The sequence below is a fragment of the Xiphophorus couchianus genome, chromosome 22 (assembly GCF_001444195.1).
Source record: "Xiphophorus couchianus chromosome 22, X_couchianus-1.0, whole genome shotgun sequence".
Classification (NCBI taxonomy): Eukaryota; Metazoa; Chordata; class Actinopteri; order Cyprinodontiformes; family Poeciliidae; genus Xiphophorus; species Xiphophorus couchianus.
In genome coordinates, this window is record NC_040249.1 from 9,790,770 (window position 1) to 9,934,459 (window position 143,690).

The 143,690-nt window shown below is 37.1% G+C and overlaps 10 protein-coding genes across 11 annotated transcripts; 4 read left to right on the forward strand and 6 right to left on the reverse strand.

Annotated features, from left to right (window-relative positions):
- The first annotated feature begins 228 nt into the window (after positions 1-228).
- Positions 229-10,939, forward strand: bfsp1 (beaded filament structural protein 1). Its single transcript, XM_028007443.1, has 8 exons — positions 229-976; positions 2,655-2,715; positions 3,386-3,481; positions 5,574-5,666; positions 6,631-6,744; positions 7,751-7,971; positions 9,182-9,273; positions 9,504-10,939. Exons 1-8 carry the CDS (start codon positions 603-605, stop codon positions 10,448-10,450), a joined length of 1,998 nt encoding a protein of 665 aa, XP_027863244.1. The 5' UTR covers positions 229-602; the 3' UTR covers positions 10,451-10,939.
- Positions 10,940-12,350: 1,411 nt separating this feature from the next.
- Positions 12,351-39,707, reverse strand: pcsk2 (proprotein convertase subtilisin/kexin type 2). The gene is made up of 12 exons (XM_028007444.1): positions 39,522-39,707; positions 37,881-37,985; positions 31,654-31,767; positions 31,078-31,186; positions 30,106-30,143; positions 23,966-24,042; positions 22,952-23,040; positions 22,267-22,442; positions 19,622-19,837; positions 17,762-17,862; positions 16,509-16,736; positions 12,351-13,427 (listed from the first exon to the last, which is right to left on the reverse strand). The coding sequence occupies exons 1-12, from the start codon at positions 39,705-39,707 to the stop codon at positions 12,938-12,940; spliced, it is 1,929 nt and encodes a 642-aa protein (XP_027863245.1). The 3' UTR covers positions 12,351-12,937.
- A 16,598-nt stretch (positions 39,708-56,305) lies between these two features.
- On the reverse strand, positions 56,306-58,883 carry LOC114137980 (otoraplin). Its single transcript, XM_028006856.1, has 4 exons — positions 58,575-58,883; positions 58,311-58,450; positions 58,021-58,131; positions 56,306-57,933 (listed from the first exon to the last, which is right to left on the reverse strand). Exons 1-4 carry the CDS (start codon positions 58,687-58,689, stop codon positions 57,910-57,912), a joined length of 390 nt encoding a protein of 129 aa, XP_027862657.1. The 5' UTR covers positions 58,690-58,883; the 3' UTR covers positions 56,306-57,909.
- Positions 58,884-60,532: 1,649 nt separating this feature from the next.
- On the forward strand, positions 60,533-69,902 carry gtpbp2a (GTP binding protein 2a). The gene is made up of 12 exons (XM_028006855.1): positions 60,533-60,992; positions 61,949-61,975; positions 62,358-62,542; positions 63,124-63,232; positions 63,343-63,540; positions 63,661-63,835; positions 65,558-65,777; positions 65,919-66,054; positions 66,161-66,219; positions 66,306-66,477; positions 66,657-66,821; positions 67,484-69,902. The coding sequence occupies exons 1-12, from the start codon at positions 60,792-60,794 to the stop codon at positions 67,667-67,669; spliced, it is 1,833 nt and encodes a 610-aa protein (XP_027862656.1). The 5' UTR covers positions 60,533-60,791; the 3' UTR covers positions 67,670-69,902.
- Positions 69,903-71,193: 1,291 nt separating this feature from the next.
- Positions 71,194-76,084, reverse strand: polh (polymerase (DNA directed), eta). Of its 2 annotated transcripts, none has more exons than XM_028007552.1 (10): positions 75,770-76,084; positions 75,016-75,150; positions 74,722-74,945; positions 74,394-74,572; positions 74,214-74,317; positions 73,984-74,103; positions 72,914-73,037; positions 72,691-72,756; positions 72,399-72,571; positions 71,194-72,309 (listed from the first exon to the last, which is right to left on the reverse strand). In XM_028007552.1, exons 1-10 carry the CDS (start codon positions 75,904-75,906, stop codon positions 71,415-71,417), a joined length of 2,157 nt encoding a protein of 718 aa, XP_027863353.1. In that variant the 5' UTR covers positions 75,907-76,084; the 3' UTR covers positions 71,194-71,414. The 2 variants fall into 2 exon arrangements, with proteins under 2 accessions (XP_027863353.1, XP_027863352.1); XM_028007551.1 differs by having other exon boundaries at positions 74,716-74,945; positions 75,770-76,083.
- Positions 76,085-87,051: 10,967 nt separating this feature from the next.
- On the forward strand, positions 87,052-97,073 carry LOC114137836 (uncharacterized). Its single transcript, XM_028006667.1, has 17 exons — positions 87,052-87,982; positions 88,348-88,665; positions 88,844-89,140; positions 90,881-90,980; positions 91,160-91,254; positions 91,394-91,428; positions 91,577-91,633; positions 92,059-92,094; positions 93,234-93,288; positions 93,573-93,890; positions 94,069-94,365; positions 94,985-95,063; positions 95,204-95,301; positions 95,387-95,421; positions 95,637-95,693; positions 95,796-95,861; positions 96,183-97,073. Exons 1-17 carry the CDS (start codon positions 87,937-87,939, stop codon positions 96,234-96,236), a joined length of 2,043 nt encoding a protein of 680 aa, XP_027862468.1. The 5' UTR covers positions 87,052-87,936; the 3' UTR covers positions 96,237-97,073.
- A 2,490-nt stretch (positions 97,074-99,563) lies between these two features.
- Positions 99,564-105,644, reverse strand: LOC114138509 (histone-lysine N-methyltransferase SETDB1-B-like). Its single transcript, XM_028007819.1, has 7 exons — positions 105,453-105,644; positions 105,022-105,367; positions 104,731-104,904; positions 103,182-103,383; positions 103,022-103,095; positions 101,991-102,181; positions 99,564-100,634 (listed from the first exon to the last, which is right to left on the reverse strand). Exons 1-7 carry the CDS (start codon positions 105,477-105,479, stop codon positions 100,518-100,520), a joined length of 1,131 nt encoding a protein of 376 aa, XP_027863620.1. The 5' UTR covers positions 105,480-105,644; the 3' UTR covers positions 99,564-100,517.
- Positions 105,645-107,290: 1,646 nt separating this feature from the next.
- On the forward strand, positions 107,291-114,236 carry vdac2 (voltage-dependent anion channel 2). The gene is made up of 9 exons (XM_028007115.1): positions 107,291-107,444; positions 110,119-110,190; positions 110,279-110,328; positions 110,740-110,892; positions 111,020-111,072; positions 111,998-112,225; positions 112,354-112,504; positions 112,637-112,694; positions 113,287-114,236. Exons 2-9 carry the CDS (start codon positions 110,124-110,126, stop codon positions 113,376-113,378), a joined length of 852 nt encoding a protein of 283 aa, XP_027862916.1. The 5' UTR covers positions 107,291-107,444; positions 110,119-110,123; the 3' UTR covers positions 113,379-114,236.
- A 510-nt stretch (positions 114,237-114,746) lies between these two features.
- On the reverse strand, positions 114,747-119,106 carry LOC114138092 (neurofilament light polypeptide-like). Its single transcript, XM_028007116.1, has 3 exons — positions 117,475-119,106; positions 117,266-117,390; positions 114,747-116,265 (listed from the first exon to the last, which is right to left on the reverse strand). Exons 1-3 carry the CDS (start codon positions 118,402-118,404, stop codon positions 115,134-115,136), a joined length of 2,187 nt encoding a protein of 728 aa, XP_027862917.1. The 5' UTR covers positions 118,405-119,106; the 3' UTR covers positions 114,747-115,133.
- Positions 119,107-119,834: 728 nt separating this feature from the next.
- On the reverse strand, positions 119,835-122,723 carry comtd1 (catechol-O-methyltransferase domain containing 1). The gene is made up of 7 exons (XM_028007118.1): positions 122,563-122,723; positions 122,356-122,474; positions 121,364-121,469; positions 120,820-120,938; positions 120,366-120,420; positions 120,150-120,283; positions 119,835-120,067 (listed from the first exon to the last, which is right to left on the reverse strand). The coding sequence occupies exons 1-7, from the start codon at positions 122,615-122,617 to the stop codon at positions 119,915-119,917; spliced, it is 741 nt and encodes a 246-aa protein (XP_027862919.1). The 5' UTR covers positions 122,618-122,723; the 3' UTR covers positions 119,835-119,914.
- Between the last annotated feature and the right edge of the window lie 20,967 nt (positions 122,724-143,690).

The window sequence follows — 143,690 nt, forward strand, 5'->3', positions numbered from 1 at the left end:
TTTGGTTCATTAGACAGTGCAGTGAGAAAGCAGACCATACCACCTGAAAGTGTAACAAATGTTGCAACTTTGGTCATCAATAAAATCGAGTTAACTAGACTATCATGTGTGAAAACACCCAAAATCAACCACACTCCAACTAGACTTTACCTTAATAGACCTTCTTTGCCTGGAAATGTTTTTGTCGTTCTGATTCGTTGTCCTGCATTAAATTTCCCCTCTGTGCTGCAGTGGGCCAACATCCAGAGGTCCAAACAGGGATACAGAAAGCAGCTGACTAAGAACCAAAATAATAGCAAGGGACGACCTAGTTCTTTTACTGGAAGGCCAATTGTTTGCTTTTGTGTTTCTGCTTCGTCATCAAGAGCAACGCTTTTCACATCTGTGCCACAAAAGCAACAATAAATTCTGGAAGGCCCCAGGCTGATATGATAGGCAGGGCGAGGGGCCCGGGGCGGGGACAGCTATTTCGACTATAGACATTGCTTTACACTGTTCAGTCTAGCATGAGACTGCTAAGGGTGAGCACCCAAGTTTTCTCACATTAAAGGTGCTGAAGCACTACTCCAGGGTTACCATCAGCCCAGAGGAACCAGGCCAAAATGTTCAAGACCAGCTTCCAGCGCGAGGTGCGCAAGGAGAAGTATGAGCGCTCCGATGTCTTTGATGAAGAAACCGAGGACTCTGAAACCCCTGCAGGCATCTCAGCCATCCAGGGCTGGGAGAGCCTTCAGGAGCTCAACAGCCGCTTTGCCCGGTACATCAACCGGGCTCGAGTGCTGGAGCAGCGGAATGCCGTGTTCCGCAAGCAGCTGGAGACGCTGCAGCGGATGGAGGAGGCCAGTGGCCTCGAGGAGGCCTTCACAGAGCAGATTGAAATCAACAGGCAGCGAATCAGAGAGCTGAGCTCCGAGCACGGCAAGCTGGAGCGGGAGTTGCGGGAAGCTTGCCGCATGCTGGATGACTATACCAACAAGTAAGGAGGATGGCAGACATTTGTTGATCTGTTGGTCAAAGGTCAAAGGTGGAGCATAATTAAGTAAATCATATCAGAATTTAGAGAGTGATCAACAGCAGAAGCTGCTGGGTAGTTGTTTTTTTTAATCTTTTTCTTTTGCTTGTCAGAAAATATAAGAAACCTAAAGTTAAAAAACTCTTCACCATCACAAAATCTGGATAGTGATCATGCCATTATTCTAGCTGACTGCTTATGTTTCAAATCATGAAAAATTGTTCAAATATTTACTGTTTTAGTCTTGGTAAAAGTTCAATCTTTTTGTATGTGATCAGTCATGAAAGCACATTATTTTTTTACAAACTGTTATTGACTGCTACAAAACATTCTGTGTTTTTATGGACCGCTCTTTAAACAGGTTAGGCTTCTGTCCATATGACAGAAATAATCAAAAGAAATAACTAAAGATCTGACCAATAAACTAAAAACATATTAGCCTAATAAACAACAGTACATAAAATGTACTTAGTATTACAGTAAAGCTCAAAATTACTCAAATTACCTGGCAGATTTAGGTTTAAAGGAATATTTTAATTTACCACCTTTTTTCTATCAGCAATTGATGTTAATATTTTGCAGTGGCTCTGTTAAAGGTACAGTACGTAACTTTTATAAAAAATATGTTTTTTTTAATATATTTGTTAAAACTGTCACCATGTCTTGACAGTTTGTTATGAGATAGATAATCTGTGAAAAGATTGATCTCCTCCACCTCCTCCCTCAGCTATTACTGCGGTCTGAAAAAAAGGCAACGCTCCTGATCAAAAACAACCAATCACAGCCAGGAGGAAGGTCTTACTGCTGCCACTCAATCTCATTTACCCACTGCTAAATGTGCTAAAGGCAGAGAAACAACATGCTGTTACAGAGAAACCGTTCATCCACCATCATCGCTGGCTATGCTAACTAACCTAAGCATTCACCATAGGATTTACTGACAGGGAATAGTTGGCAGAGCAAGATGAGATTGTGACTGACAGCACTAAGACTCTGGGCCCCGATTGGCTATTTCTAGTTTGCACTGGGAGAAGACAGACAAACTCGATCCTCTGCAGCTCAAGACTTGAGGGCAATTATGATTCAGGGCTATACAATTGCACAAATTAGAATAAATACACAGTCGATTAAAGCAGGCTCTCATAAAAAAAGCATAAGTCTTATCTGTTCAGGCATGCTGATTTTTGAGAATTTACTAAAAAGTTTAATATTAGTTCAAGAAAACTGTTAGGCAATAGTTCTTTTTTGTTATATTATATCACAATAGATGTTGAGGTCATTTCCTGTCAGAAACCAGCTTTCTTGCTGAATGGAAATAGTCCGAAACCTAAATCTGTGAGAGGTATGGATAATTTTGGGCTTAACTGTTTATTGATAGGAACAACATTGGCTAAGTTAACTAGTAACTTGTGAAGTACTGCATCTTTGCAGGCTAATATAATGCATTTATATTCACACAGACACCACTTTTAAAGTGTGAGGTCCTTTCTGTACAAATAAAAACAAACAAACAAACGCTTACCTTGTCACCAAATTGATCTTTGAATAGAAACTTTTTTTTGGTGACACTTTTTGGAAGCTGGATAAAATAAGCTGACCTTCGCTAAGTATGACATGTTTATTGTTTGTTTGTTTTTTTCAGATACAAAAGTGAATGTGATTACCAAGAGCGGCTGCGGGGCACTCTGGAACATTTAAACAAGGTACTGCATGGAAGAACCTATGCTTGTGTTAGAATAATTATCTAAGTTCATTTACTTGTGAGTTTATTTGAAAGGTTATGTTTTCATATTATTATTTTGTGTGTAGTTTAGTTGACTTCTTTTCTTCTGTGAAATACTATTAACCATTTGTAGGATGTTTGCCTGGAGGCTAGAGACTTTGACATTCCTGTGGTATCAGCTTCCATCTGTAATTGATTAGTTGTGGTCAGTTGCATGCCCTTGTAAGGGCATGTCCACAGGCGGTGCCAGAATGTAAAGATGGTTGGTCAATTCTCTGTGTGAAGAAGCCCAACCTCCTTTTTCTATACAATAAAGAGAAATGCAGAGAAAGATCTAGCAGAGTTGATCCAAGACAGTTTTTTACAGCGATTTGTCGCGTCTCGGATCTTCCCTCATTTTCTGCAGAAAAGACAATTGCCTTGGTCTGAATCTTTGCTAGATAGGAATTAAAATAAACCTATCAGCTTGTTTACAGAAAATATGAAAACAATCATTTTTGCAACTGCAATGTGAAAAATATAACCAAGACTGTTAAAAGGGAAGTTTTATTTTGTTGCACTGTGTACATGTTAAATAGATTAATGTTCCCTTTTTCTCATTTCATATTTGTTTCTTCTTTCTTTCACTTTGTTCTCTTTTCTCCCTACAGGAAGCTGACAGTGCTCTGCTGAAGAATCTGGAGTATCAGATCCAGTCTCAGTTCCTGCAGGATGACATCAATTCCACCAGAGATAGAAATAAGAAGGTCAGACTAACTGACTGCTTACCACTGCTTTGGGATTTAGGCAAATGCTGTTCAAATGACGCACAATGTTCATAAAGTAGCACGATTTTTTCTCATGCTGTGCTATCCACATGCGGCTCACATGTTGAATGCTTGAGGTGTCTCTATAGGAGTACAGTCTGACCTATTTTCATATTAATTTAGCTAATCATTTTGGACCAGTGTGGAGCAGACCAAGGCTCTTTGCACATGTATATAGAACAAGGGCGTCAGACACCCCAGCGTCAGACAATCATAAAAAATAGGATAGAAAAGATAAATAAATCAAGACGTTAAATGTATTGCAATCTGCTCTGACACTAGAAAGCTGTAAATTTACAATACACTAACAGACATGCATATTTCATTATGTCCAGTAAATTTGCACGATATAACGCAAATATTTTGCGACCGTGTGTAAAGTTCATACTCCATGGGACTGTTTGGAGTAAAAATAATTGCTAATATGTTCCAGGTGTTCTGAACTTGCATTTTAAATGCTGATGTTACATCTAGCCAGTTGGACAGAGTCGCACAGCAGCAGAAGCTCACACCAAGACCTCAGATGTGCATTTGATCATTTATAAGGGGTAATGTTTCTTTAGAGGGTTGGAAACAATAGATTATTATGCACTATTAGCTTATTACTTATTATAAGAGGCTAAACTAGATTACTGGTTATTTCTTAAACCTTATATTATTTCATTATTTTTAGTCCTTTTCAGAAGCCAACATTTCTTTATTTTTAGGTGGTTGTAGCCTAACCATTTGGGCTTGTTGTTACAAACATACAGGGTTTTTGATGATCAGTTCAAATTTAGATTCTTCGTGGCAATAAGTGGAAACTAAACCACCAGTAATAGGAAATTTAACTGTATCGCAAACAAGTTTCTTAGAAGTTACAACTCACAACATATGGTTATCTATCCAAAGTAGCTTCACTTATACTTAACATCTTCTATCGTAAAGGAAATATCACCCAGAATTGATACTGAAGGAACACCATCAAGTATAAGGTGAATAGGGGCCTTTATAGTTATCCATATTGTACAAATGACTTGAAGTGAAAGGAATTTAGTAAAAGTCAAATAAGCCAAATGCATCACAATCATTATCTTTATCTTAATTTGTGTGTTGTTCAAACCTATTATTTCAGCAGAAATGCATTGGTTAACTCATAGTCTGTCCAGAAATGTATATTTAGTCAAATGCTATTCATTTAAACAACTGTAGAGTTGATATTGTGTCTCTGTCAGAAACACATTTGATCTCAACTTACTAACTACTGTAAATGAGTATTGTATTAAACACCCAAACAGATGCCAGGGCATGTGTTATGAATTTTCTGGGGCTTTAGCAAGCATTTGTTTTTTTGTGATGTAGGTGGGAAAAGACAGCAGAGGAAAAAAAAGGAAGAGAAAATGCAGTGGCCATCACAGGCACTTACAGAGAAACCTGTACACAGAAAAAAAAAAGAAGAAAAATTGCCTTTGTGTTGCAGTAAAAGCCGTAAGCTCCAAAACAAAGGCAAAAGAAAAAAAATGCTGAGGCACATAAAGGCTAAAATGTTACATGCATCATGTGTAAATTCAAAAGACTTTCCTGCATTCACAATTTCATTCTAGTTTTTGTTTCAATTGAGGCAGCTTGATGATGAATTATTCCACAACTCTACAGGGTTTACGCAGCATATCAAAGGGCACTGCTCTTTTTGCATAGCAGAATAGAGTAAGGAGAGTCATTTCTTGTGAATACGAGGCTTATGCTGCTCAGCTTTGAAGTATTCCTCTGGAGTGAAGAAATATAAGCCACTGTTTATCACGACAGTATTGATGCTTATAGGTAGAAAATCCCTTTTGTCTGCGGAAATATTCGGTTATACAGCTGGGCTAAATGAAAGTCTTAAACAAATTTAAATTTAACTCCTCAAATCCCCAGTAAGGTTGAGGTAGATTTGCAGTTAACTTTTAGAAGATGATCAGATGAATTTTCTATTTCTCACTGAACCGTATGCCTTATATATATACTGTATACATATATATATTTTTCTTTCTTTGACGTATTTTTTTAACAGGACCTTGCAGAGATCGAAACCTACGTAAATATTTTGCAGCAAATTAACCAGACACTTCCCTTTGCTCCCAATGTGTCAGCTGGCATCTCCGAGGTAAGGTCACCAATGTTGTCATCGTGTGCGTGCATGCGTGTTTTGTTCAACACTCCCCGGGGGAAGAGGCTGGTGTTAGCATGTGTGTCAGCCCTGCTACGTGTAAGCAGCTGATGAGGTCCCTGGCTCCTCTGTCCAATTGGCTCCTTGTCTGTCCATTTGTCTGTTTAGTGTGTCCTTGTGCATGTTTTGTTGGGATGGACATGAACTGATCCTTTCATCAAGACTCCTCTAAAGATTAGCCATTTTAAAAGTGTCAGGACACATAATTGGATAAATACCGAGGAGAATGACAGTGCATTCTAATTTTTGAGTAACTGTGCCACCGTGCCTGCTGTTTGAATGTAGTAGGTTGGAGATTTATTTGTTTAAATGGGTCTTAGAAGCAGTGCTGCTTCCTAATGTTTAATTGGTTCTGTCTCCATGGACAACGGGGTGAGAGTCACAGTTTTTTCTTACTGCAATAGGTGAAAGACTCATATAGTCACCAAGAAAACAGTAGCATGTTTCATGACTACTGCTCAAATGCTGCACTCCTGATCAGGGATGCATTTAAAAAAAATTAAAGCAATATTAATTAGTAATATAGAAGTTAAAGTATTTATTGAGATCAATAAATACTTTACTCAGACCTTCAACGCCTGAGAAAAGGCGTTGAAGGTCACAAATTAAGTTAGAAGCAGAATCATTTTCTATAGAATTGCATGCAAATTGATTTCTTTGTGCTAAACAATCCAATAAATAAATAAAAATATGAAAAACGCTGTTTGAGAAGAAAATGTACTTGAACTTGTTTAAATCAAGTCTTTCTGGCCACTCTCCAAAATTTATTTCAAATAAATTTTGAACCCATCATGGTAGATCCTCTTTTTTTCTATCCAAAATTTCATCTACAAGTGAATGAAAGCTGGAATATGCATCCAATGTTTTTGACTTGCTATTGAATTGTGCTACATGTGTGAAGGAGCAGGAGAAGTTGCTGGCCCAAAAGAAAATACCAGGGCTGCAGACGCAGCTGGAAGAGTACAAGAGCGCCCTCTGTCAGCTGCAGATTCAGAAGCAACGTTTACAGAGTGAGGTAAGTTGCCACGGCAACGTGACATTTTGTGTCCATCACAGGTACCCAAAGAGGGATTTTTGAGGACTTCCCAACATAATAATAAAAAAATCAAGACAGAAAAAAAAAATCACAGTATCGCTTTTGTATAGCTGGATTCTCTTTTTTCCCTTTTTAATTAATAAATTCTTATAGTAATTACTTTTATGCCCTTTAATAATAGAATGTGTGAATCATGTTTTTAAAACACTGGAATGCCCCTAAACTTATCATGCCATTTTAAAAACAATTGCTTTGTTTAGTCAAAATTCCAGCTCCACAGTTTGTGTCATGCATACCATTAAAGAATGTCTTTCATATTCAAAAGGTTGAATGAATCCAGTTAACATCAATATAATTTTATAGTAATGTAAATCAGGCAGCTGTTTTTATTTTTAATTATATTACACCAAAGATATAAACCATTTGGAATATCAAAACACCAGATCAAAATATTAGATCAGTGTTTAGCTCAACATTTGCTTAAGGGTTGAGTGTTTCTAAATGTATTTTATTCTAATTAAATCAGTTAAAGGATGAAGGTGATAAGTAGTTTTTATGGGGTGTTGAATTCTAAAAATAATGTGTTTATGGCAGATATGGTGTAAGATGCCACAAGTAATATTTTTTACTTAAATATTAAATATTTAGTTAAAACTTTTAGCCAGTAGATGTGAGCAAGAATCACTTTATTTATTTACCTGAGTGTGACTTTTGTAACATGTTCCATATTCCATTTTTATTTTTTTATTTGCGATGTACCATATATTTGTGGAAACAATCTTTGTATAAATACAGCTATCACCTATTTTTACTTTCTCCAATGTTTAATTTAATAGTCTGAACTGTAATTTTAATCATTATTTTACTACATACATGTGTAAAATAACAATTATAATGATATGGGTAAAAATTTCAGTTCTTAATAATTATTATCAAGATTGTACATTGTATTTTCTTTAACACTGTTGATATTGTATTCTCTCAGTCTGCAATGTTGGAGCAAACCATCAAAAGCACACAAGAGAATTATGACAATGAGATCCAGCTGTACAATGAGAACATTGAATCTTTACGGAAGGAGATTGAGGAAGCAGAGAAATCACTGGAAAAATATATCAGTGATTGTCGCCACCTGGCCATGTATCAGACATCCCTTGAGAACGAGCTGGAGCGGTACAAGAGGATAATCGAGAATGAAGATAACAGGTAGACTTCTTTCTTATGATTTCTGGATCACACAAATACAGTTTATCAAACATATGTTATAACGTTCCCCATCACCCAAAGAAACTGCAATGGTGTAAGAAAGAGTTTATTCTGCTTTTGATTTTTTTTTTTAGTAACAGTTTATTATATTAGTTTTAATCACACCAACAGTCAAATATAGTGGTGGAAGTGAAATGGTGTGGGGTTGTTTTGCTGCTTCAGTAACTGAATAAATTGCCGTAGCTGATAGAAACGTATATTCTCCTCTCGAACCGAAACGTTGTTCTGTTCATATCAAAAAGCTCAAATTAATCGGGTCATGCAGAGATGCTTTTGATTAGTGTCCAGAGCATTGCACTTTGAAATAGTTAAACATTTGTAATGGGGGTTTTGGAGTAGTCAATTTAAAGTCTACACTTAAATATGATTGACAGTTTATTCTAAAATGTGAAAATCTTCGATGTGGAAATCAAATTAAAAATAATCATGCAAGCAAGAATGAGCTCAAATTCATCCAGAGTGATTTAAGTCAGATTTAACTCTGATTTAAGTGTAGGTCCCTGCTTCTACACTTCCACTCCATCAGCTGGTCGCATCTTTGTCACATTAAGAGATGGGATGATGTATCCTAGGGTTTGTTAAGTTAAGTGCTTGTAGCACCATTACATTTAGGGGGAAATGTTGTTTTTATTTATTTATTTGTCAAATTTTACCTATACATTTTCTCTTCAGGTATATTAACAAAATGTTATTTCTATTCAAATATGTCAAACTTTCTGGCATAATGAAGTACTTGCTGTGCCTCTTGACATTTTTTTTTGTCCAAAAAGAAGCATTGCTCTTATTTTCATAGTTTAAAAACAACATTCTGGCTGCTGATATCCCCAGATCATTTTGGTGATTTTCTGGTACAGTAAATCTCTTACTGTAAATCACCTAAGTGAATAGTAAGTACAATAAATTTTTAGTAAAGCATTTTTTTTTTTTTTAGAAGATAACTTAACAAGTTTTTGGATTACATTGCATCCACCAGTAGGTGGCTCTGTGACATAACAGATCTTTACCTCTTCCACATTGCAATGTCTTTCTTTTCTCACTTACAAAAAGAAATTTCAACTGTGTGTTTTCCAGGTTGTAAAAGCTTTTGAGCACATCGCTGTTGCCTGGGTGACATTTTTTTATTATCTTCCTCTCTTTTCTTAACCTGCAGGTTGAATTCTGCCATAATTGGCACTCCCATTACCCTGTTTACCACTAGTTCCCGCTACACTCACACACCCAGTGCATCAAGCAGGGGGAGAGGTAAGGACATGATGAGCAAATCACAGCTGGTTTGTTTTCAAAGTCACCCTGAAGGGTATCATCAGTTACCATCATATTAGAGAGTAGCAAATACTATTGAAATTTACAAAGCTAATAAAGTAATACCCTTAGCGGCATGAGAAAAAAATCAGTAGCTGCCACTTAAGTCATTTTAAATATTTATCAGTTCATGAGGTTTAGTCACTTGATTTGTCTTTATTTATGCCCAGATATCACCCAAGCTATCCAAGATATCACAAGCATAAAGCCCAGACAGAAGATACTGGCTAAAAAGGTCTTGAAGAAGAAAGAACTGACCCCAAAAGATGTCATAGACAGCAGCCAGGAGGAGAGAAATACAGGAGAGGGTGACGATGAAGAATCTAGTGTGATCTCTTCTGGGGAGTTGCAGGCTAAAAGGGTAAAACAAGAAGATCAAGGTGCTGTGCTCACTGGAGTTTCTCGACAGGATGTCCCAGATGGAGCGCAGATTAGCAAAGCCTTCGACACTCTTTGCAACATTGTCAGAGACAGAATGAAAAAGTACCAGAGGCCTGAGCCAATCGCTGATTTCTATACTAAAGGTCGCTATGTCCTAGTTACTGGTGATGGCAGCTACTTGGATCCCTGCTTCTACACTTCCACTCCATCAGCTGGTCGCATCTTTGTCACAATAAGAGATGGGATGATGTATCCTTATGACCCTCATGGACGTGGCACGCCCTCTCCTCCACCCCCTCAGCCCATAGTGGACCCCAGGCCTCTCAGTCCCACACTGCCTCCCAATGCAGGAGAAGATAACACTGGTGGAAAGGCCAAAGACGGCGGAGGAAGAGGTAAATCTAATAATGGAGAGCCTTTCTCAAAAGATCCAAATCCCTTGTCTCCACCGTCGGACTCAAACTCCCAAGATCCTGTGCCTGGGAACGACAGGCCCAAGAAAAAACCTGCAGCCCGTGGTGGCAGCAGTTCTAGTACCGGTTCCAGCACCAGCACCAGCACCAGCACCAGCACCACCAGCTCGAGTAGTTTCAGCCCAGACACCATGAGCTATGAAAAGGTGGAGGTGGTGGAATCTGTGGAAAAGTTCTCCAATGATCGCAAAGTCAAAGGTTACAAGGAAACCTCCATGGTGGTGGAGACCATGATTGAAAAGTCGAGCAAGAAGAAACACTGAAAACACATCAGCTGTTGGCTGCAAAGTGGTCCAGGCCCTTAACTGAGAACACAGTGTTGCAGTAACAGAATAACTAAATGCAAAATGACTAACACCTATGTTTCAGTCTCTTTGGGACATGCATCCTGCATGAACACCAACTAAACCCTGATAGTCCTCTTGCTTGCATCTATTTGCTTGATGTCTCTGCTCCTGAGTCCTGATTGCATTTTAGTTGTGTTCAGCCAGGACTCATGCAATAAGTCCTTTACTGTCTGAAAACTTGGGACAAGATTAAAAGCTCTATGCCACCTAAAAAAAAAATAATAAAAAAATTCTCTCAAAAAGAGTAAGAAGTTGTGCCACCTATTTGATGTTCTCTTTTAGAACTCCGGCTTTACCCTCTTAGCTTAATTGTTTAATTGGATTCCACTTTCTGCCCTCAGCACTATTTTGCTGTGTATCAATTGGATTTGATATGTTGAATAATAAAAGACTCAAACAGCTAAAGCTTTGTTTTGTTCATTTGAAGATGAAACGGTTACCAAAACCAATTATTTTTTTCTTTAAAGGTTTTTAAACTAGTGACCTTGATTTGATAGTGATCTGGCAGGAAAGAGGGTTATGACAGTGGGGGAAGACATGCAGAAAGGGTCAACGGAGCAGGACTCGAACCTGTGACAACCACCTCGATGACTCAAGCCACCATATGGTGTGTGCATCATCACCGAACCCACCAAGCCATTTCTAAGATAGGGAGTCGAGTGATTGACTGCAAGAGTCATTACAAGTTCAGAAAACACAGAACATCAGTTCATGACTAAAAGCTCAGTCATAGTTGGGTTATGCAACATGTAAATGATCAGAAGCACACCAGCAAGCCCACATCTGAATGGTAAAAAAAAAAAGACAGTTTTGAACTAACCTGTTTAAATTCTGGAATTTAATTGGGATGTTGTGATGTGATCTTACATAGACTGTTCAAGCTTGAAAACCTCCCAGTGTGGCTGAATTAAAAAAGTGGAGTGGAGTGACAATATTTAATTACAGCTGGTGCCACCAAAGGTGGTATAGACAATTATTAGGTTTAGGGGCAATTAGTTTTTTCATAAAGAAAAATGTTTACATTTTACAAAGTTTAAATTTTGATATCCTTAAATAGCTCACAAACGTATGTGGATTTTTACAAATAATGTCCTTGAAAAATGTAAAACATGGGAAATGGAAAAGGTATAGAAAAAGGCAAGGATGACTCCAGAAAGACCTATGTAGATCAAAACATTTACCGTTCTACGTCTGTCTCACTATTCCACAAACAGAAGCCTGGTTATTTGTTGCTATTCTCTGTACTGCAGCGTAGGAGCCTTAATTAGAGCTTCCTACCCACAGGCAATAAATGCCAAGTTGTGATAAACTGTCCCTTTAATTCAAACTCTTATTTAACAGACCTGCTGCTTTTGTACTCTATTTTCAACACTTCAAATAGTATTGCATTTATACTAAAATAACAAAAATATACAATTGAAGACTCTGTTTTCTAATTAGATGGTTTCTAAGAACTTGTATTTATATATATTTCTTAGTTGTTGGGGTAGATGGGGACAAAATATCTATGGGGGAATTGTGGAAAATTTTCCCTTAACAGTGGTGTGCTACATTCTTGTAGAATTAAAATAAAATGCAGAGTACCTTTTAGGTTCAATATATTAAAGAGTCAAAGAAACCTGGAAACGTTTGAAAGGCACCATATGTAATTTTGAATGAGAATTGTTTCCCACATTTTTCCATGTTCTTATTTTGTTTTTGGCATTCATCATTTGATTTATTTATTTATTTGTGCAGTTTGGGGCACTGAATTGATAGAGTAGAAATCTTTATTTAGAAGAATAAATGTTGGTTGATGTGCTCCAAAACACTCAAATACTTTAATAAATAGCTGAATAGGTTTATTATAGCATATACGTCAAAGGTTATGAAATATGAACTCATGACCGCACTCTGCAAAATAAATTACACATTCCTTTCCTTGATTACAAAAAAACCACAAAAATACAGACGGAAAGAAGTATCACTGCTATGTTTGCGATGAAATTAAAGTTTAAGTAGAATGAGACAGAAAATCATTTACAGTCACAGAAAAAAAAACTGTACAACATTTGGCAGAAGAAAGGTGCAGGGCATGAAAGCGATAGCATGAAACGCTGGCGTCTATCTGGTATATGTACAATTCATTGCAATGTCAAATTCTGCCGATATAGTTTTGCTTTCTCTACAACAGTTAATGGAGGGATATACTTTTGTCATGATTGTTAGGAGAAACATTCATCAAAGGTGTCTGAGGGAAACTCTTGGTAACAAAAAAGCAGAAAGGAGAGAGGCAGAGCAGGAGACAAAAGAGAGGAAACACTGAACAAAACAAAGTGATGTAGTGATACTGTGGGCAGAGAGCGAGACTGAAAATACAGGGAAAAGTGAAGCAATTGGCAACATGCAGATGACATTTTGATTTCAGTTGTTTTTACTCATCAAGCTCTTCAGACTTCTCTCTACGGCCTCATCTAGCTCCTCCTCCAGCTCCTCCTTTTTGGACATGGCAAGTTTGGACTGATAATCACGAACAATCTGGTCTATGTAAGGGGCACTTTGTGTTCCATGCAGCATGAGAGTCCACTCCTTGAGGACCCCCCGCTGAGGCTGATCGCCCCGAAAACCCACCTCCAGGACCCAGGTGCCACGGGGGTCCTCCCCCCAGGTATGGGTGGTCATGAAGGGCCACTTGTCAAAGCCGACCTTGGAGTCGTCATCCCGGGGCCTTCGACTCAACAGTATGGACTTTGTGCCCATCGGTGAGGTCATGTTGATGTTGAGGTCTCCACGGCGGGTGGCGTTGACAGTGACTACAGCCTGGACATGCTCCAGGTAGCGGACAAAGTTGTCCTTCCCCTGACAGGCCTCAGTGGTAATGGCTAGCACCAGCTTATTGCCAGACTGGAATTTACTTAAAAACAAGAAACAGAAATAAATGGTTAAAGGCAATTTTTGAGAAAGAGATTCAGAAATTAAGCAGAACCAAAAGAAACAAGACAGACAATGGGCTAAATTCATATAGCTAAGACTATATGTATACAGAAACTACAATAAGTCTAAAAAGGATCCTACTTTCAGCTTGTGTCTGTGATTTTGATTAAGAAAACACACTGCTTTCCCATCTCTTTGGGTGACGGAAAGACAGGGTAAGAGCACAGCAGGGAAGATGGTGGCCAAAGGCTGTGAAGAGGTTTAATACCATTATTAGAGGCTGAGGCCTCATCCCAGGTAGTGAGAAACAGACAAAAAGTGACAAGAAAAGGAAAGTGAAGGAGAAGTGTTGGAAACCACAAAGAAAAATTATTAACTGAGCACAAAACTGAGCTGAGCTGACAGAGAAAAGAAAATATGTATGAAAACTAAAGTCTCAGGCCAAGGTGCTACACAGCAAACAACAACTTTTCAGGACTAAAAGATAACCTTAAGTTTTAGCACAATTTTGAGTGCTATATATGAGGCCACATTGATGTCAACACTCTTTGGTGTGGATGCTGTTACTGACAGAAGATGATTTAAAAAATTTCAAGCTTTCAGCCTTTGTCTGTAATGGCAGATATTGGCTCTGGATATGTTGGGAGTCCTTATAAAATCTCAGAGTTAATGCAAGGATCTATATTCTCAAGAATAAACACAAAACAATAGCTGATTTAGTATTACTAGTCAAGTAAACAATGCTAATCCCTCATATTAACAGACTGCTTTTTAAATATAGGCTAAATTATAGGTTAAAATAATTGCAGAATTATAATTTTCTGCAGTTGCTCTTTCACACAGCAGCATGAGATTATCTCTGTTGTTAATTTATATTTTATTGACAGCTCACAATGTAAAGACTAAGAAAACATTTTATTGATATATTGTTTTAATTACCCTCAAACCAATTCTTGTGGTGGACAGTGAAAGTTAGAATGTTTATGTTGGTGTTTCAACAAGCAACTGTATTTAAGTTGAAAACTGTGGATATTTATCTGTTTTACTAACCTCCAATTTGCCAAAATCACCTTTTCTGTCTGTGATTTTTCATAAAAATGCCATTCAAACATATGCTTTTACTTTAATAGTAAAATTACATGTGAATAATTTTTAGATGAGCATTTTCACATGTACCGTTGGACAATAAGCAAGAGTAATTGCAAAGCCGCAAAGTGAAGACAGGGGTGCCTCTGAAGGGCTGAATCTTTCCAGATTAAAAACAACCACACTGCTCTACGGTGCTCTGTGTGCCAGCACAGCTGATAATGAGAAGTTTTCCTCTAACTAAGTAAGCCATAAACAGCCAGGGAAGCTATCAGATCACTGCTGAGCAGCGTTTGTGAGCATGGCTACACCAGTGTTTATTGCTCTTCTCTGATAATATGCTATCAACAGAGGTGGGATTGTTGTAATTATAGATCCACCACAATACAGGCAGTAGAAGCCCTGCAGTGCTGCTGTAGAAACAGAGAACTGATAAAAAAATTTAAAAAAAAGTGCCAGTGAATCAGCTTTTAAGACACAATTGAAAGGCTTAAAACGAGACTTGTTATTTCTGGTATTCCTTCCCAGTAAACTTTGCCATATAAAGAACATTTTTATAAATGTTTGAGTTCAAAAATTTAAATCCTCTCCACCATTATCATAAGATGGTAAGTGTCTTAGAAACAGGAACTTCAAATGTTCAGATCAACATTCTCTTCAGCGCTATGTCAAATGTAGAACTGAAATAATACTTTTGTTTATAAGGTAATTCAGAATTTGTTCAAGAAGAAATATTGTTGACTAGTTTATTGCAGAGCATAAATTTACAATATGTTTTATAAACACATTGTGGAGAGGCACAAACTGAAAAATAAAAGAACTCAGACATTTCAGCAGATCCATGCATGCTGACAAAAACGATCAAAATTGGATTTGTTCCCCGTCTTTCTGTTGTTTATGTTCCATATTGTCTTGTAATATCATAAAGCCCAGAATGCACCCCCATTGGTTACTGTAAGTGCTTTAAAAAAGACGTTAAAAAAAAACAAAAGAGATGAATAAAATTCCTTGCTCTTGATGTTACATTCCATCTAATGCATCTGCCTGTCATGATTATTCCTAAACACTTTAAACAATTAATTAATTGAATCACAATCCATTGTTTGTGAAACACTAATTGATCAGCTAATGAAGCTAAATGGACTCTTTCCTCAGCTTTCAGTTTGGCTATGTCATGAAACAAAACAATGCTGAAGTTTGCTTCCAAACAGCACAGGATTAAAGGGCTAACAGTTTCTTACAGAAAATGTTGAATCATTCAATCTATGACCTATGATACTTTAAGAAATCTGGACTGGATTGTCCTAAATTAAATACAGATCCTTCAATTTAGAGACTCACCAGTAAATCAGGCAGAGATTGGAAGTGGGCAATTTTTCTCCCTGGGCGATCAGCATGTCTACACTAAAAATCAGTTTTCTATTCATGCATTGTGACCACACTGTACAGGCACGTTGGAGATGAAAAAATAAGTCAAATCAGCATAAAAGTGCTTTGATTCAAATCAGTTTGTGATCGGCATTACCTTTATTTCAAAAAATTCCTAAAGTTAGGACGTAAAATGTATTCTGGACAACTGAATATTTTGGGGGGCTTTAGTGTTATGTGAGTATGACTGAGTGTGATAAGAAAAAATGTACCAGATGTCATTGAATATCTTCAAGATGCTAAAATACTTTATCGTGACAAACAAATGTAGAATTTCTAAATTACCCTGTTTACAGGACAAAACAGACTGAGCAGCTGATATAAATATTACAGGGTTATTAAGTGGATACTCTAATTATGAATGTTTTATTCAATTAGGTCGTACTGGGGATTACCCAGTAATGAGATGAGAATGACTCTCCTGCAGTCTGCAGGGTTTTCCTCTCTAAAATCTTGGAAGGTTGGTTGCAAGCTGAAGATGTGCAGAATGAAATAGCATTTTATGATAACCTGTCATCTAAATAGTAATTTAAAAGAAGTAACTTACTGGACTTCCTGGATGGACCCAGCTACACAGTGGAAACGCTCTGGAACCGTTTTCCATTCGTTGGCCATTTTCACCATCCCCCCAGCATCCAGCACGCCATACCCAAACAGGTGGTTGAACTCCAAACCCACACCGTTCCTTCTCCACTGGTGGACTTCGTCATGGAGCTGGTTTCGCTTCGATGTCAGGACTGACAGGTGCTGCATGTCTCTCCATGTCAGGTTAGGGCTAAGATAAAAAAAAAAAAACCCAGAGGAAGATTTAGAGCAGAGTGTTCTTACAGAGAGATTCCTCCAGGAAAAAAAAACAAAACAACATTTTGAATATAAAAATAGAATAGCTAAAAGCATTCAATGTCAGTTTTGTGTTTTAGGCGTGGATGGTTGCCTTTGTCTGTGTCTCTGTCAATTTTGCGGCTGTTTTTAGTGACAGCTTTACTCTGGCAGACTCGTGTTGTTCTACGGTTCAAGTGTGTTTGGGCAGTAAAAAGGCTTGTGAGCTATTTGCAGCTGGGCATCCGGTCTTCAGACAGCAACATCATTATTGTGTGTGCTGAGCAAACAGTGCGTCTTTACACAGCTCCATCAGCTGGTGTTAGTTAATGCCTAGAGAATTGTGTCAGCCTTTAATGTGAGAAGCAAAGTCCTGAGAGAGAGAGGGGAAAGAATGACTGGGTCTCTCTCAGGATTTGAAATGCTGTGATTGTTCAGATTATAGATTTGACATCAAATAACAAATCTCCACTGTCCTTGTGTTTGGTATCACTGTTAGCTCTTAGATAACATTTTTGCCATATGCGGATTGTGATGAATCCCTATTGTCTGTGACATAATGAGACAAAGTCTCTCTTCTTCAACCATGCAGTAAGTCCTTTTTTTTCAATCTTCTACTGTGATCTGTTAACTGATCCAAGGATTATTAGTTTCCGTCACACAGAAGGTTTATTTAAGTTGCAATTGCGAAAAATAAGGAATTCTGTAACAAGTGATGTACAACTGGTAAAGAAGGAGGGATATATTTTACCATTAAAGAGTTTGGTCACTCAGGAATATAGAATGTGAAGATGAAGGGAGATGGGGATAAAGGGAAACATAACCAAATATCATATACAGAGATTGTACATTCTGGCTGCCACCTTCTCAAGCTAAGCATCATTCAATGAGGCAACTTAATGCTCTTTCATGCAGACAGTCCATCTAAATCAATATGTGCAATTATGATAGGCATGTGAAAAGGGAGTGTGGAGCACATACTTAGCTTCAAGAGCCAGAGCAAAGACACCTGCTGCCTCCGGTGCTGCTGCTGATGTTCCAGAGTGACGCAGAGTGCAGTTTCCATACAGATCTGTAGTAGCCTGAAATAATCAAATCATAGTAGCAGAAAAAATAAAAGTCAGTTTTAAAAATGTTATGCATGTAGTGACTTGCAAAGCTGGTTGTTTAAAAGTTAAAGCTTAAAGAAGCATACTTTGTTAAAGTGCAAAGAATAATTAGATTTTTGTGTTAACATAGATATAATCTGAGGCTATGAATTTAATATTTTCTATATATTGGAGCTCAGTTTCTTCGTAGATGCATCTCAACAAATAATAACCAATAATCAATGATTGCTTTGAAGCTCAGACAATTAATCTTGGCCCCAGTCCCAGATTTTTACCTAATCTGCAAAAACATTGGGCAAAATGTTATACTTCATATGTATAAAGCTGATGTAGGTCACAACTCTACAAGGATTGTTTCCACGGTGCTGAATAGAAATGAAGTCCTTAACACTACAATGCAATGAATTTTGTAGTTGTGGAAGGACAAAAAATTTTTAAAAAAGACTTCAAGAGATTTTAATAAATTAGCAAGACACATTAGATGGTATTTCTATGAGCTTCAACTTTTATTTTGACCAGAAGTAAAGTGTAATCCTCAGCTGTTGACTGGAGACCATTTTGTTTGTGGCTACTAAATTGTATAATTCAAAGTATGATGAGTGAGAGTAGACTAAATTGCACAATCAGACTGAAGAATTATTTATTTACTAAATATGGTACTTAATAAAAAATGATAGCAGATTAACTGCAATTATGAGAAAAACCCCTTGGGAAGATTGCGCTTTGTCAACAGCCAAAGGTGATTTGCATAATCATTCAAACACAGCAGCCTCTGTAAACAGGCGTATTAAAAAATCTTGGTTTATAACGCTTCGTAATGTGTGGACTTAGATGTAATACTATTACAAATTAGTATCTAAATAGAAAGGATCAAAGTCTGATATATATTTCTGAGGACCATTTTGCAAACTACTCATTTCCTCTGGTATTGGGAACAGATTCTTATGTTGTGTGCTTTGTTTGCCAATGGAGGTACCTGAATGATACAGCTGTAAAAGATGGTAGGTAGACATTGTGAGTGAAAAATGTTATAAAGTATTAAAGTTAACATTTATTTTCTGTGCCTAAATCCCCCCCCCCCCCAAAAAAAAAAAATATTTATACTGTATATACATATGCGTATATATACTGTATATGGCAACCCAAAAAGAAGGGCCAATTTTGAATTGTCCAATGTGTGGTAAATTCACAAACTGTTAAGCACATGTGTCCAAAATACCCAAGCAAAAAGACAGTTTCATTAAAAAAGTGTCCCTTAAAAATAACTGAGAGAAACAATAGAAGCGGAGCATTTTGATGCCGAAAGATTTGTGCACATATGCATCATGATGCAAAATGATGGATATGAGCATCATTTTGAGCATCAAAACAAAAATAGAAATCTGAATGTCAGGCTTATTTCTTGGAAAGAGCTATACCTCCAGCTAAGCCTCCACTATTTTTCTCAGTCATCTAGCAATTTTCTGAACTCATTCAATCTCCTGAAGGATCTGGAATACAGATATGCTGTGCTCACAGAAAATGTGCAAATAACTGTTCAGTCCTTAAATGCAGTAATATCTTTTAGAAAATGTGAGAGGATCCTTAGAGACAGTCATGTGAAGAACTTCGGAGAAATAAAGCTGAATCATCTTTAAATGTTAGAAGTATTATCTGGAATTCCTGCTTATTAATCTGGCTTGTTTATTGTCACTCTTGTGAAATGCCCACAATTAAATCTGAGCGCACTCACAACACCAGCCTCCGGGTTGCGTTTTCGCCCGTTACTGAATGTGGACGCCAGCGTGGAGGAGCAGCTTTCATCATACAGAGCGGTGCGGCCATCGTTGATCGCAGAGTTGATGGAGATGGTCCACATGCTGGAGGCGTAGCCATCACAGTTGCAGTCGTCATAGCTACCGCCATCGCCTGACGCCCATACATAGATGCTTCCTTTTCCTCCACGCCCCTAAAACAACATCACGCAGAGAAGCAGAAATACATCAAATTTACTCCTTATTTCTCATGGGGTTCTTGAAGTTAAAGTGATGACCAAGAAAAAGGGAATTTAATCTTACTGTAATTATACAACCAGTATCAGCATTTTTAAACTTCTTGTGTTTATTAAAGTGCCTAAAACTGGCCTCTTTGGTGCATTTTTTTCTAAATTACTCATACACTACAATCCAATCAAAACTCTCTTGTCGCCAGGTGGTGGTTGGTTAATTGTTCCTGGAAAAATTGCCTGTAGCCTCTCTGGTCCAACATTGCGGAACAAACTGCCTAATCATACAGCTACCTAATGAGATCTGTCACAAATGTAGTGACTCCAAAACACAGCAGCACCATGAAGGACGAAAGAGTTGTATGTAATGTGTGACTCACTTTAAACAAGTAAAAACAAACAAAAACAAAAAAAAAAACAATTATTAACATTTTGACTGTGCTTTGTGCAAATAATTATATTTTTACAAAGGATCAGATTAATTAGGGTAGCTCTAATTCTTTGCAAAAGAAATCCTCATGAAATTGCTCAGGTAATATTTAACAATACAGTTAGTTTGATAAGCTAAAACTTCTAAATGTGATTTTAAAAAGCAGTAGAAATCTTATTGCGGAACCGTCTTTCAAAGCACTGTAATTGTCAATTGTTCTTGGCAAGGTGAAAAGGGCATATGACCTATTGTAGAAAAGAAACTGTAACTATTTTTTAATGTCAGTGTCTTAAAAAAGGAAACAACAAACAGTCCCTCCAGGCAGAGAGTATCCCTTTTTTTTTCCCTCTGCTGCACCTGTGACTACAAAAGGCTGATGGTTTCGCAACAAGACCGACGATTAAGTGCTTTTTCCCTCCCTTATCATAGTGTCCTGTTAGCATAAAAAGAGAGGTTTGAGCAACACTGAGTTAAATGCTGTGCTTTAGGATTTTACTGTTCTGTTTTCGGCTCCAATTCTGATAAAGAGTTTTAATTTTTGCCCAGGACAGTTATTTATTTTTGATTAAAACCACACAGTCTCGTTTGGGTGCTTCTAGAACATAATGTACTTCCTAATTTCCCTCGTCTGCACAGGGCATATTATGTACAGCCAACACAGAAACTTATGTAAGTGATCATTAGAATCTTCTGTAAGCAGCAGATTGCAGAGGGCCTACACGATAAGTGATGTTTGCTTCATTGAGTTGTGCTTCTGTTCAGCCACTCTGCCTGAGATGGAGTTGTTTCAGACCAGCTTGCACCTGCCTGCACATGGTGCAGGAAGATTAATCAAGCAAGTAATTGGCAGTGTAGCTGTTAGCTTTACAACTGTGTGTGTGGTCTTGTATTTGATACACGGTAGGGACCATTTTCCTAACACATCCTACATTGTGGGGACTGACTGAGAGGTGTTGTTTTTGTGTTAGGGCTTAGGTTTAGGACTAAGGTGTGAATTAAATTAAGTTTGCAGTTACTGGTAACTGGTTACTGGTTTAGGATAAGGCACAGGGTTAGGATGTAAAAATGAATTGAAGTCCATGTAAAGACTCTACAAAAATTATTGTACTGGGCTAGATTAAGGTACTATCAAGTGCTACTGCCTCTAATAATGTTGATGTTACTACCGTTTATCTAAAATAGGTGTTCTTTGTTCTCAGCATGATGACTGTGCAGAGAAAATGTATTTAGTGTGCATATTTTAATCTTTCTGTCATACGAGCAAGGCATTTGTGTATCTGCACAACTTCCTATCTGTATTCATCATTTCAATAAGAGCATTGCTAAATGAAAAATTGATGTAATAATGTCCCGAGCATTAACAAGCAACACAGAGTTCAGTGGAAACGTTTCTACACCAGCATGCTAGTGCATTAAAAATTCATGGCGGCTTTAACGCTAAAATAAAAAGATGAGCTGAATTAGTGACACTTTCTTCATCTTTCAATTCAAATTTCATACTATAATATGATATAAATGTTAAATGTCTTCCGCAAGAATAGTTATCCGGCTATTTGATGAGTTTCTGAAAATGTATGCCCTTGTCCTATTAGCTGCCTTGATGTATGAAGTTTGTGGACAAAGACACAAGGTTTATCTCAGTGTTGCAGCTTCACCTTCATTGCATCTGATATTGTGGCATACACTAATTGATTGTCAGCCAACCCTGGCAGGTACAGCTTTTGAGACAGTTTGAAAAAGTCTGTGACATACAGTATGTGTTACAAACAGGAGATAAGATTAATAAAGACAAATCTTCATGATATATTGCCCAGTAGGTCAATATCCATAGGTCCCAAATGTCTTATAAGAAGACCAGATCAACATATTTTCAATCTATTTATTAACATGTCCTATGCCGGTGTCTTAGGCTGTATAAGCCTGAAGAAAGCTGCTACTCAGCATCTGGTTGATTCCTTTATACCTTATTGACACCATCAGCTATAGCCTGCAATGTAAGTTCTCGCGGTCCATCCACAGTCTTGCCATCATCAGTCGGTCCCCAGCTGGCACTGTATATGTCAATTTCTTGAGGCATGTGGCTGATAGATGATGCTTCAATTATATCAGTCATAAAAGGTTGGTCCAGCATCCTGATGCCTAAAAGGACAAGAATCTTGTTTTTATTAGTTTGTCATTTTTGCTGGCGGAAGAAGACAGCAGTGAAATATAAAATAAGGACTTGAGGAAAACGGACGGTTCTGTTTTCACCATTTGATTTGCACAAAAAAAACAAAAGAAACAAAAAAAAACATGATATGTGCATACCTTAATAAAAGAAGATAAAAACAGTCACCATCACGGCAACATTCAAATCAAATTTCAACCTGCTTATTTCATATCTCAATTTTATGCATCAATTTTGTTTTCCACCATGACGATGTGAATAATTTTCACCTCTGTGTATTTATATGAACCATATAAACACCCCTCGGCACAATTTTCCCCACAACAGCCTATATTTTGTGCTTTCCCTGTCTCTGTAAATCACCTGCATCAGACCTCTGAGGCTGTCATCATACTGTTATCAGAGCTATTATTTAACGTTGTAATCTTTTCATGGTCGCCCTCCTCTCTCTTCAATGTGCAGGTTTCTACATGACACACACCTGCCACCTTGGAGTTGTAGGCGACTCCCACACCACAGATGTTATTGTTGGCTGCCGCAGAGACCTCCCCAGCACATCGTGTGCCATGACTGGTGACAGGAAAAAAAAAAAAAAGAGGAAAGAAATGACTTGTGAGCATTTGCATGAATTTGCATAAATTTGCAAATGATATCTTCTTGGAAAAGTCTGAGCTAAGATTTCACAGATCAGCTGTAACCTTGGTTGCTGCAGACTCTACGTCGGACTTTAACAAGACTGCTTATAGCAAAATGATCAAGTTAAAGAATCTTGTTGCCATAAACCCTCTAATCCTGAAATTTAACTCACATTTGTCCTGCAACAAACTACAATATTTGATGTCTAACAGAATAGCCTGTGCACATCTGTGTTTTGTGTTCACCGTGTAATGTTGCCATCTCTTTGCACCCCCACAAGGACACTGCAGAGTCAACCCCTCTTTCCCAGCATGCCTTGCACCAGACAGGCAGCTATTTATAACAACCAGCTGACTAGCCAGCGAGAATTGCAGTCAGCAACTGCTATTAAACCAAAGCACTGCCTGCTAAATTTGACACAGAGGTGCAGACACATATACATCAAGGCAAATGGAAGCAGATGTGCAAATACAACAGTATTTGTTATATGTTATCTACATGTTTTTTTTTTTTTTTTTGCATATTTATGCTAGGAAATAGGAGTCTGATCAGGTTTTAGTAACAGAAGGTTACTAGTATACGCAATTTCTTTTGAGGAGTAAATTGACTTAGGAGCTTTCTTTTTTACATACTCCATGCAGCCATTTGTGTGACTAAAAATAAGCAATGTGGTTTTCTTTTGTCTCGCTGCTGGACAATGTCGCTGTTTATTTTGCTGCATTATGTCTTAATAGAACTATGTGGAGAGAAAATCAATAGGGCAGAGCAAGCAGACTCCAGATAGAGAGCACATGTTTGCACATAAAAAACACACTCGGTATGTGTATATAAACAGGAGGGTTGTCTGGACGGGCATTACCTGTTGAACCAGTCATCTGTGTATCGTGGAAATGGGAACGGGTCGTTGCTGCTAAAATCGTAGCTGGCATCGGCATTCTGAAATTACCAAAGTGATGCATTTATGAAAATAGAAATGCTAAGACAAAACAAACAAACAAGCAATAAATGAACAGGAAATGGGCAGTGAGAAATATTACATTGTATAGTCCTAACCTTACAAACAACAGGTACAAGCTTCTTCTTTTTTTAGTATAGTTGTTAGTACTGTTCAATGTGAACTGTTACTCTTTCTTTGGCAGCCATTTTAAGTTCTTTATAAACAACAGTTTTCTCTCAAAGTCCAAACTGCACAGCAAGTTGCCATAACACAGATCACTAAGATAATGATCTCAAAGTGAATCACAGTGTATGAAAAAGAAAATCTCCTTCTGTAAGTTTTGTCCCAACATAAGCACAAAACAGACTTATTTTAATTAGTGCCATATGTACAACTAACCCAAAGCTGACACAATACCAAGGTCGGACAATACCAACACCAGCATTAAGACAATACTCACACATTGAAGGAAAGAGTTTTATTATGAAGTGGTTAGTCCCTGTGTTTCTTACTTAGAGATTGTTCCTTTATTTCTCTATTATTCTAATCCTTTGATATGTTTGGTCAGATAAAAAAAAAAACAAAGATACGACTGAAACCCTTGAATTTGCCCTTCAGAAACAAATACTGATATTACTTTTAATAAAGTTAGTTCTTTATTCAGTTACAGAGCTATAATGTGAAGGCTGTGAACATTCATTTTCATATTCCTTGAGGTAATTTTGTGTTTTCTGCAGACATTTTATCAACAATTATGGTCATTTTGTGTTATGTTTTAATGCTGTGCTAAAGATCAAGAAACTTCTTCAAGTCACTTATTTCTAAGTCAAGATTATTTTTAATCTACTCCCTCTGAAATACTATACTACAAAACATAATACTATTATAGGTGGCATCAAATTGCGAAAGCATTACCTCTTATAATATTTTCTCTTTTCTACTGTTGATGTTCTTTTTACATCTCCTCATTTAAGTGCCTTTGATGTCAGATTTTAGTTGAAACCTGAGCCTAACCACTGATTTTTTTAATATTTATTCCAAAACATAAATTAAATCTTGTAACTGATTCAGGTTGCTCCCAGTATTATAACTTTGATGCGGTATGAGTTATTGGAGGACAATTTGCATGTCAGATGACATTTGTTTTAACATTTTGTTTTTAGTAAACATAGAAATTACAGCAAATTCACCTACTTTGTCTTCCTTTTATTAAAAATCTTCATTGGGCAACATTGATGTCTGGCCACAGCATGTACTTCAAGCTGAGATGACAATGACTCAGAATTTAATTTCACAGTCAAAGGATCAAAATAAACAGCAGCAGAAAGAAAAAGTAGACAGAAAATATGCCCATCTGTTAAATGCTCATTTATCCAGTGAATGTAATTACCAGACATTTTGAAATCTCATTCAGACTTTCACTCACATACTTGTGTTTGGTTCTGTACTAGTGCTACATGTAACACATATTCTTTCCGGACATGAGAACAGAGGATCTGCAGCTCGGTCCATCGGCAGCAGACTCAACCATATCAGATCAGTTTTAGGAGACTGGTTTGTCACTGCTGCTTCTGCCAGACAACTGGCTGATGATTAGAGAAGACAAGTCAGCCAGTAGCACAACGGGAAGGGAGCAGAATCTTCTGGTTTGAACCAATGGGAATCACATATTAATTATTTTTATACTGACATATAGCTAGATTGCTACATTTATTTTGACATACATTCTTATTTTTGTTTGTGTAATTGTGAGGCGTCTGTAATGCTTTTTAATGTTTGTGATAAGTTTTGTATTTGTAATTTTTTTTTATTATTGCCATATTATGAAAATGTGAAGAGGGTAACAAGGACAAGGTAAAAAGCGTCTGTCAATAGTTGTTTGTATTAGAGCTAAATATCAACTAAACATTTTTTTTATTTATTTATTGTGTTTAACATTTTCTTTCTTTGATTCGTTTCTTTTCTAAGACAATAAAAAAATTTTAAAAAACAAAAGTAGGCTAAAATGTTTAAGAAGTTCAACTACAAAAGACTTAGAAAAATGCTTAAAACATTGCCATTGTGTGGAGAACAACATTTTTGAAGAGAAAAAAACACTTTCTTTTTGTTTCAATAAACCAGGTAAAAAGTTTCGAGCCATGGCAATAAATAACATGGGACTATGTCCATGGATCACTTACTGAACCTCAAACTCATATCTTTTGCTATCAATCAGACTCTCTTTCCTTGCTGTTATGAGTGCAGCCAGGTACAGAATTATTAAAGCCTTAGTCACCTCATCTGTTCCTGGCAACCCCCGGCTGCTAAAAGAAAATCACACAGACACACCATAATAAGGCTGCTATTTTCTTCTTTTATGTCTAAATGCAGTTATAAGTACACCAAGGGTACTGCCACTAAGATTCATCTTCAAAGATTAAGGCATGGTAATCTAAGAAAAATACATCAAAAGTTCTTCATTGCTTCAGAAGGCATGACAAGGTAATTCGTAGATATTACTGAAAGAGAAGAAAGGGAGTGCAGTTTTCCTCCAATCATCTTGATTATCTTGGTCCTATCATCAAGATTCTGTTTCAGCTGTTTCTAATGCCTACAAATTGAAGCAGACTAATGCACTGCCATCTTTCAGCATATTACCAGGGATGTCTGAACTTAATTATATAAAAACATTTAGATTTGTGGTCCATAATTCTAACCAAACCCATAATGAATGTGACAGTAATGCCTAACCTCTCTGCCAGGATAACCAATAAACAATACCACTCAGAAACCAGTGAGTCAGCTTTAGATTGAGACTAATCATAAACTTTACTGAGTAATCTCCATCTTTATTAGAGAATAATCTTAATACTAATCACATGCAATATTTGGATTTGTGATTTGACTTCTCCAAACCATTCAGAGTTATTTCTGAACATGGCAGAACTGATTTCTCTCTTTTTGCACACTGGTTCAAATTACGCTAAGCTTGATGCTTTTATCTGTGATAGTTTGCATCTCTTGTAGCTGAATAATGCACATAGGTTGTCATTTGTAAATGATTAAAACTTATTCTGAATTATCTGTGTTTTCTTAAATAAGACAGCTAAGATTAGTGGTATTCATCTTATTCTCTTTCAGCGTTTTCTCTTCAGGGTCACCATAGCTGTTATGATTAAATAGGGTCAAAAGTTATGTAAGATAAAATTAAGGGTCACAGAATAGATGTACAAAAATGATTGTAAAGCCATGTTGACAATTGATCATTTTTTTAAAGGGTAAAAATCATTAATTCGTTCTTTTTCTGATGAAATGTAATGCTATTACAATTAGTATAATATATTTTTTTATTTTTCTTAATTTTTTCATCCACATTTATCTAACCTACATATAAAATTATACAATTTCTTTAAGTGTGTACAGTTATACTACATGTTAGTCCCTTGGCTTATACATAACATTCTGGGTTTATAATACATAAATATCTACGGGTGTTCAGGGTAATCGGGTAATATGCTGCTCTATTTAATAGACAGATTTCACAATCAGGAATGGGCTTAATATCTTTATTTTATCACAGCAATTAAAAATTCCATTCGACTGATAGCTTAATCTTGAAGCTGGGAAAGCTGACGAGTTGTATGAATAACATTGCTCGTTTTAACTTCCTCTAATGTTCAGTTATTTTCATTGATCAGTATGTTCAAATGGTAACTTCCCATCTGCGCAGTAAGAGTCCCGCTAGGTGACCCAACACTCCACATTTCTCCTTTTCTCCTCTTACACATGTTTTATTTAGCAGGCAGAGGGAGAAGAAGGTCACCTATCAATCCTACTGGTACTGAGAAATCCCCCTCTGTAGCCAGTAGATTTATTGATCATGTGTGGGAAGTGGAGAGATGAAATAAATAAATAAATAACAGAACCGCATTCAGAAAACAGATCTAACTCTAGCACCCATTAAAATAATTGAACTTAATAAAAGTAGAAAATAAGCAAAAGCAGAAAATGAGCATACTGGAAGTTGTATCAATTTGTTATAAATTCCCATGAAGATCTATTTTATCCAAAACTCATCACAGTGTTTTGCCTGCTGACATCTACTGGTAAATGTGCCATGAAATTAAAACCACCATGTTAGGAATTGCTTATTGCAAGCAATATGAGCATTTCCTGAATGATTGTTACACCAAAGCACAAAATGTAATGTAGAAACACCCAAATGCGTTCAATTAAAACTGAACTAAAAGATGTGATGAGCTCAAATGATATTTTATGAAATTTCTCTTTCAGCTGATAGTAGGAGGTTTAAAAAACACCATGACAACGTTAACAAAACCGGATCTGTCATGCTGTGCTATTTTTTTTTTTTCTGGGCAACATCTAACTCAAAGAAACACACACACACACACACACATGAACAGCCCCCCCCACACGCACACACACACGCCTACAAAAGACATCTACGGCACAGCGTGATGCATCAATCTAGTGAAGCATGCTCCTGCATCTCCACGGCTGAGTCTGCATGTTATTTTTGGGCCACAGCTCATCTTTGTTCACAGGCGGGTGCATGCAAAGCCAGGCAAACATGGTGATGAGTGATATATGCACACAGAGAGAAAACAATCTTACACAAAAAAAATTGTTGTAGCGTATATTTGTAGGTGAACCTCCACTCTGATCTGAAGGACTTAGTTTTTGACAGTTTTTTTAAGGATTGCCTTGTCATGTAGTGGCACCCATTTCGCCATCACTTCTCTATAGCAGCTTCTTTACTCTTGCTGAAGAAAAGTATCGCTATACTACAGTGTAGATTTTGTGTTGTTATGGCTGACATGAAATGTTTTACTCAGTGTTCTGCGATACGTAGTAGTTTGCATGAGGGCTAAAAAATTTAGTTTTGACGTAATTTGAATGAAACACCTTACTGTGTCACCACATGTCTTGTGGCTGAACTCAAGATTTCTAATGGCTTCATGTCAACAATGCGTGCTTCACGAATCTCTTCCATCAAGGTCAGATTTGTGAAGGCATACCAAATCACAGTCCTGTCAATAGTGAGAGTCAGAGTCACCACAGGTCGCTTTATTAACCCTCCTCTCTTGAGACTTGTCAAGTTTGGTAGATGACCTTGTCTTGGTAGGAATGTAGTAGTGGCCTGCACTTTCTGTTTTTAACCAATAAATTGAAAAATGCGCCATGAGATGTTCAAAGTTGGAATGTTGTTTGAGAACTAAGTCCTAAGTATTTGATAATAACTTCTGAAGGCATTCGGTTGCACCAGATTATATTTTGTGGTGTCAGATTAAACTGGGGTAAATAAAGATTTCTAATTTCTTAAGTGAAGAAATTTAATTCCATGTCTCATATTGCCTCCCCTTCAGAGTTATGCACTACTTTGTGTTGGTTTTCCACATAAAACCCAAATAATATACATTGAAGTTTGTGGGTATAATGTAATGCAAAAGGTGATGGGGTGTGAATGCTTTTGCAAGGCACAGTAAATCTAGCACAGAGTGCATTTTAGCAAGAACCAATAGGTGGAAGGAAAAACTAGAGGCTCCAGGGTTGTCAATACAACATTATGCTCAAGTCTGAGAAAAGTGAGTAAACTGTAAATTAAAACAAGAGAAACCAACAAGTCAAGATAACAAAACTCGCCAGATGCGCAGAACTGCAGTCACTGTAGAAGTCAGATGAAACCTTCATCACTATGTTCTTTTTCACAATCCTTCTTGTCCTTTAACGTTTTATCAGTATTCCAGAGATAAAACATCACATTATGCAGCACCAACTACCCTGGCATTATCTCAGCTAGTGACAGATCGGCCTGCCACTGTGTCTGCCACAGTGTGCTGTGCATTAACATTAAACAGCTTGGCTGGCCGGCTGCCTGTCTCTGCGTCCTCCAGGGATACAAGGAGACTCGGCAGCCATGAAGGCAATTCAGAGAGCATCTGTCAGTGCCAATGAGAAGTCACACAAGGCCCGTGAAATCCTCAACCCTTGCTTCACTTATTAACAGCCCTTCAAAGGAATGAAAGAAAATTAAGAACATTCAACAACACGAAGCTACTCACATAATTTGATGCCAGATCTGGATGTAGGTAGTCGATACCTGGAATAAGACATTAATCAGTGATGCAATAGAGCCTAAGTAAATAAATAAAAGATGATAGTGTACTTTTTGTCAATTGTATTTGTTCTTAATTGCCATGAAAATTGTAAACTAGGTTCTGTCAAGACAATTATTACTTAAATGTGCAAACAAAATGTATCAGTAAGTCTGTCAGAAAAGGTTTTGAACTTTTTTTGAACAAAAAGACCATGATGGCCTTTTTTTATTTATTTTAACACTTAAATGAACGTGTTAAAATTTTTTATAATAGAGAGCTAAAAAATGTTTTTACCAAAGGCCATAAAGATAAGAAAACTGGGTCAAAGGCAAAGATGTCTTCAAAACAATTTACTCATACTCATTAACATATAAATGCAGACATGTACATTTACTCAAGGAGCAAAAAGTAAAGTTTCTGATTATCCTGTTATGCAAATATTTATTATGTCAAGGCAGAACATTAAGCTTAAAAGTTTTATTGCGCTGATGTTTGCTGTCTCTCAGAATTATTTAATATAAAATAAATTTAACAGTATAAACAGCATTTATTTAATACATTTTTAATGAAAGAGCTCTCCATACAAAACACCTCAAATATAAATGTTATTAACTTAAAATTTTGTTTTAATTACACAGTTAAAACAATTTGGCTCAAGAGGTAAAGGTTGAAATAACTGCAGTGTTAAATAAAATCACTGATTATCATTATGTTTCTGACATAGTAAAATTTCATCCAACAGAAATGGTTTTATTCTTCTGAAAAAAGAAATCTCATTTATGTATTCTATCAACTGCATAAAATTTGTCCCAAAATATCATAGCAAAATATTGTCTGAGTCGTAAACAGTTATTGTATTTATCAAACCAATGGAGGCCTCTGCACAAGCTTAGCAATTGCTACAGACCGTTCAATAAAGACCAGCTTAAAGCTCACCATCATCCATGATTGCGATGGTGACTCCTTTGCCTGTGTACCCCAGTGCCCAAGCTTCAGCCACATTTAGATCCAACCCGGGGGTCCCATCTGCCTGCCCTGTGTTTATCTGGACAATATGGAGAACATTCATGAGTCATGGCACCCAGGTGAGCCACCATTAGGATATTAGCTATGGTAGAGGATGCTTGCATGCACCGGAAGGAATATTAACATTGGATATGGCTGGTTTGGTGCTGAGAGGATGAAGGTTAAAGGCAGGAAAGGGCATAAATGTCAGCGATACAGCATGTGCCTCGTTTGCCTCAAATGAATGAAGGCAAGCTTGCTGCTGCATAAAAGTCATGTTTGCCATTAAGGATGAGCACGAAAGGGGGGGGGGGGGGTGCACTGGCATGAACAAGTGCAGAAATTACGCATCTCTGTTTTGGCCAAACTAATCTAAGAATGAGTAACAATGTTGATTCTGCAAGCAGAGTGGAAAACGCCTGGATTCCAAGTAATTAGCGTGGAACAATGTGGGCTGGTGAGAAAGGTCAAGCAAGCACGGATACAGCTACTCGGCTGATTACTCACCAGGTACCACTGCTTGGTGAACAGAGGGTCACTCATGTTCACTTCAATATCATTGATATTTCTGTAGCCTCGCTTCTGACGACTGAAACCTTCCTGTTCGAAGACTTTCTTTACCTGGGTACAAGAAGCAGAGAAATGACACAGAAGAAAGCAGTGAGCTCAAAGGGAAAAAAAAAATGTTAAAACAAAACAGTAGCAGAATGAAATAAATGTGCTGGGAAATTGAAGCAGAAACAAAAAGAGAATTTCCTGTAACTCTAAAGATGTTGCATTGTGTGTTGATTTGTACACAGAAAATCACAAAACTCAATTGTGCTGTTCTCACCATGAAGGAAGAGCTTCTTGTCAATCCAAATAACTGTTTTTTTCCCCTTCATCTAATAAGAGTCTTTGCAGGTATAGCCGAGGCTGCCAGACTCACCTGCCACAAGGCCACTGCTTCTTTTCTCTCCAGACAACCTTACAAACCATCGCAATTATGTTCACAAACACTCCACGGCTTTCCTGAGTTATCAAAGAAACCCAGGTGGATGAACAGCTGCGCTCTGCATTAGTTTTTGTTTTTTGTTCGTTTTTCTTTTTTGTTATTAGAAATGTTATCACCATACCAACTTAAAGCACTGGAATCTAACACATAAGGAGTGAAAACAACTGTGTTTAGTTTTCAACTAAACACAGTTGAAAACATTCACTCTATAGATACATACAGACAATAAAAAAGGAAAAACAGAGCTCCTATCCATCATCACTACATTCAAGGAGACAATTTACTTTGCATTACTTTTTTACTATGAAATGTTTTTTTTGTTTGTTTTTTTTTGTTTGCAATTTATGAGATAGGAAAAATAAGAGTTGGTATTACAAGTAGAAAAGTCAGAGGTCAAATGTCTGCAGAATGTTTCAAATTTGTTGATAAAACTGAAAGCCTGCAGTTATGACAGTTGGTTCCTTATTATGGTAATTATTTCTCAGCCATTACACTGTATAACTTTAGTTTCTGTTACATTTAGTTACGTCTATTTACTATTTAAATATATAACATTAAAAGAAATACACTGTTATTAGCAGTCTGAAGAAAAGAACAATGTGTTTGACCGACTCAGCTTTCAGGCATGTGACATTTCAGGACGTACGCAACCATATGCAAAAAAATAAATAAATAAGAAAATACAAAAAATGGCTAATTGTCTTTAACAATGGATAATAAAGGTTTCTGCTGGTCGCTCAATTTATGAATGCTTTGTGCGTACAGCTGCACTGAAAACAAAATGAAACATTCCTGCAATCTTTCAACCCCGTAAATCAATGTTTCATAAATGCTTGGTAAGAAATGTCAATTTTATAGTTATTCTTGTAATTTTCAGGGACTGTAAGTTTTCACAGTTACAAAACCACGCTTGAAAAATGGGTCACTGATAAGTGTACCTTTTATGATTACTCTTGCAAATTCACCATAATGTGACTCAGAAAACAGGCAATTTCAAGTGTATTTACCACCTCAGATAAGAAGGCAGAGCAGCACTTAAGGCTCCTTTCTCAAATGACCAAAGTGTATTCATTTGCGAGTCTCATTTAAGTCACACTATAATCAATCAGGAGGAACAAACATACGTGCTGTAAATCAGCCAGACAGGAAATCCTTTAAAAGGCAGGTCAATCCTCAGTTCTCTTCGTTTTGCCAATTGTTACATTTTTAAAATATACCACTATTTTCCTTATTTTTCAACATTTCTCTCCATCCAGCAGCAATTTATTCCTCCACTGAGCGGAAGAGTGGGTATTTCCCTTGGACGGCATGTCATACTTCCCACTCACGACATCAAACAGTGCCCATGCACCACTGTCACTGTCCGCCCTTGCCAACTGCCAGCTCACAACGCTTCGTTTCACTTTGAAATACAGTGCTTTGATACTTTACTGTTCTAGTTCCCCCATGATTTTTTTATTTTTTTTGTGCTTTGTTTCTTTGCTTGTACAGGAGTTGAAAGATCTTGACCATGATTTAAATATGAATGTCTCCAACTCACCAGCTTGTACATCTTACTCCTGTTTATTAGTATATCTACATTTACAAATAAAATAACAATGATTTTTTTAAAAACAGAGCTGCATAATTGAGCAGAGAAGACAGGAATCACAAGAAAGGATGAAAAGGAGAGACAAGAAAAAAAAGTTCCTGTGGGAAAAGGAGTGGGTAAACATATTCTAATAAATGAAAGAACAGGAATCCTGGTCACGGTGTACATATTATGCTCTTGTTGTCGCTGCTCAGCATATGTTAAAGGTAGACTGCCATTTAATATTCCCTGTAAATTTATAAAAGCTAAAGCAATATCACCCTTTTTGTAAATCTAGCTTAATTTTAAATGAAGACTCATATTTATGTGTTAATTCAATTTACTTCATTTGAGCAGTTGAAATAGTTTGACTAGTCTCTCCTGTTCACATGCTAAATTGTCTCTAAATTGTCTTTGTATTCTACATTTTTTGTTGAATCTCTGAATCTATAAATCACAAATCGAGTCAGCCATGCATGATACAAATGAACACTATAACTCATGAAGCTGCTATCAATGCAGAATTACAAGAGGCGTAAAGTGTGTCTCATCTGGGTTGATATAGAGTGTAGTGACTAAAATGTGCATCGGACATCTTTCACTCTAAGAGGTCTGAACACATCAGAAGCACTAATATGATTCCAGTATTTTCATTTTGAAACTCAGAGGAAAGCATTTGGCCCCTGACCAACACTTTTTAAAATGATTTTCAGCCATTATCACCTCTAATGAAGGAACTAACAACTACCATTGGCCAAAGTCCTGTGATGTATTTTATTTTAAGTGCAACCTGTCCAATGTGTAACTAGTGAGAACCTGCACTGAGTGTTCCAGGTGTTTTAACTTGAAATCCTGTGGCTGTTTGGCTGAACAAACAGCCTGTATTTGCAGTATCACAACCTGGAGCTGTAAAGCCAGCTAACCCTTTCATAATTTGAATTTTATGGGACTGTTGTTACTCCAAACAACCCCATACTGGTTTCAGGGTATCTAACTCTGATACTCTTGCCACCTTTCAAAAATCACACACGAATCAAGAGATTATGATTATTTTTTAAATTTGCAATTTTTCAACTATTCAACTTTTGTAGTGTACTCCTATGTATTAGTAAATTTGGAGCAAATATATCAACACAGACCGACAGCAGAAGGCTACTGGGGTTGAATAGTTTACTGAAAAAGTATCTGAGTTTTTTTTCTTATATCTTCAGCGAGAACCACTACTGCAGTATTTAACATTATTCCCTCAACTTCCAATAAATGCAAAAAAAACCCCCAAAAATCTGAAATTAGAACTATTTGGAATATGTGAAATCAAAACATAGGTGTCTTTGAAGAAATTGTACATGAAACTGAAACTATTGCTGGTTATATTTCACTTACAAGTATCTGAAGCTGGAATCAGGATAGAAAATGTCAGAGTGCCATTTGGGGATACTTTGCCGCTTACACATGAACAGCAGAGATGCCGGCTACTTTATCAAACTGTCCCTGGCAGCAGGCTTGCTGTTTTTGTACAAACGCCTTTAAAAATGTCATGACGAGGTGTAAATTCTCGATAACAGCAGAAATAACTCAAATTCAAATTATTTTAAAACAAAAATGAACAACATGCTAAAATACTAACATTTTAAGGCTACTTCGACTGTAAATGTGAACCTACGGAGCTGACTGTGAATGTTATAAAGTCACAGGAACTACCACTGATGAGTCCGTCCTCACATGGTCCAGAGATTCATAGAAATCCACGTAAGCACACCAAGCATCTGATTAAACCTCAGCATCTGGAATGTAGACCTGTCCATGTCCATGTTGTCTCACTTCCATTAGCTGCATTAGCTCGGTGAAGCGGCTCACATTTATTTTCATTAGCACCTTTCACAACCGTAATTAGAGAGGTCAGTTGATTGTCTGCAGCAGGACCTACGCTCTTACCGCCTCCGACAATAGACCAAGCTAAACACGTGGAGTTACACAAGACAAATTGCACTGGAACAAACAGATTCATTCACAGCCTTTCATCGTTCAAACAGGCTATTGCCTTTGTGCGACGGTGCCTTCAACAGACTCAGAGCGGGCAGAGCTGTGAGCTAAGCAGTCTTAGTGAATTTAAAATCTGAATAGTTGTTGCACAGTATTTACTACTTGGTTTCCTATGAACAGTGTGAAAATCTAAATGTGGTAACCGCTTTGTCGTGCCGCTTATTACCTAACAAAGCTTTTCTGGCTTACTGTATGTACTTAGTTGTTACCCAAAGCCTGCTGTTGCCACACTACACATGCTACGATAAATGCTTAGATGGAAGTTAAGCATTTCCTGTGGCAAACACTGCAAAGACATCAAAAACCTAAAACCAAAATATTGATTTCTTGATTTTCTTGATATAAGGAATCAAGATTTCTGTTTGTTTATATTTTCTCAGTTAAATATGTGGTTTCTCAGTTTTTGTGGAGAAGTTAACGCTATTCACATTTAGTTTTTCATTAGAGTGAGTTCAGGCATTATCAGCAAGTTTGTTCCCAGAGTTATAACAAACTGGCATCCAGTGATATGAACTTATCCCTACATCTAATACATGTATTTAGATGTCTTACAAATATTTTATGTATAAAATTGAATTTTTCTATGTTCAAAACATGATGTTGCAAAGACAAGAATTAACACAAGAATTAATGTGTTTTTCTGTCATACCTCTGTTGAATTCAGTATCCTGCTGATGAGTTTGCAAATCTAACATGGCTACTGCTATATGCATCTTTGTTGATTAGGATGTTATTAATGTCATTTGTTGCATTTTTTTTGGTTTATTTATTTATGCAGGGTTCAATTTGATGACTATTGTGATGTGTCTATAGGAGGACTTATTACATTGGACATACCAATATAAGAAAACCCCTATAAATATATAATTTTGTTTTAAGAGTTACTCTAATGTATTTTTTAAAGCTTGTCTTCATTTCTGTAAAACACTTTGTGTGTGTACACTATGTGTATGAATGGGATTATATAAATAAAACTGATTTAACTCCCCTCACATATTTTAACTGAAAAAAGGTTTATTGATTGAACTGTGTGCTTTTTAAAATAATTTACCTGAAATGGTGTACATGATGCATTTATTATCATGTTACTACAGATGCTACAATAAATAATCCACAGTCAAATTAAGAGAATTTTCCCCTTAATTGGCAAGTCAAACACATCGACTTACAGCATGCTTTTAGAGTTAATAAAGTCTGATAAATGTTTAGAGAAACATGCATAGATGCATAAATGTGAGATAACTTTTTGATTGCTTTACTTTACTTTGCCTTTAGAACCACGAGCTTTGAGAAACTTGTTGTGATTTTCTTTTTTCTTTTTATTTTTATGTTACTAAGACAGAAAAGCTGATTCTGTCAAAATGCTTCCACAATTTCTCAATATACTTATACAACCATAGTTTTAATAATGTCGCAATATATTAATGTTAAGGTATGTTGTTGCTTTTTAACTGGCACCGTTGCAGTGGAAAAGCTGCATACACTGGGAAGAAGGGCACACAGAAAGGCTTCCAAGAAAAGGCTTCTGTAGTAGAAACATATCTAAAATACAGTGCTTTATTTCCTGGAGAAATTTGATCATTCATAGAGATTTAAGAATCAATCCAAGGCACTTTGAGATGCACAGATTTTCTGAAATCAGCAAAAAGGAAGTGAGGAAAGACCAAATATATTACAGTTAAGCTGAGCTTAAAGTATTACTGCACACCTTTCCCATTTTAATTCTTGTCGTCTTCATCATAAAGTGACAGCTTCTGCTGTAACTGCTGTAATTGCACACACAATACAGCACAACTAGACAACGAAAGATGATTTCGCCATTTAAGCAGCTCTAATAATTGAGATGTGGTTTTTTTGAAGGACATAAGAATGTAGAACTTATCTTATTTTCTAGAAAACAAAAGGCTTTTCTGCTTCCTTTCAACATTTATTTCAGTTTTATCTGTTTAGTGCTCATTGCTCTCCACCTCCTTGAGATCACTGAAGTTGTGCCCATATCATGAACTTTTAATGATTTTTCTTCTCAACTTCGGTAATGGGTTTCATCTCAAACACAACCCCCAAAAAACACAGACTGAGTGAAAAGTCACACTGTTTCAGACACGAGTAGATATAATTAACGCTCACCCTTCTGTCTTTTTGGAGGCTCTGTTTGATACGAGTGCTGCGTTTGCTTCGCCTCTTTGAAGTCTCCTGAGGATAGAAGTGAAACAGGCCATCTCCAAAGGGAAGCTGCATTTAAAATAAAACAACACACAAAAACAGAGAGAGAGAGCGAGAGATAAGCATGTTATTAACCGAAACAGATATGAGAACAATCAAGTACAGCAATCCCAAAAAACAAACACATTGCACCCAAAAAAACATTGCATGAAAAATGCAGGAAAAAGACGGTGGGGTCGCAGGACCAATGGTTCCCTAGGTTTAACAAAGGGTCTATTTTAAGGCACTGAAGAAGCGGAATCAACCATGATAAATCACATAGGCAGGGAAATGAGATGCATCATTCAGAGTTTCCCCTCCAGCACTGTACACAAATTAAAGACCTCCCTATGCTTTGGTGACAGCCAAGGAGCAGGTCAATCCTCAAAATAAATGCTTTCCGATGTGCCTGTCAGATGCAATGTTGAAATACAATGAACATTTGCATGAATATTACTCTTGTCTCCCACTGGCCATTAGTTGGAAATTGCCTGAAACAAATGTAATGAGAAAAACCGGCCTCAAAGCAAACGCTGCACTTATTTTTTGTAATTAGGAATCTTAATGATCTCAGTGGGTTGATCATTGCCAGTTTGGTGGCCTGATCTAGTTAATTAGGCAATGAACAAGGATAAGTCAAATAACACAAACATTGTTTAATGGTGCGACTCCCATTAGAACCAATAAAGCCACAGATTACATAACCTGGGTGGCAGTACATGTCAGGAGATAAACAAGTCCCTGTAACATCTCAGAGGTGGCGATGCTGCACAGTTACAAGATAGATGATACTGAAATGAGTGAAATGAACAGAAACGACGAGGGCAAAAGTGTGATTTTCATGCAGACACGGCTTTGCCCAATGCTACGCCTCAGTGACTGAGGCTACAGCCAATTTCACACAAACGTTTATTTTGACATGTGACAAGGAACATACTCCTAGGGAATTATTTCCACTGGTCTGCAGGAGGAGGCTTGTCATGCCCTTTGATATGTTACACCTGAAGCCTTGCCAATTTTTTTCAGAATATTTATAAAGATGTACAGTTTTCTGGTGAGATTGAAGGCGATAACACTGTGTTTTTGTATTAATTTACAAAACACCATCCTAAAAATAAGAAAGCAGGTGACATAAAATGACAGCAGAAATTTAAGTTCAGCTTATTAGAGCATACCTGGTTGTTTGTGGTTACAGAATGCATTATCTGTTGTGCTATCCATAAAGATACCTTTAAGGGCCTCATCCGTCAAAGGACATTAATGCTAAATAAATTTGGTCCATAGGCCAGTGGGCAAACCACAAACCTCAGCCTGTATTTCAGTGGAAATGACGTCATCAAATTTACAAAGTGGAGCGAAGTAAAAACCAAAAGAAAACAAAAAGATGCTTCCTACTGGGTTGTATAATGGACAGCTCGTAACTATTGCGAGGATAGGAAATGATTTAATGTCCCAAACATGTACATGTTTTCTCTGAACGTTTTTGGTCATAATAATTTATTTATTTACGGAACCTAATGCACATGCATGCGCGTCACTTTTGTTTAGTCCGAGCATCCCTCATACCTTCCGTGCACTCTGGAGCCCATGTTGTGTTGCAACTTGGTGCGCCTCATCCTGCGCGTCCTCATGCAACTGAACCAAAAGGTGGTCCGTCAGGACTCCTTCTGTAGCCTGCGTCGCAAATATCAGCAACGCGTTCAGCAGTACCATAAATCCCACGGCTGTCCCACAGCGGGAATTTCCACACATCGTGTCTGGCTTTTTGTCAGTTCTCTTTGAAATTGCCTGGCCGTCGGTCGGAGTAACAAAAATAAATAAATAAATAAAAATATCAGTGCGCGGGATGCTCCTCGTTGGAGATGGGCGGAGAAAACAAAAAAAAAAAGGTAGAGGAGGACGAGAATGTAGAGCGGGGTGGGGGGACCCGTGGGGGGTGCTGTTGGATCAACGCATCTCTTCCTTCGTCGTGAAGCTGATGGTGAGACCACTGAAGTTGTGTTTCACTGAGATGCTCTAGCTGCTCTTGCGTTGTGTGCTGTGGATCCAGGCAGGCTGCATCCTCAGCTTTCTGTCTCTCTTCCTCCTCCTTATCTCCCCAGTAATTCATTTACCTTCTTTTTGCTCGGGCAGTCTCGCGCGTGTGACGTTGTACCAATGGGCTCTGACGGGTGCGCGCCATTGTTTCCTTTACTTTTTGGCACCTTGGAGAATTCCTCGGGGATGATTGGAATTCCACTGATTAATAGGCCATGGAGTTTTGATACGTGTCCAGATGATAACGTATTGAAAACTGATATGTTCTAATCGATTATCTTTTCCGAATCATGACACAATATTCATGTGCATCTTAAAAACTGACTGTAATTTGTAAGTGAGCAGACGGCAGACAAATAGGAGACTACAACTCTTCGAAAGGGTTTTTTTTAAAGTGCACTTACATTGTGTTGTATCTCAAAGAAGAAGGGGCTTTAAAAAATTAATCTAGTCAATACATTTTATTGGAAATGATAAGATATAAGAACATCAGAGACAGTGATGTTACATTAGACTAACAAAAGACAATTTTCAATTCAGAAATGTTATGTTATGTTGGAGTTTGTCCAACAGGCAATAACTGACCCCTATACAGGGATGGTAATGCACAAAAGCTGACTGTTGTATAATTATAGATTCATCCATATCAAAGGAAAATTGAGTGGAAGGAAAAGAGTGGTACAAAAAGGAAGTATTGCAACTTCAAGAAGACATATTAGTAAAACCCTGTTTTGAGTTTTCTTGGGAGATTCACAGGGTGTGGACTGGAGCTGAAATAAATGCACCACATGTACAGGACATGATCGACAAGTGTCACATTAATTGTGTAAAGTCACTCTTAAAGCAAAGAGCAGAAGCATTTTACCTGGGCTTAGAAGAAAATCATGTGCAGTGTTCCTCGGTCAACCATATTCCTATGATGAAAGTGCATTTTATATTTCATTTGTAAATTAAGGTCCACAACTGTGCAATCCACAACTGATGGGTTGTGGATTGCTGAGGAGAAATGTGATTGTAAAATCTCGTTTCAATATATTTTTAAAAAATATTTATTCATAACTGTTACAAAAGACCACAAAAACACAAGGGCATATAAAAACCATGACACTAAAATGGGAAAAAAAAAATTTACACATAATCTTGAATAATTAGGAGTACTAAGTCAGCCCTAAAAATCCCTTCCTTGTTTTTCTCATTTTATCAGTATCAAAACCAAGTTTAACAGAATTCAATTTTATCATCCTATTAATCCGCATTTCAGTTATTTAGCACACAAATATCACATATAAAATTTAATGAACAAATTCCTAATATTCACATATTCAATAAGAGAACCATTTAATATTAGTGAAGTTTTATAGAGTATCCCTATATTAAAGTTTTGTTCTTTGTGCTTAAAGCTTTCATTACCATGATTTTTTTGTGACCATGCATAAGTGATGCTAATCTATTACCATCATGTAATGGTCACAAACAATATGTCAAATGTGTGCTCATGAAGGAGCACAATAGTGTATGGAATAGTCTTGATAAAGGTACATTTTCTATAAGCGGATACTAATTACGGTTTCCAAACTCCTTCCAGAGTTCCTCCCACACTCCTGCCTTTCTGCAGACCCAGGATTATGTTGTTTTGTTGTTGTTTTTATTATTCCGAGTAGAACAGCGCTCTTCTCTTTTCTTCTCTACTCTACTCTACCTGAACAGTACTCCTTTATAGAAAATATCACAAGTCAACACTCACATCTGGGTGTTTTATTAATCATCATCTTCATGATATGAATAAGTAGGTATGATCCATCCATCCATCCATTTTCTGTTCACCCTTTGTCCCTAATGGGGTCGGGAGGGTTGCCGGTGCCTATCTCCAGCTACGTTCCAGGCGGGAGGCGGGGTTCACCCTGGACAGGTCGCCAGTCTGTCGCAGGGCAAGTAGGTATGAAAAGTATGCAAAGGATATCTACAGCTTTGAGCCAGTGAGATTTTCCTTTTCATAAACCGACTGTTTAGCAGAGAGGGAAGCAGGAAAGCAGTAAAAGCTCTCCTGCTGTGTAAAGAAATGCTGAAGGATAAGACACATTTCTCTGCCGCTTTCACAGCGAGACCCTGACTGTCTGATTTGACGCAGTGAAATGTCAGTTAATTTGCAAAGTAACTAAGTCATATGTCATTGTTTAGAAATGAAAATATAATATAACTAGTTATTAAACAGGGAGAAAAACATAATAAAATCCAGGTTCAAAGATGGACTGCACAAACCAATGTTATGGTAAGGATCCAGCTGTTTTAGCAGTAGTGCTTTGTGCTGTAGACAGACAAGCAGATAGACAGATGTGTTTTCTAATGAATTATAACACGGGTACATTTCATATATTAAATTTGCACAATAGTGTTCTTTCACAGGTACGACAAAGAACATTAAACCATTAAGGGAACTTGATGAATAGTTGCAGTGTGGTACCCATATGCAAGCAAGATACGGAGGGCCAGAACAAAAAAAAAAGATGATTATATTTAAACCAAGACCAAAGGTGCCTGTAAGGCAGAGTGTCCAAAAAAATATATGCAAACAGGCATGCTGAGAGGGATAAGGATACAAAACTCATCTTGACATGAAGGGAGCACAACATAACTAGGACAAAGATCTGACAAGAAGCCACTTAAAATCTGGGACCGTGCATGTCGAAGGTTGAAAACTACCCAGGTGAACTAGTAGAGGAGGATTAAGGAGAAAATATTTACTTTTGTCAGAGTTGCAGTTAACTGGTGTTGCATAATGATGCTAACATGGTTATTGTTAGAACAGAGCAATATGCGATTGGGACTAAATTAATATTGATTTCACATGACTTTAAATTGCAGCAGCTGTGTTTTGCCCAAATAAAGAAACACAAACAAAGCGAAAAATTGACATCTCAAATTTTGCAATGACAAATGTGAAAAACATTTAGTATGATGACAGAATATCTCAAGTCCCAAAACTGGCATTTTTAAAATGCATAAAGCCCACAAGGTACATAATTCCCCTTTATGTACATTACAAACCTTTGTTGTTAAATAATTCCCCTATGTATCTCTATTGCAAAACAAACAAACAACAAACACATTTTAGCTCATTAATATTTAGCAGCCTTAGCTTATTCGTTTGGGAAATAGCATGTTTATTATGTTTACTGTTTTAAGTAAATGACTACCAAGCATCCCACTTTTATTCAAACACACGTTTTGATGATGTTTTCTTTCAAACAGATCACAGTTAGATTGCCGTAATCAGTATAAATTAGGCAATTATTCATCTTAAGCCTTCAAATTTTATGGGATTTTATATTGTAAAATGATGCCCTGACTGTTATGGTCTCAGGGTGCAGAGGTTCAAAGAAGTTACTCGGCTACATGAACATGCATCTGCTGCGAGGTAAGGACGAATACAGACAAACAGATCTTGAATTTTTTGTATAGTTGCCTGAGGCAGGAGTGGATGCAGGCTGCTTGTCAGTGTTTTAGTCAGAGTGTGAGATTAGACCTGCAGCTACAACCTGATACTCAAGAGATAGTAATAAATGGACAAACACATACACACAAACACACACACAAAACATACAGATAACAAAGCCTTTCGAACCCTTGCCATGAACCTTTCAACTAGACAAGAGAGAGAAGGATATTGATCTTCCATCCAGTCCGCTGTAGTGGGTTTCCATTGTTAGAATAAAATAAAAAGTTAAACAGTCAAGAGGACTGTTATGGCTGTTACATTTTCCTGAATAGTTTAGGATTGCAAATGGATATAACTCATCGGCACCTACTTTGTCATATTTCAAATGCGTCTTTGAGAGCATTAACAGGAGCATGTGCACTTAGAAGGCACATAACAAATAGAAATCTGCAAAACAAAAGATGAGACTCAGACACATTCTGTTTGTGTCACAAAAAGATGAAGACACAAAAAGACAGTCTTTCCCCATCTTTCCCTGCAATGAAGCTACATTTCAGAGGCAGTTCTAAACTCTACTGCTCTAGTGCTGCGTGACGACATTTCTTTGAGTGCAAGGATTGTGCTTACAGCAATATTGATTGCTTTGTATGTACCAGCTTTTCATCTGATGGTTTCATTCACTCCTTTTTTTAGTGTCTCATTCTTTGTGCCACTGTGCTGTTCACTGCCTATATCTGAGGAAGCTGCTGCCTGCATCTGGCTCTGAGAGATAAGATGCCGACATTTACAGGTAGACTGATTTCCAAACCATGTGATAACACCGGTGTTCATTACGGCAAAGGGCTGACATACGATGACATATCGTTACCACAGTGTCTCTTGCTTTATATTATCCCTGTGGGCATTTAGACACAAGAACAGACTGCTAGGATCTGGAGGTTCTGTGTTAGCTGCCACTTGCATAAAGAAAATGTGGCATAAATAAAGAGCCTTACATTTAACTCACTAATTCGAATTGCACATTCAATTAATAAGTATGGCTAAAATGCTGATGTGCCTTTTAAGTAGAAGTTAAAATAGGTTTTCAGTTTTACCTACATTTTTACCAGCTGAAGCAAACTTCTCAGTTCATTGAATGAGAATAAGTTTGAAGCTAAATTTTCCAGGATAATGAATAATATTGGGCTTAGCTGTAAAATCCAACACACAAGCGAAGTTTGTGAATGGTTGGTGGAGCTCATCTAATTCCAGCGTGGTACATTAACAGGACGGCACTTGTGTCATTAATCCAATCTTGAAATTTTCATACTGGTAAATATTCCAATCAACTCGTATTTGTATTGTAAGAGAGTGGAAGTGATTGGGAATGAAAGCGACAGTGTGGGGTTATAGCAGATGGCGAGGCGCATAATGACCACAGGTCACAAAGTTCCTGCTGAGTCAATAAGCCTTCATACTCGACCTGGTTGAGATCTGTTTTTATCTAAAACAGCAAGTCATGCCTCTCTGTCTGATGATCTATGTATGAGTCTGGTTTTGGCAGTTGCCCAGGGAACAATGCTTGCCTAACTGCAAGTGTGTAACATGTAAAGTTTAAAAAACTAGACATTTTTGGATAGGAGTAGCAAGAGTTCAGAACTAAATCTGACAGCAAATCTGGCAGATTTGCTGTCAGATTCATAGAGTTGATTAAGTTTAGAAAACTTTCACCGGGTAAATTGAGCAACATTGTCAATATGTGGAATGACCTGACCTGGGAAGATTACAACAAAAGAAGACTGAATGCTGAAATTCTATCAAAAGGTGCATCAACAAAGTATCAATTTAAAGTGGGGCATATTTTATGCACCAGAATTTTGCAGCTTCTTTTTATTATTTATATTTTTTTTTTCTATCAGATTTGTTTTTGCTTTTTTTTCAGTTGTATTGTACATACAGTATATAAGACGTTAAAGATAAAAAAAAACAGTTTAAAGTGATTTATCATTGCCTATTATTTTTACATCACAAAGACATGGCATTTTACAAGTCTGCTTAGACTTTTTATATGCAGTGTACATACATTTAAATGCAGCAAACTCAGAAACACTGATTTCTGCAGGTCTATTACACCCATCATTGTTATTGGAAGGGAGATGAGGGGCAATGGGAGGTCATGTTTGGCTTAATGTGGTGTGAGATGTAGCAGAGAGCATGGCCGGCTTCTGTGGGTATCCATTTGTTATAAAGCACATTGCAGCATTGAGAAAGATTAAATTTAGCTCAACTCTCTGTGTCTCTTACTCTCATCCCAGTATTTTGTACCACTCTGTTCTCTCTAGCTGCCATATTGGTTTACAATTTTCTCAGGCTCCAGCTCCATCCTATCCTCTGTTCATGTAAGTGTTATATGTTCCTGTAGTTCTGATGGAGGCCCAAGGAAGGATCATTCTGTGTGTGAAACAACACTCAAAAGCTTTTCTTTCTTCACAAACTCTAGATTAAATTAATTATATATGTTGATAATAAATTTGAACAATTTCTGTCATGTGAAACCTATCTTTCAGCGATGATATTGTTGAAATTTGTGCACAGCATTATTCAAGGTGTGTTTGACGTAAAGAAGTCTGTTCATTACGTTTGCACACTACTGTGATCAAATTGGAATTGCAAGGAACATACGGGGTAAAAATGTGAAACACAAGTGTTCAATGTCTTGTACTCATTTACCTGACTAAACACAATAAAGTGTAACATAACTGAATATTTCAACTAGCTGTGAACAAGGTGCATAATGTCGCAAGGATTTCAAGTCGTTTCATTGGAAAGCACAGTAAACGGTCAAAATGAAAACACAACAAAGCCATTTGAGTATCTTTTCATTGTAATGACACTGACACTTTAATTGTCATGGAAGAATGGAGGAATTAACTACCATTTGGAGGTTGTCTTTGCAGTTTGCACTAGTTGCTTTGAGAAAGCTGTCCCTGCATATTCGATCATTTATTGCTAAACTACAAAAGTGTATCATCAATATGAAAGAAACTGTCCACTACGATAAGAGCAGGGTGTTCTTTTTAACCAGACACTGAAACACAATGCACGCTACGGCCTGAAGCAGAGCAAGGCTTGTGCGTCTCTTGCAGAAACAGCAACAAAGGTGCAGAGAGAACGGCCACCTGCTTTGATATTCAAAGCCTATTCTGAATTTAAATTTGGTTTAATTGGAAAAGAAAAACAACAGAGCGAGCACAGATTAAGCATAATCACAATAATTATTCCCCTCTGTGTATTACTTGCTTTGAGGTGAGTATTCAGCACTTCCTAATTAATGCATCACCTTGGAGGGAACAAAAGGACATGTAAATTAGCCTTAGAGATGAATCATATTGGGGGAGAGAAAACCGAAAGAGAAAAAAATATATTCACACTGATTCAATTAATTACCAAACTCACCACGATGTTGAAAGGAATTAGCAGCATTTAGTTTGCCAGAAAATGTCAATGTTTTTAATGTTTCATGTTATCAACCCTTACATATATAATACTGTATTTTGAGGTGGGGGTTTGTGGAGTAATTCATCAAATTTAGCCTTAAACTTCAGCTCATTAAAATGCTTTTGTTTATTTATGTTCGATTATATTGACACACATGCCTTACCTTTTGATACTCCAGGGCATAATATTTTTTTATTATGCCCTGTAGACATATTTGTGTTTACAGGAACTGGCCAACTATATAGTATTTAAGTTAATATTTTCAAGCCATCCATATGTAAATAAGTCTGGTCATTTTACGTTTGAACGTGCCTGTTAAGCCTCCACAAAAAGGAATGTGTGTGTATTTACTGTACAATAACTCTCCTAACTTTCTTTCTCAACATTTAATCCTGGTGTCATTTCAGTGTGGGGTTAGGAGGGAGTAACATACTGTTAACCTTTCCTTCCTCACAGCGCCCCCCTTCTGACCGGAGGACGGCTGCCACACATCTCACTCACCTACACTCAACATACTGTACACACCACTTACTGAGCTATCACCTCATACAGTGGAGGCACTTTCTGCAACAATACACTCAAAAGAGAGCAGCACCATGGAAGAAAATAGGAATATCTAGACATAGAACAGGTAAATAAAAGACATTTTGCAGTCTATCCTCTCTTAAATTCTTGCATGAAAAAATATTATCAGCCCAGTAGGGACCAGTGAAGTATCTAGCAAATTTATATGATAGCCACTAAACCGGCACCATCTGCTAGAAGGTAAAAGAAACAGCATCAACTGGTACATCACTATGGTGTCTAGTATTTCAAATTTTCTATTAATTCTACCATGATGCTTTTAGATCGAGGCAGGACCTTTTTTACTTGGAGAGCCAAAATGAAGCAATATAGAGAGAGAATCACTTATAAAGAAATGCTCTCAATCACAGCTTCAATAAATTGAATAAATCTCAGAAACAAATTGACCTGTGGTGGCACATTTTTCAGTCTGATTTGCTGAATAAATTGCAGTATGATTTTATCTTGTGTGCCATCCACTAACTGATTGCTACACCACTTCAGTGTTCTTTTTTTGCTGTGAACTTAGAAAACTGTGGAAAGGTTCAACTTCAAGAACGTAGCCATTCTACTGTAGCAACATAACTTCTGCTTAAATACAAAATAAAGTAGTTTTGACCTCTTTGAGGCTTTTTAAATGTTTAAACTACACATGTTTAAAATAATGCTTAGCTCAATAAATGCCATTCTTCCAAATAAACTCATTTGAAAAGTAAAGAAACATTTTGATCTCATCATACTTTTGGCATCTCACAGCTAATTCACTCCAAATGTATTTGAATTCCCACAATGATGCAATATCGCAAACCAAACTACAATGATGTTTCTGCTGCTACTGTACAGTTAAAATGTCTGGTTTCCAATTAGAAATGAACCAGTGTACACTGTCACAATGGTATTTACAACATTTCTGGGGGGGGGGGTTTCTTTGCTTTTGAGCAATTTTAAGCACTGAGACAAGCCATGGTGCCCATCATGAATTCAGAAATGCTTTTAATCTCATGAATATAGTGGTTAATGGCCATCAGCAGGATATCATGCTGAAAGCCTCCAAACTGCCAAAGGCAAACAGCTCAAACCCATTTCCTGTTCAGAATTTTGATGAAAAAAAAAACCATTACCTGAAATTTAATTTTCTTCAAATTAATATGTCTGAGCAGAATTTGTTCCTCAGTTTTCCATAGCATTGCCAAATGTTCTATTTTATTTAATTTGCTTTGTAAGCAGAGCAAAGAAACACCGCTGATCTGACATGCATCAATTCCCGTCAGATGTGATACTCAGAATTTTCTTCATGGAAAAAGACCTCTAATTTTTCAGCATATAAAAAAGAACTTATGTAATGTATTATGCTTTTTCTTAAACAAGAAATTGGTGCAACATTTTTCATTCATCATGTGTTTTGTCTAATTCACATAAAAACATAGCTTTCTCAAAATATTTTAATGCATAATACTCTTATACAAGCCTCCAACTTAAAAGAAAAAATAAATAATTCAACAACAAAACATCATGTCTCTTGGTATTCCAGCATTTTAGCTAGCATAATACTCCTGATTGACCCACAATTGGCCAAGTTTACCATGATTTAATATCAGTCAAAAAGAGGCTTCGTATCTTTTTTCAAGTGTATATATCAACAGTATATGAGCATGTGTTTATATCTTTACCTGTGTGGATTAGACAAATATCAACAATACATTAAAATCTGAGTTTCCTTTTTTCCCCCCAAGGTTTTGGTTCTAAGATGATTTAAATCACCAAAATAAACTCTTTAAAGCCCAAATGTATTATTACATTTACACTCCTGATTGTTTATCAATGTTTGCCCAAAACTGTAAATAAGCAAAGAATAAAACATGAAAATCAAGCCCTACTAGAAATATAAATGTTTTCTGTCATTACTAAAGAATAAAAATCAACCCATAAAAGAAAACAAATTGGGCTACTTAAAATACATTTAAAAATGCATGAATCTGTTGATCACCACTTGAAGTGGGCCTTTTTGAGACTAATTGGTCATGTCTATGTCTATGTCACTGCAGACCAAATGACCTTGGAGGGATGTGATGACAAAGAGGTTGTATCACGCAAGCAGCATACGCATCAGTCTCTTTGTGAGTGGGCTCTGATGTTCTTTCCATTTTAAAAGCACATTAGTGATAATGGTAATAGTATACCAGAGGTTTCCAAGCTTCTCTCTAGTACAATACTATACAATTTCATAGTCCATTAGGAAAGTAAACAACGCCTATTTTTTGGGGCCATACAGGGTAAACATGGCAATTTCCAAAGAAGTAAGGCCAATTTGACATCCTTTACATGTTTTAATGTTCAAAGTTCTGTTATTAACCTTTAGTTTTTCAAACAAATACCCTAGAAACAATGACTAATACAGGAGAATTTCTTTGAAAGGGGTACTTAAAGATTTGCCGTCAACATTTCCATGAATCTGGAAAAGCATTCTTAATGACTACACAAAGATAGTGTGTCAAGTAAAAAAATCATCTCAAGGTGTCATGAATATTATAATGGGTATAGATTTAGACAGCCATTTTTTCTATGTTGTTAATATGTAAGTACATGTAAGCTGCAGCAGTGACTCTCATGGAAACATGGAGATCATCACTTCTGCTCAGGCTCTTAGCAAAGACATGAGATGCAGCCTCAGTTAATCCACCAAGTGATTAGTGAAGGTCACAGTTTCCTTCTGTAGATCAGTAACCATGTTGTCTTAAAAGCATCCAAGTTATCCATTTTTTTACGCCCTTGTCCAAGTGATATACTGTAAAGTCTTATGATGTGTTAATTGAAGAGGACTTTTTGTTCTATGCTGATGCATTTACCCAGTACAGCGACACATACTCAAGCTAGTAATATAGTAAAAGTAAGAGGTTTTAATAAAGTTTGATTGTTTTTATTGTCCAATCCTGCAAACCAGAATATAATATTGAGAAATGCAGAAGCAGTTCACCTCTGTTATTACCAGTCATGTGTTGCTGTGAATGATGAACACTGTTTCCCTCTTCACCAAACATCCATCATGTCATTATAAAAACTGGTTGCGAAGCAGAGTGTGCAATAAACCTTGCACAGGCTGCTCTGCAAGGGTCAATAAAAGTGCAGGCTCAAATGCATTTAGATCTCCTGAATGAGCATCTCATTGGGCATTCTGCTCTTGTACGACTGTACGATTTGTCAGGATAGCCCGTGCAATCAATACAAGGACCATTAGGCTTAACAAACTCCGTTTGTCTTTAAACCGCTTGCTACCTCTCTAGGATATCCTGCCAACCAGGAAATACTTAATGGCAGATGGTTTTAAACAACAGGATTGACCTGGGTTATGACGCTTTTTCCTCTGATACTTTTTGGGCCCATAAAAGTATTTAAAATGCCGTAAAAGTATGGACATGGTAATATACAGCAGGAAAAATAAGTAATAAACATATCAATGTTTTTTTTGTTTGTTTGTCTTTTTCCTGGTAACATGCTTCTTATGGTCTTATTGAAGTTCACATTAGTTACTGGAAACAATCTAAGTAATAGTACACACGCTAAGAAATTAAAACAAATGAGTCCAACAATAAAGCAGTGTAATACCTTTGATTAACACAAGAAATAAGTGTTGCATTTTATAACAAATCTGGCTATAACAATTCGGCCTATTAGAAAAGCTATTGAGAAACATGTTGATGTGGTGAAAACACATTTCCTCGGTTTGTAATGTACTGTACATAACTTGCCAGCTGAGGACTAATAGCGTTTGGATGAAGATCCTTCTGCTGTTCTAAATGCGACAATTTGACATTAAGCAAAAGATGAAACATGACTAAAACTAATAAATACACTGCAGGTTTTCACAGCATGCCAACACCACACATTAAAGTTTATTATTTAAAACGGAAACTATCAAGTTTGAAGATCAAATGTCACATCAATCCACAGTGATGGCAGAACTATGAAGTTTAAAAGCTAAATATGTATTCAATATCTGGTTACTGGGAGGATTTTGTTATTCTTAGCTCCTTTGTTTTGTGTGAACAGCCCCTTATCTAAAAGCTACTGAAGCCCATTCCTCCCACTTGTTATCCATGTAATGCTTTTTCCCCCTTTAATTGAATTACTCGCTTAACAAATGAACCCACCAAATAATGCGTGTGGGTGAAAAATTATGTTAAAAAAACAAATTACACAACAGAAAAGCAGAAGACTATTATTGTATGCATCATTGTGGTTTAGGTTGTTAGGAAAGCACAGAAAATATGCACAGCATAAATATTTGCTTAAACTATATGAAAATATATTTTACTGTCCTCACACATGCATTTGCAGGCAGCAATGCACAGCAACACAGTTTTATTTCACCACTTAATTGCCTTACTTAGCCTTGTTGCTTTTGTAATGGGTAATTGGTTGTCATGACAAACACTCTGTCTATTCATAGCTCACCAGCCTTAGTGGAAAAAGAGCCCCAGGATTTACATTTGACGACACAATTTAGAAGTTTTCCATTGTAAGCTTTCCTAGAAAGTATAAACTGTGCTATATGAATACTCTAAATGGAAGTAAAGGGAGTAATGCTAGGTTACGATGTTCGTGAAAAGAAGTATGACTTTCATCAGATGTTTGTCAAAAGGAGCATAAACGTAAGTTTCAATTACAATATTTGTTCTCCTTTTGTGAAATGTTAAACATGTTTAGTCACATGTTTAGTAAATATGTATGCATTAGAAATCTGTGTTTGCAAAAATAAGTTAAATAACCACTACATAAAATACAGTGAGCAAACTACACATGTTGGAAAAGAAAAAAAGCCACAAAACCTATGAGTGACTGACAATGACTTTGTTAGAAAGAACACAAACTTTGAGCCATCACTTTTAAACAACATTGCTTTGGGTACTTTTTGTTCAATTATTTCAAGTGTATCAGATTTGGGTTGGAATAAAAACAACAAAAAAACTTACTTAGATTTGAGCATTGAACATATTTGCATAATGTTGGAAAATAAACGATGTAGGAAGCGTGCAGCAAGGTTAACCATGCATAGCACATCTTATTACTGTAGCAACCATAGGCTACCTTGATAGACAAACATAAAATCACCATGACTTCTTCAAGTAATTAGGGAAGCTTAATATGCTGTTAGCAGGTCATGCTCAATTCTCATTTGCAAGATAAACCTGGCTGAGTTAGTGGCTACATCAGTGCATAATGCAGTGGGGGTGTTAGACGCTAACATTCAGATATGAATTGTGTAAAACACTGCATATAAATAGGATCGCTTATTTGCTTAGGTACCTTAAGATGACATTTTCTGTAACAAAGTACTATATAAATTAACTGAATTTAATTCAATTCAAATCCTGCAATGGACTAGTGAAACAGACTATGTAGTGCCTACATTTATTTTGACAATTTGGATAAAAAAAAAGTTAATCAACAAAATATTCAATTGAATAGACTACATAGGGCATTTTAATACCAAACAACATAGACCTCATTATTATTCACTGGGGACTGGATGATTTCTTTTGAAAACCAAATAATCTTCTGGCCAAATAAATTTCTAATTTAAAAGACCTGAATAGGCATGCTAAAACTTTCTAAATTAATTTTCTTTTGGCTTGTAGCTGAAGGCCGCCTTACACAGGACCTGTTGTTTGACAAATGCCCACCCCAACCTCAGCCTGAATCTTTGTGTTACCATGGTGACTGGAAAAACAAAAGGAGCGAAGAATTGTTTTGTTTTTGTTTTTGTTTTTTCTGATTGAGAAGGTGAGAACACAGTTCTAGGAGGGGAACGGGTTTATTCAAGTGTGACAGAAACATTAGTGGCAGTTGAGATGAGGAGAAAAGGTTGTCGATATCCAGTCTGTCTGTAAATTATCCACATTGTTCCCACAGCAATTTTGTTTCTGCTACATCATTTATCTAGAAGGATTTAATGCAGGTTGTGTGAACCTATTTCAACTTCAAAGGTGTGTACATCCTTTACATTTTGTAACGGTTGAAGGATCTAAAACATCTTCTTTACAACAGTATGGGAAGTTCAGTCAAATGCTGAATGGGGCAATACTGATCTGTTTGGACGGCTGAGCTCACAAGAAATAAAAGCTTGTGTGGTTGTGTGACTGAGAAAATGGGAAAATTACATTTACTTAAGCAATTATATGAGTCAGAGATAAAATACAGACACAGAGAGAAAACACCAGTGATAGAAAGATACTGATAGAAAATGAACTTGTTCAAGCTATGCCAACACCTGTCACTTAAATATGGCAACAGTGCACATACGGTGCTTGACAAAGTATGCACAGTTCTCTGACCTTTCTCTCACATTTTGTTACGCGACTACCGGAACTTCAGAGCAAAAGCATCGCAACTCAAACAGGTAGTTAACCAAAGTAAAAACTAATAATTAATGGCAATATAAGTTATTAGTAGAGGTCATTTATATATTGTAGTCCACATTTTATCCACATGGATACTGAAAAATATATTTAATAAAGATCTGTTTTTTTCGATCTTCTTGTATGTTGTTTTTAACTTTTTTGTACAAGCACTTTGAATTGTCTCTGGCTGAAACGTGCTATATAAAGTTGCCCTGCCTTGATTTGCCTTGCCTTAAATAGTGATCAGATGTGGAACAAAGAAAAAAGAATTAATTAATCCAATATCGGCTTCACACATGTAGTAAAAAACATCGATGTCTACGAATGCTTTACAATTTGAATAAGCTTGAGCATTTTTGCAAATAAGGAAGAAAAATAATTCTATAGATTTGCAAACTTTACATAGATGTACTAAAAGAGCTTTGCAGCTTTGTATGAAGAGTAAATGTACTTACTATTGGTCCACCTTACTATTATGTAATGGAGATACATTCAAATAAATGCCACACTTACCAGATTTTTATTTGCAGAAAAGAAAGAAAACATAAATCATTTTCCTCCCACATTTCAAATATACACTGAATACATTCAAGATCATAGATTCATTTGCAAGGTAATTTAACATGCTTTTTTCTTGGGCCCACACCTTTAGAGCAAATTTAGATTGACAAATACATTTTGAAGAGTTGACACCATCAATCAGGTTAAAAGGTGCCAGCCCACATCAAGCTTTAGCAGCAGATTTATGCTGACTGATTGACTGATTAAATCACACAGGCAGAGAGCTGGCATTTCTTGACATTCATGAGGATAATTTGAGCCTACAAATTCCATTGTTAAGGCACCTTGAAGACAAAACCAGTTTCGTTGAAAGTCAAGAATAGGTGCACAAAATAGAAACTCTCCCATCACATTTCAGAAAAGCAAATAAGCTCTGTCATTGTCCTGAGTAAATATGTGTTTTTTCTCTCTCTCTCTCTCTTTCTCGGGGAAACAATGCTGCTTGTTTGCTCATTAAAAGAAATGAGCTGCTTCAAACAAAAAAAAAATACTTATCCTGATTCATCCTCTGTCTGGGGAGATTCACAAGATGTTTGCACTTTAAATGATCTTCCTTTCATTCCCTTTAATTCAGATATATTCACAGTTAAATCTGAGATAGGTGATGTTGTTTCAAAATCAACCTAGACAGAGTGGGGTTCTTTTTCAGTTCCCTGGAGTATTTTATTTGTTTGTGAAATGATCCTCTGTTAATTATCATAAACGGAAAGAGATTTTGGGATTATGAAGCAAAGGACTGATGTTCCGTTTGCCTAAAATTTCCCTCTGAAATGCTGCAGACTGGCAGGTCTCTGCTGCTGGCAGTAGAGTTGTGGGTGTGAGTGTGACACTGGATGGAAAGGAAGAGAAAGGGCAAAATCCACCATAGCTTGTGTGTTGCAGCTGCTCCTTTGAGCTCACACAGTAAATCCACACACATACACTTATGAGCGTGGACATGCATCAATCTCCTGTGTCACAGTACCCCTGCCCATAATGATGGCAACAGCCAAAAGCTACAGCTGTCTCCTGAAAGATTGACTTAACTTACTGTGATGTGTCTGTTTTTCATGAAGAGACTCCCCCCGCACACACATACACACTCAACCTCAATTTGCAATCAGCGGAAAAGATGCTGAGCTTTCTACCTCTTTTGGACGACTCGAAGCAATCACTTTTCTTTGAATACTGTTTAATGATCCCAATTTGTTTCAAAAGTCTTGCATTGTGAGGTATGCTGTTTTTGTTACCTTGTTTTTTTTTGTTTTGTTTTGTTTTTACCGCATATTCCATAGACATGCATGCCTCAGGTGTGTTTCTGCAGAGTGACATTTTGTGGGAGGACGTTTAATGCAGTTTATTGATTTCAACAGAAGGGGAACAGGAGAAGGTCGATACTGCATGTGACAGCCCTGTTTCCTAAACCTATAAGCTGTCACTTCCAAGAGTGCCTGAAGCCACGCTGGTAGAAACTAAGGAGAATAAGCAGTTGTCACATAAAGTTTTGTGATATGACATAGAAATAAGATTGTCTTTTTAACACCCACTAAGAGATGCAGCTAAGGGAGGTTTTATTAATGTATTATATTCAGGATCATATTTGGCTTGGTGCTGTTACACACAAAAATGAGATACCAATAAAAAGAGAGATTTAATCATTATTCGGGAACAACCTGCAACCTGAACATTAGTCAGGCTGTGTTTAATCAGGGTGATTGTTTTTGAGCCGCATGTGTGGGTAGACTGGTTCATGTGTACACTCAAGCAAGTTGATAAGCAATTATCTTGGGAAAAGGATAATTATACATCTTAAAACCTTCTAACATTTTTAAAAAATCATACAAAATGTTTTAAAGGAAAATAAAATTAGTCACAAAATGAGAAGCAGCTTTTAAATATTTCTGCAGGGAGGCTGTTTTATTTCTAGTATACAGTTTGTGTTACAGTGCCTTCTGAAGATATTCCTTCCTCTCTGAACTTTTATACATTTCAACACTGTAAAAACAGATGCTTCAATTTAATTAATTCTGGCTATACTTTATTCAAAAACACAAATGGGAGCATTGGAAGGCAAATTCTACTAGTTTTTGTTTCTTTTCTTTAAACAAATATATTTTAAAAATGTGACGTAAATATGTATTTCATCACATTAAGTCAATGCTTTGTTGCACCATCTTACACTGCTATTATAGCAGTTGGTCTCTCTTTTGGGTATATCTTTGTGAGCTTTGCACATCCATAAATCAAACGTTTTCACAAAATCTTATTTGCAAAATAGCTCAGTTTCAATCAGACTAAAAGGACAACTTCTTTGAACATAATTTCCAAGATGAATTTCAGTTGCTTGTAGCCCAAAAGGTTCAGACTCAGAGCGCCTTCTTTCATAGGTTTGTCATGTCACCAACATTTTATGACATAATCACAATTTATGATTTTGGCTTAAAACTGATTTTCTTCTTACCAATCTTAGACTATATATGTAGAGCGGAGAAGCAGCAGATGTTCTGTTCCCTGATTATACCTCTTGTTTGGATCTCTGCAGCCCCTCAAGACTCATCATGGGACTCTTGACTGCTTCTCTGATTAATGCTCTTTCCACAGCCTGTTCATTTAGGTAGATTGTCATGTCTTGGTAGATTTGTCATGGTAGTAGTTGTGGTATCCTCTTTCTCCCTTTCAGGTGATGGATGCTGCTTAGTCATTAATGACTTCTAACAAACCATTGAATTCTTGTCAACAAACTGAAGTAATGTTGGATATGGATTAACAATGTGATGAATAAATTAATATTATTACTTTATTTTCTGTTTTCTGAATCTCCCATCTGCCAGTCTTTAGTTTTCTTTGCCATTTTGCTCCAGTTGTTGCCTGTGTGTAGTTCTCCTATGTAACAAAATAACTTTTGGAACAAATGTCTATACGCTTATTATTAGGTTTAATTTTTGAGTTAACATTTGTGTCTCTCTGATTGTCTGTGCTAGGATTTGGGGCATTTCCTTTGTTGTCCACAACAGTCATGACATCTTTGTACTGGATAACTATAAACTTTAACATTCACATGTGGATACATAGCAAGGTTGTATATTTATCAACACACATCTCAAGTAAAAGAAAAGAATCTGATTTATTCAGCATGAAGACTACTAATTATGGCTAATGCTAATTATGGCATTTTGAATTTTATAATATATCTACACTCTGACAGAAATAGAAAATTACCCAATTCCCATCACAGAAAAGAAATCTGTTCCTTTATTGTTTTTCATTTGAAGTTACATATATTTTTTCTTATTTAAAAAAATCACTTGAACTTAAAATTTTATGTAAACAGCAAAGGTAGAAAGAAGTGTTACAAAGAGAGAAGAATCTGAAATTGTCTTCCTAAACGCAATACATCAAATTATTTTTATACATGATGTATAAATTTGACAGAGATGAATGCTCTTTATAAAAAAAACAGGATAATGAAAGGGAAACTAAAAAATATTCAGTCTCTTGTCCACTAATCACAATAGAAGTCCATATCCTAAAAATGACACAAAATATTAGGTTAAAGGCACAATTTATTCACAAAAACAAACAGGAAATATTTAAATGAAAGACAGACACTCACAGTGGTCTGCTTCCGAACTGTGTTGTCTGTAAACGTCCTGGTCTCTTTCACCACAGTTGCAGGGAAATATCCCGTTCTACCCATCTGGTCCACATACCGCTCACTGTACACCTGGCAGAAAACACAACGTTGTAGTCTAAATGTACAGTAACAAATATTTTACTGTACAGTAAAACACTTGTACATTTAAACTGAAACAAAAATAACTAAATAGTTATAATGTCTTTGGCGACAAGAGGATTTAATTGTGTAACTTTCTAATATGTGGATTTCAATAAATATGGACCTACACTTCCATACCAGAATACTCCAGCGCCATCTGGTGGTATGAGTTTAGAATACACATAAACCATCTGACCCTTTTTAATGTTGATGAATCTGCAGTCAGGAGCAATGAAGTCATCCACAGCTGTGGCCATTGAAAGAACATCTTATGAAGCAAAGACAAAACACAACTTACATAAACTATGTGTCAGTTGATTGTTGATTTAAGTGTAGCTTCAACATTACAATTCTATATATTTAACAGCTCTGCAAGTAATATTCTGACTTACATGAACATTCTGCATCTCCGCACGTCTTGCGATCTGCTAGTTTGTCCATTCGGACTGCCATCGTGGTGTGGTGAAGCAGTCCAACAAGGAGCAAGCTTACCAAGGGACAACTCATGGTGGGCGAAAGGGAACAGCTACAGAGAAGCTTTTAGTTGGAATGCAGAGCTGGGGAAAGCTACAGAAAAAAAAGACTTAGAAATCTCCAAACACTTCTCTCAGCCAAGATGGAATGGGTTGAGCCCCGACATCACAGGATTTGTGACCAATCAGAATTGAGTTTCACAAAATGCCAGAATTCATCTCACTCAAGGGAGTGGGCTGGCCCTCTCTCAAATTTCATACATTCTGCTCTAACAAGGAGTGGCAGTTAAAAAAAAACTACTTTTGAAAAAATATTAATGTACACAATATATACAGTAAAACAATATAAAAAAATGAAACCATCAATCTGTAAACAACAGGAAAGACACATGATCATCGATACCACACATTATATTAAATTTAAACACATCAAAAGAGCAAACAACCAGATATAACTTACTCCACTGTGTAAACAGTAACTATCATATAATGAACATACAAATTGGTGGCAAATTTCTCAGATAGTGCAAGGCTTTTACTTTTTACAGCTTTAGTTATTTGAATATTATTACATTGTTGGCTCTCCTACAACTTCTGACTTATATAGCCATGAAAAACTTTTGTTGTTTTACCTATCAATTGTTATCTGAGAGTGTAAATTAAAACACTCAGAATTACCATGAAATTCCACCTCCTAGACTTTCACATTATAGCCATAAACACTCCTCTCTGAAATCCAAAGGTTGTTTTCAAAATATGACTGGCTTCCACATTAGTGACTCATCCTGTAAGGCAGCACGAGTCATTAACACAACCTGTCATTTGGTCAAATGTCATCGTCTCTGAAATTCTTTCTCTTGACTCTGACATGTAGGTTTGCTTTAGTTTCAGGGAATTAATGGATATAGAAGCGACCAGGGGAGACGAGTCAAGACTTCCTACGAGGGTTGGGTCACTGAATAATCTGACCTTGACAGTCCTAGCAGTGACCTTAACTCACCTGTCATTGTGAATTTTTGCTTGTCTTATAAACCTGATGCCTCTCATTACATCCGCTTGTTGATAACAGCCTGCTAGCAGGTAGAGCAGGGACCAACTGAGGCCATTCAATGGGGCTGATAACCACTAATAATCGCCATTCTATGGGATGATAACATCCGAAGCGGGTGCTCATTATACAGTGGAGATGAGGTGGACATCCAAAGAACACCCACCTCACTTCCTCCCCAGTCATCCTCAACAACACCGTGTCTACTATGGATCAGTTTCAGATATATAGGACCTGAGCTGCTCCTCACACAAAGACACTGCTTTAGAACAAAAGTATTGTTCAATAGTTTTGACACTCAACAGGGGAGTTTAATTCAAATAATCCTATAAACATATTAACTAAAATACTATTTGCATACTTTAAATATAAATTGTTCTTATTCTTTATTCTTCAAGTGAGAAATAGTCATTTTTTATTTACATAAGTAAAGCATTTTATTAAAAATTCATAACATATTACCATGTCATCATACCCTTATAAAGCACAAATTAAAAAATGAGGCATAATGTTCAGCGTTTTCAAATTTACTTTTTGCTATGGTCACTAATGTGGTTTGCCATTTGTCATCTCTTTACCATTTATTGGTAAAAAAAAAAAAAAAAAATCATTTGTAACTTTCATAATCTTTTGTAAACAAAAGATACTTTCCGGTTTCGTCTGATGCAAAGCCTCGCAACACGGTTTCCCTATCTGAGAATGTTTTGCGCATCTTTCCAGTTAGCCGGGCGGAGTTTAACCTACACAAAGTGCTGTGGAAGCCGAAACAAAACGAACCGCTCACACGCGCTTTACGGTGTATTATATCAAGCGCACCTAAGCGCTTTTCGTATTGTGACGTAGGTAGCTGAAAACTTAAAACGATACAGCCCTTCAGGGTTGGAGGTAGTGTTATTGTTCGATTTGAAGATTGTGGGGGAAGCCGAGACTTTGCTAATATTGTGGAGAATGTAATCGATAATCAGAAGTGTGACCTTATTAAAATCTAGGCGCACACATACCTGGCCTAGATGCTTTTTTTCTCCATATTACAGCAGCATATTCAGACAGGCTGAGGTAAGCTAGCAAGCTCGGTCCTACAGAAGCCGATGGATGCGCGGGTATCGGAGTTATTTGGGTCAGCAAGCGGGCACAGCTCCGGTGGACCTCAGGGATCCGCGTCTAACCACAAGCCAGGAAATGGCAACGGGGTTGTCTCGAAAAAGACTGGTGCAAAGAGCAAGAAAGCAAGAACGCGATTTCCTCGCAACTTCAAACCGAGCAATAACACCCCATATCTACCCCCAGAGGTAAGGCTGATGTTAATCCATAAAGTACAATTAATTAAACGAGTCGAAATGAAGTCATACGAGAAACACAAAAGAAGTTTAGAAAAACAAGGAACAAACAGGAAATATACTGTATGCCTTCTGGCTTCCACTGCATAGAAACGCGAATGTTTTCTGTTATTTCCTGTGTGGCTAACTTTTCTTTCTGAAACTGGTGACACGTAGTGAACTAAAGAGAACATGTGAGCGGTCTGTGTTGGGTCAAATTTTCACTCATTATTTATTATATAATAGAGTTGTGTTGTACAATTAATGGTTTTATCATCTTTTTTTTTTATTATTATTACTATTTATTCTAGCAGTGGGCTAGCTAGCCTAGCAGAGGAACAGCTGTGTTTGTAAATAATGGAGGCGGTCACAGCTTGACCGACATTCACTCGTTGGGACAAATACCTCAACTCGTACAGCTCCCAGTGACTTTATTGAAACAAATTAAAAACAACTAATAAATATTGAGGTATCTATGTGTAGTAACACGGAGTTAATAAACACAGGGGGACTTGTCTTAAACTTCTAGGCATTACTAAAAGTTGTTGGCAAACAGGTTGCACTTTAAATTAATCTGTATTTGCGCCCATCTCCCTTTCTTTTTTAACACCTATTTTATTGGCATCAGCTTCAGATCCGCTGAATATAACCAGCTGTATTGCAGTAATCATAAATTGTTTGTCCCTTAAAGTAATTGCACTTGACTTTAATTACCATTGGTTTTAAACAATAGCTTCTAGTGGTATAGAAGAGACATGTATAATAAGGGCAGCTATGGCTTAGCAGTCATTGCCAGACTATTCACAGCCCGGTGTTTACTGCTCAGTCAGATTGGTTGTCTCTTTATCTTTGAACAAATGTTGCAATTCTCTGTTTGACAGCATTTGTTCCTCTTCTGTCTCTCTTTGTTTGACTATCCTATCTCTCAGGCTGAAGAGGGAAACATAGAATACAAGGTAAGCAAGAACCTTGTTTTATGTTTTGGTTTTCTTTAAAGAAACTGGAGCCGGTCACTGAATACTTCAAAAATGACTGATGTACGTCAGCCATGTAATTGGCAGTACTTGTTTTTTGTTGTTTCATAATCACGTAGCTAGAAGTCTAACAGAGAAATATTTCAGAAGAATCATAGGTGCAGCCTCTGTGTGGAAACACAACAGCCAAGTGGATTAGCAGGATTATTTTTAGTAACTCAACATTTGCTCTAGTCCTACACTAAACCTAAGTTTCATATATTAGTTTGTCTGTTACTAATGTTCAACAGCTCGTTCGATTTGTGAACTTTTACAGATTGGCTTTAAGTCCAGCAATAATTTCTAAAGCTTTTGTCATTTTTAGCTAAAGCTGGTGAACCCCACACAAAACCGCTTTGAGCACCTGGCAACACAAATGAAATGGCGACTGCAGGAGGGTCGGGGCGAAGCCGTCTATCAAATAGGTGTCGAGGACAATGGCATGCTGGTGGGACTGTCAGAGGAGGACATGAGGGCATCGCTGAAAACACTCCATAGGCTGGCTGAGAAGTGAGTCCTGGATGCCTGTTTTATTCTGTGCTTTTATTGTGCTTGCATAACCAGACAGGCAATAATATGCTGTTGTGCAACCTTTGGCCCTAAACTTGTTTACTGGGGCATCGTGTGAATGTTAAATATTGAATGTCAGTCCATAAAGCATTCATTTTCAGCAAGATCTTGTATTTATGGTTGGAAGTGGACGAGGTGTAAGAAGGATCTCTCCATACTATCTTATTCACTCTTTCACAGCCTAGTGTTTCCTTGCATTTACACCTTGAAATGTGTCCATGTAATGTGCTATGATAATAATCTGAACATTTAGTATATTAGTATAGCCTGCTTACTTTATATTTGGGCATGTAGACTTACGGAGGCTACAGCTGATCCATTGAAGCGTATCCAGATTGTAATTTTATCCCCGCAGGACTGTACAGTCGGTACTTGGAATGATGAGTGCGTCATTTAATCCTCTGCTGCCCTTAACACAAACAAAATTTTGCTTTCCAGAATAAAATATATGTAATATTTTTATGACACAATTCGATAGAATTTAAGTTCTATAGTTTTTTTTCTACAACTGTTTTTAATAGAGTGGGAGCTGACATTGCAGTTCTAAGAGAACGAGAGGTAGAATACGACTCTGATATTCCTCGGAAGATTGCTGAAGTTCTCATACGAAAGGTGCCCGATGATCAGCAGGTTAGTCCAGCTTCTAGAAATGCATTCTGTTTTTATCAACTTTTTGTTCATTTTATTATTATCTGACCGTTTCTTTTTAACTTGTATTCCTTGCTCTTCCTCCTCTGTAGTTCTTAGACCTACGAGTGGCAGTCCTGGGTAACGTGGACTCTGGTAAGTCCACTCTGTTGGGTGTTTTAACACAAGGCGAGCTGGACAACGGTCGGGGAAGAGCGAGACTCAACCTCTTCAGGCACCTGCATGAAATCCAGACTGGGCGCACATCAAGCATCAGCTTTGAGATCCTCGGCTTCAACAGCAAAGGAGAGGTGAGAAACAACCAATGTCAAGGGTATTATTAATGTCTACTTTAGCTCGCTGATCAAACCAAAATGTAATAGGCTGCAGAATCATGAAATATAATCATATCTCCCTTTGCTTTTTCCTAGGTTGTAAATTACAGCGAGTCTCGCACTGCAGAGGAGATCTGTGAGAGTGCCTCTAAAATGATCACGTTCATAGATCTGGCTGGTCACCACAAGTACCTGAAAACCACCATTTTTGGCCTCACCAGCTACTGTCCAGACTTTGCTATGCTGGTCGTTAGCGCAAACACTGGCATTGGTACGTTTATGTTCACTAAACTTTACAATCATTTGATTCTTGTACATTTAAAAATGTACGCTGAGCTTGCAGGACTTGTTTCGGGTAACACAAGTAAGGAGTAGCTCTGCTACATGGTTAACACATATTTCTGTGACGCAGTTAAAAATAACTCGACTCGCACATACAGAGTTGTTACGTATGACACTGCAGATATGTAGGATCTGAGCTTACATAACATATCCACCTTCCAACACCCATCTCTGCTTCCACCCTCCACTGGTCCCAAAATATCTCCAGCAGCATCCATTTTAAAAAAAGCTATTTGACACACAGAACATAGTTATGTGTCTGGTCTGACTCCAAATCAGGTTCCTGCAAACAAACCGATAAAAGAAGAAGAATAAAAAATACAGATTCAGCTTTAGAAGCCATAAAATAATCCGATGTCCATAAAACTTTAGCACAGCATCAATATCTGTAAATTATGTATTAGTATATTGTTAAACTTTTGCTAAGCAATTAGACTTGGAGCAAGAATATGCATCCAGGAAAGAAGCACTGTGTAACCTGAGCTGGCATGCTAATTACACAGACAGGGAAGCTGGCACAGTATCCCTGCTTAGTTGAAGGCGTGAATTTTGCTAGAAATGCAGTTCCATGTGAGATTGCCATAAGCAGATTTCACTGACACTCTGTTTATCCAGTTACAGAAGTAGAATTCAAAAGTAAAAATCACATGAAGTTGTTGGTACACCTGCAGAGTGTTCCTATTGCAAAGCAGAGATCATATTTAAGAGCTGAGCATATGAGTGAAACGGTTAGGGTTCAACTCTTCTGGATTTAAGTGAGTTGGTTTTCTTTTTTTATTTGCTCTGGATGTAAATTTAATACCTACATCCAATTAACTGTCCACTGTTGTTGGTTATAGCAACAACACATTTATGTGCATCCCTTATCATCTAACCATATTTACATGCAGTGCACTTTTCTAAATTGTTGCACTGTAGCTGTCGTTGTCTTTAAGTCTGCTCTGAAACGAGAAACTCCAGCTAAAATGAGGTCAAGAACGAACACCATCTTAACAACGCCGTAGATGGGACAGGACATGAGCTCCAGCTTTAATTATGAAACAGAGTAATGGATCCTTGTAAAGCATTGGGATCGCATTGGGTCGTGGGTGGCAAGCCTGAAAGTCAAAGTCATCTTTGCTTTCAGGAATGATTTACTTGTTTTGCTTATAAATATTAGCTGCAGTCAGAATTGAATTGAGGAATAAATAACTGTCTGTGTTTGCCCAGCATGTACTACAAATGGATTCACTGCTGCAGAACTGACAAGAGATCTGGGTATTTTAAGTGGCTGTTGGGTTTGTATCAGCACTCTGGAGTGTTTTGGTATCATGGATCAAGTCTGGAGCGATATCAGACCCGTGAAATACCTTGACCAACGTATATGACGTTGGTACAGGTTTCAACTTTGTTTATAAATAAACACAACTCGCCATCATTGACAAACCACTGCCATCTTAGTTAGAAGTTACTTTACATATAGGAATTTAAACTTTTTATTCTGGGTAATTAGATATTTTGGACAGGAAAGGAAATTCTTCCTAACCTTACAGATGCCTTCACTCAATTTCTGCTTGTTTGCTAAACAGAAGAGCACCTTAACTAGCCGAAGGTAGTGAAAAACAAACTACTACTTAACTACCGTGTCCCGCTTCTCCTCATTATGTTTCAGCCGGTACGACAAGAGAACATCTGGGTCTCGCCATGGCCTTGAAGGTCCCCATCTTCATTGTTATCAGCAAAGTAGACCTCTGCACCCGAGCCACTGTGGAGCGCACGGTGCGGCAGCTAGAGCGGGTCCTGAAACAGCCAGGCTGCAACAAAGTGCCCATGGTTGTTGGCAGCACCGACGACGCAGTCACAGCAGCACAGCAGTTCGCCCAGTCGCCCAGGTGTGACTCCAGATGCACAAACCCTATTTGATTATTTTTCCTTTGCTGTCACATCTGTGTTTCATCTGTAGTTCATGCTAATAACTACAATGGATGTTGGAAAATAGGAATCAACTTTGATGTTTGTCTTGTCCTTGGCAGCATCACACCCATCTTCACCTTATCCAGTGTGACTGGTGAAAGCTTAGACATGCTCAAGGTCTTCTTCAACATCATCCCTCCTCTCAGCAACAGCAAAGAGCAGGAAGAGCTTATGCAACAGCTCACAGAGTTTCAAGTAAGTCCAACGTTGTTGCAAATGTGTAACCAGCTGGCTGCGATACACACACTCCCTCTGGTGCATATATATTTGATTTGATTCATGACTGTGGGCTTCTCTTCAGGTGGATGAGATCTACACAGTTCCAGAAGTGGGGACAGTGGTAGGAGGCACTCTGTACAGGTCAGTCTGGGAAGATGCTTTTTTTAAGTAAGCAAAACGTCCCGACTACAATACCTTAACCCTATTTTTCGTGTCTGGTCGTTCAGTGGAATATGTCGCGAGGGGGATCATCTTGTAGTAGGACCCACAGAGTTGGGCCAGTTCCACAAGCTGACCGTTGGCAGCATCCAAAGAAACCGCTCGGCTTGCAGGGTACTCAGGGCGGGCCAGGCTGCAACGCTTGCTCTGGGAAACTTCGACCGCTCACTATTACGCAAGGTGGGACCCTACATATGGTTTCTATTGTGCAATTTGTTTGAAAGGCATCTTTCGTGTTTGATTTTTCTGTACTTTGTACTGTAAAAATACATCATTTAGTTAGTTTACATAGATTTGTGTCAATCGCCTCAATAAACACAATGGTATTTTTGAAGATTATTCTGATTTGCCACTGACAGGGTATGGTAATGGTGAGCCCAGAGATGGATCCTACTATCTGCTGGATGTTTGAGGCTGAGATTGTCCTGCTTTTTCATGCCAAGACCTTCCACAAAGGCTTCCAGGTTACTGTGCACATTGGAAATGTGAGACAGACCGCCACAGTGGAAGCTGTTTATGGCAAGGTTAGTTAATCCACTAAGCTATTTTGAGAAGTGTTTAAAAAGCAATCAATTCACTAAAATTATGACATCTGGTTAAATATAAAACAGCTAACATTATCTTCAAAGGAAGAAGAAACCGTTTACTTCCAGGAAACATTCAACAAACGTTAACTGACAGAGTAGGGGGGTCAAATTTGAGGTCAACTCAATTTTAAAAACCCTTTTCTACATATAATTTGTTTATACCAACTTTTGTGGGTTTGATTTGTGGAATCACATTAGTAAGGCAAAGCACAAATATAAGCAAATTTGCAGAAATTTCACAAAACAAAAGAACTGTTGGAAAATGCATGGTGGAGGAAGGGGCGATTATGGTAAAAGTTGGCAAAAAATAATATTTTATATAGTAATCCAGGAGGGACGAAGGTGTGGAGCTGAGTTGTGCATCAAATGTAAATAAATTCATAATATGTAAATAATACATGTTTGTACTGATAAAGTATTATTATAAATTGTAAAAAAAGGAGGGGGGGTAATGAAAATGGTTTCTTTGACTTCTTCTTTGACTCTTATTTATCCATAGGAGAAAAAAATCTATCAATTCATACTGTAATGAACAATTGCCTCTGTTAATAATGCTCTTTGCTTTCATTACTTCTTCCTACTATATTGCTATGCTACAGGAGGAGCTGAGAACAGGCGAAAAAGCAGTGGTTCTCTTCAAGTTCATCAAACACCCTGAATATTTGAAGGTGGGGGCTAAGATGCTCTTCAGGGAGGGCGTGACCAAAGGTATTGGTCATGTCACCAACTTGCAACCCATTTCCTATCACTACCAACATTTTCAAGGGCAGGATGAGAAAGCCTGAAGTTTTTTGTTTAGACCATCGCAGCTTTGAAAACTCCGTCCCAGCCCTAAAAACAAAACCCAAGGTGCTTTACGGACTGCATCACACCTCTCAAAGGCCTTTTGGACCTCTGCTAGCAAAGTAAATATCTGCTGCCGGATCTTGTTGTTTTTGTCAACTTTTGTTATTTTTTCCTCCAAACCCTCCTTACCTCCTCTTGCTTGTTTTATCTTCTTTAGACTTTGACAGTACTGATATTTTAGTTCCCGTCCCGGTTTTCAGGTTTAAATTAGTTGCAATTCTTGGCACTGAAACATCACATCCCACTGAAACGTCAATTTTAAGGGGAAAAAATAAATCAATCGAATCATTTTACATCGGTGTTGAAGAGCTGCTAATAAACTGGACTCCTAAATGCACTCCTCACACACACACACACACTGATCTGCACTGAGCACTGCCAGCGATGGTTTCTCTGTGGAAGAACAATTTTTCTGTTTTGCAAAGAATGAGATATTTTGACATGGTGTAAATGGCATCACTGTTGTGAAATAAGTCACCATTATCAGTGAACAACAGAATCTGATCTGCTACGAGCACAGTGCCTGATAAACCAAGGATCTTAGTATTTAAGTATATGTAAAGCGTTTTATTCACTCAAATTGCCATGAGAATTCAGCTTTTTCGTAAATTGTATTTAGACTGCAAATATAGCTTCACACTGCCGACTCTAACATACAATCTATAACCTGTGCAATGGGAGATGGAGTAACTTTAAATTAGTCATTTAAAGTTATCATTTCAGGTGTCATTTAACGATCATTGCAAATCGAGAGAAAAATGTTAAATAAAAAAAAAAAATCAGTCAAAGGAAACACTTTAAAGAGTTTAAAACTCAAACGTATCACAGTTGAAATTAGCATTATTTTTTAAATTGTTGCCTTTGCTTCACCATTTCTATATCAGAGTTTACAAAAAGACAGTAAACCCAGGAAACTTTGCATTTGCATAGTACAAAATTTGCATACTTTAAAAGTCATGTGCTACGCTGGACAAACAGTCAGATGGATCTGAATCACCAGCAATGGCATGTTGACCTGGCGGGTGGGGGAAAAAAAGCATTCAGGGTTGGAGGAAAGTCGACAGCTAAAACTGTTTTGCGAAAGCATGACAGGCACACTTTCTGTAGACACTCGGTCTAAACATCTACAAACAACCAATTTCTTTTTCCCACTACTTTCTACTCACACCATATCCTTTTGGTGGACTTATTTAAGGATAAAAGACGCATTTGTGAGAGTCGGGCACAGCTTATTAGAGTGAAGCAGAATGCTGTTGGTGCTGCTGAAGAGGGCATTTGGAGAATGTAAATGGGAGTTTATGTATAAACCTTGTTGAGGTTATGTGTCAGTCTGTCAAGATTGCAAAAGTTTTCCTGTCACACCTGTTGGAATCTGTTTTTTATTCACAAGTAATGCCTCACAATAGTATGGCGAGATTGTTAGAATCCTCCCAACTATCACAAGTGCTTTAGTTACTCAGGGCAGCATATTAGTGACGGCGTTCCCTTTTCACAGAGCCACTCTGAGGTTTCTGTTGCTGTTTTGAGAGTTGGTGATTTTGAGGAAAGCCAGAGAATAATATATATTTTTTTCCCAAAGATTTGTGTTTTGTTTATTAGTGTGTGAAAATGGCTTCTGATGCAACTTTCTTTCAAAGCAACGATATTCGAGGTACTTGATGTCATCTCTTAAGTTACTGATGTCACATGCTTGGAAGGGATTCAAACACAGTGCCTAGTGGAGCTACTGCCAGGGTAGCCTTCCATCACATCCCAACGTTTTACAGCTGAGGGACAAACACGCTTTGGTTGGTGCTACTGCTAGAAACAGGTTCTGATATTTCTACTTGCGTTTTTGTTCCGTAGCACCCACGTTGTTAATGTACAATTTACCTGCAAAGTCGAGAACATGTGATTATAAAGTTCAACCAAATCATTTATAGCATTTAATAAAAAGTATTAGTATGTTTTAATGCATTACAGTTGGATATTTTAGATTTCTGAGTAGTTTGAGATTTTACTGTTTTTAATCGTTTCTAATATGGCACATTTGTTTTCTCTTTTAAAATCAAGTGCAAGATCTGTTTTAATCAAGTTTAAAATATTTTGATAATTATATGGGTGAAATGCAATTTTTATGTACAGATCCAATTTGGTCTGTGTTCATAAATAAAACCTATGTTACCTCCTGAATGTGTTTTTTTTTCTTTAATTAGAACTAAAGTTTTCTCCTTTTCAGTTGTCATTACACACCATAAGCTTTGTTTATGTCTTTTATAAATCTACGAGTTATTGGAAATGTGAATTGCAGGCAACGTTTTGATAAAATTCCTCAGGAGCTGTACTTTGTTTAGAGTGACTTGCAAAAAATCTCCCCACTTGATCATTTTCCACTTTTTTACACTACAAACATAAATTTGAATGTATTATTTTGGGGTTTCCTGTAAAGGTATTCATTGAGTTGCACATATTTACAAAGTAAAAGTGAAAGGATATGTGGTTTTCAGAATAAATGTAAAACAAATCTGTTCCCACGGTGAAACATGTTGGTGGTGGCGTGTTATGGGAACTCTTTTCTTCAGCCGGGATGGGGAAACTGGTCAGAGATGATGGACATGAAAAGTATTCATGATTCAAAGAAGCTTGAATACACATATTTGTCAATTTTTTTTTCACTTCGTAATTACACACCACTCAGTTGGTCTGTCACATAAAATTCTCAAAAATTACAATACTGTGATTATAATCTAACAAAATTTAAGACGCATAAATGTTTGTAAACTAACTAGAGGAAAATGTTACAACTAAAGAACATGTTAGAAGGATGACTCAGGTTTTTGTTGTGTATTTCCTCATTTTCTAGAGACTCAACAGTGTTCTACCTTAAGTAGTCATGTTTGTCATTAAGATCGATATAAATGATAGAAATGCCTTTTTGTTATCTTTCCAGGAGGTCTGTTCATATTGAGTCTTCCAGGTCTTTGAGTGGGCCTCCTTTCAGTGTTTACTCACCCTCCAGTGTGTGTTTAGCTCATAATCATTGCTTTCTGGGCTGCTAAACATTAAGGAAATATTTCCAAGTAAAGATTTCAGTTGTACATTGCATGAAAAAAAAAAAATCGAGTTTACATTTAGCTTACATATTTTATAATTATACTTAGCTTTAAAATGACTACGACCTCCAATAAAAATGTTATTTTCTAAAAGTTGATGAAAGGTTAAGTGGTGCTCTAGTGAATGTTGTGGCTAAAAGCAGGTCATAACAGCAAGTTGCATTTGCAGCTCTTATCACTAATAACTAGCCCTCTGTACAGGCCTGATTAGTTTGGCTTGCACTCTGGCTTATTTACTGTCTGACTACCTTACCAGCAGTTTCATTTGCGTTTCAATTTTAATTGCCTTATAAATGTGAGAAACTTTTAAGTTAAACAGGTTTCTGCTTTTATTGTATGTGACAGTATTAAAACACAAGGCAGTGTACTGCTTTGATGTATTAGAAGCAACTTTAATTGTTACAAGTTTAGAAAATAAGCTTAATAAAACAAAAACCTGGTTCAAAATAAATAATTTATTTACTCTGCAGTGATTGCTTTGAATGAAAAATTAACAAAAAAAATGTTATACTGGGTGGCTTTTTGATACATGTGTACAGTTAGAATAAAAAACAGATTACTGTTTATACTGTAGTCAGATATATTCATGTCATCAGCTCTTTTTGAAAAATGAATCCAAGGTACCCAGACTTCCTCCTTGGGATCTCTGTCTTTTTGGAGCAGGGCCTGACGGGCCTCTTGTTTTTGTTTTGCTCCGGGTTGATTGTGTTGTGCCTCCTGCTCCAAGAGGAACCGGAGAAGCAATAGAGGAAGGAGAGGTGGTGGAACTGGAAGTGTTGGCTGCTGAATTAATAGATGAAGACAGAGAATTCTGGAGGTCCAGTGCAAAGTGAAAGTCGTTGTGTTCAGGCATTTCCCAGACCAGCACTTCTTTACCGCAGCGTTCGCAGATTATCAGGTCTTCCACAAGCACGCTTGGAGGTTGGCGGTCTTCTGGTTCAGTCTCCGGTTTCGTCCCTACATCTTTAAATCGTGGCTGATGAGGTTCGTGCTCGGCAACGGCATCAGAATCTTCACAGTGATCTCCATCTATGATTTCAGGTTCAGATTCAGACGTGGGGATCGGTAAGGCTGAAGGCCTAAAGTTTCTTTCAAGGCTTTTCTTTTGAAAGAAAGAGGAGATGCCAGAGCGGGGCCTTTCTGAGATGATTTTGGTGCTAGAACGCCTATCAGTGGAAAATGGTTCATCTAAAATGACAGATGAAGAGACTTCTTTTGAGCTTCCACAGTCATCTTCCTCCTCTTTGTCCTTCCTGACTTGTTTTTGTTTCCCAGATGCTTTTTGAAAGAAGGATTGTATAGTTCCAGGATGACTGCATGGAGACACATTTTTTAAGTCTGACTGTGTATTGGATGGGGTCTGAGTCACAGAGAAGGAACTCTGAGTCGAAGTGGGATCATTGGACAGAAAGCCAGTGATCCCCCCTGTGGACGGAGCGTCGCTGAATTTGCTGGCTGAAAGGTGTAGCAGGGTCAGAGGCGGAGTCCTGGAGACATGGAAGACAGAAGGTCTAAATCGCAGAGCATTTATTCAAAGTGGCACTATAAATACACAGCACCGCTGCTCTTTAATTACCATGCGGCTTGCTGGTTTCCTGCTGTGTTGAGACTCTTGATAATGGCAAAGCTGTCACTGGATATTTTGGTCGCCTCGTAGCGCACCAAGGCACAGCATCGAGAGAAGCTGCTCTGCCTCTTGTCACCAAGCTGACGCACTCCGACCGTCAACAACTTTGCCACTCGACCGTTCTGTATGACAGTGAGAAAACGCAGATGTGAAATGAGCAGGCGGCTATGGAATAGAAATGGTTAAACATCAAAATTTCAATACAAAACAAAACAAAAAAAATGATAGTGGTTTCTCTTACCACTTCTCTGTCTTTGGTCAACCTCTCCTCCAGCTCCAGGGCCAGTTGATGAAGCCAGTACTGCACCTGCACAGAGGTTTGGATTTAACATGAACATACATTTGGAAAGCATAAACAAATAAAGACCTGCAGAGAAAAACATTTCAGATAAAAGTCTTAAAAGAAACAGAAATTGGATTCAGAAATATGTATAAAGCATGCTTCTGCAACTCGTGGTCTGTACCTGCTGTTTTGTGGCCAGTGATGTTTTCCCAGGGAAGTTCTTACTGCAGCCAATGGATTTGGGAAGCTGCCTGGGTTTCACAGCTTCAAACTCAATCCCCCGACACAAGTCATACAGCCACTGGCTGCAGAGCAGAAATATTATGTAACTCCCGTCGTCAATGAGGAATAAAGACAATTTCAAGTTGTCGTTGTTCTTATCTCACAACTCAAGTCCAAGGAAATTGTCTGTGTTAATGTCAATATATATATATATATATATATATATATATATATTCCTAATATACTTTTCAGGACTTGGTCTCATAATGAGCAAGAACACAGCAACAAGAAAAATATAAAACATAAAACTCAGAAACACATTTGCATTTTTCCTCATAAAACTAAGCAAACATACAATTCTCTCTCCTAAAACTAAAACAGAAATATTAAACCTACTACAACAGAATAATGTGGTAGTGTATAGTAGCTGAGAGCTGATACTAAACACAACAACCATTTTTTGTCAAACATATGTTTGTTTATTTGGATCCCTATTAGCCATTGCAGGGACAACAGTAACTTTTTCTAGGGTCCACATCCTAAAACCACATTTCCTACAAAACAGTTACATACACATTATACAAAATGGTCGATGCAACACATTAATTAAACACTAATTCAGACACATACAATTATAACACTTTATTCCATAAAATATTTAAACGGGGCTCTTTTAAAAGCTCTAGCATTTGTTACATTTAAAAAAACTTGCCTATCTTCCCACTGTGCACAATGGAAAAATGAGTGTATACTCATTTATATGATTTTATACGACCAAAAAATATGCTGAAATTCCACATTGGTTTCCAAATTGTGTATCCAAGTTTATAACAGGATGATGCAACAAAGGAAATCAATCTATGTCAAAGAATTATATGTGCACTTCTAGTGCAAAATGAAGATTAACTGAATTCCTGGTAGTATTATTATACAAGAAGAGGATTGTAAACTAGGGACAATATAAAAAAAATAACGATTCTGTAAGCTGTTTTTTGTGAACAGTCATTTTATGGCACTGTATTTCCTTACCCTGTTTTTTCTCCAAAGTGCTGCCCCAGCTGTACCTGAGAGAACTGAGTGAGATCTCCCATGTTCTCAACTCCCAGAGTTTCTGTTATCGATGCACCCATTTTGCCCCCAAGGTTACGACTGCATAACACAAAAGTCAAACAAGCGCAAATAGTTCTATTAGTCGTCTGTTGCACTTCTGCATCGGAACATCAGTGAAATTTTTGTGGGACAGTGACAATTAAACTCACATCTTACTGATTGGCAGAGTGCTGAACAGTTCAGTCACAGAGTCCAAAGGTAGGATAGTTTGTCTGTTAGGTTTGTTCAGACCGCAGGCCAGTTTAGCCAGCACCTTCAACAGCACAGAGGTAAATGTGAGAACAGCAACAGTAAATCTTACATCAGAATTATGTGACGTTTTATCCCACCTTGTTGTGAGATATCCCTGCTGAGCAGCGGAAGCCTGTGTGTTTTTCTACAGCTGCTCTCATTTCTTCAACAATGAGCGCACCGACAGTTAGCTGCAGCTCTGCAGAGTTCTGCTCTCCCAGGGTTGGGACAGGTAAGGACTCCAACCACTGCTGGACTCCTCTGGATCTTCTCTGTTCTAAGAATAAGAACAAAATAAAAACGTTAACGGACATAACATTTTTGGGGGTTTTAGAAATTTAAGACTTGCCGCTTTCAATGTTAGCCTCCTAATGCTGACTTGTTACAGTACAATGACTGAGTAATCTCTAACTAGACTACCTTTACCCAAAGCTGAACCATCAACTTGGTTGGACCAGTCATCCGGAAATGGATAGCCTTGAATGTGAGTAGTCCTGAGAAGCCGTTGGTCGATCTGTTGATCGGCTATGTTTTTGCACCGCTGCTGGACAGCTGCCGTCAGATCCATGTAGGCCTCGTCGATGCTGGCCCTCTCAATCACAGCAAAACGAGACATCACCTCAATCACTTCCACACTCGCCTCTCTGTAACTACAAACAGATGTTAGCAGCGCAAGCACCACAATGTGGACGTTTGCCGAGCAAAACTAACAGCACTTACTGAGTTAGATCTGCCTTCCCGTGAGACTCGCGCACTCTGGCCACCTGGAGATCTGGGCACAGCTTTTTTGCATCATCCACCCACATGTTCCTGGTGACACCGTGGGCCCTCGCCTCATAACTCACAGCTATGATACTAACAGATAGGGACATGTCACTCAGAACCATGTTTACTGCACATCCCCTTCAATAGTAGAGAGTTAAATATGAGAGATTTAAAATCAAGTGATGTATTTGTGGGAAAGTTTCCAACACAGAGACAACTTTTTCAATGACCAGTGCAACTCAGTAAGACATGTTGAAACTAATGTCACAGAAGTTCATCCACATCATTGTCTTTTGATGGATGGAAGATCTAAACTATACATGTGTGGATGACCAGATTAAATGAAGGAAGTTCTTCCTAATCTAATCCAAACACAACCCTTTATGCCATAGTGGGTAAGAAGGATTCTACAAACTCTACATTGGAGTTCATTACTGGTAAATAATGAAGCTGAGGTGGCTGCTGTGGTACATAAAATGTACAGTATGTGACACTACATTTATATTTAGTGCAGTTTATCTAGAGTATTTTATCTAATACAATGTAGAGTAATTTACTTTGATGCGGTAACCTGTTGGGTGTTTGCTTCTTGTTCTCTCAGTAAATAATGACAGCCCCAGTTAGCTAGCAGGTGTTATGATGACTTCCGTTTTGGATAAGTTACAAATGCGTTGATCGCCTCAGCTGCTCCTCTGTCTCAGAAACTCACCCGCCTCCTTTCCACGTCTTGTACTGAGCCACCACGCAAGGAGTGTTTTTCAGAGCAGGATTCAGACGCTGCTCCACCTGCACGTAAAAACAGTCCATGTCCACTAACGCCACCACTCTCTCTTTCCCGTAGTCCATCCAGAACCGGGAGAGATCGCCACCTGAAAACAAAGACAGGAGTCTGCTGACTGAGGAGGGTACGAGGATCTACGAGGAGCTTCCTGTGAACTGAAACTAAACAAGGCGCCCGAATAAAAGGTGTGTCGCTTTGTATTTCGCGCAGAAAATTGCAGTTACATAATAACGTCATCAAGTGGCGACAGAGATGTCACGTTGACCAACTGGACTACAAATACGGTAAATAATATATATATATTTTTTTTTTAAAAACGGTAAGATAAATAAATAAACTATTAGTTATCTCAATTTACTATGGCTTACTATGGAAGCCCGTTTCCGCCACTCTGTAAAAAAAAAAATTATCTCATTATAATGAGATATTATCTCAAAATAATGAGATAGTATCTCAAAATAATGAGATATCATTATAATGAGATAACTTGAGTTGGCCCTATAGCTTGAGTATGGAAACGGGCTTCCATAGGGGGCTTCCTCTCACTGTCATCAAAAACATGACAGATAAATTATTTCCTCCAAATTGCCCTTAGTTAAGGGTGTGGGTGCAAAGTTGCTTGTCTGTTGGCCTGTGATGGACTGGCGACTTAACACCGGTGCCGGTGTTATGCCCAGAAATGCATGCCTGCCGAGAATTGCATCCCCTGTCGCGGGAGCGCGCATCGCTCTAAACTCTCGCATTTTAATGAGGAAACGGACTGAAATATGACCGAAGACGAAACTTTTAAAGATATTCGTAACAATATCACGTTTCTTAAACATGTCAGCCTTAAAACGGTGGGTTTTATATCGCAGATTAATTGAAATAAATACGGTTTTTACACATTTATTGAGACAAATGAGTCGAACGTTTTTCAGTCCGTGTCTGAAGAAAATGCTCTCCGCATTTGGTTTGAAATTTCCCGATTTTTCTTTTAACATCATATTAGCTTAAAGTATTACAAAACAGAGGCCCATTATGTAGAACATTTTATATCATGCTTAACTGTCTAGCATATTAATGTAGAGGGGATGCATTTTAATGACTGAGCCTGCCAATATTTGTATCCCCTGTCTATTGTTGATATGAAACGTATAGCAGTTGCACAGAGAATAAGTGTCATTACGTAGAAAAGGTGAAGTCCCTCTTAACTCTTCATTTCTTCAAGTTAGCAGAGGGATGCATTTTCTGGCATAGCAAATTATTACCTTGCCAATACATGTAGGCCTTATATATTTTCCACAAATATAATTCTACTGATACAAAATGTATACCAGCAGTTCATAAAACAAGTGTGATTGTATAGAAAAAGTAATTTCACTCTTGACTCTTTATTTCTCCATGTAAGCAGGGGATGCATGTACAGCAAAGCCTATTATTAGCCTGCCAAAATATGCATGGCCTCTCCATGTTCTTCAAATATTATCCTATCGATATAAAACCCATACCAGTAATTCATAGAACATCTCTGATTATGTAGAAAAGGTGAAATCCCTCTTTAATTCTTTATTTCTCCATGTTACCAGGGGAAGCATTTTTTTGGCAATATGGATGTCGAGCCTGCCAAAATATGCATGCCCTACCTATTTTCCTCAAATTTTATCCTATTGCTATGAAATTCATACCAGCAGTTCATACAACTACTCTGATTATGTAGAAAAAGTTATTTCACTCTAAACTCTTTATTTATCCAAGTTAGCAGGGGATGCATTTTTTGGCAATATGGATGTTGAGCCTGCCAAAATATGCATGCCCTATCTATTTTCCTCAAATATTATCTTATTGATTTAAAACTTATATCAGCAGTTCATAGAACAAGTGTGATTTTGTAGAAAAAGTTATTTCACTCTAAACTCTTTATTTATCCAAGTTAGCAGGGGATGCATTTTGTGGCAATATGGATGTTGAGCCTGCCAAAATATGCATGCCCTATCTATTTTCCTCAAATATTATCCTACTGATATGAAACTTATACCAGCAATTCATAGAACAAGTGTGATTTTGTAGAAAAAGTTATTCCACTCTTAACTCTTTATTTCTCCATTTAACCAGGGGATGCATTTTACGGCAAGGCCTATCATTAGCCTGCCAAAATATGCATGCCCCCTCTATTTTCCTCAAATATTATCTTATTGATTTAACACTTATATCAGCAGTTCATAGAACAAGTGTGATTTTGTAGAAAAAGTTATTTCACTCTAAACTCTTTATTTATCCAAGTTAGCAGGGGATGCATTTTTTGGCAATATGGATGTCGAGCCTGCCAAAATATGCATGCCCTATCTATTTTCCTCAAATTTTATCCTATTGCTATGAAATTCATACCAGCAGTTCATACAACTACTCTGATTATGTAGAAAAAGTTATTTCACTCTAAACTCTTTATTTATCCAAGTTAGCAGGGGATGCATTTTGTGGCAATATGGATGTTGAGCCTGCCAAAATATGCATGCCCTATCTATTTTCCTCAAATATTATCCTACTGATATGAAACTTATACCAGCAATTCATAGAACAAGTGTGATTTTGTAGAAAAAGTTATTCCACTCTTAACTCTTTATTTCTCCATTTAACCAGGGGATGCATTTTACGGCAAGGCCTATCATTAGCCTGCCAAAATATGCATGCCCCCTCTATTTTCCTCAAATGTCATCCTATTGATATGACATTCATACCAGTAGCTAAGAGGATAAGTGTAATTATGTAGAAAAGGTAAAATCCCTCTTGACTCTTTATTTTTTCAAGCTAGGAGGGGGATGCATTTTTTGGCAATATCGAATTTGAGCCTGCCGATATTTGCATGCCATACCTATTTTCCCCAAATATCATCCTATTGATATAAAACTCATACCAGCAGTTAAGGGAACAAATGTGATTATGTAGAAAATGTTATTTCTTTATTATCGCTATTGCAAGGATACTGAAGGAAATAAATCTGACAATGCATCTTTGCTAAATGTAAAGCATACACAAACCATTTTTATTTTGGTTTAACATAAAAATTAAATCACTTTTTTTCATTAATTTCAACAAAAGAATATTCATAACAAAAATTTTTGGAAAACCAATTAAGTCAACAAAAATTATGTCACATGTTTAAACTGAAAATCCACTGAACTGCAGTCATTAACGAATTAGATTGGTACAAACATAAAATCTATAAACACATTGCACAGCAGTAGTCTGTGTCGGTTTGTGGGACCTTAATGCAGCCTTGATGGTACCACCAGTTGCATCTGTCACATGTGATCTGTAAATAAATAATACAAAATGGTCAAATAACAACATAAAGAATGTTTTTTTTAGTTCCTTATCTGTTTACTGAAGGTGATATTGGGTTTTGCCAACATAAAGCTTCTTCTTAATTATCAATATATGATTGGTAGAACTTTATTTGAGGAGATGACAGCATGTTCCTGACATGTATGGAGGTAAAAAAAATTCTAGGACCACAAGCATCTGTGTTTAATGTTTTACGACTGTACTTAAAAAAAAAAAAAACTTAAGCTACTTCCCACTTACCTGCCTTGGGTGTTTATTTATTTTATTATGATTTATTTTTGTATATCTACATACTTTGCAACTATTTTAAGGATGGTATATGGTTTGCTTGAATTGATTTTTCACTGCATTACATTGTTGTCTTACCCACATGTGATCTTCTGTGTCCTCACTGCCACAGTGTCTGCAGAGTCTCCACTGACTCTACAGAAAAACAAACCGCATCTTTAAATCAATGTTATAAAATAATCTTAATGGTATTTTTTTTTCTTTTAAATAATTCCATTTGTTAGTGTTCTTTTGAAAGTGGAACAATAATCCTCTGTGTAGATCTCAGTCGTCTAATCATCCCTTTTTGATAATGTCTGGTCTCATAAACAAATACAAGTAATAGAAACTGTACATCATATTGGCATATTAGGCAGGCGCACATGGTGTCTGTCTATTCATGAATTGAAACACACATGTATTTAAGGTATTTCTGGGATTTATGGTAAAAGAAAGCATCACTTAGTGTTTACCTTTTTATAATTTTCTCCAACTTAAGCCACTGAAAGTATAAAAATGGCATTCAGAAAATTTTAATATGTCTACATATATATGTGTATACATCTTGTGAAATTTGTCATTTTGTAAATGTTAATTTTATGAAAATACAGTAATGAATATAATGGTTCACATAATACATCTCATTCCAGTTTTGTACTTTCACAAACTGCAAGTCCTTTTGCTTATTAAGTTACATTAAAGCTACTCAAGAAAAGTGTAATTGTATCCTAGAACAATTTTAAGTTTGTTGATTATGTTTTTTGCCTCAATAGTTATTGGGCTGTGTTATGTGTAATTTATTTATTAGAGATCAAGGCCAGGTGTATTGAAATGTTCTTCACTAATTGAATTTGACATAAACACTAACATGATTGTACTTCACACATCTGCAAAGTTCAATATTTTAATATTTCTAATTAGATAAAATAGCTGACCTAACACAATTTTTTTGTGCGTGCATGATTTTACACACAACATAGTATCCCACACACATAGGAACTGAATAAAAAATATGTCAAAAGATATCTGATTCTGAGAGAAGTGTGGAAGACATGTTGAGTCTCATGGTATTAACAGCTTCTGCTGCTGATGGAAAGTTCAGGTCCTTGTTTTCCAGTATGCACTCTGCAAACTGTAAAGGCAAATATATTTTTTTCAAAAAAGAAAGAACAGTAACAGCGGACTCATTACAAATACAAAATATTTGTCAAAGTATTAGATTGTCATATAGAGGTCATGACATTTATGAATAATTTAACATTTTTGCTATACTTATTTCAGACTCTTTCCATTGTCATTAAAATAAATCAACCATGTAATAAAGCAATATAATTCATAAACTACATTATATTTCAGGCAGAAATGCACAGTTTAAGTTGTTAAGCCAAAGCTGTTCATCATCTTAAAAGTTCTACTCCTACAAAATAGCATTAGATTAATGGCAATGTGATTATTAGAAAACCACTTTCATATTAATCTTTTTTTCACAACATCAAAAACGTAAACAAGCATGTATACCAATATATTGATATATAATTCTATCTATCTTCAGACATAGATAGATATACATGTATGTGGAAAGAGACAGAACAGTACACATAAAGGTTATATAAATTGATTTGTAAACAGACAATGTTCTACATTACATAAGAAATATAAGTAATCATAGTCAAGTATATACAGTACAAACCAAAAGTTTGGACACACAGTTGTGTCCAAACTTTTGGTCTGTACTGTATATATATATATATATATATACTGTATATAAAAACATAAAACCACGGCTGCCCAAATCACGGCAGAATTAAATGTGCACCTCAACTCTCCTGTTTCCACCAAAACTGTCCGTCGGGAGCACCACAGGGTCAATATACACGGCCGGGCTGCTATAGCCAAACCTTTGGTCACTCGTGCCAATGCCAAACGTCGGTTTCAATGGTGCAAGAAGCGCAAATCTTGGGCTGTGGACAATATGAAACATGTATTGTTCTCTGATGAGTCCACCTTTACTGTTTTCCCCACATCCGGGAGAGTTACAGTGTGGAGAAGCCCCAAAGAAGCGTACCACCCAGACTGTTGCATGCCCAGAGTGAAGCATGGGGGTGGATCAGTGATGGTTTGGGCTGCCATATCATGGCATTCCCTTGGCCCCATACTTGTGCTAGATGGGCGCGTCACTGCCAAGGACTACCGAACCATTCTGGAGGACCATGTGCATCCATGTATATATATACACTGCTCAAAGAAATAAAGGGAACACTCAAATAACACATCCTAGATCTGAATGAAAGAAATATTCTCATTGAATACTTTGTTCTGTACAAAGTTCCATTTGCACAACAGCAGGTGAAATTGATTGTCAATCAGTGTTGCTTCCTAAGTGGACAGTTTGATTTCACAGAAGTTTGATTTACTTGGAGTTATATTGTGTTGTTTAAGTGTTCCCTTTATTTTTGAGCAGTATATATATACTGGTATATATATATATATATATATATATATTTAAACAGCACTTACTTTAAGCGCAAACACACCACATGAAACCACATCTTGCTGGATGGCATGTTATACTGTTTCACATTTCCACATTGACACTTTCATCCCTTTGCTTCTCATAAATGTCCTTGTTGAGAGGATAAAATGTTAAATTAACATTCTAGTTATCCAATTATGACATTTTTTATTATAATAAACAATAATTGTTCTTGTTTTTCTCACCTTGTTACTTCCAAGCACCTCTTCACATCTTTTTGGGACTCTCCAAGTGAGTTAAGGAAACCTATTGTTATGAATATTCTTTTGTTGAAATTAATGAAAAAAAGTGATTTAATTTTTATGTTAAACCAAAATAAAAATGGTTTGTGTATGCTTTACATTTAGCAAAGATGCATTGTCAGATTTATTTCCTTCAGTATCCTTGCAATAGCGATAATAAAGAAATAACATTTTCTACATAATCACATTTGTTCCCTTAACTGCTGGTATGAGTTTTATATCAATAGGATGATATTTGGGGAAAATAGGTATGGCATGCAAATATCGGCAGGCTCAAATTCGATATTGCCAAAAAATGCATCCCCCTCCTAGCTTGAAAAAATAAAGAGTCAAGAGGGATTTTACCTTTTCTACATAATTACACTTATCCTCTTAGCTACTGGTATGAATGTCATATCAATAGGATGACATTTGAGGAAAATAGAGGGGGCATGCATATTTTGGCAGGCTAATGATAGGCCTTGCCGTAAAATGCATCCCCTGGTTAAATGGAGAAATAAAGAGTTAAGAGTGGAATAACTTTTTCTACAAAATCACACTTGTTCTATGAATTGCTGGTATAAGTTTCATATCAGTAGGATAATATTTGAGGAAAATAGATAGGGCATGCATATTTTGGCAGGCTCAACATCCATATTGCCACAAAATGCATCCCCTGCTAACTTGGATAAATAAAGAGTTTAGAGTGAAATAACTTTTTCTACATAATCAGAGTAGTTGTATGAACTGCTGGTATGAATTTCATAGCAATAGGATAAAATTTGAGGAAAATAGATAGGGCATGCATATTTTGGCAGGCTCGACATCCATATTGCCAAAAAATGCATCCCCTGCTAACTTGGATAAATAAAGAGTTTAGAGTGAAATAACTTTTTCTACAAAATCACACTTGTTCTATGAACTGCTGATATAAGTGTTAAATCAATAAGATAATATTTGAGGAAAATAGAGGGGGCATGCATATTTTGGCAGGCTAATGATAGGCCTTGCCGTAAAATGCATCCCCTGGTTAAATGGAGAAATAAAGAGTTAAGAGTGGAATAACTTTTTCTACAAAATCACACTTGTTCTATGAATTGCTGGTATAAGTTTCATATCAGTAGGATAATATTTGAGGAAAATAGATAGGGCATGCATATTTTGGCAGGCTCAACATCCATATTGCCACAAAATGCATCCCCTGCTAACTTGGATAAATAAAGAGTTTAGAGTGAAATAACTTTTTCTACATAATCAGAGTAGTTGTATGAACTGCTGGTATGAATTTCATAGCAATAGATAAAATTTGAGGAAAATAGATAGGGCATGCATATTTTGGCAGGCTCGACATCCATATTGCCAAAAAATGCATCCCCTGCTAACTTGGATAAATAAAGAGTTTAGAGTGAAATAACTTTTTCTACAAAATCACACTTGTTCTATGAACTGCTGATATAAGTGTTAAATCAATAAGATAATATTTGAGGAAAATAGAGGGGGCATGCATATTTTGGCAGGCTAATGATAGGCCTTGCCGTAAAATGCATCCCCTGGTTAAATGGAGAAATAAAGAGTTAAGAGTGGAATAACTTTTTCTACAAAATCACACTTGTTCTATGAATTGCTGGTATAAGTTTCATATCAGTAGGATAATATTTGAGGAAAATAGATAGGGCATGCATATTTTGGCAGGCTCAACATCCATATTGCCACAAAATGCATCCCCTGCTAACTTGGATAAATAAAGAGTTTAGAGTGAAATAACTTTTTCTACATAATCAGAGTAGTTGTATGAACTGCTGGTATGAATTTCATAGCAATAGGATAATATTTGAGGAAAATAGATAGGGCATGCATATTTTGGCAGGCTCGACATCCATATTGCCAAAAAATGCATCCCCTGCTAACTTGGATAAATAAAGAGTTTAGAGTGAAATAACTTTTTCTACAAAATCACACTTGTTCTATGAACTGCTGATATAAGTTTTAAATCAATAAGATAATATTTGAGGAAAATAGATAGGGCATGCATATTTTGGCAGGCTCAACATCCATATTGCCAAAAAATGCATCCCCTGCTAACTTGGATAAATAAAGAGTTTAGAGTGAAATAACTTTTTCTACATAATCAGAGTAGTTGTATGAACTGCTGGTATGAATTTCATAGCAATAGGATAAAATTTGAGGAAAATAGGTAGGGCATGCATATTTTGGCAGGCTCGACATCCATATTGCCAAAAAAATGCTTCCCCTGGTAACATGGAGAAATAAAGAATTAAAGAGGGATTTCACCTTTTCTACATAATCAGAGATGTTCTATGAATTACTGGTATGGGTTTTATATCGATAGGATAATATTTGAAGAACATGGAGAGGCCATGCATATTTTGGCAGGCTAATAATAGGCTTTGCTGTACATGCATCCCCTGCTTACATGGAGAAATAAAGAGTCAAGAGTGAAATTACTTTTTCTATACAATCACACTTGTTTTATGAACTGCTGGTATACATTTTGTATCAGTAGAATTATATTTGTGGAAAATATATAAGGCCTACATGTATTGGCAAGGTAATAATTTGCTATGCCAGAAAATGCATCCCTCTGCTAACTTGAAGAAATGAAGAGTTAAGAGGGACTTCACCTTTTCTACGTAATGACACTTATTCTCTGTGCAACTGCTATACGTTTCATATCAACAATAGACAGGGGATACAAATATTGGCAGGCTCAGTCATTAAAATGCATCCCCTCTACATTAATATGCTAGACAGTTAAGCATGATATAAAATGTTCTACATAATGGGCCTCTGTTTTGTAATACTTTAAGCTAATATGATGTTAAAAGAAAAATCGGGAAATTTCAAACCAAATGCGGAGAGCATTTTCTTCAGACACGGACTGAAAAACGTTCGACTCATTTGTCTCAATAAATGTGTAAAAACCGTATTTATTTCAATTAATCTGCGATATAAAACCCACCGTTTTAAGGCTGACATGTTTAAGAAACGTGATATTGTTACGAATATCTTTAAAAGTTTCGTCTTCGGTCATATTTCAGTCCGTTTCCTCATTAAAATGCGAGAGTTTAGAGCGATGCGCGCTCCCGCGACAGGGGATGCAATTCTCGGCAGGCATGCATTTCTGGGCATAACACCTGAGACAGATTTCAGCCCCGCCTCTATGACAAGGACAAGTATACAGACGATGGATTCTCTTGCATCGTCTATTCCCGAAATAAAATAGTTTTTTCTTCCAAACAATGTAGGAACATTTTAATTACCAGAACTACTCTTTGCTTTATCAGCTTAAAATACAAGAATTTTGCCACATAAAACCCGTGGCTTCAGTCTTTCTGTTCCCCCGTGGTAAAACTTTTATAGTTCAGAATATTACATGATAGCATGATCCCTATACTAGTTTTTGTTTAGTTGGACCACACTGCCACCTGCTGACTACAATATACAATTTTATTTATTAACACCTGGCGTGTAAACTGCAGGTTTAATCTTTGGGTAAAACAAAATAAGGTAATTCTAAAATAACTCATAGCGGTAAGAAGTAATCTGTGACGCATTTAATGGGGGCATGTTAAACATGTTTGCATGGCATAAACTTTTACATTTTAGAACTAAGTAGGATTTTATTAAATGGAGCTCAATTTGAACCACTCATGTCTGAACGCGTCATATGAGTTTTAAAAAAATATATATAACATAAAATGTTATGTTTGTAACAGTAGAAGCTTTCTTTAAATCTCTTCAGACACTACAAATAAAATGTCCTCTTTGTTGTAATGTACTGTTATAAAATAAGCTTTTTGTGCTCAAAAAATAGAGGAAAAAAAGGGGAAAAAACAGATGCAAGGTCACAGATTATTAACTACTGACAAAATGAACAAGAGTATAAACCGAGGATAGCTTAAATATCCACATAGAAGATGTGGTAATTAACATGCAAATGAAATGTTGATTTAAAAAAAAACATAAAAACAAGGAAATAGGAAGTCAGTGTTACTGAACTAGTTGATGCTGCTGCTGTTTTTCACTTCCTCTGAGTTTTCTTCTTATTCTAACTTTGATAACAGGTCAGTGCCTTTACATTACACTTTGCGTATTATATGCAGACTTTTTTTTTAATCTTCTTTGTTATCCAAAGCTCTGAAATTATTCAGTTTTCATTCAGAATACATTTGCAGACTTTTACTTTTTATATTTTAAAGATGCCTATAAATTGACATGTGTCTCCTTCACAGAAACATGTTCCTGTAGGTCTTTTAATAGTCTGTTTTTCTGCAGAGTTTAAAAGCAAAAACAGCAAATGTCAGTGAAAACTGTAGCTTCAGTCTGAATGCTCTACCAAAAATATTTTTGCCTTCAGCAACTAGTCTTTTTTTCATGTTTCATAAATATGAGTGATATAACATGCAAAACATATTTCACAGTATCTTTTTCTTGCCAGGAAGTGAAAGTGTGAGAAGTGTGAGAGTGACAGTGATTAGTGACACCTAATCACTAAGGTGTCAGTGAAGGTGAGAGCTTCAGTCAGTATCCCCTGTTCTTATGATTTAAAATACAGAAATCATGTGAAATATCTATGCAAAGGAGGTTATTGGAATTTCTGCTCATATCAAGTTAGAACAGACTCACCACGGGAAACAGGAAAGTATTCAATCTCTGACGACAAAATTCAAAGAATTTTCACTGTTACCATAAAACAGTTAATAGCTGACACTCATTACTGGTGTAATGTGGAGATTAATAACAGAGCAGATGACAGGCAGCGCTTTCAGCTGTCAAAGTGCTGGAAAATAAAATGTATTAAAATGCATCTCTTTATCAGTAATTTTTAATCTTAACCGCTGATCAATACTGAGGACAAAAAACATTGTGATGCGCACATTCGTAAAAATCGCATATTTAAATTGTTTGAAGGGTAAACAGAGCTAGGAATGGATTACTATATGACTCAACCAATTAAATCTTTGTTTTAAAATGTAAGGTTACGAACAACAACAGAAACAATTAAGGTCACAGAAAGCCCTGCTGCTACAAGATCCACTGATCCAGGACTTGGAGAAATCCCAAATCCGCGGTATTCTACTGTACAATATATGTTAACAATAAGTAAAAGCTAAACGCTTTCAGTATGCTGCCATTTTCTGTACTTTATATTATAGATGCATATCATAACTGTGGAAAAAGTATCATATTGTAAAGTTGAATCTACACTTTCTGTTTAAAATATGTGTTAGACTTTCTGTTGACCAAAATATCCACATCATCACTTTGGGTCACCTTGTTGTTCTGGTGGCCTTGCTCATGTGGTTTATTCAAAGATGCAGTAAGTCTTGTTCTCTTCTTTCACTTATTTGCTGTATCAGTTTGGCACCGTGTTGTGTTTCAGTTATTCATTGCTTTATGTAGTATAATTGAATGTTTTCACAGTAAATAAGTGACAATTTTTTTTCTCCTAATCAGAGAACACCAAAGAGAATTTAACTGACACCTCTGTTGTAATTGTCTGTTGTGAAATATATTGTGTGACTAAAAATCGAAGAAAAAGAAAATGCTAAAAAATAGGCATTGCTCTTGTTTAGTCTGTGTCCCTCTGACAAACTAAACAAGAGCATAAACTGAGGGTAGCTTAAATAGCCATAATAATGAATATGTAAATCACATTTTAAACAAACATCAAAAACAAGGAAGTAGTGAGTCAGTGTTACTGAACCAGTTGCTGTTCGCACATCGATATGGCTGTTTCTCTGAGTTTTCTTCTTATTCTACCTCTGATAACAGGTCAGTGGCTTCGAATTATACTTATTACATTTATTATCGCTGTGACCCAAAGCTGTGATTGTATTTATATCAATTTTCCTTTTGCTGATTTAGAGATATCTAAATTCACATGTCAGTTGACAACTGTTCACAGATGACTACGTCTCCTTCACTGAAACATGTTCCTGCAAACTTGAAATTGTTTAATTTGTGCAGAGTCTAAAAGAATAAACAGCAAATTATCAGTGAAAACTGTAGCTTCAGTCTGGATGCTCTAAAAAAATGGTTTTGCCTTCAGCAACTAGTTTTATTTCTTTTTTCGTGTTTCATAAATATGAGTGATATAACATGCAAAATATATTTCACTTTTTCTCTTTTTCTCCCAGGAAGTGAAAATGTGAAGACAATCACTAAGGTGTCAGTGAAGATGGGAGCTACAGTCAGTATCCCCTGTTCTTATGATTTAAAATACAAAGATCATATGAAATATCTATGCAAAGGATTTTATTGGAATTCCTGCTCATATGAAATTACAACAGACTCACCACGAGAAACAGGAAAGTATTCAATCTCTGATGACAAAACTCAAAGAATTTTCACTGTTACCATAAAACAGTTAACAGCTGACAGTTATTACTGGTGTATTGTGGATATCAAAAACGGAGGTGATGACGGGCAGCACTTTCATCTGTCAGTCACCAAAGGTAAGCTGTGTTTCTGAACGCACATTTCAAACACTTGTAAACAAGAACAAATTAAAGATATAAAGTAAAACCATAAGGCACTAATAACAACATTTGTTTTGTTATTAGTCAAAGCAAATAATTTTTTAAAGATTAGGCTGTCAAATGACGTGTTTATTATTATTTGTTTCCCATCAAGGTACACCCATCCTCTGGGTGGCAGACCAGAATGTGACTGGATATATTGGCGACAACATAAACATAAACTTTAACTACCCTCCCTCTGGAGGAATAAAGTGGTGTAAGCTGGGCAGAACATGTGTGACACAGGAAACTGGAGAAATAGATGGAACAGCAGTAACCATCAACAAGGTTGTAGACAATGTATTCAGTGTAACTATGAGTGGACTGAAGCAAGAGGACAGTGGTTGGTATTACTGTGTCAAAGGAGATTTTCAGATGCCAGTTCACCTGACTGTGACTGTCAAACCCACTGGTAAGTGATTTACAGACTGTAATTAAATAGAGATGTGTGAATACATCAGCTAAATATTTGTGTCTGCTAATTTTCAGCTTCCTATGTTCTCATGTTTAGTCATACCAACTACTGATGGCAGTCGTTAACCTTTACCTTGTGTGTCCTGGTTGTCACACTTACGTAGCTTTTAAAATGAAGTAAGGTTTAAAAAGCATACTGTTTCGCCAACTCTGTCAAACCCACTGGTAAGTGATTTATAGATTTTCCATGTACAAATGAGGAAGTACACAATACTGGATGTCCCCTTGTCATTGTCCTACACACTGTTCTCTCCTGAACGTCACTCATTAAAAGAAATGGGTGACCTTCATGTCACAAAAAAATGTTTTGTGTTCTTTGGGCTATTTTCACCCAGGTGGTCTTATTGGTCCCAAAGAGTTCTTGACCGGTGGTGGTAAAAAGGTTTGGGAAAAAAGGGAAATGATTCTGTGGACAAGTAATTTATACACCCAATGAGTTAAGAGTCTCTGTGATCCAATGATTGGCTAGCAGTCTGGTATCCATATGTCACAAGGGAGCTCATTTAACTAATTTGTGGAAGACAGAATTATTTGAAAGGGGTCTGATATTTATTTAATTCAATGACATGGTAATTCATTTTTAGCTTTCATGTTTTTTTTTCTGCATTAACGGAAAAAGTTTTCTTTCATGAAAAGAAAACTACCGTAGCATGGGGGACTGATCGATATTTTGTAAATGAATGCACATATACATTTAAATAATTATTTCCCCAACTGAACATTACACAACGGCAGAAATGTTTAAGCGTTCTTTCTTTCCTTCATTTATCAAGCATTGTGAGCTACACCATCTGCTGAGACATTTAAATGTGGTGTCATGCTGAGTTTCCTCTGTAACCCACACAAATACTATGTGATTTTTTAAAATACTATTCCATGACATGGCTTATCTCCAACATATCTAGTAAGGCAGTTGGTGTAAAATATCTTGACTGGACATTCCAAGTTTCTGTAGTTTAGAATTATTATAAAGCGGAAAAGGGAAAGTGTTTCGGTCACCAATTGAAACCTAGCAGTTTGGCAGTGTTTCGCAAGGCAGTGGTTAAAGATGATTGCAGTACGTTTACCTAACAAACTTTAAAAGGAAGTAAGGTGGAGTAATGCAAGTTGAGAAAATCTAAAGATGGGGTCATTTCACTAGAGACGTTGATAAAGCAAATAGACAAGCAAAAAAAGATGGCTAAATTTATCGTTTTAGATGACCAAATTCTTACTGAGGGCTAGCATATAGGTTTCCATTTCCTTCTAGCATGACTGGAGCCAAAGTACATCATCTTTTCATGACCTTATATAGCTAAAACAGTTCAACCTGAGCAGGATAAAAAGGCTCAACATCACCTCTATCATCATCTATTGTCACTGTTTCTGTCTTTGCAAAACACTAAATGATCATATATATGCTGACCTCTATTCTCACTACTACTGTGCTGCAGAGATAGTGGTGTCAAATATCATTTTACAAGTAGCATATTGTGTGCATGTCTGTGCTGGACAATAAAATGTATTAAAATGCATCTCTTTATCAGTAATATTTAATATTAACCGCTGATCAATACTGAGGACAAAAAACATTGTGATGCGCACATTTGTAAAAATCGCATATTTAAATTGTTTGAAGGGTAAACAGAGCTAGGAATGGATTACTATATGACTCAACCAATTAAATCTTTGTTTTAAGTTGTAGATTTGCAAACAACAACAGAAACAATTAAGGTCACAGAAAGCCCTGCTGCTACAAGATCCACTGATCCAGGACTTGGAGAAATCCCAAAGCCGCGGTATTCTCTAATATATATTTTAACAATAAGTAAAAGCTAAACGCTTTCAGTATGCTGCCATTTTCTGTACTTTATATTATAGATATGAATTATCTATAATATAAAGAAACTTTTTCCACAGTTTTTCCATAACTGTGGAAAAAGTATCATCTACACTTTCTGTTTAAAATATGTGTTAGATCTTCTGTTGACCAAAATATCCACATCATCACTCTGAGTCTGCTGAGCCTAGTTGTTCTGGTGGCCTTGCTCATGTGGTTTATTCAAAGATGCAGTAAGTCTTGTTCTCTACTTTCACTTCTTTGCTGTATGAGTTTATCACTGTGTTGTGTTTCAGTTATTCATTCCTTTATGTAGAATAACTGAATGTTTTCAGAGTAAATAAGTTACTAACATTTTTTTCTCCTAATCAGAGAACACCAAAGAGGATTTAACTGACCCCAAATCAGTAAGTAGCACAAATATTATAACCTTTAAGATTAGGAAAAGATATTGCTTTGATAATTTATTAAATGTTGCAGCCTCAAATTGTTCATCTTCATTATTTCTCTTACATTCACATCTCTGTTATTTATTGTTTGTTTTTGTTTTTTCAGAATAAATGGGAAATAGTTTTCACTGCTGTTAGTTTCAAATTAAAAAGCACACCACAGGTAAACGTACCATAATAAAACTCTATATTTTTGCTCTATCCCATGTTTTAACCCGACTTGTTTGCGAGAATGCAACAGAATAAAATGTACCTGTATTGTTTAATTTAATGTGCAGTTCTCCTATCTGTTTTCTTTTTCCAACATGGATTGGTTGCTCTGATGTGATCCTTGGCTGTTTCTAAGAAACAAAGCATGAAAAAAGTCAATTTCATTATATTGTCACATTATTTCACACAAACTAGGTATCAGTCATTCCTTACTGCATGCACAAACTGTGAGATAGTGTGGAAAACCAAATATTAAAGATAAATCTAAAATAAAATAGAAATGATCATTTATATTTGTTATTCTAAACAATTCTTACATTTTGGGAACTTAAATCTATTTTTCCTATCTAACCACGATGTTTACCTCTCTTTTAACAGAGTGAAGCAAATGAGGAATATGTCACATACAGCACAGTAGTCTACCATAACCAAAATATTTAGAATGTTCTGCTTTTTTCTCTTTATTTCTTATAAGATGAAGAGTTTGTGAAATTTTATCTTTGTGCATTGGGATATTTTCTGAGTGTAAAGTATTGTTTTACTCATGTATCTTTTGTGAATGTTTTTATCATCAAACATGCTGCCAAAGACTTGCCTGAAACCTAGATGAGCAAAAGGAAATGATGTAAACTATGTGCATATTTTTATTGTTGTTGTTGTTGCTTTTCTGTTCAAATATGACTTTGTTGTACTGTTTGTGTAAAGTTCAGTGAATTACATAAATTGTGATGATGGAATTATTTGGAATTAATTTTGACCAGACCAAGACTGAAATAAAAAAGAAAACACCCATGTCAAATAAGTCACATTTGTTGCCAATTATGGTGCTGAATTTTGACTACAGTGACTCATCTTTATTTCATCTGAATACGGTACATTTAGCTGCTACCATGTACCATGTGGCTGGATGATTTTCTATTTGTGCATAAAGGACCTGAACAGGTGCAGCTAATAAAGTGACCAGGCTTTTTCATTAAGTCTGTCTTTCTTTGCTATTTTAATGTGCTACAACAGAAAGACACTTTATATATATATATATATATATATATCAATCATCAGCCTAAGACATGTATTTGTCATTAAACATCGACTTCTGCTTTGCAAAACTGCAGGTTTACAGGCAAACCAAATCAAACGTGTAGCTTCACACATTGTCTTTACTTTTATCCTTCATCAGACTGAAATCTACATTTACATTTTTACAACCCATTAGAATATTAGTAAGTAGACCTAAATTTGAACCGCCCATGTCTCAACACTTCACACGAGTTTAAAAACGCAATATCAGATTTGTAACAGGAAAGGGCTTCATTAAAAGTCTTTTGAAACTCAACTAAAATTCCAACTCTGTTGTAAAATATATTGTGTGACGAAAATAGAGGAAAAAGAAAATGCTAAAAAATAGGCACATTGTGTCCCGCTGACAAACTAAACAAGAGCATAAACTGAGGGTAGCTTAAATATCCATAATAATGAATATGTAAATCACATTTTAAACAAACATCAAAAACAAGGAAGTAGTGAGTCAGTGTTACTGAACCAGTTGCTGTTAGCACATCGATATGGCTGTTTCTCTGAGTTTTCTTCTTATTCTACCTCTGATAACAGGTCAGTGGCTTCGCATTATACTTATTACATTTATTATCTCTGTGACCCAAAGCTGTGAACATCTCCTTCACTGAAACATGTTCCTGCAAACTTGAAATTGTTTAATTTGTGCAGAGTCTAAAAGAATAAACAGCAAATTATCAGTGAAAACTGTAGCTTCAGTCTGGATGCTCTACCAAAATAGTTTTGCCTTCAGCAACTAGTTTTATTTCTTTTTTCGTGTTTCATAAATATGAGTGATTTAACATGCCAAACATATTTCACTTTTTCTCTTTTTCTCCCAGGAAGTGAAAATGTGAAGACAATCACTAAGGTGTCAGTGAAGATGGGAGCTACAGTCAGTATCCCCTGTTCTTATGATTTAAAATACAAAGATCATATGAAATATCTATGCAAAGGATTTTATTGGAATTCCTGCTCATATGAAATTACAACAGACTCACCACGAGAAACAGGAAAGTATTCAATCTCTGATGACGAAACTCAAAGAATTTTCACTGTTACCATAAAACAGTTAACAGCTGACAGTTATTACTGGTGTATTGTGGATATCAAAAACGGAGGTGATGACGGGCAGCACTTTCATCTGTCAGTCACCAAAGGTAAGCTGTGTTTCTGAACGCACATTTCAAACACTTGTAAACAAGAACAAATTAAAGATATAAAGTAAAACCATAAGGTACTAATAACAACATTTGTTTTGTTATTAGTCAAAGGAAATAATTTTTTAAAGATTAGGCCGTCAAATGACGTGTTTATTATTATTTGTATCCCATCAAGGTACACCCATCCTCTGGGTGGCAGACCAGAATGTGACTGGATATATTGGCGACAACATAAACATAAACTTTAACTACCCTCCCTCTGGAGGAATAAAGTGGTGTAAGCTGGGCAGAACATGTGTGACACAGGAAACTGGAGAAATAGATGGAACAGCAGTAACCATCAACAAGGTTGTAGACAATGTATTCAGTGTAACTATGAGTGGACTGAAGCAAGAGGACAGTGGTTGGTATTACTGTGTCAAAGGAGATTTTCAGATGCCAGTTCACCTGACTGTGACTGTCAAACCCACTGGTAAGTGATTTACAGACTGTAATTAAATAGAGATGAGTGAATATATCAGCTAAATATTTGTGTCTGCTAATTTTCAGCTTCCTATGTTCTCATGTTTAGTCATACCAACTACTGATGGCAGTCGTTAACCTTTACCTTGTGTGTCCTGGTTGTCACACTAATGTAGCTCTTCAAATGAAATAAGTAACGTTTAAAAAGCATACTGTTTCGCCAACTCTAATGGCTGTTCCTTTAGCAGTCTGTTGATGTCATTTTAAATTTTTTTTTTTTTTTTATCAGAAGTCATTGATGTTGTTTTCTTTATATATTTACACATACCTCTGTACTTTTTCAGTAACTGACAGCAAACAGCTCACATAATCAATAGGTGTTAATTATTGTTCATAAAAGATGATTCATTGTTTCACTACCATGAAAAAAATAGCATCTAAATTCACTATTTGCTGTTGATAATATAATTATTCTTATTATTTTTTACATTGATGGTGTGGCAGAATTTCACAGTAAATGCATTACTACTTGTATCCATTGCAGTAACATCCCAACTAAAACCCAGGTTAATAATTTCCATGTTACTGATATGATATATTCATGACATGATATTCTCATTGTACTGTAGCTGCAACAACTACTGTAGCTGCAACAACTACTGTCACAGGACCAAGAGACAATACAACAACAGGTCATAAGGAAAACAGGTCAGCACACTTCAATGCTGCACTTTTGAGCACACTGATTATTATGTGCTTGCCCAAAAACTGTCCTTTTAAAATTGTCTTAGTTTAAGATATTATCATTATTTACAAATCTGGAATTAGAATAATTATGTGTGTTTCAGCTCTTTTCCTTCTATGATGAGCTTCGCCATTCCTCTGAGTGTGCTGATCTTCATTGTTATTGCTGCCTTATCAATCCTGTTTGTACTAAGAAGAACCAGTAAGTCTGACCGGACATCTGCTGCCACTTGATTTATAAAAGTGTGTAAAAAAGGAATAATTAACAACAATTAAATGTTTCACAGAACGTGTCAGAATTAAGGATTCAACAGCGTCAAAAGTAAGTCGTACGTAAAATTAAACGACTTGGATACGGTGTCAACGTTAATGATTTATCATCTCTGTTTCTTATCAAAGGCATTGATTTCTGTGGTTAATTTGTCATGAACAGAAATGCTTTGTACTGCCTGCTTACACTAAAAAGTTATGCACCTTTTAAATTCTATAAAGCAAAGCTGATCTTGTCCAATGATATTTTAATTTGTCTATTTACAGAATGAAGGGGATTTAACATATTCAGAAGTCTCTTTCAAGAAAAACAAGGCAGCCCAGGTGAGCTGATACTAATAAGTATTTGAATCTTTACAGTTTGTTGTAATAAATTGTTCAATGTGGAAATAAATTAAAACTGTGTTATTTCTGTTTGAAACGCAGGCTGCAAGTGATGCTGACATGACCTACAGCTCTGTTGTTCCTGTCAAGAAACAGAATGTGAGAATGGTAATTATTCAGAGAGCCGACGTGTAAACACACCATTTAAAAATAAAAAAACCTTATCAGCTACATGATTCGTTGCTACTTGCTATCGTTGATCATAGTTTATATGTGTACAATGTCAAATACTGTTAAACTCTCATTTGTATATCCACCTGAAAAACATGACAGTGTCTGAAAAATAAAAAAAAAAGAGATCAAAATAACTTACCATAAAAAAATGTCTTGTTTTTGGTTTTGAAGTCCGGCTAGTTTATGCTTCATATATGTTTGAAAATACGTCTCACATTTTAGGATTTCCCTCTGACCATTATTTTTCATTTACAGAGTGAAGGAAAAGTTGAGGATGTTACATACAGCACAATCATTCATCACAAGTAAAAGGTTTAAATCTATCAAAACTGTTTTTTTTTCTTTTTCTTGTGACTAAGCGCTACCCGATATTGTCTGTCTCCACAAGTGTGAAACAATGACTCATTGTCTTAGAAAACCTCTGACCTTGTTTTTTTTGTTTGTTTTTTTTACATTGGGTATACATGTATATGTGCTTATACTCAAGGGGTGAATAGCAAGTTTAGCTTTTTATCATACTAGGCATCTTTTGTTGCTTCTAAGTATGATCTTGTTGAGGACAGAATGGGTTTATAACAACCCATTCTCAAAAAATGGAGAAATATGAGAATATTGTCAATATTTCAATTTACTTTTACACAAGAAGTTAAATTAGTAAATACCATCGTTATTATCTATAATCATTTAGTAGGATGATTTGCATGAGCTGTTGCTAAGTTATGATCTATGTAAATCTGAAATAATCAAGACTGAATCGCTTTACTAAAATGTTTCTTCTGACTGGCAGTAATATAGAACTATAGATTATACCATGATGAGGTGCATTGCTGTTACAGCTCTGCCCTATGCCTAACTGAACTAAAGAGCTACCTTAACGTTTTTGTTTTTAGTTTGTTTTGTTTTTCTGTCATTTTTGGACCACATTTGATCATTACTTTCTTTAAAATAATATTATAATATATTAAAAAATGTTGGGTGGGTCTATGAAATTATTATTTTTTTATAGGTATATATAAATGACTACAAATATGTCCCTATTCAAATCATATAGCTGAACATTGTTTACCGTAGTTCTTAATCTGGCCGATAAGTTTGATAATAGTAACTTTTTAAAAATTTGTAACAAAATAAAGTTAATCTGGTGAATTTGTGTGTGTTTTGTTATGTGTTACAAATAAGTTACAGAAGACAGTGCGCTCCCAGGACATTATTCATGCAAGATCCTCTGCTGGATTCAATTACAAAATGCTGGTTTTATTCAAGGTGCGATTCTGTATGTCTCATTGGGAAATTTTTGAGATAACCTAAATCATGTTAAAAGAGAACTCTGGAGATAATGACACGACACATTGTGACAACACATTGTGACAACACCCTCATAACTGATCGAATTAAACAAGAACAAGAACCCGACTGTTTCTGCAATCATTGATTGTTTGTATACAGTTTGTATTTGAGATGGGACCCCATATGATGACATTCATAACAATTCAGAAAATTCAGGGCAGCCCTGCATTGACTAGACACACCCTCGTACACACCAACACCACCATAAACTTTTCTGGTGACAAAAGTGGCTCATGCACAGCGCTCTGCTTAACATCTCCAACGTTGTTGGCGGCCATCATTTCTGCTCAAAGTGAATTGTCGCTCAGCAGAGAACAGAACTCAGGCCCACTGGTCCGTAGTCCAGCATATTTACTCCCTGGTCTATGCAAGACAATGACGCCTGTGCCTGAACAGTTGGACATGTGTATTTAAAAGCCTAGAGAAAGTCACATTAAGTTCACTTGTAAAGGGTTGGCTATAATTCATTTTATGGTTATTCTGAAATTTCACCTGAAAGCCAAATATTGCTAACTTTGTGTTACTACTGCATGATAAGATGAAAATATGTAACATTTAGTGAAGTTGCAAAACATTCACTTAACGTGTCACTAGTAGGAATCACTTTTTGACATATGACGAAAATAAGAAAAACATCGCTTTAAACAGCATACTTTGTGTGCTGTTCTTTCACTGTCAAAGTGTTTATGAGCAGGTGTTAGCATAAAGAAGGAAACAACGAGAAGTGAAATGAGGATGTAATTCATATACAAATGTAAATAAAGTTATATCCGAACACCAAAGCTATTTTGGATAAAGCTATTAACATTTTTTTTAAAGTTAGAACAGAGAAGCAGTGAACTCTGGGACACTTTGTTTCCCTTCACAGCATATTAATAAATATCTCCCTATTGTTCCTCTTTCGACAACGAGGCAAGAAACTGGAACAAAGTCCTAAAAGAATTTTATCCACCTCAACATATTAGATCATTTTCAGATGCAGTTTTACATTCTACAGTTTACATACACAGACAGAGATTAACATAGATTTTGCCTTTTAAAACTTTTATTTAAACAACTCTTGTTCGAGGATGAAATGATTGTGCAACATGCAGCACAATATGATTTTTGCAGAACAAGAACTGTGTGCACCCGCATAAATTTGCTCTGGATTTTCTGGCATTCACACATTCAAAATTATAAATACAAATGCATCCGGTCTCCAATAATAGCAAAAGTGTCTGGGAAAACGATTTGTACCAAATTACTTAATATAACACCAATACTTTTAAAGAGAGACACACGAAAGGCAAAGGACATTTTTCATTCCCCTCATCACTGGCTTCATGGTGAATTTGAGCCCATATACCAGATAAGATTCAGACAGCTCAAAGCAAGGACTAATAGATGTAAAAACATTTTAGTTCATGCGCCATTATTCACACATGTGCTCATTCACACGTGCTCATTCACACATCTGTAAATAATGGCAAATGTCTCCACAAAGGACTTGTGGGTGGAGGTGTTGCAAGTTTATTTTTATTCAGGAAATTTTGCTAAGCTGATGGCTGTAATTACTTTGTCATTTCAGTGCGATGGTTTTAATTAATATTTAGCTTCCACTGAGAGCTCTTTACTATTTTGGCAACACGTTTTTCAACTGGTTGCAAGGCAAATGTCCCAACAAGGGACTTGTTGGTGGAGGTGTTGCAAGTTTTCTACCAGTCACACCTTTCTATTAACCTTTCACACCCATGTGACACACTTGTTTTTACACATGTGCTTATTCACATCTATCCGGTACACAAATAAGTGGTGGAAAGTCACACAGACACAGGTATCAATTCCATCAACGTGGCTTGTCTGATGCTTATTTTGATTTAATAAAGCAAAAATAACTAACTACCAACTCTCTCTCTTTATACATGCAGACATAGTGCATACCTTTATAGCTTCTATTTGCTAGTATTACAAGAATTTCTTTTGGAGCAGCCTTTGCCAAGATCTGGGAGAAGGCCTTAACTTAACTTTCAGAGGAAATAAAATCTGGTAATCAGTCTATAACTGAAAATCTAGATTGACTAACATTTTTACCATGGAACAAAATATTCAAAAATGCTTAAAAAGAAAGCACAAAGTAAATGTAATATTCATGCCTTTTGCAAGTTTATGCACACTGGTACGACAGCTTTATGTGTGGCTGGGACCTGAAAAGGTTTCTACTCGCCTATTATTTTCAGCGGGTTTCAAATCAAATTATACATTGGATAACTGTCTTATTTCCCATTTGTAACTCGATGTGACGCTAAATACAGACAAAACAACTACTTTATTGTAACTTAATCATGGTGTACCATTCCCTCAGTTATGTTCAAGCCAAACAGATGAGAACTAAAAACATTGACTGTCAAATTCACAACTAAATCTCAATGTTACAATCAATGATGGACTGGATTACATGTAAAGCTAATTACAAAGGTCAAAGTAAATACACATAGTAAAACTTTATTTTATTTCTTTCCTTTTATAAACAACACAGTGTACATGGCAGAATGGACATCATTTGCCAAGTTGTAAACAGAAATGAGTGAAAAGTCTCATTTTTAAAAAAAAAATCTTTAAATGTCAAAAATATTTCTAGGGAAAAAAAAAAAGAGGTGAGAATAACAGACTAAAATACGTTCACTACTGCTGAAGAAGTAATTGGTGTTACCTAACACCAATTTGGTGTTAGGTACACCAAATTGTGAAAATAGTGTCAAATAAAAAAATAAAAAAACGGATAAAAGAAATATACGTTCTTAATATAGACAAATGCTTTACTTGCACGAGGGCATCAATTAAGAGCAGTTCCAGGATCAAAATAGGAGTAAAATTAATCTAGGAATATTATGTTCAAATCAAGCATACGTTGTTCTGCTTAATATTTTTTGTCATATTTATCAGACATCAATGGGCTAAATTTTTTTATTTGTCCTTGTTTAAACAGGTTACTATTAGCAGGGTTTCTATGCACAAAGATTTGGAAATACATTTAAAATGGAAAAATGCAACAAGTAGAGAATAAACGTATTTACACTTTTCAACAGAAACTAAAAGAATGACCAAAAGAAATAACTGCCAATTTGAGTTGACATACTTCAACCTTACATCTGCTCTGTCAGGAACCAAAATATAAGTCGACGGCCAGAAAGAAACATGTATTTACAGTCATAATGATTTTTTTTTTTTTTTTAATGTCTTCTTTCTCTAAAAATGTATAGGTCATTTAGAGTCAGAATTGTCTGCCTTGGGTTCTCGAGTTTGCTTCAGCTCCAAGAACTTGGACATATGCTCCAGTCGTAAGGAGCCTCGGTGGATCCAGTCCGTCTCCCCATTTTCCTGTGTAAAATATAAAATGTTTATATACAAACATTTTCAATAAATTAGAACAGGGGTTCCAATGAGGCACATTTGTCAGATTAAAGTAGTCTTTGAAAAGAAGCCCAGCTTTGTGTATTAAAACGTTTGAGGTAATATTCTATCTTTTAATGTTGTGTTTACATCAGCTGTAAGAGGAAAAACAGGCTTGTAAAAAACTTCAGTCTGTGTTTAATTACTCTATTATTGTACTGTTGACCATGACAATACTGAAGCGACTGGAGAGCTGGGCAGGATTCTCTAACAAGACTTGACTGACTTAAAGATCAGGGACATCTCTGTGTCAATGGGTAACTTTTCATTGAAGTTGACAAAATCCCTATAGAGGGTTCCCCAAGGCTCCATCTTGGGGCGCCTCTTATTAAGTATATAAATGCTCCCATTAGCTCAGCCAAACAATAGGACAAGTACGGTTACTTGTCCTATTGAGATGACTCCAAAAATTGACGAATGATAAAATTCTGAGTTACTTTAAAATCAACGCTAAGATACAAGTTTTTGATTAATAATAATTAAATCATTAGTGTATGTCTGTTTTTAATCTTTTCATCACTTTCCTTTATTTTGCCACAGTAATGTTCTGTTTCTTGCTCGTTTTTTTTTTTTTTTTATTTTTAAGCATTTTGATGCTGAAATAGTATATTGAAATGTACGATTTCACTGAATTACAAGGATAGTGTGCCTTACATATAGACTACTCAGTCACACAAATGAACAAAAAAGTCTTTAACTTTCAGCCTGACCCAATAACTTTAAATTCTGTATTAGAGTTCAGCCTTGACACACACAGGAAACAATTCATTCAAAAAGAACCTTTGGTCAATGCAATACTGAAATAGGAATGCAATCTTGTTCATGAAAGCGACTCTTCCAACTGAAAATAGACTAACTTTAACTGGTAACATTTGCAAACAACAAAAGAGAAAAGTATGGTTGGGACTGTCACGTTTGTTTAATAATGTTTAATAGAATATTTGTATGATGTCATCAGTCAAACGATGACCATAAAGATTATCTGTTAAAATAGAATTAGTGTCTTTGTGGATTTCATTTCAAAGGGAAATGTTGTGATATTTTTTTAGCATCAATAAAACAAATATAAAAATAATACTACCAAATTTTCAGTCTACCAATATTAATTTTCTAGACTCATAGTATTGCTGTACGTTGGTATCTCCCACGTCTGGATAATTTCCTTGAAACAGCACAAAAAAACATTCAAAACTGTTCTATGTTTGGATTAAAACACAGCACTTAAATGGATTAGGTTTTAGATTTTACAACATAGAATAAAATCAGAAAAGAAAAGATACTAACCTCAAAAACAACCTTCATCAAGCTGCAATCAACCGACTCAACTTGACACTTCTGATGGACTCCATTCAGTTCTATTTTAAGGGTTTGTCCCTCTTTGTAGTGGGTTAGGTGTGGATACGGCCAACTCCTCAAGTATTGTTCCATGAAGCACTTGTGTGGACCATCTACAAGGTCCTCTAAAGGATCAGCCACTGTAAAAAAAAAAAAAGAAGAAGAAATGAATCACCAAGTATTAAAGAAAAATAAAAAAATTCTTTCCACAGCAGTCCACAGTTTGTAGCACTTTTTGTTTCACAGTGCCCTCTTCTGGACAAAACAGCAAAAAGTACCAAATAAAATACAGAAATGTTAAGTACAAACTTGTTTAAGAGAACTCCACTAAATTGATTACAAACATATTATCTTCATGTAGCATAACTACTATCATTCAGTCCTGACAAAACATGAGCAATTACAGTTGAAGCCAGATATTGACATACACCGAATAAAAAGACACATTCGACAAAACCTTTACTGTTTTAGCTTAGTTAGAATTACCTGAATTATTTCTATTTGCTAGATGCCAGAAAACTTGGTAAAAACATTTTTCAGAATTTCTTTTGTGACTTTAAGGAAATTCAAAGGTTTACATACATTTGGTCGTAAAATGTATAATTTGGGTCACAAAAGAAATGTCTTTGCCAGGTTTTTAGGCATTTACAAAATAGAAATATATTCTGTAATTCTCACCAAGCTAAACCATGAAAAGTTTGGTCTGATTTAATTCTAGACAGTGACAAAGAAATGTGTGTGTCTTTTACTTTGGTGGATGTAATATCTGGCTTCAACTATATGCAGCATGAAACCAAATAAGCACAAAAAAGGAAATGTTTTTTTGCAATGCTAGGATAAAAAAAAGAGGTAAAATCCTGGCTAGGTGCAGGGTAAATATTATCTCTAAAACATAACACGTGATACATACGTCATAATAATTTCACAGAAGATGCAAAATATAATTCATAAATAAAAAAGGAGCAAACAGTCAAACTTACTTTGTCTGCAAATGAGATAAAGTGATGGTAAGCTGACATAAACTGGTGTGTGATCATCCAAAAACACCAGAAACCTGAAAAGCATAAAGTTATTCAAAAAGACTTTTTTTTTTTCTAAATGGGGGTTCATAAATGTCTTAGCAGTCATTTGATCCAAGACCTTAAGCGATTCTTTCTGCTGGGAAGCTCAGCCAAAAGTCCAGACAGGAAGCACTGCTCGTCTTCTGGAGACCGAATTAAAACCCGGGCTCCGACGTACAGTTGGTCCAGCTTTGGGTTGGTTTTCTTTGCGATGTGATGTCCTGATACCAAGCTCTTTCCCTTTTCATCAAAAATCACTTTGTACTTTACTCGTCCATCGTCTGCAAAGACGAAAAGAAAACAAACAAAACCACTGAATCTTGTCTACGTGATTTTATTGCAGCTCACGAAACTCGAGGAAAACTGAGAGAAGCACAAAAAGCACAAGCCCTGTAACATGGCATATATTAAAAATAAAAAGGATGCAAAGTGTTTTTAAAGATGAAATGCGTTGATATTTCAGACACATTCAAGAGTCAGTACATAGGATTAAAGGGGAAAAGGGGTTAATGGTCTTTTAAATGTATTTACAAAAATACTTTTAAAAGACCGCTTAAAAACAACAATTGAACAGTCATTACTGTAAATGTAATTTGCTCTAGAAATGCTTCTACTAACCATCCTGGCATTAAGTAAGGAAGGTACAAAAAGCAACAGAAAACGCTAAAAATCCCAGGCAAACAAAGTCTTTAACTCAGCTTGCATCAGAGCAGTTACAGTGTAAAACATCAGAAAAAGCTTTGTGGCAATATGTATGCAAAATGAGTAATAGAAGAAAATGCTAATCTAGCAAAAATAAAACTAGCAAACCTAAGCAAGATAACTATGATGATTCTTTCACTTTCGGAGGGAAAGTTACTCCAGAAGACACAATAAAAGTGACTGTAATGTTTTTAAAATTAATTTTAAAGACACAGCTACCATGAATGGATTGCAATGACCCAATAATATCTCATAATCCAAGATTGTGTCTCAAGGTGCATTCAAATATATATAAAATGATGTCTTTTTTACAACTACCACTCTGTCATGACAGTATAATCTGTGAAAAAAAAAAAATTACTCCTCTGCCTTCCCCTGTCATCATCTGCATAAATACATTGCTCTGTCAGAAACTGTGACTGAGAGTCACTATAGTCCAGTTGACCATTAATCAATTACTACATTACTGGATTATTTCCTTAATCAATTCATCACAATTAATCTGATTAACTGTTTCAACCCTGAAGTGTTTGTGTTTGCAGCTCGAGTCTGACTCCCAAATTTGATTTACCAACTGACTGGAAGAACCTTTAAACTCCACGGAAACGCACAACACTGACCAATGTTACATATTCCCATGAAGCACAAGACATTAACAACTTTACTCTGAACTCTGATTAATGTGATCTCAATAAGTTTGAACAGGATGACTCACTTTTCATGCTGGGGTCTTTCTGAGGTAAAAGTTTTACCCTGATTGATACAGAAAGGAGAAAGAATGGTCACAGAAAACTACCTCAGTTCCTGAAAAAGGATTACTAGAGTCAACTAGAACACCTGTCTTTCCACTCAACTAATGATTTTATTTCAACTTATTAAAAAAAAACAACACACACACACACTCACATTAAAGTGCTCTTTCTTACCCTTGTTAATGATCTCGACTATCTTGCCTTGTTGCCACCTCATGACTCTCCTCCTGGCCAGGACTACCATGTCCAACGCAATGGCTATCTCTGGAAAATCAGGCCGCTCTTTTCTCGTTTCATTGGAGCTGCTGGCAAAAGCTGCAGACACTATGATGGGGGATGCTTCAGCAGCTGGGGATTGGGGGGGAAACACAATTGCAATATGGAGTTTGGAGATTGAACTCCTTAGGCATTCTAGCAAGTCCAGTGTTATTAGTAGTTTATATTTGTGGATGGAAAGGTTCTTACCTTTGTTGGTGTCTTTGCTGCCGCTGTTGATGTCGTTATTGCAGACGCTGCTGCTGTTGCTGGTGCTGTTGTTATTGATGCTCACTAACGGTGAAGGCACGTTCACGTCATTCACCATTTTATGTCTATGCTGACTTTTCTTTTTGGCTCCAAAATCCGAGTCTCCCGAATCGTCCTCCGGTTCCCACAGCATGTCGGAGCCGGAGCTGTCCGGGGATTCGGCTTCGCTGTCGAACTGCTGCGGCGTCGGCGGCTGAAGCGCATTGAAAGTAAAGTCTGGGAGTCGAGTCAGAACCACCACTGGTTTCTTCTGTAGGTTCTCGTCGTTCAGGTCATCCATTTGTACCTTTTGCATTTGCAACATTACGGTCACAACTCTCAGACGCTAACGTTCACAGCCTTGTTATTCCAGGGCAAAATTCCCAACTTACCTTTTTGCGCGTCCGGAATATGATCATCAAACGAAGGGAAACTAACAAAACCGAGATACGGTGACTTCAAATAGCCAAACAGCACAGAAAATTGCTTAGATACTCGTATTGTTACCCACACGTTAGCAAGCGGCAAACCTTCAGTTTCTTCAGTTTGATGGCGCACTCGTTGGTAAACACAGGATAGCTGCATAACTGCCTCCTAGTGGAGCGGAGCAAGGTTTCGGTCAGATGTCTCAAGGGTCTGCAGCCTCAGTCCAGGTGACTAAAACGGGCTTAGAGCCACAAATATTAACCCATCATTTGAAAATATGCACCTTGTCATTGTTGACAAATATCTACAACAGTAAATCAGTTGTGATTTTTAAAGAGCAATCAGTTCGTTCTTATTTTTTAGGTTGTAAAGAAAAAAACAGACCTTTTTCATAAAGACGATGGCTGCATTTTTAGAATAGAATAGAATTCAACTTTATTGTCATTGCACTGCCACAAGTACAAGCAACGAGATGTAGGTTGCATCTATCCAGAAGTGCTCTACGAGATATAAATATTTATTTACGGATGTGCAAGACTGTGTATGTATGGATTATAAGGGGTTATAGCAAGAGATATAGATATTGTGTATAAATATAAATATGGGAGCTATATGCACAGATTATACAGATTATACAGAATATACAAGAATGTTAGGGAATGGATTATAGAAAAATAATGGCAGATAAAATTTACAGGTTGTATGTGTGTGTGAAGAAAACAGTCCGTGATGTGTGTGTGTGTGAGGACAGTCCATGTGTTATTATTGTATGAGAGGATAGGGGAATACAGTCCTTATAGTTTATGTTTTATGTCAGGAGGCGTTCAAAAGCGTGACAGCTGTGGGAAAGAAGCTGTTCCGGTGCCTGGTGGTTCTGGTCGGTAGGCTTCTGTAACGCCTCCCAGAGGGCAGGAGGGAAAAGAGTGTGTGTGCTGGGTGAGTGGAGTCCTTTGTGATTTTCCTTTTGGGAAAATGTTCCTTTTGGGAAAATCCTTTGTGATTTTCCCATATGCACATATGTGGGCTATGTGCAGAGTGTCCAGCGTAATAAAGAAAGAAAAAAAATAGATCTAACGATAATAACTGGTACTTTTAGTGTCATTCTGTTGTGGAAATTAAATGTAATTATTCCGTAAAAAAAAAAAAAAAAAATACCTGGTGTCCTGCAACTTTTAAATGTCTCCCTCATTAGAGTCACATCTGACTCTAATATTAGCTCGTTAGCAGAGCTCTGTAGATCTTGGCTGCAGGTAGTGTGGCAGTTTAGCAATCTAATTCAGGTGTGTAGGACAAAAACATGAAAGTTGTAGGACACTGGCCCTTGAGACCATTAAAATAAATATTGTGGCCCATATCAAGCACAGTAGATGGCGATAATGCATCCTAACGTTGGATACCACCTGCCAAGATAAATTAAAGAAGAAGATAGAAGGGGAAAAAAAGAAAAAGATATATGTATCTATACACACACACACCACACACACACATCGAAACTAAATAACTAAATAAGTAGCAAAAATTAAATAAGCAGCAAAAAATAAATAAAAAGGTAATTTGAAGTTTAAAAAGAATGACTAATAGTGCAGTAATTTAATAACTCTTAAAGGCAAAAAAATATATTTTTGTATTTTGATATGCTAAAAACATGTAAACAGCTTTAACTCGTTTCTAAGAATTAAAAATTGAACGTTAGCTTTAAGCGTCTACGTTTATAGAGAAAATGGTTAACCTAAGTTAAAACTCAAACCAAAATGCCGTCTGTGATGTAAACCCATTTTTACTCAGGCAAACGTTTGGGCGCCTTTGGCCCTAAAACTGGAAACCGAAAGGTCAGCATTTCGTTGCAGAACAGTCTCCTTCAGCTCGCCCTCCAACCGGTGACGCCTGCTTCTGCCGTGTGTTGTCAGGAACCCTTCCAAAGAGTCACTTTTGTGTAACACTAACACAGTCTTCAACTGGTAAGGTTCCGTATTATTTAGTTTTGTATTGTAGGTTTTCTTTAAGACATAAACTAGAGAGTAGTTTTACTCGCTGCGGAACTCTGCAGGCTAACATAATTAGCTTCAGTAGCTGTAGCAGCGAGCTAAGTCTGACACATGTGCTCTTACTGGAAGGTTTTAGTTGTAGTCTAAAACAAAAATAAACACATTTTAAAAAATTATTTAAATGAAACAGCCACAAATCTTCTTTAGATATTGCTTTACATCTATTTGGCCTGTTAGCATTGCGGAAACTAGCCGACACCCACATCCAAAGTGAATAAGCTATTTTAGCTCATCACAGTAACTAGCACCGGTCAAAGCCTTCTCCAGTCCAACTGGATTTAGCGACTGATTTACACTAAAAAGCCTTAAGAGTCACGACTAAATAGTATACCCATTGTTGTTAAAATGGCTTCTTTTCTTCCCGGTAACCTTGGCAGTTTACTACCTGGCCCACAGGATGCCATTTGTGCCAGAGGTGCTCATCAAAAAAGTGAAACAGTTATGTTGTTGGCAAGGGTGGTGAGTTTGTTTGTACTCAGCGAGTATAAAACTGTATAACTTGGAGCTATATAAGAAAGTTATAGACTTTAGATTCTAACCCAGACAGTTCAGCAGCACGGGTGCATTTATTCTTATCATTAATAAGTGATAAGGATAAATGCAGAACAACCAGATTCCACAACAGTTTTATCCCTCTTGCCACAAGACTACAAAGCTCCCATTAATATTTTTATTGTATGTACTTCTATTGATATTGTTTTTATTAATATTTACTTATTATTTTATTAATATTGGAGCAACAAAAGTTTGCTCATCTACATTTTAAATGCACTTTTAAGTGATAAATCTGTCAATGTCTTATACGTTGTTTATAACAGGGATATAAGACCAAGCTTTACCTTAATAACTTCTTTAAGTGCAGAAAAAAAAATCTTTGTACTTGTCCTTCTGTCAATAAGGCATAAGTACCTTGAATAAAAATGTGTGTTTGAAATGTTTCCACAAAATGTTGGAATAAATTATTTCAACAGTCGCTTGCAGCTTCATGAGTGTTGTATAATACAACTTAAACTAGAAGAATAGATGCATGTATAAGGCTACATGACAGTCATGAAAAAAACAGATTGGATTTTTACAAATGCGACTCGGGAGACTAGGATATGTTGTCCTAAATGCAATATGTGTCTAATCTTTTCAAATGTGACCTGTGTCTGTGCGGCCAGGTCGCATTCAGAAAACTGTAAAACAGCTGAAACACTGACTTCTTTTAAATCTCAACTAAAAACCCACCTGTTTAGAATTGTATTTGAAATGTAATCAATTACAAATTTATTGATGGAACTTGACTCAATGATTGATTCTACGTTGCATTGTGTTTCTGTGTTTGTAATGATGTAAAGCACTTTGAAATGCCTTGCTGCTGAAATGTGCTATACAAATAAAATTTGATTGATTGATTGATTGATTCATCCAACCTGTACTATTCTGCATCCTGATACCCAGAAGCGGGAAGAAAAACAACCTTGGCAGGTGATAATGAGGATTATTAATGTGCTGGCTCCGTTTGAACAACAAATTTAAAATGGCAAGATGGTCTCTATCTTTCCCACCCATGTTTACTTCTGCAAACACTACAAATGATGATTTGCTACATGTGATGTGACTGCATCCTATACTGCGCATGCGGGACACTTTTAGCTGGTTTCCAGGAGATCACATGCAAGTCGCATATATTTGCAAATGTGAACGACCACGTAAAAAAAAAAAAAAAAAGCTGATTTCACATGAAAAATTGAAATTGAGCATTAAGGCATCCAGTGTGAACATAGCCTAAAACAGGGGTCTCAAACTTCAGTCCTCGAGAGCCGCAGTCCTGCAACTTTTAGATGTGCCTCTGCTGCACCACACCTGAAAAGAATAATTAGGTCATTAGCAAGGCTGGGAGAACTGATCTACACAAGCAGGAGGTAATTAAGCCATTTCATTCCAGTGTTTTGTACCTGTGGCACATCTAAAAACTGCAGGACTGCGGCCCTCGAGGACTGGAGTTTGAGACCCCTGGCCTAAAATCTGACTGCCAACAAGATAATTCAGTAGGGATCCATCCAAAAGTTGCAGAATGGGACATCAAACACTGGAGTCTATATTGAAAGGATAAGCCTTTTTCTGTTACTTTTCTATTTGCAAATAGAAAAAAAATTAAAATGCACACTAAAAACACAAGAACAAAAATTAGATTGAAACTAATATATTAACAGTGCAATAAAAGAGAAGAAATAAGTGTTCTAAGTTGAACATTTTGTACCCCAAATGATGTGTAAAGATGTAAAAAGAATAGTTTAGGAATACAGAAATGTGTAAAAACAAAAGAAATACTGCAAGCTTCCTTCTCCAGTAAATTCAGCAACATAATGAGTTTTATACACAAATGGAACTGTAATATTTTGTGGATCTAGTAAGTTTGGTTTTCGTATATACACACAATTGTTCCATTCATTGGGGTTTGTGTATTCCAATCACATGAAGTATATTTATATTCTTTTGTTCTGTCACATATGCAAATTGTAAAAAGAAACTATACTTTAAAAATATATATTTGTCATGCGTTAAACAGATGTAACTGTTTTCCCCCCCTTTTTATATGCAGGTATAATGGCCGTTCCTCCCGCTTATGCTGATTTGGGCAAGTCTGCCAAGGATATCTTCAACAAAGGCTATGGTAGGTCCTTGTACACTCATGAAGATGTTGAAGCTTCTTCTTTCAAATGTAGTTGATAACTTAAATTTTATACTCATATTTCATGCAGGTTTTGGCCTGGTGAAGCTTGATGTCAAGACAAAGTCAGCCAGCGGAGTTGTAAGATCATTTGGATTTTGGAATAATCATGTTGGCAGTTATTAAATCCCTGTGTTGCTTTTACAACAAAAACACCTAAAAGTATTGTTTGCACTCAGCCTTGAACTTTCGAAATCTTTATTTTGTCCCAAGCTCAATGCTTCTGTTCATTGGAATCTCCATTCAAGTCACTTTTAATTATAAAAACCCCAGTGTTTTTATACTTGCTACTTTTGGATGCCTTCCAAAAGTGCTTGTTGGGTTAGCTTTAATTTAATTTTTAATTAGAGTACCCACAAAAAATCAGTATAGCAACAAAAATACATATAAACTGTACAATAACTAATTTTCTCAAAATTTACTACAATTGGTAATGTTATTAATTTCATGCCTGTTATGTGATCCCAGTTTCTCTAAAAATGTCTCCTGCAGGAATTCAAAACATCTGGTTCGTCCAACACTGATACCAGCAAAGTTATCGGTTCCCTGGAAACCAAATACAACCGGCCTGAATATGGCTTGACCTTCACTGAGAAGTGGAACACTGACAACACACTGGGAACAGAAATCGCTGTTGAAGATCAGGTTTGCATAGATGTTTAACATTTTTGTACATTAAGAGCAGCTACTACAAAAAGAACAGGGTGTACACTTTGACAGAACAGCGTAAGCTTTCTTATTTCCAATGAATTCCAAATTTTTCATCTTGCAGATTACAAAAGGACTGAAGTTGACATTTGACACAACCTTCTCACCCAACACTGGGTAAGATGATGGTTGAGGTTTTTGATTTTGTGTGTATTTTAATCCAGAACTCAACAGGAGGAGGTTGCTCAGCCTGTTGCTTCACTCCATAAGTAATTATTGAAACCTGATCTTTGCCTCAAATACTTCTGACAAGTGTCTTTACCAGCTATGTGTTCAGAGTCCCTGTATAGAACCAGTATGTTGCAGCACTTCACTGGTGTTAGAGATTTTTTGGTATTATCATTTTATTCTTACTTTAGTTCACATTCAGCCTATAGATCATTGTGATTTTCTGTTTAAAGTGTTCTCTTCCTTACGTGTGTATGGAGGTCACTGCTGTCGGTTCAACTTTACGCACCTCCTAATTTAGTAACTACCTGTGAACAGTCGTATTTTGTTTTCTTGACAGTACTGACCGAGATTTGAACCGGGCTCAGACCTTTGATCAGATATCACATCTGGAACTGGGTTGTTAGATGTTTAGGTTAGAAGCTTTACGACCTCTGTTGTTTTCCTGACTCCCCCCTTGCCTGTTCTTCTTTGACAATAAAAACAGGAGCTCATGTGAGAGCCGATCAGAATGCTCTGTGGATTCTTCGGAGGAAGAGTTCTCAGAGTGTTCTCCTTTTACAAAAGCTCTACATAAAATTCATATACGTTGTCTGTGGTTCTTTCTTTTATTTAGGTTCGAAAGGAAAATACCTATCAACTGGGATTGTATGTTTGTTTTTGTATTTTACCTGTTTGGGATAAAGACAAATCTTAAATTGAATTCCCTTCTGAAACTCTGCCTATGTGTTTGTTATCAAGATGTTGAGTTAATTTCGTAAAAATCTGTTCCCAAAAAAGGGTACTAAAAAGACAAACATAATGTGGGAAATGATGCTTGTTTTATGCATAAAGTAGATTTTTTTCTTTAACAAAATCCATCTTTTACCTACAGCAAGAAGAGTGGCAAAGTTAAGACCGCATACAAGCGTGAGTACATCAACTTGGGTTGCGATGTTGACTTTGACTTCGCTGGCCCCACAATCCACGGAGCCGCTGTCATTGGTTACGAGGGATGGCTCGGCGGTTACCAGATGAGCTTTGACTCCGCCAAATCCAGAATGACCAAGAGCAACTTCGCCATCGGCTACAAGACAGCAGACTTTCAGCTACATACAAACGTGTATGTAGAGTTTTTTTTGTTGTTGTTTGTTTTTACTCCTTATGGTTCTTATGAGTTTTGGGTTTCTTTGCCATTTGAAGGAGTTAACTACATTTTTATTTGGAAATGTTTATTTTCGATCATTACAGCAATGATGGAGCAGAATTTTGTGGCTCCATCTACCAGAAGTCCAGTGACAAGCTGGAGACTGCAATCAATCTGGCCTGGACTGCTGGCAACAACAGCACAAGCTTTGGCATTGCTGCCAAATACCAACTGGATAAAGATGCCTCTATCAGTGTAAGTTTCTTTTTTTTTTCTCTCCACACCATCTGTGGTAGTTCTAAGGCAACAAAAGTCACCATAAAACTCTGGACCTAATACTGCTCACTGACATCTTTGTTTTCCCTTTTGTGTTTTTGGACGTTTCAGGCTAAAGTTAACAACAGTAGCCTAGTAGGTGTCGGCTACACCCAAACTCTTAGACCAGGTGAGTTTCTTACCACCGTGTAATTTGCAGGAGCACTTGGTATATGTTTCAGAAATATTACTTGTTGAACTTTTTCACATTTTGCTATAAAACCACCACAAGCTTCAGTTTATTTTGTTGCAGGATATCTTTGTAATGGTCAAATCCAAAATAGTTTGTAACAGCTGGGAGGAATGTCTTGGTATTGTCAATTGTGCTCATGTATGCACTGCTTTCACCGCACAGAGCCTACCTTCATTCAAGCTAAAGATTATCAGTGTGCCATCAGCTAATGTCAGCAAAAATAATGTTAAAGAAACATTTTAATTCTTTTTGAGTTCTCGACAGACTGCTGTAGATCAAAGGTTGTAGTGTAGCACAGAGCAACGGGGAGAGAGCTGTAAAGTGTGCTTTTTCAAAAATTCAAGCTAAGTCCATGAACTATCATGGCTTCTCAGAACTATCTTCTGCAGCTTTAAAATAAAGTATAATTTTCCTTCCACTTTACAACATGATTTCTACATAGTTTGGAAAGATGTGGAATTTGGGTTAGTAACAGCTTGAAAACTGTAGTGCATAGATAACAACTATACCTTCTTCCTTGTGTTTGCAGGTGTGAAACTGACTCTCTCTGGCCTGATCGATGGGAAGAACATCAATGTAGGAGGACATAAGCTGGGTCTGGGCTTGGAACTGGAAGCTTAAACTGTAATCATGCAGCAAGGGACAAGGGAATATCAGACTAATCGGGCCTTAAAAGTATGTCCAACTCAAACCAGCAAAGGGAAATCATAGAGAGATTGGTTCAAAGGCTTCTGCAACACCGTCTCGGGCACCACATCATGTTGGTGCTTTTGTCTTCAGAATATTTTATTTTTATTGATGCTTTTTACTTTGTGATTGCATCAAACCAAAAGACAGACATCGTCATATTATTTATACATTTTGTCATCGTTCCTGTTCAATACTGCCACGATAATTGTAATAATCCAATCCCTCTGTACAACTGTGTGTGGCTTTAGTGTAATAATCCCAGACACTCCAATGTTGTCCTTTTTATGTGAAAACATAAGTCCAAACATTAGTTACTTTAGGGTTGTCATATTTTACCTCCAATATCTACAATCATGACTTTTGGTATTCTTTGCCATCTTAGCAGTTATCAAATCCAGAACTAAAATTAATGTTGATTTGTGTTTAAATACTAATAATGCACACGTCTTGTTTGTCGACGTTTGAGGCTGGGATGTTTTGGCAAAGCTACACATGTGACCTTACCCTCAACTGATCATGTTTGGGGTTACTTTTAGTGGGAGAGAAACCTGCACGTTGGCTCGCCCGAACAGAGTGATATTTTGTTAATTATGCAGCAACAGATTAACTGTGGAGCACATTATGTTTTAAGTGATGCCAAACTATAAAATTATTTGGAGGAGTAGAGTAAAGTTGCACATGTGCACCATGTAAAGCTATGTTTCTGTTCCGAGAGGAGACCAATCCTATAAAGAAGTCTTTGAGGTCCCTTTGTGTATGTATGGATTTTCAATAAAGTCTTTAAAGTCATAAATGCCTACAAGAGTGATAATTATAATGCATTTATAAAGTGTGCAAACCTAGTATTAGGGGTTTGTGAGGTATTTTAAAAAATGCAGTGCTAAATTATTTAAAGGTTTTGCAGAACGTTAGTGTAGCATCCTGCAAAATTTTTTAAAAAGTTGGTTTGCGGTAGGAAATGAGATTCTGTAAAAATTTCCCACAGAAAATGTTATTCTTCTAAAACGTGCTAAGTTCAAACGCGGTTTGAACTTAGCTGTCACTAAAGCATTAGTTCAAGGGCGCACACAGATTTTTTTACTATTTTCAGCGCATTTTTACAAAATACACATCTGATTACAGGAGGCTGTTCAGTAACTCAGAAATGTGCTGACCTAAAAACTTTACCTCATATCACCAATGAAGCATTTAATTGTGAACATTTAGAAAAACAATGTTTCAACGTATGCATGTGAATCTGTTGACTTGTCTATTTCAGAAATGCAACATAATTTTAGAAAAATGTACCAGGATCAATAAATTATTTAATATTGCTTTTATTTGCACACACCATAGCAAAATCATTGTCAATCAAACAAATGACCAAAGTCCAGCTACATTCATAGTTACATTCTATTTTGCTGTTTCAAGATATTTGAAATCCAGTTTTAACTTTGAGGTCAGTCATGCTGCAAAAAAAAAAAAAAAAAAAAAAAAAGGCCTATTCTGTTCTTTTGAAACAAGAATGCTGACAATACATTCCAGTACTTTGCATTGTTCTTTGCGCTCGACTGCTGGTGCCAAAATTATACATTTGCATTATGAGCTCTTCTCTATTTGTGGCTGTCATCTGTTTGAATGCAGTGTTTTATTGTCCATTCTTAACTTCAGCAGAAACTCTCATTTATTTTTTTTAATCTTCTGATTTTAGATTGGAGTCTGGCTGCTGTCTGCAAGCGCCTGCTGTGACTCTTTTGTTTCTGCAGTCACAGATGTTTTTTCCTTTTGCAAAGCAGCTGAAGCGATTTGGGTTTTGTCACCTTTTTCTGGTTTCTCACCCTCTGGTTTCGCTGTAGATTTGGAAGATTGGGATTTATCTTGGTCCTTAATTGTTTCACGTGTGGCATCTACGGTGCTTTTTGTGTTTTCTTCCTCACCTTTTGCAGAATCAGTCTTAGTAGTTTCTTTTTGTTCTGTTGGGCTCACTTTTTTCTCCTCATTTTCTGGTCCAGTAGAAGGTGCTTTTGCGATTTCTACACATTTCTCCATTTTTGCCAACACAACTGCTTCTCCAATCAATTCTTTGGCTTTCTCCTGCACCTCTACACCACTGTGCTGTAGAGTTTTGTTATCTTCCTCATATGTTGAAACCACAGTTTCATTAGAAGGCTTCACACTTTGTACCGCGATAACACTTTCTGCCTTAGTTGAACCCTGTTTATCCTCATCAGATTTAACTAGATCTGATTCATCTGAATCATGCTGTTTTGAAGAGATATCTGTTTGACGAGGTACCTCTGCAGTTTCTTTCTCCTTCATGTCCTCAACCGGTTTGTTGTTATCTACCTCTGTGTCCATGTTTTCACCGCTCAGAGCTGCTGCCTTCTCTGATTCTTCGCTGTGGTTTTGTTCTTTATTATCCTCCACATCATCAGCTACCTTTCTATCATCTTCACTCTCCAACTTTTCATCGGAGGCTACTTGACTCTGCTGATGGTCAGACATCTGGTTTCCTTCATCCTCTCGACTGTCCTGATGATCACCCTCTTCCTCGCTGCCCCCTTTCTCACTTTTTCCACACTCCTGCTCATCCTTCCCCACATCCGTCTCCTCTGATCCCGTCTCCTCAAACTCTGACATCTCGATCTCCCTGGTGGTTTCTGTTATGATCTCCTCCACAAACTTGTACTTGGGCTCTGCTCGCCGCTGCGTGACTCCTGGTCGACTGAAGCTGGGGAGGGTGTAAACAGGTGATTGATGGTAGATATGGGGCAATGGGATCTGAGGGTCGGAGACGGAGATGGAGGACAGACGAGCCTCCTCGCCACAGAGGAGTTTCCTGCAGGATGGGGAAGAGAGTTTGCATTTAATACAGATGCACTAATAGTTCTTTGCCTTCTAAGCTTTCCTCAAGTTAATTCATATAAGGATCTGACAGACACTGCCTTGTTTCTTAAACTATTTCATATTTTGTCATGGTCAAAGACATAATGTATCAATCTATACTTTTTCACTTCATAAGCATATATCTTTTGGATATGTCTTTACCATATAAGTTCATAGAAAAAGACATTTTCCTCAGACAGGTTGGATGGGAAGCGCCTGTAAACGTACATTTTAAAGCCTTGCAAAAAAAAAAAAAAAGATCTGTTTGTATTTTGACCTTTCATTCAACCTGTAAAAGGTTTTCTTTTTGGAATTACTCTGCTTTTAGTTCCTATAAACTCTTACCAGTTTCCTTGGCCTGGTTAAAGGAAATCATGACATGGTTTAAAGCTGTCCCCCCATGTTATGTTTCACCCTGAGGATCCTCTGTTTACAGTGTTACTTTACACATGCCTTATTTTTGGTCTATCAAAGAAAGTTCAAACAAAATACGCTCAAGTTTGTGGTTGTTGCGTGATAAAATATGAAAAGTTTAAGGAGAGTACACTTTTCTACTGTAAAAAAACCCCAAAAACTCCTGCAATGCAGCTTAAGTTGATAGACTCAGCTGATTAATAATAATGAATTAATGAAATTTGTGTGTTTATCTACAGTATATTTGAATATAAGATCCAAACTTAGTTATTGTTAACTTCAACTATACCAATAAAGCAGGAGATCTGAGCCACTGGTTAACAGGATCAGCAGTTTCAGTTTATATGGTATATATTATGATATTTGGTATGTAACATTATTGCACAAATTCTTTAGCTTACCTTTAATAAGTAATACAGTTGCACGTTTAAATTGAAATATGGACATAGAAAGCATAAAATATATGAAATAATACAAAATTCCACTAATTTATTTAATCAATAAGTTTTACTAATATTCTCATGCTAATTTTACTACACCTGTATGATAATATCTCCACATCCAAAGCCATCTTGACGTTCAGGAGGTCCTGGTACTCCCTCAGGTAGCCGGACATGTCGAATTTGCAGTTTATGAGCTCATTTTCAAGCTCTTTGATTGTGTTCTGAGTTAAGAGAGAAGATGACCTCGTTAAGCTGGTGTCTCGGCGTGTGTTAACGCTACAGGATGCGGAAGAAGCATGTCATACCTGATAGTGAATAAGTTCCTCCTTGTGGCGATCCTCGACATCATGAAGCTGCGCCTCCAGAGCTTCTCTGGTGCCTTTGGCGCAGTCCAGCTCGACGCTCCTGGCCTGCAGACGCTTCTTGTACTCCTGAATCTCCCGCTGGCTCGCTTTCAGCGCCTCCCTCTTGGCCTCGGCGGCCTCCGTCAGTCTAGCGAACTGAACTCGGAAACTTTCCCCGGCCAGCTGGACGTCGGACCGGGTGTGACCTTCCAGCTGCGTCCTGATGTCCCGGAGTGCCGCGGTGACGCCGGGGTGGCCGAATTCGTGCGCTTTAAATTTAAGCTGCGCATCTTGAATCTGGTCACACATCTCTGACACTTCGGCCTCGTGGTTTCTCTTCAGAAAGTTGATTTCATCCACGAGGGACTCCACTTTCCGGTCCAGCAGCAGTTTGGCCTGGTACGCTTCGCCCATGTCTTTCTTCAGGGTCACTATGCTGCTCTCAGCCTCTGATCTGCTCTCCGTCTCCCGCTCATGCCGTTTCCTCAAGGTGGAAAGCTCTTCCTCCAGGTTATGATGTTCGATCTCAATCTGGTTCTTCTGGTGGGTGATTTCCTGCAGCAGCTGCCTCAGCCGCCTCAGCTCCGGGCCGTACTCTTCCTCCAAACAAGACGCGGGCTTCACTTTCCCTCTGATGTCTTCGATTTCCTTCTCCAGGAGATGGTTGTGGCTTTCTAGCCGGTGCACCTTTTCTATGAAGCCCGCGAGTCGGTCGTTCAAGCCACGCATCAGCTCTTTCTCGTTGCGCTTTTCAGGTCTGGCGTGTGGGGAGCTCGCGTCCGCGGAAGCCCTCCTGGTTTCTAATTCCGACCGTCTCGGCTTGGGTTGTGAGTACGTATCGTGAAGGGCTCTACGCGGGAAGCCGAACCTGTCATCCATCCTGTGACTCATGTTGTCAGTGCGGATCTCTGGTGCAGAGAGCGAGGCATCCGTGCGGGCTTTTATAGTCGCCACCAGCTGCCCACTTTGCAGAACGAAGCTGTCCGTGGTGCTGAAAAGGTGTCGCGTCAGCTGGTGCTTTAATGGACCCTTACTCCACGTATTTTTTTTTTTCGCAGGGAGCGATGACGTCGGTAAGCCCCAGCGTCGACGTCAGTACAAAAACAATTAACTTTATATATCCGATATCTTTTAAAAGCAACAAAAGTAACAGACGAAGATGTCGGCCGCAGTGTTTCTCACTCAGTTCAGTTGCATCTTTGTTTTGCAGTCGAAACTTGATATTCACACACATTAAGAAAGTATTTCTGTTTGCCAAATCTCAGAATTATGAATGAGATATTTATTCAGATTTCTGTCTTTCTGTCTTTTTATTTATTGATTTATTTTACTTTTCCTCTGAGAAATGTTCAGACATATCATGAAATTTTTTAGAATTGCTCTTTAATCGGGTCAAATGTTTGCGTCTTCAAGATTTTTTGCTAGAGTTTTGGCACGTTTGTCATAGAGTTGTTGTGTTGTTAAATCACTTTGCGCCATGTGAAGTATTAATGAAGTGGACTCACTCAGCAGCCGCAGGTTCTGGGCACCTTGCAGTAATTGACTTGAACTCGGTCACCTTTGTTTACACTGGTAGTTCTTGTTTGAACTGACTCCTACCGCTGATGCACATATTTTTTGTTTTGCTTTGTGTTGTTTTTACACATAGATTAAAAGGTTGCACAATTAAAACAATGTTTTAACAATCAGTTTATCATTGGGGAATAATCCAGTCTAGCTCCAATTGGTCGGTTTTGTCTTGTTTTAATGTTTATCTCAATCTAAGGTAGTCGTGGTACTAAAAAGACATTGAACATGTTCCATTTTGTGTATTTAAAAATAGAATACAGTTGTATTTTCCTCTAATGGTGTCTCTGTTTAGTGTAAATCAGGACAGTACAACTAGTACTCTCAATCATTTGTTAGTATTTTACATTTCAGATATGAAGTGATCAAATATAGGTATTCTGTCACGACCACTCCCAATTGCCTGAACATGTAAATTAACAGTAGGACATGTTTTGTTTCTTTTCTTTCCCTCTCTCGCTCTTTCTTTCTTGTCATGGCTCCCTTCAGTGGAATGGAGCCCTGGACAGTGGGATGTGTCAGCCACATCAAAAACCACCACTGTGCAAACCAAAATTTTGTAGACAGAAATGTGAGGAAATCCTCAAAGAGTTATAGATGGCTGTGGGTAGGAAGACAGTAGCTGTCTGTAATACAGCAGAGCTGTATAAGCCCCTGACTGAAGACACTGCCATTGTAGATACAGTCTCATGAAGAGGATACTGATGTCTAAAACTGTGGAGACTAATAAGAGTTGAATTTACAGAAAGAACGTAAACAGGGAGTAAAAGGTTTAATCAAATAATGAATAGTATTATTATAAGTTCAACACATTTGTGTCGTAAAAACTCCCCCATTAGCGTTTAATAGCGATGGTGAGCCCATCCCCCACAGTGAGCATGCTCAGTTCAACTCTCTGGTCCTTGTGTATCTTCCTATTAAGAGCATCTAGAGTCTGTGACGTGGTGTCATTGGGCGCAGGGTTCACAACCTTTCCACTCCACAGCACCTGTCAGTGTATCAAGATCACAGATATGCTTCACTTTATGTTTGTTGTCAAAACGTGAACTGAATACTTGAACTTTACTCACATTGTCGATTGCAACTATGCCACCATTTCTTATGAGCTCCAGAGACATCTCATAGTATCTGTCATGGTTGGATTTATCAGCATCGATGAACACAAAGTCGTATGTTCCAGCTTCCCCAGCTGCTGTCAGTTCATCTGACAAAACACAAGATGGAAAAAGTAAACACAAAACTCCCATCTGTATGAGAGCAATTATGATATCAACAAAACCACTTACCCAGAGTTTTAAGTGCAATTTGATGCTGAACATCAATCTTATTTTCCACTCCAGCCTGCAAAAAAAAAGGAACATTTTATAAACTGAGTTTTATGCAGCCACTTCAAAATAATGTTTTTGTCAGGGTTTACACAGGAATTGATTTCACTGCTTGGCTTGGGAGCTTTCTGTAACACAGTTTCCTGAGCAGACACCTTGAAAGTGTCCAGCCGGCAGGATTTCTGGAGACACACTGACAGTTGTTAGATGTGCAATTTGCTGTTTGCTGCACAAATTAGCTCTGACAGAAGCTAAATGGCAAATTCTGATGTTGGTAGACCAAGGACTGTGCACTTGTGTAATATAATCTGGATTAATAATAAGATTATTTTAAAAACTTTGAAACATTAGGACATTCATAATAGAGGGATACAAGTTATATTTTTTCTCTCTCTTTTTTTTTTTCTGTTCTCACCTCTTTAAAAAAGGGTTTGGCTATTTCTATGTAGGTGTCGTCTATTTCACAAGCTACCACTCGTCCATTCTCTGGCATGGCCAAAGCCATGCTCAGAGCGTTGTATCCAGTGTACATCCCTGCATCATAAATATATTGGTTAGTTCATAATATTTTATGAAAACAGTCTGTAAACATCTGAATTATACTATTTGAACACGACAATTAATCACTGGACTAGAAGCTGGACTGCAATGAAATGCTTTGATCAAAGCTCTGAACTATAACAATTATTGTTACTTTTCTTCTGAAATTAATTGATTATTTCCTTATTTTTACAATAAAATTTAGATTTCTGTGTAAAGACAAAGACACGCTTTACTCGAAAAAGAAATAAAGCCAAACTAATCAAGAATCTAGCCTAGAATATTATGCTGAGCAAAATGTTTATTAGAGGATAACAAATAGCTCTGCACAATAAAAGTAATGCATTGTCATAAACTTGTGATTTGTTCTGTCACTTTCAAGTCCACATGGCGTGTGACACACGCTAATCTTATCTTACCTATTTCAATTGCTTTTGTGGCATTGATCAGTCGTATGAGATTTGCCATAAACTGGGCTTGCTCTGCTGCCACCATCATTCTGTTCCATTGATCTTCAAGGGTCCTCTGAAATGAAAACACAGAAGAACTGGTTCTGCAGCTTCAGACGGCATGTTGCTACATTTTACTGGTGTGTGTCTGCCCTCTAGTGTTTGAGAACAATATTGCTTTCACTCTGTGACAAATAAATAATGTTCTTTACTTCTTTTTCACTAAATAAAATTTCAGTGTGGATACAGAATCATACAATACCATGGAGCTCCGTACAGTACATTTGACATTAAAAAAAAAAGTGTGGAGACAGAAAGAACAAAGATCACATGATTCATTAGTTATTAATTAGCTTCTGGCCAAATGTCCCTGAATAGTAGCTAGTTAATCATTTACAGAGATACAAATAGAAAATAAATCAATATCAAGTTTAATATTGCTCAATTGAAAAAGTGCTTGCATACTTAATTTTAACAGAATACTGTTCGCTACGAAAACAAAACAAAACAGCATGGAAGACGCTTTATCAATGACTTATGATTTCATTGGTTTCAGAAGTCAGATTGATCATTAGCTCCATGAGTTGCTCAACACAAAACTACTGACAACCTAAACTTTATTTGCCAAGAAACAAATCATGTTAGAGTGGGGAATCTGTTATTGTCTCACAATAATCCTAACACCAGTTTATCTTCCCTGTTAATAAGTGGTGCCATGGTTACTGAACAATCACCACTTAACCTCTGGCCAGGTTAAGCCAGAGGTTAACCTTTAGCAATGCTAAAAAAGAAATTAAAACAATACAGTGGTTATAACAAAAACAAAACAAAACTAAAACTTTAGTTTGATTCATAAAGACAGGATCTCATGCTCTGTTTTGTCATCAGTTGCCTGAGAAAAAAAACAAAAAAACAAAAACATAATTAATAAAATAATATTACTGGTTTCAGGGTTTACTTACCAGTCTGAGTTTGGTGAGGACTGGATGCTCCCTTAGGGAGTTGTTAACTACATACTGCAGAACCAGGTAATCTTTTCCCCCACTGTGACTTTTTCCAATAAAGGCAGACTTTCCCACACCTGAACAGAAAGAAACAAGACACCTGAAATAAACATTAATGTAATACTTCAAATAGATCCAGTTTTTCACAGCTCAAACATTTTCTACCTGTTAAAACAACAGCAAGTCCAATGCAGACAAGAGTCTTGATGTTTGCAGCCATTCTGCTCAGTTGTCTTGGGATGGGATTTTGTTTGTGGGAAATTTTTAAGCAGCTTGTTTGACTGTACTAAATCACTCGCTGTCTGTTCTTTTTGGACTTTGCAATCTGTGTTTGTTTAGGTTAACCTTTTAAAGGGAAGGCCCAACTTGATGATTTTTTTTTTTCTTTTAAGTTTTGCAACATCAGCTTATTTAAGAAAATTCAGTATATTTATCATTGCATCCACGTTATTTGCTCAAGTCACAAGTTGCGAAGTACTACACAAATCCTACAAAACAGAATGACATGTTCAGTTTTTTGTTTGTTATCCCACAATTGAAGGCCTAAAATGAATCTACTTCACAACACAGAAGGTATGACAAATCATTTTTGAGAAATATGCTTATTCCTAAGGTGTAAAATATAGCATTTTGCAAAATCCAAAGGCAACAGCAAAACAAAATTGGATAAATATTTGGAAGATATTGTAAAACAGTCCAACAGAAATTACTGCTCCTGTTTTTGTTTTATTGTTTTAAAATAAACCCTGTATACATTTATTTAATTTGAAAAAAACAAAAAAACAAAAACGTTTTTGGTACATTTCTTTCAAATCTTCAATTGGGCATATGAAAGGTAAAATTAGAGAAGAAAAATACGTAACTACTACGGTCTTTTGAAGGGTAACATTGCAGCACATTATGTGTGGGTGAATTTGAATATCTAAGGGTTATTTTCAACATTTATGTGGAGGAAAGTATTTTAATGAAAAATATTTCATGTTCTCTGACATTTTAGAATTGATCCTAGAGGTTTACACGGTGAGGAATTTTGTCGTTGCTTATTAGATAATAATGCTGCCGTCTAGTGGTAGAAAAGTGAAATAGCTATTTTTTCTATTCATGTCACATTTAGAGGATGGACAATGAAAGAATCAAATATATAAATGCTTTTCTATACGTCACATTATATTTTTGTTTTATTGTCACATTTCACTGTAAAAAACTTTATATTTCTACATTTTGTGGAGGAGTCTTTGAAGCTATGTTTTCATTTCATTTATCTCACTCTTGCCACTTATTTGTTTAAACGTCTTCACTGAAAGAAATAAACAAAGTCTGTTTATCAAGTGGCATATGATCATAATTTACAACTAATGATAACTTTTTGTTTTTCTAACAGTTTAATTTTATTTAATTGTTCTTTAGACCTCCACACTCACGTAAATAAAGTGAAATACAAAAAGTCCATAAAAACGGTTTGACATAATATATTTTGCATACTGCTTGAAATGATGAGAGCGACCAACTGATTCTGCGTTCGGCCTTGCAGAGTAAAATTGTACTTACACAGCTTCATTGACTTTTACAGAGTGCAGATTATTGCTGTTATTATGTTGTAACAATTTCTTGAACACTGTCAGAATAGCTTCAAACTGTTGATGTTAGTGAAATTTATGGGGCAAAAAAATTAAACTGCATGAAGGGGGCCTGATTACTTTGAAAAGTACATTTTGACAAAACAAGTATTGCAGAATTTCCAAGTAGGGCACACACAGTAACACTAACCTCACCAGCCTTTTAATGGGTACACCTTGCCACTAGGGTTGGACCATATGTTTAGGTGTCAGGAACTTCTACAGAGATTTTGATCCAAATGGATCTTTAAAGCATTATGTAAGTTACTGAAATTGGAGCCTCAGCTTAGTCTCCTTAGTTGACTGGACAGATGTCTTTGTCACATGGAGATGATATGAAGGGACCAGCTTTGGTTGCTATCTGTGTTAAGCAACTAAAAATGTGTAGATGGTAAAGTGAAGTTCATTCACTCATGTAGACATTTTAAATAAAATTTGGAGGGAAGGCTGAATTGTTGGGGATGATGTGAAAAAATAAAGCTGCTTAAAGTAAAACGGAGAGTGTTTAGGTAATGTTAGTGCCTTTTTGGGATTAGAGGGGATCTTATACAAAATTTGATTCTGGGGCTTTCCAACCATCCTGCCATAATTAAAGCCGTATATCTTGACCTTACTGCAAAACACTGCCAAAAGCTACATATGAGCATCAAAACTTTATTAGTTTCACTGCTCAACCCCAAATTACCAAGATTAAATGTATTCATGCAACAATATGCAATTTTGAAAAAAATCTATATGAAAGGACGATTGGTTTGCAACTGAAAATTACACATTAAGAATCAAGGTTCTTAATTCCTGCTGTTGTTGAATGATTATTACTACTGACGTCTCTTTTATCAAAAAAAAGAAAAAAAGATTTGCAATTAATTGCCTGACATGCATGACAACTTTAGTGCTCTTGGGGCCCTCTGCTGGTCTGGAGGCTAGTTTAAACAACAGATCTAGTTTGCATATTAGGCTGGCACTTAGTGAGACACCATTTAGCAAAATAAAAAATAAAAAAAAGAATATATATATATATATATATATATATATATATATATATATATATATATATATATATATATATATATATATATACGTATATAAAATCTTGTTTTTTTCGATCTACAGCAAGAATATCATCTCTTCTCACAACTTCAGAACTGGAATGGGAATAGCCAGGATTGTTCAAAAAGGAATTTCGGGATGTGAGTGGGATGCAACGCCTCTCCAAGGACACTGCACTTCCTCTGCCTGTTCCCCAATTAAGAATTCATAGATCCAAACAAAAACACGCCGGGAACAAGAACACGTCACTTAAATGAGCGATGACACAAACTGTCTCTTAAAAAAATGTTTGAGCTGTGGCAAAGGAAAGGAAGAGGATGTCTCAAAGTGTGCATGCAGATCGGTTAAAGTCCTCTTGGTGAAAACGAGATGCCGTGTTTCTTCTCCGCCATCCTCTCCCTCTGCCTCCTGCTGCTCCGGGCCCCTGCTTATGTGATGCTAATTGTTTCTGCTACTTGTGCCAAGTACCTACTCTTCCCCAGCACATTCTACAGACAGGCCCTGGTCCCTCGGCTGCTTTTTGTGTCTGTTTAAGGAATGAAAAAATGTGCACTGCCATCTGCGGCGAGCGCACCACCGTTTCCCCTCCCGGCCTTGACTGTCACTGTGCCACAATGATACACGTTCACGAAGTCTCTCTGAGGTAAAAAAAAAAAAAAAAAAGTCTAAACTACTGGAGAAGCAAGAAAACAAACCTGACACATACAACTGTTAATATGAAATAAAATAATTCAGGATGTTCCTGGTTTGATGTAGGAAGGAGAATTGTGTACAACTAAAAAAAAAAACAGCCTTTTAAATTTTGGGGCATATAGAAGCTAAGCTGAGGTATTTTGTCAGTTTAAAACCAGCTCTATATTATTCTAGGCAGGGATTTGTGTCAGATTTTCATTTAGGATGTCTTCAAATCGGTTTCACCTCCATATATTTTGCTGTACAGTACCTAACTTTGACCACCGAGTGGCAGTGTTGCTTAGCAAATGCACAATCAAGCAACTCTCAGAGACCAAGGCCTTCACTTCCTTGTCTGTGTTGCAATATCACTTTCCTCTTATTGAATTGACCTGTGACACCATCAGAGCCTACACTGGCGCAACATATTGATGCGCTCGTAACACCACAAGGCTCTTACATCATCCGTGTATTCATCATAGGGAGACAGCCTCTTCTGTACACGAACAACGGGAGTCAGCTTGGCATCATCTCCACAGTCAGATAGGCATGCATGAATATTAAGTGATGCTAATCACAATGGAAAGACCAACATCAGGACAGATGACAGACAGTTCTCAGCATTCAATTGACATCCTTGGATTTGTCCTCTGTTTGACGACAGCATCCTCCAGCATGACAAGTCTGTTTAAAGCTCCAGTATGAGCAGATAGCTAAGCTGCACTGAGGCAGAGTTTACTCAAACTGGGCCATCGTATGTTTTTCCTTTTTTATTTTTTTTTTATTCCCCAGAAAAAAGGCCCGGTTAGGTATTGTTAGTCAATGCACATCACAGATAAAAAGCGTTTAGTAAAGTGCCTTGTGAAAGTATTCCCACTGCTTAAACTTTTTAAAATTTTGTCACACAGCCATGGCAAACTCTGTAGTCTGTTGTATAGGGCTATTAATTTTTTTTATTAGAAAAAAAAGTATGACATGCATTTTATTCTTCCATGTTATTCTAATACCCTTGAAACAATTCATTTTGACTAGTTATCTTTAGAAGTTGCCTAATTAGTATATAGAGTCCATCAGTATATAATAATTTGAGTATAAATTCATCTGTTTGGGAAGCTGGAGAGATTTTATAGGTACTGTTTATGAATAAACAGCATCATCAACACAAAGAACCTCATCAGGAGAATCATGGCTAGGTTGTAAAATGACATTCCTAGCGTTTCAGAGCTCTCACAAAGCTCTTTTCAATTTATCCTAACATAGAAGAACATGAAGGAGCACATTAATCAGAGAACTCTGAAGGAGCTGCAGAGATTCAAATTTATTGATAGAACAAATATCAGTTGGACTCTCCTCAAATATAGCCTTTAAGGATGACTGATAAGAAAAGAGCCTACGCTGATGCCAAAATTGAACTTTCTAATTTCAAAACATCAAGAGTGTGAAAATAAGTAAATAAATAACACCGCGAGTCACCTTGGACAATGTGCTGTTGGCAGAAACATGCTGTGGGAATGCTGATGGAAAGATTGAAAATACAGGGAACCTCTGAGGGAAAATCTGTTAAAGGCTGCAAAGGACTTGAGAACGGGACAAAGGTTTACCTTCCAGTGGTTGTTCAATGAATATTTGTGCAAGGAGCTGTATACAGGCTATTGCAAGGGTTGCAGAATGTAGATGAGGATGTAACAACAAAAAAAAATCTTCCCAAGAACTGTTTTGCCAATCATAAAAATCTGGATTTACTACATTTGTGTCTGAGCTACAGTGCATTCTTCAGTTAGAATGCACAGGGTAAGCCATTCAGTTCATTATCATCCTCTCTTTGTGTGTTCAAGCCAAACAGAACAAAGGAGTGGATCTGCCTCTACTGAGAAAAAAAAATGAAATGGAATGAATGGCAGGTGTGGTTGTTTGACTTTCAAATCACTAAGGCATCTATTCTATTAACCTACCGTGTAAATAAATACAGAATTCAATTTCCATGCAGTCACGCAATAAGTTGACAGTCCTCAAGAAGATCAAACAGGCTGCTCCAGGGCACGTGAACCACAGTAAAAGAAAAAAAAAAAATCTTGGCTATGTGAAAGGTGTTGACACCTTGAGCAACCCACCAAAAAAGAGGCAAATGTCACATCCTGAGAAACAATTACTGGGTGAACCCCAGGTTTAAAGCTAGTTCTCCCAGCCTCATTTCAAATGCAGTAGAGCTTCTCCAATAACATCTCGCAGTTATTGTCAGTCCTCATTGTCAGAGGGAGAATTGCTCTCTGCAGAAGAAATAATACCTTAACTGCCCGTTTCCACTTCTGCAATCTACTCCTATGCTTTTCACAAAAAGTTACATTTGTATTCGCTCTTCTCTACTAAAGTAAAGTCAGTCTTTCCCTAAGTTCCAGAGCAGAGTCCCTGCTCCCTCCCTTCCTATTAGTCTCATTCACATCTGATTGCTGTGTCCCGTTGTGACTGCACTTGAGGCATTAATGATAATGTTGTAACTCGGACCAATTTGCCATCGCAATCAGATTCACTTAATTGAGTTGATTATGAGCTCCCCATCTGAGATGACCCCTCTGGACTTGGAAAAACTGAGCAGGGAGAGAAGGAGGGTGCGGATGAAGAAACAGGGCTCCCCCAGGCATTCCATCAGTGAGCAATGGACACATGGACTATGACTGTTTAGAGGCCTGATCTGGGGCATATGTGCATGTGCGACTGTGTTGCATGTGTGTGTGCCAGCAGGAGTTGGCGTGCAGGGAGAACGGGCCTTTGGGGAGGTGTAAAAGGAGGAGAAGGGTGGAACTGTGGCTGTAAGGAAGAGGATCACAACGGTTTGGATGTGGAGATAAGGATTAGAGGGGGGCTGGGAGGGAGTCCAGGCTTGGGGTTCGAAATCTCAACAGGGCTCGTGTAATAGACCCGGACACACAACACATCTGAAGTTAATCCAATCAGGGAGAAACACAGCACTTTCATCCGCTCAAGACACACAAACATAAGGTCAGGAGCAGCTTGTATTAGAGCGATGATGTCAGGAAGAAGTGGTGTAGATAATTGACTGTCGGCATGTTTAAAGGGCTGGGAGAGAGGCAGGGAAGTAGGAGGAAAGCAGAGATTCCTGCAGCTGGTCCGCCCAAGCAAATGCAACGGGAAAGCTGAATGACTCAATGCATTATCAGCAGGTTGATGTCAGTGAGAGACTATTATTGCTGAGCTCTTATAGATTTCACAACTGTAGACTGAGCCTTACTTGCTAATTTGACAATTTCCGTCTTTTATAGAAGAGTTTCATTCATGCATGATAAAAACGTTCCGGTGTCTTTGTTGCTCCTTAGTGTTAATCACCAAACACATTACAAACAAACAAAGTTAATCTCAGAAATGTTGTGAAAGGAAAGCTATTCACAAGAAGCTGACTATGTGTAAAAATAGTATTTTGTACCCTCTTGCTAAATCTTGAAGTAATTGTGACTAGCCATGTAATTTGAAAAGCTAGGTTCGATTTCATCGATTAATACCAGACATGTAGAATCAAGAAATCACTTAACCTCACTTGCGGATGTAATGATCTCCCAGACCTTTAGTAAAAACACTCTGTGGACCAATGAGACTACTATGAAACTTTTCAGGAGGTGTCTGTCCTCTCAAAACCTTTGTAGTAATATGTTACAGCATACTGAGAATAAGAAGGTTAAACATATTGGTAGTAGTGGTAAGATTAGGGGCTGTTTTAGTCATTCAGGATGAATTAATTGATAGGATAATAAACTCTGCTCTCTACCATAAACTCCTAAAGGAAAATTTCCAGTGATCAGGTCATGACTTTAGGTTTAAAAGCACTCAGATGTAAATGGAACACAAACACAGGTTCACCTCTGAACGACTCAGAAAATGAAAAAAGAAGCTACAAAATTAAAAAAAAGAAGGAAATTTTGAAATGGCCTAGTCAAATGTTGTGGTCTGATCCTCAAAAGGAAATTCATATCTTTCAAATGTGGCTGAACTCAGATAATTATGCAAAGAGTGGAGGGAAAACGAATTCTGGACATCTACAAGTCCTGATGTAGTTTCTTCTAAGTGGAGGACTGTAGAAAAATACATTTTTCCAAATTCTGAACATCATCTAAAATACCTATAAAAAGTAGCTGCCAATTGGATATTTTTCACTTTGTATTGCTTTTACAACTCAAGTAACAGCATTTAACTCTTTTGGCAAAATAAATTACCAAAGAAAATCAATTTCCACATTGACATTGAAGGGTTTTTTTTAATGTTGAAGTGAAAACTGACATGTACTAGATGAATACAATTATCTGTGCTGTGATTAACCCAAGTCCTTTTAGGAATTTTAGGATTGAGGTCTGGGCTTTGACTAGCCCACTCTGGAACATCCACCTTGTTGTCTTCAAACTATTTTTGTGTAGATTTAGCTGGATGCTTCAGAATAAAAACAAGTTGTCCTCCTGGACTTCTCTATATTTATCCTTTTACCTGATCCAGGCCAATTTACACATCTGCCCACGGAATGTTCAATGCCTTAGAGATTTTTTTTTATCCACCCCCTGACTGATACTTTTCAATTATTTTTCCTGTGTTTTGCTTGGAGCATTTCCTTTTCTTTTGTTTTTTTGTCTTCATGTTGTAATGATCTGCAGGGATTCTGATTAACCAATCGATGGACCTTCTAGACACAAGTGTCTTTATACAACAGTAATTTGAGACACACTCACTGAATTCAGGTGATCTTCATTCCACTCATTGTGAGACTAGCAGTATCAATTGGCTGGAACTCCGTTGAATTAGATAATTCGCTTTAAAGGGGTTAAATATTTATGCAATCACTTATTTTATGTTAAATATTTTTGTTTAATTGCCATTACTTCATGGGAATCAGTTTTTGCATTGACATTAAAGGGTTTTTGTAATTGTGTTTTTTACTGGTTGTGGATGATTTGTAAAAGCAATAGAAAGTTCAAACCATTCAGGGGTTAAAAACTACTTATAGCCACTGTAGTTTCTCTGTTTGAATTGACGAAGAGCCATTAGAATGTTTACAGTCAGCATAATTATAAAAAATGTTGCTAAATCAACCTCTTTTTTTAAGTCCTAATACTCAGTTGCAAAGCCTGGGGCACAAGCAGACAAAACAAAATTCCCTGCCAGATATATATATATTTTTTTCTATATGAGTAATAATAATAATAGAATTCAACTTATTTGTTTTTCCTGAATGTACTCTGGCTTTTTAGTTTTGTAATATATAAGTATAATCCCCATATATTTTGCCACCTTTAGTGCTCCTGCTTTAGCAGTAAAACTAAAAGTACATAAATCTGCGAGAGCCTGTTTGGAATATAAGGACGGGGGACAATCTACTGGGGCCGCACGGAGAATTGCACTGTTTTATTTACAGGAGAACTGGACACACTAATAAAAGACATGGAGCAGTGCGCCGTTATATCTGGGGGTAGAAAGCAAATGTGCTTTAGAGAGCCAAGTATACTGGTCCCTTTCATAGGCGACTTGGTTCCACCCATGATTGAATGCAACATTCTAAAAGGACTATTTACTCTTTTCATTTCCTCTTGTGTATAACAGACGGAGCGGCGTGCGGCTTGCTGTAAGAAAACAGGACCTGGCCTAATGTTGCATGAAGACCATGGTGAATTCATATTGATGGGAGAGCAGCCTCTGAAGCCCAGCAGCCATGATTTTTTCATAAGCCGCCGGGAACAAGAAGTCAGTCAGCTGACAGGTGCTAACGCCGCCAATTGTGCCGTGGATAAGAGATGGGACGTGGAGAAAAGAGGCAGGGAGAAATAAAAAAAAAAAAAAAGCAGAGGCAACAACCGGTTCCTCCTTTCTGAAGCACTTGTGTGTGTAAGAGTGTGTGCTCTGCCTGCGCTTGCATTGTGTTTGCTCCATGCACCCGGTTTGCTTCTATAGCTGCAGAGGATTTTACGGAAGAGTCTGTGTAAACACCAGAATGCATGTCAAATATGATGAGTCTTGATAGCTGTAAAACATACCCAAGGACTTCTCCTCACTTATTATCTCCAACCAGAGCCCTGGAGCTATGTCTGCATCCTTCTGCCTTCCCTCCACGCATGTCGCACCACAAGTCCCTCTCTGGAAAGCATTGATTATTTTGGCATGAGCCAGGGAGAACGAGAGGTGTGATTTCTTTTGTGTTTTCTCAAGAAAAAAAAAAAGAAGAAATCAGCAAAAATAAATATTTTTGTGAGCTTGCTGCAGCCACGAGAAAATATGAGCACATTGGGGAGGAAATAAAGATGATGGATTTGCTTGTTGACGTGCGTGTGCCTTTGTGGAAGAGGCTGTGTGAAGGTTTTCTTGGCTGCTACCATTGGTGTGTTGTTGTTTTTTTTTTGTTGTTGTTATTTTTTCCCGCTTGTGTGCGTGTCTTTTGTGAACTGTACATCCAGCGGAATAATATTATCTGTAAGTAATTGTGTGCCCCTGTTTGCTGTGTCTCTGGGTGTGCTGCGTGAGGCGGATGGAACCGCTTGGAGAAGAGAGCGACCGAACCTGCAGGCGGTGTGAGGCTCCGGGGGACCACTTGAGATTGCATGCAGAGGGACTGATAAGGCAGCTAGCCATTCATCAGGCCAGATGAAGGCAGTATAGTTGACTGGAGGAACCCAGGCATCGCCCCAGGATGGCTGTCGGCCTCTCAGCAGAGACCTGTGATTAACACATGCAAGCAGGCGTGCATGCACACAAATAGTTGAAGAATGAGGGAAGAAGGCAGGATGAATGAACTGGGAGGAGGTATAGGGTCCAGGACTCGGGAGAGGAAAGGAGAAAAGAAGTATAATGGACCTCCAGGAGCTGGAGCCCCATCTCTTCAGCGCTACACCCTGCAATTGTGGCTCCTGTCTGGGGTTCATATGGCCCTCTGTGCTCCAAAAACATCCATCAGACAGATATTACTGCAATCCAGAGGTGATACATTAGCCTGGGTGCCAGGGGGACAGTGTGTGTGCTGCTGATGGATTTCTCTGGGGCTCTCTGCCACTGTCACATGGGCCTTTCCAAAAAAGAACTGCTGCTGCTCAGCTCTGAGTTTGAATTTATTCCACAGCAATAGCCTTTGTATTTTATACTTAATCATACAACCCAGAGGATGGAGACACATTTACACCAAAGAAAGTACCACTAAGTTCTACACTTATGAAAGCAATACATTACTTAAGCACTTATGCTGGCCAAAGAGGAGAGATGAAGCTACTTTAGAGTGTTGCTGGGTGTGTTTATAAGACTATATTAGTGTCTCACCGCCACTTTGATAGAGTTTGCACCGTCAATTTGCACAAAGCCTCTATCTTTGCTTACATAAATCCCACCTCAGGGTTATTATGAATCTGATTTATTTGCTCCGCTTATGTTTATTATTGTGTTTTATAGTTTATATTCCTGTGTTAAATGCCATCAATAGGACTGAGGAGCATGTGTGTCTCATCCCACAGAGGATGAAAATGGTTTATGGAGCAGTGAGAGCCAATAAACAGGCGGACACTCTCTTTCAGATGTGCATCTTTGATGTTTTATGCATGATGAATTCAATAGTTTAGCGGAGGTACAAGGCCAAATGATGAGCGCTGACAGGACTTCCCGTAGGCTGCTTGAGACCTAGGATATTGAGCTGTGTGTTTGAATAGAGATCCTGTCGTTAGTTTATTTCTCTGGCTTTTATGTTCGGTTGCTAAATAGGGAGGGCGAAGGAATGAACAAGATAGGTCGTAAATGTTCGGAAGGGAAAGGAGAGTTGATCTACTCAACATGTTGTGTTCAGTTGTGGTTTGGTCATCTTGACCAATGAGATGATGCAGAGAGGGGATCTCAAATGGGACCATTGAATTTCATTACGAAAGCACACTAGAAATGTTAAGTCATGGTATTTTATATTAATTGATACCTGCAGTATCATACATATTGACTCTTCAATATGCATAATTCTGCCTTTTTCTGTTGACATTTCTGCCTCTTTATAGAACTTGAACTGCATGAGTAATTAATCAAACTCAGACTGTGAAATTATTATGCTCAAAGCATCAATATAGAAAATAAAAGAAATCAAATCTTTTTACTCATACAAAGCAAACCGAATAGACACTATGAATGAACAGCAGTTGACAATAGACTTAAGTTTAATTCTGCTCTTACATTTGCATAAAATGTACAAATCATAGACATCCACACAAAAATTGACAACCATTCACTGACAAGTTGACAAGGCTAGTCGTTATTCTTCAACACGTTTTACATTTTCAAGCACTTTCACAATGTTGTCTAAATGGAAATGATTTAGTAAAGTAGACAATGCATAATTTTTTATATGCTAAAAAATGTGTCAGCCTGGGCTTAGTTTATAATCAAATTACGTATCAGATGTGTAATAAGATGATGGTTCAGCATTGTTTACATAAGGAAGTGTGTCTACCTTGATCATTGCAACAGTTTAATGATAAATAAGTAATAAATGCAAACATCAGTGCAACTGGACTCTAATCACCTTTTCTGTTAAGTTGCTTCCGATCAAGTCTTTCTTTATGTGTTACCTGCTTTTTGAGTTTCAAGACCAGGTGAAGGGACGGGCTTCATCACAATTCACAGATTTGACGGAGTTTGTGTGCCAGGTGGAAATGAGAGAATGTGCAGATCTTCCTGTGTTTCCATCCCAGCGTCTGTCTGCTGTGAGTGAGTCTTTGATAGCTGCTGCACCGCGAGACAGACAGGCCTGTGCCAAGACGATGGCATCAAAAAGTCAACGATTGACAGCTACTGACAGCCATCTTCCTCCTAAACACTCTTCAGGTCCCCTGTGTTTCCTTCTTGCCTCTTTCCTCCCCCTCCTCTCTATCTGTTTTTTCCCCCTCCATATCTGTCAGGGGAAATTGAGGAGAGTCAGACATAAAGAGAGGGATGTCGTAAACTGGCACCTGTCATCGTGTTTTGTTTTGGTCAGGGCGCAACGAACATTCGTAAAGTTTTAAAAGACATTTGGAAGGATTTAATACTTTCACAGCTACGATTTAAATCTCCAGGTGGATTGCCCTGTACACTGTTTTTTTTTTTTTTAACAATTTTGAGCTAAAATCTTTTAGGATTAGTAGCGACAAGAAGGAGCAAAGCAGCAAAAGCTTACAGTTTTTTAAGCAAGGGCAATTAATCACAAATTAATATTTGACCCTAATGAGGCTAAATATGCTAAGAGAAAGTATTCACCAGGGATACTCATCCTTCTTAGTTTTATTCTAAAGACCTGTCACATCAATGTGAAATGCTGTCACCCAGACCCAAACGTCTGACATGAAACACAAAGAACCTGTGATCTTTGCCAGGCAAACATGCACACGCGTGCGCACGCCAGCGAGCCGGCACCTAAACAAACGCTCGCGTGCGTGGAGACACACAGATAAGCATACATGCACCTGAATTTCTCAGGTCGCAGCTGTGTTTCGTCAGCCTGTGTTTCCTCACCGTGTTCAACCTGTGGAGCCATTATCTCCTGACACACTTATTCCGCTCTAAATGATTTCTCTTCATCTAGTGCGAGACACCTAATCAAAATTGAAAGAAGGGAGCCTAATGCCATTCAGAGATCCCACTGCTTTCAACTGCATTTACTGTCATTATGAAAATGAATGGCGGCAGCTGAAAGCTCACATGTTCTTTTGCATCGTGACGGAGTGTCTCTTAATGCGTCTTGTGATCTCTGCTGTTGCTGCCTTTGACTGAAGGCCTTGGTCGGGGACTTGACTAATCACATTATACATCTGACTCATTACCTATGGCTTCCCCATTGCCTGTGCCGCGGGTGTTGCACATCGAGATCATTAGAGCGCACTGAAAAGAGCACAGAGGAAGGAAAAGTAAAACTTTCACCTACAACTCAAAGCTGGTGGCTTCCTTGCGACAGAACATTAGCTCAGGGGAGTGTCGAAAGACAGGGTTTGTGAAGTATGTCTGTGGACAGACAGAGAGGAGAAGAGAGGGCGGGCTTTCAACTGTGGTAACATTGCAGATCTTCTCAAATGTTGCCTACTCATTTTTATTTTATTGCAAACAACCACAGCAACAAACAAGTCAGAGTAGCTGCTGTTAGAGGAGTGATTTGACTTGTTTTGAGCTATTTACTATAATTATCTTTAAGCTACTTCCTCGTGTGTTAACTAAGAAAAACAATATAGGCTTCAATATAAGCTCTATGTGACACATAATTAGATTTTGGAGTAAAGGTGTTGATGTTCCTCGGCACAAGCTGTCTTTGGGCTGTCGCTGCTGAAGTCACTCCTGCACTGTGGAAATTTATTTATTGAAAGCACCTATCACCAGTTGCATTTTTCAAACCTATTCTCCACATTGTGCGCCATGGTGACGATTGGTTGACATCTCCATCTCGTTCCTAATCCTCAGCTCTCTGCTGTGTGTGTTTGCCTAAGTTTTATATGTGTGTACAGAGGCTATAATTACCTCTTTTTGACACGTGGCTGCAAAAAGAGAGAGATTTTTTAGGAATCCGTTGCCAAAAACTGAAAGTTCCCCAGGCTTAATTTGTCAATTATTAAATTATAATTATATTTTCTTTAAAGCCATTAGTTATTGAGGCTTAAACAATCATTTTATGTAAGGCTGATAACTTCTCTGTTCTTTGCACAAAGGCAGAGAGAAAAAAAAAAATCATTAAAATCTCAATTATGTGTCCAAATTCTTTTTCCCCAATTTAGCTAACACAGAGCGGAGATGATTCATGGCAGATGAAGGCGTGATTTATAATTAGATTAAGGCTTAATGGAGTAGGATTTATTAATGATGAAGACACATACACAGACTTTTCCTCCACACTTGTTACAACTTCAATTGGCAAATTGCTCACTCATCTGTAGTTGGCTGCTGGGTCCATTCACTAAGTTGCGGTAACAAATTCTTACAAGGAATTATGCGCAGGCACGAACAGGCCAGCCTGTAAGTGATGGCCACAATATGCATTTGCCTTTAAAACTTATAGGGGGAGTTTAATTTATTGGGGATGTCACATGGCGGGAATGAGTAATTATTCCCCACACCCCTGTGGACCCCAGTGGTTAATGCATTCAGGGCCCCTGGGGGTGGGGAGCAGGACACCCTCACTGCCGCTCTGATCACTGACCATGCTGGATGGCTCATGACTCAATAATATGCATCTGAAAATCATTCTCCGAGGGTACGTATTTTAATTTTTCCTTTTAACCTCGTCCCTGGTTCTGAATTTCTAGATTTTGACCGACATTAAGATAAAGGCGACATTTTTCTTTGACACATCTTTTAAAAGATTTCTACAATGATCGCCAAGCGGCTTCACAAGAGGAGATAATACAAGTGGCAAAAGTGGACGCATTTTTGGGGGGGAAGCATAGAATAAGAAGCAATCATTGAAGTCTGTACCAGAAAACAATTGAGTTCATTTCTTGAGAAGTTCATTGCGCTGGGAATCAGAATTCTGGAAACCAATATTGTTGTGCCAATCTTACACGATGGTATCAAAGTTGTTGGGAATCAGAACTCACGTTGACGTTGGGCTTATGTTAACTGTAATGAATGATTTATTATTACTCAAATTATTCATAAAACTAAATATTCTTTTGTTTGATCTGGACATCACCCAGAATATCTCAAATCATAAGCGAAACTCAGTCAGGGAGAGTCAGAGAGAATAGATTGGCAGAAAGAAAGCCAATGAATTCCAGCAGCGCTGAATTCAGTTGTTCTGGAATCAAACAATCTCTAACTCATCGCAGATGACTCAATTTGTGTCGATCATCAATGTGATCAAAGCAATATCCAAAAATCCAAAAATTGATGGAAGATGAAAAGTAAAAATTTGTTCTCTTCAGGCAGGTATGAATGTTGACTGGCCTCCCAGCTAGAGGTTCTCAGCAGAACCTCCTGTACGTGGGTTGGAAAAACAGTTGAAAGTATCCTTCTTGTCGAGGTGTGGGGAGGAAGCCACAGCAGGGTTCTGCAGGTAGATGCGCCAAGAAACATTCCCTGTCTCTATATGTTCCCATAGAGATGGGACAACAATTGTTTTGTTTGCTTCCTGTTTGTAGTATTAATAAATATTAAAAATCTCTGGTGGCAAAACGCCCTAGTGAAATTACAAAAAGAACACAGTGTACAATTTGGAGGTAAAAAAACCTACAAAAAAACCCAAAACACAAATAAAACAGAAACTTGTCTTTGTCCCTCTTTACGCTTTTCTATTTTTTGAAGAAATGGTCATTTCATGCATTTCTACATCCACGCTGACAATACTTTTCTTTCTTACGAAGAAGCAAAATGAATGATTGTAGGTTGAGCAATGAAAGTATTAATCAGAGAAGCAGCTAAGAACCACATGTAACTGTGGAGGAACCACAGAGATCCACAAATCTCTGGGAGAATCTGTTCATTTGACATTGTTTACTCTGAAAAATTTGGTATTTCCAGAATAGCAGAAAAACAAAGGCCATTTTTGAAAGACATCAAATAGATATACCATTTGCAGTTTACAAGAAATTTAAGTGGAGCAGCAAACACGTGGAAGACAGTGCTCTGATCAGTTCCGTCTGACATCGTGGAACACAATCATGTCATATCATCCTGAACAAACCTTCCTCACAGTGAAACATGGTGACAGTATTTTGCTGTAGGGATTATTTCTATCAACAGGGAGAGAGGCAAATTGCTGAATGGTTATGGGACGATGGGTGAAGCTAATTATAAAGCAATACTCCCGATCTAGTCTGGCTGAAATTGAGCAAATTTGAAAAGAACTGGTGAAAGTTTGAGTTAGAGACTATAGATTTCCAAAGTTGACACCTAAAAGCCAATAAAGTATTATCTCTGGGAGGAATAGTACAATTGTTTGGAAACAGTTCTCATCTGCTTTTGCTGCATTTCATAATTATGCGCTTTTATTACACAAAATTCCATTAAAATACAATGAAATATTTTAGTTGCAGAATAATAATATGTGAAAGAAAATACAGGAGCATAAAAAAAAATACTGTAAATGCATACAGTGCCTTTTGCAAGGTACGGTGTGTATTTCAGGCAGTGTTCCATATGGATGAATGGTTATAATTCAGCGCTCTTAACATTTTTTAGAATATGAAGAAACTAAAGCATTTTATTATAATTAAATGTTTATTTTATTCCTTAGAATTTCAGGGAACCTCATCACTCAGTTGCTCTCCAGGTCTGGAAAGCCATCTTTTAAATTTAACTACCAGCTCATCACTGCCAGAGCTCAGAGTAGTATTATTTTAACTCTACATCTACCTCTACCCAGAGGTGGAAATTAAGCCATTAATGTCTACCACAGTTTAATTTTATGGACAGGGGAGTTATCAAATGATCAAATCTAGTTTTTAATAGATCTGCTCAACTCATGGCTCAACATAGATTTTTCTACAGACTGCTTTTTTGTCAGTTTTGCAGAACAGGACACCTTACCTAGCACAATGTAAATGGTGGCTGTTAGGAAAGTTAGGATTTTAACAATAAAGCTGAAATTGTGCCTTCTGTGATCAGACCAGTGTTTTATTCTATAAGGGTTCACTTTTATTGTTTTGTTTTCTTTTGGATTTGTTGTTTTTAGAATCCATGCTACACATTGGATATCAGATTTGTGTGCATGTTTACATACTACAACAGGATTTTTTTTTTGCATGAATACTCAAACCTCTAACAATAACCTCAAAGGCACACCCCACAAATGAGGTGTGTTAACTAAGATACTAATGAACATGTAGCCATCAAACACTAAGCCTGCCATGACTGCAGATAAGATCTGACAAGTATAGGATGGAGTCTGTCAGTAGATAACATGTACATGCAGCTCAAAACAGATACTTATGCTGTATAAGAATGCTTTTTTTTTTACAGTCTACAAATCAGACCAAAGCTTTTAGTTCTAGATCAGTTTGAATTAACAAAATTATTTCTAGTTGATACATATTGTAAAAGAGTGATATATTGAAAAAAATAAACATTTTTGTTGCAGACGTTTGCATCATTATACCTTCAAACCATTTGCGAAAGCTCACACATTGATGTCCTGGATTTGTATGATTCTGATTCACAACAACTAAATTTTAAATGGTGCCCACTCCTCTCCCAATAAAGTCATCATGTCTAAATAAACCTTTAAGTTTTCCTTTTCAAAATGCAAGTGGTGGTATGAAAGTGCTGCACTGCTATCAAGCAAATAGGAAGCCTTGTTGTGGGAAAAGTGCATAAGATCTTTTTCAGTCTTTACTTATTTAGCAGTTCAGCCTTCACTCGTGATAGGATGACAACGTTCACCACAAGTCTGTGGGCATGAGCCGAGATACGCTGAAAAACTGCATTCACAGAGTTCAAGTAGAGTGTAACTTTTATATCTGGGTTTCACACTACCCATGAGTGCGGCTCGAAGACAAATAAAAGACCTCAGTCTTTTACCCAGCTCTGATAATATCCGTGCCTTTTGCATCCAAGAGAAATCTCCCATTATCTATTGATTCACTCTCACCCTGTGTCTTGGTGACTTACGCCTCCTTCTAATTCCCATTACCGGGAACACTGTACCCTTATCAAGGGAAACAATAAGCCACTTGTCAGCGCTGCAAGAAAATATGAGGAAGCATCTGCCACAACCATAGGAACTCATGACTCTAGAGAAAAAAGCTCCCCCCCTTCTGTCTGCCCTGCTTGCCTTAGCAGTCTACTTTTGTCAGTCCTCCTTGTGACCGCTAGGAAGGCGTGGTGGTAGCAGAATCAACTGCATAGCAAAGTTAATCTGATCATCAAGGGATAAGCCATTAATTGAATCTTGCTCCCTCCACTGGGGGCAGCATTTTAGGGAAATGGCGTGTGCTTGCAAAGCATGGGTGGCCATTAGAAGAGACGACTACTTAGATACGGGGAGTGGGACACCGATGGTTTATTGTCTAGCACCCCCAAATAGTAGCCGAGGTCCTGAGCCGTAAAGCTGTCACAAAGATATGTCTCTGTCGATGATGGCATCTGACTTCTTTTTTCTCCCAGCTGCCCCTGTGCGGGGCTGTTATCTCTTTCCTCTCTGCTGTGTCTCCCTGCTCTTTAAGACAAAGGGTAATAAAGCTATAAATTGTGTGGTCTGCAGAAGGTATGGACATTCTGTCTGGGAGACGCTGTAAGAACTGCCATAAAGCACCCTCAAAGTCATAGCTAAAGATTTACAGTTATTTAACATCCTCCTCTTCCCCTAAATCACAGTGATAAGAGAATTAAGTGATGGCTATAGGTTCTTTGTCCTTAGTCTATTGATTTTCTTCGCCCCTCAGAAGGATCCTGAACATTATAATTATTGAGTCCTGCAGTTTAATGCAGGTTTACAGAGTAGAGGAGGCGCCCCGGTTCAATTCTAACACAGTTAAAACAAAAGACACCCGTTTTTCAATTTTGTAATGGGCTTCCAATTATGCTTCATTTACCTTGTTTGGGCAGAAAATGGTTTATCCGAAGCCTCTGTGCTATAAACAGCTTCTTTGTGCAGTGACAAAACCTCGGTAACAGCTCTATTTATCTTGCATTCAGGCCTGCTTCATCAGCAATTATTCAGCCATGTGGAGGGAAGGATTTTTTTTGTAACCCAGGTTTTTTCATCAGGAACTAGGCTCACGTTTCTTGGTCATTTACTCAATGCACTGATTTGGGGCATCATAAAATAATATTTGCCAGGCACAAATCAAGATAGACTGATGTCACAGTTTATCCCCATCATATGAAAGCTGGAAAATTCTAAAGTATTCTATTTGCTTTAGAAGACTTTGCATTCTAAAGCAAAGTAAATTTGCTTTAGAATATTGTTTTGCTGCAACTGTTCTAATTTTTTAGATTGTCCATCAAGTAGAGCCAGTGATCATACCTTTCTACAGTGTGGTGACAATTCCTTTTGAAAGGATTTCAGTAACTTGAAGGATTGCCACACTGTTAATCCACAGTATTTTAATAACAGTACTTCATTTTTCAGTAAATTATTTGTTTTTCTCTAAAAATTGTACCATTTGACTAGATGACAAACAATCCATAAAATAGAAATTACAGAATTTCCTGTAATAAATTATTTTGAAGAAGAAGAAAAAACATTGAACAAATTCCCCTTTCTGAAGTAAAGAAAGTGCCATTTAAATTCAACATATCAGTTTGAATTAACCGTTGTTATTCCTAGCCAGGGAATTTAAATGGAAATTAGCATACATAAATAAATATTATGAAGATTTGTAGGATGGACTGAATTGGTTTATGTCATTCAGTAAAATATCCATACTCATTGAATAGTTGTTAATAACATATTAGCTGTAATATGAGGAGTCCCATTCAACATTTTTTATTGATTCAATTCATTTAAATATAAGCATTGACTGGTACAGATCACAATGCAGTGTGCTGAAATGTATTTCCTTAAAAACCCTTTAGCTTTAAATCACTAATGATGTTTAAAACACTGCAGTCTGTCTTAGTACTCCTCCTATTTTTAAATTCTGTCAGTCGTCGTAATCTGCACTAACAAGGGTTTAACCTGATTAAAACAAGAGGAGGTTGTAAGGAGTCAGTGGAAATTAGCGTTACCATTTTTTCCCCCCTCGACTCCACACATCTGCAGCCTTCAATAAACTCACACCTTACTCCTCATGACAACTTTTAATACAGTGAGGTTCACTTTAGCCCTGTGCCAATGCTAGTTTGTTTACTCCATGTTTTGACACAATACAGTAATTTGACTCTGAACACATTTCAGTTGGGATCCATTAATCATAGAGAAAACTTAAAGAAACTATATATTTTTTTGCTCCATATCAGAGTAAATGAGTAAATCTGTCTCTTTAACTATTTGATTGACACCTGAGCTTAGAGTAGATTAAAAGTAAACTGCAGCAACAATACAGTCCCTTTCCATGGTGAACGTCAATGTGAAGTATATATAAAAAGGCTTAGATTCTATAAGTGTAAAACACAGATTCAATCAACAAATAATGGGGATGAACCATAATACTCATAATGTATTACAGTGAAGTGATGAAACCTACTAAGTACAAAATATCACAAGCCCCAAATCCACACATTCTAAATATTTGTTCCCTCCAGCGTCCTCTCTGATCCAGGTCACCAATTCAGTCAGACATGCAGACCAAGTTTTTTTCTTTTTCTTTTTTGGGAGGGGTGGGAGAAACAAATAAACGTAAAGGTAATAAATTAAGTTTTACTCTCGTTTTTTTCTAACAGGATGTGTGAAAGGACCTCCCATCCGTTCACATCCATCTTTATTTATTCAATTATTCTGTTGCAGTTGGAGTTAGAAAATTTCATGGGACTGGATGTAATAACTAATTCATGCTACCTAGTTTCATAAAATTCAAAAACTTACAAAGTGTGAACTTCCTTTTTATGATGCTGTAAATATGCACTGATTTTTGTGTGTAGGCTTTCATTGTGTCTGTATTTATAGAGAAGTGGTGATATTGTAGCTTTTCTGTTGAGAACATTTTCAGACTTTCAACAATATTAGTGCTGACTGTCAAGTTCCATTTTTGCACACTGTTATTATGCAAAAGAAGTGACACACAGTAACAAACACACACACACATGCACACCCCCGCCTACCCACACACAGGCCCCCCAGGCATCACAAAGGGCCACAGCCCTGCTTACAACTGCCTGACAGTTGGCTTCTTAACAAAGACGGTGGGAATGTAATTAAATCATTTACCTTTGATACCCAGCCAGCTCTGTAATTAATTAATTCCCCCAGGGTGCGCAGGAATTACATTCGCCAGGAGACAAGAGAAGAAGGGGACTGGGGGGGGAAGCTGCATAGTTTGGGAGCAAAGTCCAAAACTGTCCCACCATTTTTTTTCTCCCTACCTGGGTACAGCTCTCTCTTCAGGG

Coding starts and splice junctions, on each gene's coding strand:
- pcsk2 (XM_028007444.1), bottom strand. CDS start 39,707: ATGTGTGGAAATTCCCGCTGTGGGACAGCCGTGGGATTTATGGTACTG. Junction 37,986..39,521: donor GGCTCCAGAGTGCACGGAAG/GTATGAGGGATG, acceptor TTTTAAATGCAG/CTTCCCTTTGGAGATGGCCT. Junction 31,187..31,653: donor TCACCAAGCAGTGGTACCTG/GTGAGTAATCAG, acceptor CATATTGTCCAG/ATAAACACAGGGCAGGCAGA.
- LOC114137980 (XM_028006856.1), bottom strand. CDS start 58,689: ATGAGTTGTCCCTTGGTAAGCTTGCTCCTTGTTGGACTGCTTCACCAC. Junction 58,451..58,574: donor CGGAGATGCAGAATGTTCAT/GTAAGTCAGAAT, acceptor TTGCTTCATAAG/ATGTTCTTTCAATGGCCACA. Junction 58,132..58,310: donor GAGTATTCTGGTATGGAAGT/GTAGGTCCATAT, acceptor GTTTTCTGCCAG/GTGTACAGTGAGCGGTATGT.
- gtpbp2a (XM_028006855.1), top strand. CDS start 60,792: ATGGATGCGCGGGTATCGGAGTTATTTGGGTCAGCAAGCGGGCACAGC. Junction 63,541..63,660: donor GCTTCAACAGCAAAGGAGAG/GTGAGAAACAAC, acceptor GCTTTTTCCTAG/GTTGTAAATTACAGCGAGTC. Junction 63,836..65,557: donor TAGCGCAAACACTGGCATTG/GTACGTTTATGT, acceptor ATTATGTTTCAG/CCGGTACGACAAGAGAACAT.
- LOC114138509 (XM_028007819.1), bottom strand. CDS start 105,479: ATGATCATATTCCGGACGCGCAAAAAG. Junction 103,096..103,181: donor AGCAGAAAGAATCGCTTAAG/GTCTTGGATCAA, acceptor TATGCTTTTCAG/GTTTCTGGTGTTTTTGGATG. Junction 100,635..101,990: donor TGATGAAGGTTGTTTTTGAG/GTTAGTATCTTT, acceptor TATTTTACACAG/GAAAATGGGGAGACGGACTG.
- vdac2 (XM_028007115.1), top strand. CDS start 110,124: ATGGCCGTTCCTCCCGCTTATGCTGATTTGGGCAAGTCTGCCAAGGAT. Junction 111,073..111,997: donor ACCTTCTCACCCAACACTGG/GTAAGATGATGG, acceptor TTTTACCTACAG/CAAGAAGAGTGGCAAAGTTA. Junction 112,695..113,286: donor CACCCAAACTCTTAGACCAG/GTGAGTTTCTTA, acceptor TTGTGTTTGCAG/GTGTGAAACTGACTCTCTCT.
- LOC114138092 (XM_028007116.1), bottom strand. CDS start 118,404: ATGAGTCACAGGATGGATGACAGGTTCGGCTTCCCGCGTAGAGCCCTT. Junction 117,391..117,474: donor AGGAACTTATTCACTATCAG/GTATGACATGCT, acceptor CTCTTAACTCAG/AACACAATCAAAGAGCTTGA. Junction 116,266..117,265: donor GTGGAGATATTATCATACAG/GTGTAGTAAAAT, acceptor CCCATCCTGCAG/GAAACTCCTCTGTGGCGAGG.
- polh (XM_028007551.1), bottom strand. CDS start 75,906: ATGGACTACGGGAAAGAGAGAGTGGTGGCGTTAGTGGACATGGACTGT. Junction 74,318..74,393: donor CAGGGATATCTCACAACAAG/GTGGGATAAAAC, acceptor GTGCTGTTGAAG/GTGCTGGCTAAACTGGCCTG. Junction 72,310..72,398: donor GGAAACCAGCAAGCCGCATG/GTAATTAAAGAG, acceptor CCATGTCTCCAG/GACTCCGCCTCTGACCCTGC.
- comtd1 (XM_028007118.1), bottom strand. CDS start 122,617: ATGGCTGCAAACATCAAGACTCTTGTCTGCATTGGACTTGCTGTTGTT. Junction 121,470..122,355: donor TCCTCACCAAACTCAGACTG/GTAAGTAAACCC, acceptor TTTTCATTTCAG/AGGACCCTTGAAGATCAATG. Junction 120,939..121,363: donor CACAAAAGCAATTGAAATAG/GTAAGATAAGAT, acceptor TTTATGATGCAG/GGATGTACACTGGATACAAC.
- LOC114137836 (XM_028006667.1), top strand. CDS start 87,937: ATGGCTGTTTCTCTGAGTTTTCTTCTTATTCTACCTCTGATAACAG. Junction 91,255..91,393: donor GTGGTTTATTCAAAGATGCA/GTAAGTCTTGTT, acceptor TCTCCTAATCAG/AGAACACCAAAGAGGATTTA. Junction 91,634..92,058: donor AATTAAAAAGCACACCACAG/GTAAACGTACCA, acceptor CTCTTTTAACAG/AGTGAAGCAAATGAGGAATA.
- bfsp1 (XM_028007443.1), top strand. CDS start 603: ATGTTCAAGACCAGCTTCCAGCGCGAGGTGCGCAAGGAGAAGTATGAG. Junction 5,667..6,630: donor TGTCAGCTGGCATCTCCGAG/GTAAGGTCACCA, acceptor ACATGTGTGAAG/GAGCAGGAGAAGTTGCTGGC. Junction 7,972..9,181: donor ATCGAGAATGAAGATAACAG/GTAGACTTCTTT, acceptor CTTAACCTGCAG/GTTGAATTCTGCCATAATTG.